The sequence below is a fragment of the Diabrotica undecimpunctata genome, chromosome 3 (genome assembly GCF_040954645.1).
Source record: "Diabrotica undecimpunctata isolate CICGRU chromosome 3, icDiaUnde3, whole genome shotgun sequence".
In the NCBI taxonomy this organism is placed as follows: domain Eukaryota; kingdom Metazoa; phylum Arthropoda; class Insecta; order Coleoptera; family Chrysomelidae; genus Diabrotica; species Diabrotica undecimpunctata.
This window is the reverse complement of record NC_092805.1, coordinates 33,623,866-33,752,659: the sequence shown is the minus strand read 5'-3', so window position 1 is coordinate 33,752,659 and position 128,794 is coordinate 33,623,866. Positions and strand designations below refer to the sequence as shown.

At 33.3% G+C, this 128,794-nt stretch overlaps 2 protein-coding genes across 2 annotated transcripts; both read left to right on the top strand.

Moving 5' to 3' along the window:
• Positions 1-1,005: 1,005 nt before the first annotated feature.
• Positions 1,006-19,299, top strand: LOC140435550 (uncharacterized). Its single transcript, XM_072524298.1, has 7 exons — positions 1,006-1,208; positions 9,706-9,833; positions 9,922-10,082; positions 10,280-10,477; positions 10,530-10,704; positions 16,469-16,576; positions 18,962-19,299. The coding sequence occupies exons 1-7, from the start codon at positions 1,068-1,070 to the stop codon at positions 19,071-19,073; spliced, it is 1,023 nt and encodes a 340-aa protein (XP_072380399.1). The 5' UTR covers positions 1,006-1,067; the 3' UTR covers positions 19,074-19,299.
• Positions 19,300-56,277: 36,978 nt separating this feature from the next.
• On the top strand, positions 56,278-128,407 carry Lac (septate junction protein lachesin). The gene is made up of 7 exons (XM_072525665.1): positions 56,278-56,464; positions 87,204-87,421; positions 96,614-96,794; positions 105,284-105,475; positions 112,153-112,464; positions 118,806-118,920; positions 124,740-128,407. Exons 1-7 carry the CDS (start codon positions 56,404-56,406, stop codon positions 124,759-124,761), a joined length of 1,101 nt encoding a protein of 366 aa, XP_072381766.1. The 5' UTR covers positions 56,278-56,403; the 3' UTR covers positions 124,762-128,407.
• Positions 128,408-128,794: the final 387 nt, after the last annotated feature.

Here is a 128,794-nt window from a genome sequence, read left to right as displayed (position 1 = left end):
TTTAGGGGAACTTCTCTATTATACTGTAGTTGTCCCAGTGCTTGCTCAAAGATACGCTTCGAGTTCATGTAAAAATATCACTAGAGACAGAATGCATCCTTGTCTCTATCTATGGAGAATGTCTTTGTCAACTGGTCATCCACTTTAATGTTGGCAGTGTGGTTGGAATATAAATTATATATAATTCGCAAATCTCTATCATTCAAGCCCGCTTCTTTCAAGATGGATATGAGTTTGTCATGTTTTACCCTATCAAATGCATTTTTGTAGTCAATAAAACAAATATATACATCACAGTTAACATCTTTGCACATCTGGATAAGCACTTGTATAGCGAATAGAGCTTTTTGGTAAGGTGTTTCAAGGTGTTGGATGGTTCAATATCATATACCTGGATAATGTTAGTTGTTATTGGGTAGGTATTAAGTTGAAGGAGGAGCATTCTTTCCGATATGGGTACAAAGATTATACCTACTCCATTTTTGTGTCTTCCGTTGGAGTTACCTGAATAATATATGGGATGATTGTTAATTTCACATTGCCCAGAGTTCGTCCATCTCATTAATAACTTTTAAAAAACTTAAAATAAAAAACTGCAAAGTTGACACGACATTCTGTATAGCTTATTAACATTCTAACATAACCCAAAACAATTAAAGTTCACAGCCTATGCCAACTATCATTTTTGTCAATGGATCGTTTTGTAAACTTAAGTTTTGGGTTGAATGCCACCGAATTTTTCGACTAATTTATTGATGTGATAAGCTCTTCTTACTTTATCTACAGTTTGTATGACGTAAGCAATTTGTTGAGTATCATACAAAAACATGCTATTTTAAGAAACGTTAACCTTTCTATAAAAAAATTGTTATTGTTGATTTATAAGAAGACAACTGTATATAGTGATAATATAGAAATCAATAAACCAACATATTATTAATTTATATACGTCAACAAATTTTATTTCGAACTTAAGAAAAAAAAAACAAACAGAAATTATCTTTGCTTAGTAGTATTTTTACTACAAAATTGTTATTAACAAATTCAGACCAAAATCAATCATTAAAATGAAAGCTATACAGTTAATATCACACAAGAAATCGATTCAATTTGTTGAGGTACCTATACCGAAAATTGCAGATGCTAATGATGTTCTAATCAAAGTAGCCTATTCTGGAATATGCGGGACAGATCTTCATATTATTGAGGTAATTAATCTATTTGCTAATCTTAATAATTATTATATATACAGGGTGGTCCTTAAGTAATTGTACAAAAAGAAACAGTAGATGATACACTTTAAAATATTACGATTTAAGCCAAATTGCTTTAATAAAATGTTGATACATATTAAGAAAGATACAGGGTGTTAAAGTGCAAATTTAAAATTTTATTTTTCGCTATAACTTTCATGTTTGTAAACATTTATGCATAAAAATTTACAACTGGGTACTTTTAAATATGAGAAATCATAATTTGGTGCACACTTTGATGTAACTGATAGAGGGCGCCAAATACGCCAAATATGTGGCATAAATTTGCACTTAACTTTTTTGCTCTTTGAGTTACCTATATTTGTGATAAAAAATATTAAAGATGCGTTATTTTAAAAAAAAAAGGTATACCTATTAATAACTTCAAAACTCAACAGTTGTCGAGATAATCGCATTTTACAAATCAGCTGCATAATTCTGATTTAAGGCAATTACTCCAGGCAACGAAGGAAAAATAGACAAACACATTAATAAATCTAAATTTTGGTATAAAATACCTTTAACTAAAGTTAATAGTTAACGAAATATTAAATAAAATAAATATATCAGCAGGATAATTAATAATAGGATTTGACAAAAAAACAGAATAATAGGATTTTACATCAAACATTTTACGTTTTATGTTAAATTAAAGTCATAATCAAAACATTTTGTTTACAAACCAAATTAAGAAATAGTTAAACTAAATAACATAACTTTTTGTCAAAGTAAGTGTTCGATATGTCCACCATTTTCTTTAATTCATTTGTCAATATATTCCATAAAATATCGTCTTATTTTAAATAGCATCATTGGTTCTAAAGAAACTGCTGCAGTATTTATTTCTTCCCATAGTTGGTTGCAAATGTTTATGGGATTCTTATAGACACGTTGTTTTAATACGCTCCATACACCAAAATCAAGCGGATTAAATTCTGGGCTACGTGGTGGCTATAATGTATAATGAATGAATATATTCTTTTGGATCCAAATCTTATGGTATATTATGAAACTACATCTTATTTGTCGCAGAGGTTAAATAATGTATTAAACTGTGATATATCTCATTCATTGGCTACTTATATACACAAGTAATAACCTATCGATGACATTACTTATTTAAATGATTATGTTACAGCTTACGACTAACTATAATTACATCTCGAGCAAATGAACTATTATGATTAACTAACAAACTAATATTATGCAGAACTAAATTGCCTGTGTGTTTACTATATTGATAACAATATCGGTTATTAAGGCGGGTACACATATGCGAGCAGAACTGTTCGCGAACAGTTTGTGAACGCTATATTCGTTAATTTGTACGACGGGACGAACCGCTTGCGAGCTGTTCGTTCGTTGCTCGTCAGGAACCACCGCCTGTCGGTTTTTGGGACGAACACAAAGAATATTCGCAGAACTATAAATTGTGTCTATAAATTGTTTCTGCTAAGTGTGCGATGAGATCATTCGGTTAAACAAAATTGCTGAACGAGCGCGGCTTATTTAAAAGTAATTAGAGAAATTAATCACAGATAATCTAAACAAAATACCGAAATGTTTAGATTAACGAAGTAAATTAATTCTCGGTTTGTTATTAGATACTTAGGGTATTGGATAGCCTGAACATAAACATATTTTCAACGAACTCTTCGCGAACAGCTCACGAGCAGTTCGCAAACAGTTCGGCTCGCATATGTGTACCCACCTTTAGGCCAACGATGTTTTTGTAAAAATTTTAAAGTGCAGAATCTACGGTTTCTGTTTGTACAATTACTTAAGGACCACCCTGTATATATATATATATATATATATATATATATATATATATATATATATATATATATATATATATATATATATATCTTGTAGCATTTTTCCAATGTTGAATAAGGTTCTAATTTGCGTCTTTTAAATCGTCAAAACAGAGTTTTCTATAAACATTCAAATTTCATCTTAAAATCTTCGAACGAGAATAAACAAAATCTAAATGTTTATTTACACAGCCAAATTTGTTTTGGGATAAAGGAATTGAGTCCTTATTTTTAAATGGTTTTCTTTATAAATCTCATAGGTTACTATTTAAAACTTTTAGAATTGCATCTAAAATATAAACATACTCCAGTTGTTTGTTTACATCGGCAGATGCCTGTAAAAAGTAAGTTCTGAGCAACCGGCAAAATATGATCGAAGGTTCACTAAATTAGTATCAAGCAATCCTAATCGATTACCAGATACGAGGTATCTCGTAGTTAAAAATGTATAAAGAGGTACCATTTACGAGATAATTCGTACCGTATAACCTGTTTCTGATTTATTCTATATAGTCTGTCATTTCTACTCCAATATGAGGCAATTGTTGGTAAAAGTAAAGTAAACACAGACCCATACGTAGCAAAAGTTTCAAAAATGTTTTTATTTTTGTCTTTTGTTTTAATGTCATTCTAGAAGTTTTGCGCTCTTGAAGAGCAAATAGAAATATTTTAGAATTATTATATGATTTCGATTGGAACATATTTTACTCCGGAACAAAAAAAATGTTTTACTATAATACCACAATTGTAGCCAGTGACTCATATTTTCAATGTAGACATTTTCTTGTCTAAGGAGAAAGGAAATCGACGAGTCATAGGCGTGCGGTTATTATTAAAAAAATAATCAGAATTTTAGAACGAATTGATTGTCATAAAAATTATTTTTGTATTTTGTAGATGCCTTAGATGAAGAACACTCATTCTTGTTAAATATATTTTTTTGGAAAAATCCCTGTATCCGTTTAAATTGACAAAATTATGGCTCATTCAAGGATTAAAGTTAATTCCTATTGTAAAATGTCGTGTTATCCACGACTGTGATGTTACATTGTTGAGGGCACTTTTAACTAGATTTTTACATCATTTAATTTGAAAGTAACATTGTTCTTTGCTATCTTCTGTACTTCTCGAGCCATTTCATCTACTACATATTTAACATGTCATCTTTATGACACCACCGTGCTGAGTTTATTAAATTGATTTTCAAAATTGATTCTTTGAATATAATATACACTTTGAATATAATATATATATATATATATATATATATATATATATATATATATATATATATATATATATATATAATATATACTTTATATATCATAAAATCCGGGTCACCTTGAAAATTTCAAGTTTCTGGAATATTTTTGCCTCTGGTGCAGTAATAACCTTTTTTTTCGTTAACGCTAACGTATTTTTTATTTGTCATCAATGTTTGTTTTGAAAGAAAAAAAACGGTTTTTTATTGTTTTTATTGAAAAAGCAAAAAACAAACCAAATTGTTGATAAAACAGGCATACGAAAAAAATGGAAAATACAGAACGTGGTAAAATGTCAGTGAAATTTCAATGACTAATATCGTGTATTGCCTAAACTTGCTCTAATGACCTCTTGCAGACGACAGGGCATACTCTCAATTTTTCTCCGGATTACATGTTGTGATATGTTATTCCACTATCTCACTGACAGATCCTTAAGCTTCTGTCCGTTTTTAGGAGGGGATGTTAGGGGTTGAATAAGTTTTTTCAAATCGTCCCAGATATGTTCAATGGGATTCAGGTCCGGAGACCTAGCTGGCCAGGGTAACCTCGTAATTTCAACCTCGTCCAAGTATTGCATACTGATCGTGGTAACGTGCGTTCGCGCGTTGTTCTGGTACCTTGTCATGGTATGCATAACATGTTCTTCCAGAATCTCCGTAATGTCCCGTCGTGCAGTTAAGGACCCATTTTCGATGAAGGGTAATTCTGTGCGGAGGTCGGAAGATACACCTCCCCAAGCCATGACCGAGCCTCCACCAAATGGCATTCTTGGAGCAATGCAAGCTTGTGAAAATCATTCACCAGTTCTCCTCAACTCTTACACGTCCATCGGATCCAGTTAGGCAGAAAGGGGATTCATCTGAGAATAACTCTTTGCTCCAATCGGTCATTCCCCAATACGCGTATTGTCGAGCAAAAGCTAGCCGTGCAACTCGATGCGCCAGGCGAAGTGGCGGTCCTGTAGCCATTACCCGAGAAGATAGTCCAAAAGAACGAAATCTTCTCCTAACTGTTGCAACGCTAACATTGCGATTTCGTACTTCCTGTAGACGATTTCGATGCATAATCGCAATTGAGGTCCGGTTTCGTAAAGCCTGAAACACAAGAAAAGGGTCATCTGGTACCGTGGTCATTCTTCTTCGTCCAGAGCCAGGTCGTCTGGATAGCAAACCCTTCTCCTGAAAGCGTTGAAGCACTCGTTGAACCGTAGAAAGGCTTATGCCAACAGTTCTTGCGACTTGCCGTTGAGTGTGACCGTCTTTCACAAGCGCAACAATTTGTGCCGTTTCAACAACAGTCAAAGGCATTTTTGGCAAAAAATAAACAATAATAAACACTAATAATGGCACTAGTAAACACTAATTGTGGCAATAATAAACGTTTGTTCGTTGCGTTTGAATAGAAAGTCGAAGCACAAATGAGACATTTAAAACAAGCGGCAAGTACAGGTACCGTTCATTTTGGGAAGTGTGCGTTTTCCCGCGAAATCGGCACTATTGAAATTCTTTGTTGCAAAGGAAACCGCTAAGCCGACAACAATTCCCAGAAACATGCATTAGTTTGTATTTGTGTTATTATTATTTACGATAAAGCTCGTTAAAAATGAAATATCGGTGATTTTCAAGGTGGCCCGGATTTTATGATCGCGAGTGTATTTTTGAGTAAGTCAATCCGCAATCTAGGTTTTTCTCCACTTAGTGGTTGGTAACTGTTTTACACGCCGGCAGTGATATGGAGCGTTATCCATAAGAATAACAGGTCCTAATTCGAGTTTTAACAGAATGTTTACAAACCATTTTTATGATTCTACGGCTAATAATACGGTGTTTTGCCTTTCCAGATGGAGCTTTTAAACCTGTCGACAAACCATCTAAGAAAGCATAACATTTGTTTTTCACATTTAAATAATGGCAAATTTTTATCAAAGTATGTCCTTCATTTAACCATATTTCATTTGTATAATATGTTTTTTTTATCTCTTTAAAATTCTGCTATTTGTTTCAAATACTTTCTTTCCTCTTTTTCTTTAAATACCTAAAATTCATTTCACGTAAAGTACGTAACAAAAGACGTTTTAATATTTTTGAGTATTTTCATTAGATTGGAGAGAAGAAGCAATTTTTTTATAGTTGGTAATTCCTTTTTAAACTAAAATTCCATGTACTGCACTACGAATGGCCTGTTTGGCTGTATCATCCAAATTTATTTATTTCCGTCCTCTTGTCTCAACCTTCAAAGTATTATTATCGTATGTTTTATCGTCTATTTTAATTACTCTATACATACTAGCTTCAGAAACTTTTGTCAAAATACTACATAATGTATCTACATCGCTTACATTCATATTTTGTTCTCTCGCTCGAAGTAGCGGTAGTTGTCTTTTTGGGTGTTAAATTGTGACGTTTTTTTATATACCGTTCACTATTACTACTGTCAGTAATATTTATTATTTGTCATCAAATTGAACCAAACTAAATTACCCACAATTCACAAAAAGTAAACGTAAAAGCGCCTTCCACTAATAATACTACAAACAATTCTCTTCTCTTCTTTATGAAACCCCTGTTTAGTGCGCTTATTAAACTGACTTACAGACAACATAATAAAAGAACTACCCTAATAATGGCGTTGTTGTGAGTTATATCGCCTTAATCTGTGGCGACATTGTTGATCTCGAACAGTATCTTCTGTTAGAGAAAGATATAAACTATAACATTGCAGATAATATTAAGGTAAATTATATACGCTGACAACGTTACGTCTTCCCTAGAACCCAAGTCTATTCCAAAACATTTGAACAGTTTAAAAATAAACGTTCAATTTTACTAGCCTATAAAAACCATTAAGACATGAGTCACTCGAATTAATTGTAGTTTACTGTAACGAGTGGCGGGTAAAAGGGGGGGGTCACGGGGGTCATGACCACCCCCAAAACAAAATTAAATATCAGTCAAATAATCCTAAAAAGAATAATTTAAAAACCCATCAAACCTATACTTCCACGAATTCAGAGTTACGCGATTTTCAAATTTTGTCAATTCGTCATTTGAGTTCCAGAGGCTGGTATAGTTTCTCATCAAACCTGTCATCAGATTCAATCTGCTAACTCTTGCGAAGAATATTTCCGAAGATCCATTTATTTACCCCTTTTAGACAATATCTTAACTGATTTAAAAGAACGACTTTCACCGAAAGTTATGAATCTATTTAATCTTCAAGTCGTTTTACCTAAAACTAATAACACACCAGAAGATAAAGTTGCATTAAAAAATTGTTGACACCAGAATATTATTGAACCAACTGCTTACTGCATATTCCACAGTAGAACAAGAGTTTTCACTGTGGATTCAAAAGTTGAAAAGAGTCGTGCAAAATAATGGAAAACTTCCAGATTGTTTTTAGAAGTATTAAAAAACTGCGATATTCATATGTATCCAAATATCAGAATATTTCTGCAAATATTAATTACACTGCCAGTCAGTGCAGCAACAACAGAGCGTTCTACGCTTAAGCGTCTAAAGACTTGGCTTAGAAATAGAAAGGTTAACTGGTTTAGCACTCATCAATGTGCATCCTGAAATTTCTCTAGATGTTGGTGCAATCATAGAGCGATTTGCTAAATCGGATAGGCGAAAAGAATACATTTTTATAAAATTATATAATAATTAGTTATCTTATTCTTTCAGTATTTTTAATCACTGAACTTTTATTTATCACTCGTTGGCGGCTGTTGCTGAGAATTCGTTGGAAAAATTTCAAATACCGAGTAAAAAAATAATTTACTCACTTATAGCCTAATACGCCTAATTATAGAAATAACTATTTCTTAATTATATTATGTTTTTTGTTGAATACTACTACTACTTGTCGGTTTATATTGTTCTCCGCCGTTTTCCGACTTCCAATCGACACTTAGTCCCGTTGTTCCATAGGTCTTCTTCTATGGACCTCTCTCTCAGTTCTTTATTGATTGTCTACTTTGTAAACTTTTTCTCGGTCTACCTCGTTTTCTATTTCCTTCTGGTTGCCATTTTAATATTTCCTTTGGTATTCGTTGTTCACCCATTCTTTGTATTTGTCCGAACCAGATAAGTTATTTTGTTGTTAGGTCATCTGTGATTGTTCGTTTGATTCCCATTATTTCTCTAATGCGTTTGTTGGTAATGCTTTCTCTCCTAGATCTTCCTGCAGTTCTTCTCCAAAAATCCTTTTCCGTCGCTTTCAGTTGAATTTCATTTTTTGTTGAATAAATTAATTTAAATAAAATGCTGTTTACACTTATTCTTAAGGTTTCTTCATCATTGCTGAAGGGTGGCTATAACTACAGCAAATTGCTCTTTATCTTGAGCTGTTCTTCTCATCCTTCTACTTTCCCTTCCATTATGAGTCGTAGAAAGTTATATTTTTCTTTTCTGTAAATATGTCCTAGATAACTCGTTTTTCTGTTGTTTACAATATTTAGGAGTTCTCTCTCAGTCCACATTCTTCTCAGCACCTCGTAATTGGTCTGTCCACGAAATCTTTAGCATTCTTCGAAAAACACACATTTCAAAGGTTTCTATACGCCTCATACTTGTAATTCCGAGAGTCCATGTTTCCACTTCGTATAGCAATAAGGAATAAATGAATGTTTTTACAAATTGATATCGGATATCCAACGATAAGATAGAGTTTATTAGGATTGTTAAATACATTCATTAATGTTTACACTTACATTGAGTTATTGCATTTAAATTACTTAACTTTGGTTTATACTTATTTATCCTTGGTTTGTTCTTGATTTTGTAGCTATAGGATAGGTGGGTTTAAATTAATTGTCTTTACAATACCTAGTTTAAATTGACAGTCCTTGATTTTTCAGTATTAATATTATAATAACTTTCCTTTGGTTTAATAGTGTTGTATACTTGATTTTACTGTCATAGAGTATGTGGGTTTAAATTATTTGTTTAAGTTTAAGACCCCTTAATGTTGTACCTTTCTTTGAGCCCGTAAGGTATTTGTGTTTTAATAACTTCGCATTGGTTTAATATATCGCCTAAAATAATTATTGAAAAAATCATTCCCTTAGATGAGGCACAAATCATATCAATCGTAAAAGTGCAAAAATCTAAATCCTATATCAAAATCACCCTTAAGACCCATGACCCCCCCTGAAAAAAATTTCTGGATCCGCCACTGACTGTAACTTTAGCAATATTATGGAACTTGTTTTATTTTGTGGTTTATTATTGAAAATACAATAAGAAAGTGTGTTCTGGTTCATGTTACAGAGCAGTGTATCTTTCGGGTTTCGGTTTTAATGAGATATTATAAAAATCTTTTGGAAATATGTATACTGCAAGTATCGATCTGTACTTTTACTTTTAGGGAAAATTTCCGGTAGTAAAAGATCAACCCCTAATTCTAGGTCATGAGTTTTCTGGAACTGTAGTGGATTTTGGAAAAGATGTAACAATTTTTAAAGTGGGAGATAAAGTTGCTGGAGACCCTAATGAGTAAGTTTTTGATTTTAGTTTATAACATTTTTTTTGTTGATGTGACATTAATTTTAGAGCTGAACTGTACTAATTTGAATGTTTTTAGTTCGTGTTTGTCTTGTGAATGGTGTCATTTAGGACAACCGCATTTTTGTACCGATAATAACAAAAATTTAGGAACTCTTAAGGATGGAGCTTGGGCTGAATTTGTTGTTTTACCCGCTCACATGGTCCATAAGTTACCACATAACGTTACGTTAGAACAAGGTAAGAATGTTTTCATTTATGCTGCACTCAAAACAATTGTAATAGGTATATAAACAAAAATAATAATTATGTAAAAAATTAAACGCCTTGAAAATCTAAAAAATTAACAATCGAATTAATAAATAAATTAAACAAATTAAACAAATTGTAAATTTGAAAAATAAAACAATTCAAAATTCAACTAAAATATTTTGTAGGCGCTCTAGCAGAACCATTATCATGTCTCTCTCACGGACTGGAAATTGTTGAACCTATGCCAGTAGGCTCGAAAATTTTAATAACTGGTGCTGGTATAATTGGTACGCTGTGGGCTTGTGTTTGTCATTTAAGAGGGCAACGAAACGTTACCGTTTGTGAACCAAATACAGCTCGACTTGATATTATAAGAAAATTGGGTAGGTTTTACGTTATGTTGTGATATACAACAATTTTATTCTACTTTTTTAGATCTGAAAGTCGAATTGGTAACTCCTGAAGAACTGAAAGGAAAAAGTAACGAGTTGTATGATTTCTGTATAGACTGTAGTGGTAATGTAGCTGTGATGGAATATTCAGTAAAACTTCTTAAATCGGGTGGAACATTTCTTTGTTTCGCTGTAGCACCACCAGAGGCTGAGATAAAGTAAGAACGGATATATTAATATAATAGGATTTTTTTTTAAATTAGTAATAATATATAATCCTTCTGAATCCTGAAGTAGTTCAGCTTGAAGTAAACTGTATTGTTGTGCCCTTATCGACACATATAAAACGTCTTAACCCATAACTGCCAATTTTTTTTGTTTAAATTAGAAACGGCCAAAAAATAATTTGGAACAAATGATACGGACAATACGAAGGTTTCGTTGCTCATTATCGGAGCATCTGGATGGGTAGAAATATGAATAATAGAAAGATAACAGTTTGACCAAAAAATCAAGAACTACTAAATGCGCTACGAAACTGCAAAGATAAATGGGCGTCAATAAATATTAATCAGCCGGGAAGGTCAACAATAGACCAGATCTTTATCTTGCGCCAAATTTTAGAAAAGAGTTCGGAATACCACAAAGATATACATCAAATTTTTGTAGATTTTAAACAAGCGTTAGACTCTGTTTCCAGAGATACACAGTGGATGGTAATGATAGAAATGGAAGTACACAGAAAGCTGGTAGGATTGGCATATATGTGCAGGATTCATGTGCAAGGCGATCCACTTTTCTCTTTGTTATTTAACTTCACTTTAGAACGCGTAATTAGGAATGCACAACCAGACCTAACAAATGGCTACGTTGCCCATGGAACGAAGGTATAGTTAGCTTTTTCTGAAGATGTCAACACATTTGCACAATCCATCAGAGATACGAAAGAAGTTTTTACTCCTTTTGGGCGAGGAAAATAGGGCCTGAAGTCATAGAAGATTGAAGACATTGAAGCTTTAAACTTTTCCAAGCAAATTCGTAGACTTTTTTTAATGTTTCTTCTAAAGTTTCGATGTACATCAGGGACGGCCGTTCTTCTTTGTAGGGAGGTAATCTTCCGAAAATATGATCTTGAGGAAGCTTCATTTCTCTTCCGGTGAGCATTATTGATGGAGAATATCCGGTTGCTTTATGTTCGGAACTTCTACAGACGAACAGGAATAGAGGAATTAAAGCAACACAGTCTGGAAACATTGGAAGGTATAGACAAACAGTTCTATGGTGTATTAATTTTCTTAATACCCAAGATTTTCAATAATTCTTGCTATAATTCTAATTCAAAATTTCGTCCTTAACCAAAATGTAACTCTGTCCTTGATGATAATGTAGAAAAATCTGTGGCAAAGCTATCAACAGTATGTATGCCAATACTGAAATAAGAAGTCAACAACAATAATATGTTAACAATAGCGGATTAAGAAACTCTGAGACACACCGTCTTCAATCATACACAATACATATGCAACACACAACACACATACACTATACACGAACAATTTCACACATACACACAAACGCTTATAGCACATATTAATAATGTAGAACACTTAAAATAATCTGAATTTGAAGTTCGATAGGACAAAAATCCACCCTCATATATTTTCAGCCACAGATTGGCTGTTGCCTATAACACCGCAGCTAATTGTGTCGATTTTCAATTTTATGAAATGACATAACCTCGTTAACAAGTTTAGACCTTATACATTCGTTTTAACAACATTCTCAAATACTCTTTTTTGAGAACGACTTCCGGAGTGGAAGGGGGAAATGTGTAAGCGAGACGTCAATTTTTTTTCTTAAAAATGTAATTATCATTACAACCAATTGTGAATCCCATGTAAACACAATATTTAAATTATAATACCTTCTAATTGAGCAAGTATTAAAAATTTTTTTGGTACCCATCTTCATACAATAAATTTCTGAAAAGCAAAAATACTTAATACAGCTTATTTCAAATCGAGTGGCGAGCCCTTCCACGAAATAGTTAATCGCGCAGACAATAGAATATCTATGATCAGACCCATGCAGTGGCGTTGCAACATTAAACAAATTAAATTATTTGAAATCGCACTAATTATAAAATTATTACGCACTTAAATAATAAATGGAGTTTGATTGTACACAGATTGTTTTATAGATAAAAAAACTTTTTGTTTATTATAATACCATCTTTAATAATTGATACTCTATAAAGTTTGGTAAAAGTTAATTTCTAATTTACTATTAGTTACCTTAAAACCGTAATTATCAAGTCATTATTAATGACTTCCTAACAACTCGTTAAGGACATACAAAGAGCTGATAAGAATTATTTCCGAGAATTTCTAGTCACTGGATTTCAAACGAGTTCGTAATTTAGTCTCATTATGTTGTCGAGTCTCAACAAGAAAGGTGCTACTACGCCTATTAGAACTATTTTGTAGAATAGAGATGGTTAAGTGTAGTACGAGGAAACAGATCCGACTAACACCAGAATCCAAAGGAATAGTTTACAATGTATTTAAATATATGCAAATACTATCTCCTGAAGATAATCGAACCAGTATTAAACAACGTGTAAGTGAAGCTAATGGAGAATCTTTACGTACAGTAGAAAGGATCATTCAACAAGCGAGTATGTTAACAAACGTAGAGTCAGATAATACACTAAAATTTCCAGCTGCAACACTTGCTAAAAGTAAAGCAACCGTGACAGACTTGAGGGAGTATGACAAACAGTTTATTAGAAATACCATTCATCGTTTTCATGAGACTGAACGTGGTCGTGTATCATTGAAATTTTTTCAGGAAAGGCTTGAAGAGGTGTACGACTGGACTGGAAGTGTCCAGTGTCTACAGAATTGTAAAAGATTTGGGATTTAAATGGAAGAAAACGAAAGATAATCGACGTATATAATTAAATGGTATGATATTCGTACTCTACGCATTAAATATTTGGACAAAGATAAATATTACAGAAATAATATTATCTACAGATTGATGACAACGTAACAATCAAAGGAAAGGATAAATTCAAATACTTGGGGTTTATAATCACGAAAAATTCAACAACATAGGAAGAAATTACACAAAGATTAGGACAAACAAGAACAGCAATCCGACAACTTAACTCAGTATGGTGGGATAGACACCTAAATATGAAGATAAAAAAAGATTTATAAAACATTAGTGCGAAGTATTATGACATATGGGGATGAAAATTGGATTATAAACAAGAAAAACAGCAGTAAAATATTAGCAACAGAGATGGAATGCCTGCGAAGATGCTGCAGAGTAACAAGAATGGATAGGAGAAGTAATGACGAAATAAAGCAAAAACATCCATTGAAACAGACATACTAACATATATAGAACAAAAAAGACTAAAGTGGTATGGACATGTAAGAAAAACTAGCAACAGCAGATGGATAAAGAGAATAATCGAATGGAGCCCCATAGAAAGGAGGAAAAGAGGACGACCCCGAAAATCCTGGATTAACGAAGTAGACGACGCCACGAGTAAGAGAGGCCTAAACGATGGAGAATGGGATAACAGAGAGAGATGGAAACGGTTGAACGAGGGAAGGCAGTAAATACTGTAGAATCCCTGAATATATCTATATATATATATATATATATATATATATATATATATATATATATATATATATATATAGATATATATATATATATATATATATATATATATATATATATATATATATATATATATATATATATAAATATTACGGAAGCGAATAGGAGTTAATTGTATATGTTGATGAAACCTAAGTACATGCAGGACACACTACGCCAAATAGCTGGACAGTGGCAAAGGATTGTTCAAAAATATTTCAAAAGGAAGTAGGTTGGTTATCGTACATGGTGGTGGGGAGATGGGTTTCATACAGAATGCCCTTTTGATTTTTAAGTTGGGAGCTAAGACAGCAGATTATCATGATGATATATATATATATATATATATATATATATATATATATATATATATATACAGTATACTCCCTTTATAACGAACACGGTTATTACGAGGTTTCGCTTATAACGAGGTACATTAGATGTCCCGTGAAATTTCTATTGAACTATAACCTTTTATAGCGAGGTAAATTTGCTTATAACGAGAGAAAATAAGATTAAAAAACGTGTTTTTTACGTTTTGGCCCGGCCGTAGCTATAAATAAATACCCTTTTTAACTGCGGGCCGCCCGCAATAAACTTCTTACAATTTATGATTCTTAGTCGGAAATGTAAAATTTATGATTCACAAGTGTCATTGTATTGGGTTGACCATTCACACCTAATAATATGGGTCCTAATAGACAAGATGTGGAAAGTGTTTTAAAGGTTGTCAGAAACTATCCAAGGACAAAACGCAAATGAAGAAGCATAAAACTGTTACACATCTTTAGAAAATATGATAGATAGAATACTGGACAATTTAATGCAGTCAAAAATAACAAAGTAACTTTATACGCTTTATACATATTTACAGAATACAGATTTTTTGTTTTAACGTATATCATTGACAGTAAAAGTAAACAACTCTTTTTTGTTTTAATGCATTTCATTGACAATAAAAGTAAACAACTTTGTTTTAAAAACGCCATTCAAACAATATTTATTAGCATCTTATATTGCTCCGAATGGCTTCACTATAGAAAGTTAATGTTTTAGAAAACTACATATTCATATGTATGCACAATATTATTGTTGTTGGATATAACGAGATCCGCTTATAACGAGGTAATTAGTCTGCCATTTCAGTTCTCGTTATAGAGGGAGTCTACTGTATATATAAAGAACAGTTAATCCCCAATTTGCCTGTTGGATCTGTTGTTGTTACTGATGATGCATCATATCATAATGTACAAATTAATAAAGAACCCACCAATAATTCTAAAAAAATGGATATGATGGTTGACAGAAAAAACTTTACCATTTACCATTTATTGTAACGTCAATATTAAAACCGCAATTGTATGAAATCATCAATCGACACAAACAAGATCATATTCGATATAAATTTAACAAAGTGCTGCAAGAATGTGGACATGTTTCTTTAAAACTTCCGCCATATCATCCAGACTTGAACACTATAGGAATTGTTTGGGCGCAAATAAAAAATGAAGCTGCAAAACAAAACGTTTATTTTAAGTTAGAAGACGTAAAAGTGTTGGTGGAACAGGAATTTGCTAGAGTAACTGTAGATATCTGGAAGATAGTGTGTAAACATGTTGTCAAGGTTGAAGATAAGTATTTGGAAAGTGAATATCGCATAGATGTAATTACTGAAGAATTAAGGGTTGATTTAAATGCTTCTAGTGACGACGACAGTGCGTCTGATTATGAAAGTGAATAATATAATTTAACATTACGATGTACCTATGTAACCTATGTGAATATAAGTTTTCCAAACTGTCCTGTATGTACGTATTATTTTTTAAATTTATTACAATCATTTCGTATATTCTTCTATTTAACTTTGTGACGTTTAAGTGAGTAATAATATAAATAATAAAGGTTTTAAAGTTAAAACAATCTTTGTAGTTAATATTTATTAATACTGTAATCTGTAATACGTATCTATGGTTTCACATACAGACAATATATGTATGTGATATATTATAATAATATGTATTAAAATGTAATACAATATTGCCAAAAATATAATCTAATATCATTGTTTAATAAATTGTGTGTACATATCTTTAACAATTTTATTTAAACCATAAGTATTTTTTGGAACGCCACTGCTTTGTTTGGTGAGGCTTTACTGTTCCTAGAAATTTTCGCCACTACAGTTGAAACATACTCTATCAGCCACAAATGCTGAAATGCTATGAAATGTAATTTTTATTATAATCAATTGCGACTTAATCCTATATAAATATAATATTTAACTAAATTTTTATGTGATTTAAGGGTTAACATATTCGAGATGTTTATGAAAGAAACCAGAATAATGGACGTTAAAATAAATCCTTTTAGTTTTTTAAACGCTATTCGACTGATTCATGCCATGGAGGACAGGTAAAGTAATACGTTATATATTTGTTATTAATTTTTTTTTTTTCATTTTTATATTATTATTATGTTCTTCTGTGGGTTCAGGGATTAAGTGAAGTACACGTAGTTAAACTAATTTTATTCATTTTACTCAACTACAAAATAAACTCACTAAATAACAAATATCTCATTCATAATTATAAATACACTAATATACCACTTTTAAATGAATACTTATCATTATAAGATATGACACGTACTGACTCGATGTTTCGAAACAGTAAACGTTTAATGAATCGAAACATTGAAACAGTTCTGTGACTCAGCTCATTGCTTCGAAACATCGACTCACTAGCCAACACTATCGGAGAGTGTCTCTTGGTCCGTCTCTACGTATGGTAGATTGCCATGTAGGAGATCGATGCATCTATCTACATCTATCTGCATCTATCGACGAGTTAATAACATGGCTAGATTGTAAGCAGTTACTTTATGTTGGGAGCTTCGGTAGGCTAGCAGAAACAGAGGCACCAGTTTGTCCCAGTCTCTGTGGTTTTCATGTACAAACAGGGACAGGTAGTTGCTGATGGTCCGGTTATGTCTTTCTACCATGCCGTCGGACTGAGGATGAAGCAATGTCGTTCTGGTCTTCTTAATTGCCAGCAAATACATCATGGTCTTTTCAAGAGGCTGTAGGCATTCACATAATTTCTTCCCGCCCGATGACTATTGAGAAGTTCATCGGCATCTAAACTGTCGCTGCTTCGTCTTATTGTGGATATTGAAAACCTGGGTCTGCTTTGCTGTGGTGGGAATGGCCTGCTGGTCGATTTTCTGCCCTCTGCTCTTATACGTTGTCTACAATCACGTTGTAGGTGGCTAAACAATCAACAATTGTAACACTTAGGGCACCCTTAATGTTTTTGTTTCAAAGAATCAACCATTGGGCCAAGATATTACTAGAATTGGGCGGCCAACCACTGGGGCAGCGTGTTTAGATCGCTTTCTTCCAGTTCGGCAACACCTCTTACTTGATGAACTTTATGTTGATGGAAGGACATATTCTTCACGGCTTCATACTCCAATGCTGCGACAATACCGTTCTTCAATATTTGGTAGCGTCCTTTTAATAATCGTAATGTTTGCTGGAGATCTAGATCGCGCAGGCCATCAAGAAAACATTGGATGGTGAGGTGGGGGAACTCTTCCGGAACTTCTGGCCAAGCGAGTCATGTCATATTTTCTACTTCCACTCCGTATTCTTGCACATATTCTTAAGTGCCTTGGATACGCACTTTTAGTTGACTCCGGTATACTTGCTTCAAATATTGGCTGTTTTATCCTAGTTCTAAAGCCGATACGATAGTCTCATAGTTTTTTTTGTGCATCCTCTGGGATGTTTTATAAAATTTCGAGAGCCTTACCTTCAAGTGCTAATATGAGAGCAGTTGCTCTCTATTCATTGGTCCATCCATTATTTTGTGCAGCGGCTTCCCGAACTGTCTTCCATACACTGGCCAGGAGGTATCACCGTTAAATGTAGGAGACTTAATTATTCCGTTGACACTTGTTGGGCCTGTTCAATTTCTAGGCAGATATATTCAAAAGTCTCCGTTAACGCATCGTGTCTTTTCTCTACTAGATCTCTTATTACTTCAATATTTTTAATCATGTCTTCTTCTGTCTCTTCAATTTCTCTTTTCATATATCCTTTTATCTCTTTGGTTTCTCTTTTCATATCTTCCTTACTTACTTTTAAAATTTCTATTTTTGATCTAAGACTCACGAGCAACTCTCTGTTTCATGACGGCGTTTTTCTTCCTGACGACGTTTATTTTCAGCTTCTTTTTCTTCTCTTTGACGTTGTTCCATTGCGGCAATCATATCTCGATTTTCCTTCATCTTGGTCTCACTTCTTGTTTTGCCATAAAAATTCTCTAAAATAGCTTCTTTCACTTAATCCCACTTTCTTCTGGCACCAATTGATATTGATGATTGAGAAATGACAGAACAAGGTTTGAACTTGAATTTAGGTCCTTGGTGAATTCAAAAATAATATTTTTTACTTGTCTTTTTGAGCCTTGAAAATCGTAATTTGTAAATTGTTTATAACTCAAAAACCATTAAGTTTACAGAAGAATTACAACAGACATATTTTGTTCAGAATGGTCCAAACAATTAAAAAAAAATGTCCAGGCCGAAAAAATTGATTGTCACAATTTGTTTAAAAAAAATTGCTTAAAAAAATTCTTCGCCTCTCGACCTCTTGAGCCGTATTTTGTGGTGTCTCATGAAAGTGAATATAAAAAAACTTTCCAAACAAACACAAGCATTTCACCTTCTCTATTAATATATTACTCAGTATTACATCCATAGACTAATTATCTATGACTAATTTATTCCTTTTAGGTATTTACAATATGAAAAACTTGGAATTAAAACTTATAAACTGGAGGAATACGACGTAGCTTTAAAAGACCTAAAAACTGGAAAAGTTTTAAAAGCTGTTTTTAAATTGTAAATAAAAGATCAAAACAAGAAGTGTTTTGTAGACAATTAGTGCTGTGAGACATATTAATGATATCAAATTTCTATTAATTTGATTCTAATAGTTGCAATGTGATCAGATGTTAAGAAATTTATAAATTATCTGTATTAATGTAATGTGTTTAGCCAAAGCTTGAACTAAGTAAAAATATTTTTTTGTAATATTATTTTAGTTTGTACGATAAATTTTTTTTTATATTTTTTAGACTTTTTATGTTTACCTATGATACTATTTTCAGATTACTAAATACATACACATATTTAAGGGTAACGGATAGGGACTTTCAACGATCCCAGTATGAGATAGACCTACTTTAGAGAAGCGACCCTGCCCATCTGGTTATTCCCTCACACACACATTTAGGGTAAATCATGTCCAAAACCAAATATCCTAACTCATAACATCACACATTCTTCCTTCTTTTCACTTGCCAACCCGCATTTCTGAGTTATGGCCAATCAGCCTGTAGAAGATGACAGCAATTTCCGATAAAAATCCGGAATCCCACACCGCTAAGTCAGTTTACACTACGCGGAGTAAGAGGGGTGTCAGGAGCTCGTGGATCAAATCACCTAAAAAACCACTAAGATTAATCATTGCATCCTATAATGTCAGATCATTACTATCAGAGGATAGGCTCACTGAAATGGAAAATGAACCGGAGATCATCAAACTGGACGTAGTTGGAATGTGCTCATTCAAGCAAATGGGGAAATGGGAAATAATTAGAAGTCCTAAGATCAGGACAATCCGGATGATAAGATCAGAAGGGGAATCCTTTGGAGGAGTAGGTTTTTTATCAATAGAAACTCCTTCTTCTGCTCTGACTTTAATGCAAAAGTTGGACAAAAAACAGAACAATGAGAAACTGTACTGGATAATTATGGCACCCCAGGTAGACTATAGCGCGAACCTTCATAATATGTTTTCTGTATTTATAAAATTTAAACAATATTTTTAAAATTGAATAGAGTAATTTTATTATTTATTAATGAATTTTATAGATTTTAATAAAATTGATAAAGTTTAAAATAATAAACCAAGGCTCAGAAGAACTTCCGGACATAACAGTGGACGAAATACATCACGCTCTTAGAAATATGAAAAATGGCAAAGCGTCGGGAGGAGATCGAGTGACATTAGAAGCAATAAAGAATGGAAAAATGGAAATGGAAAATGGCCGAACAAATCTATATAAATGATGATATGCCAAAAGAAGAAATAATTATACAGAAAGAAATTACAAGTAAGGCTATGGCAGAGAGACATAATGAAAAAAATAGCAAAATAGGATACCAGAAACTAATTATAGACAGAAAAATATGGACATGGAATAACAGCTAACAGCAATTAGTAAAATAGAAAAATCTAAAACCAAAAAAAACTAGCAACACAATTAGAACAGGCTAAAATAACAGAGGGGACTTAAAAGGAGAGGGAGGTAAAATAAAGGTACACGAGATGGACAAAATGTACAGATTATTATTGAAAACAAAATAATAAACGAATATACACTCATGGACAAAAATATCGAATATTTTGGAATTTTCTAATTTTTGTTTTTTTAAAATAAATTCTGGTCAATCAAGTCGTTTATTGTAAAATAGAGTTTATTTTAACAATGTTTAATGAACAATTTTAAGTTTTTTTGCGGAGAAAATTGCGAAAAAAAATAAATGTTTAATATTAGGTAAATAAGGTTATTTTACTCTAAACTTAAATGATAATTTAAATTGCTTAAACAAGTCGTTTTAACTTAAAGAAGCGCATGATCAGTAACGAGTATTCCCCTTTCTAGCTCTTATTACTGCTTGCATCTTTCTCAGCATGCTTGCAAGTAAATTGTGGATATATCCTTGGGAAATTGTATTCCATTCATCCTGTGCAGCAAGCCGAAGCTGCTCTATCGTATTTATAACGGGATTTCTTTGTCGTATGCTGCTTTTTAGGTGATCCCACATGTGCTCTATTGGATTTAAATCCGGGCTAAACGGTGGCCAATACAATCTTCGAATTTGAAACTCATCAAGATAATTACTCACTATGGCAGCGGCATGTGGTCGAGCATTATCGTGCATTAACGTGAATCTTTCATATCCAATGTAACCAACATATGACAAAACATGATCTTACAGGATGTTTTAAACGTAAGAATCACCAATCATCAGTCCAATCACTTTCACAAGTGCGGTACGTACCTCCCAACTAATACCTTCCCAAAGAATTATGCCATCAACTCCAAAACTAACAGTCTGGGCGAGACTGCAGCTGGAATCGTTCTCCAACTCTTCTGTAGAGATAGATTTGACCATCTGGCTTCCATAATAGGATTCTGATATCATCAGTGAAAAGAATGTTTTTCCAGTTGTCGATATTCCACTAAATATGTGTTGTTGCAAATTCCAAATGACGAGCTTTATGATTTTGGAGGAGACGTGGAAATTTGACGGGGAGTCTGGGCTTTAAGTTTGCTTCTTTTGATCTTCGTCTAACTGTTTGTGAACTCACATTAACTTGTCTAACATTTAATAGCTGATTTCTGAGGTGCATCGATGTCATTGAACAGTTTCGTGTAGAATTAAGAACCAAAAAACGGTCATCAATTGCGGTTGTGCACCTTGGGCGTCTTTGACCAGGCCTTTGTACAAAATTTCCTGTTTCGCGGCACCTTTTTAGAGTATTCGAAACTATAGATTCAGTTCTGCTGAGCAGGACAAAAAGGTATCGTCGTGCGATACCTTTTTGTGCATATCCTTCCTCGTACAAAATTACAATATGTGCTACTTGGACTTCATCGCAGTGTCGAATTGATGGGATACTTGTTTTAAACTTAGTTAAATAAAAAAAAAATTTAATTAAATTTAATAAATTAAACTAAAAATAACAGAATTAGTATGATTTTTCCACTATTAGTATGATAACCACTGAATAAACGTCAAAATAAACATAAAAATATTTCAAACCAGTTGAGTACATCAGCCTACTATATAAGTATTATCAGTAATCTAAAATTATTTTATAATAATAGTGACTACAAAAAAAAATTGGAAAATACCAAAATATTCGATATTTTTGTCCATGAGTGTATATTAGTAGGGACATGGAATATAACAGGAACTTATGAGAAAGGAAGCTAAAACACCTAGTTGACGAGCAAAAATACAAATTCGAAATGTAACACTACAAGAAACGAAACAACTATAAGTAATTTATTTTTCAATACCGGAGAAGGAACTAAAATGTTAGTCACAGGCTTTGTGGTAAATAAAAAGATGAAAGATCTAATCGTTGACTTCAAACCAATTTCAAAGAGAATAAGTGTAGGTACTAAGAATAAGGGGAAAATACCAAAACATAACATTTATAAATATAGTTACACGCACCAACTCAAGAGAAAAACATAAAAACAAAGGAAGACTTATATATTAAAATAAATAAAGTATTTGAAAATATTCCCAAATACGATCTAAAAATGGAGCTGGGTGATGCTAATGCAAAAATGGAGAAAGAAGAAATATACGTACCCACTATAGGAAAATATAATCTTTTAAGCTATGGGCACGATTGCACCGGCAGTAAATTTAATACTTACAGAACGATAACTATTATGTACTTACATCTTTAATCGAAGTCCGTAAGTGTAACTGTATATCCTTAGAACATATTCTTATATTTTATTTCCATTTTTAATTATATAACCTAACCTATTTCATTTATTAATGCATTATGGTATAAGGGCTTATTAGGGACCATCTGAGTTAGTTCGGCGCAATCGTGCCCTCAGCTGAACGTACGTCAAGTAAAATCGGCGCAATCGTCCCATAACATTACCAACTCATAAAAAATACCCTTCAGATCAAGATTACCTACTTGGGGCTGAGGCAAATCCAAAAAATGAAATATTATTAAAATCACCACAGTAGTTCTTGAGATATAAATGGTGTAACTGGCACGATTTTCGATTTTTTTATATAATAGGTAGACATATCTTCCTAATGCAGTACGTGACACCCACAATGCGGATAGTTGGAGAGGCAGCGTAAATATTGGAAAAATATATTTTTCTAAGAATCAAAGGTAAATATCATTAAGCAGATCAGATCAAATCGTCAATATGAGTTTGTAATATTGAAATTTATTAGTGTGGCAGTATTTTTAATATTTAATCAGTTAGATAATAAATAAGCAAAAATTATATTTTTGGAATCAGATTTTGATAACCTCTTAAATAAGGTGTCATTGAATGAAGTGATTTTCTGAGCTACATAAAAAAAATAAGGGCTCGGCTGTCACCTGATGGGATTTATCTAAATACCGAAACACTGATACCGTTAGATATTAGACGTTTAAAAATTGACGTGTGCGAGCGATGTTATTTTATCTTTGGAATACACCAGATGAGGTAAGATTTTTTCCTCCCACTGTATATATGTATAATAGTGCATGTTTTAACGCTGTCAGTTGATCTATAAATATTAAATTAATTTATCGATCTTATTCTGTAAAGTATATTTCGATTAATAGAATCTAATTGTTTGATTCTCTAACACCCACATTCGAACTATTATTCAATTAGATTATTGTTTGACCTATCCCAATATAAATGTTTGTGACACGGTGCCACTTAACTTAATAAAATAATAACCACTGCGCTCGTATGCTAAGTAGACAACACGGTGATCTAAAAATACGAGTATAACCTCTAGGAAATCTGTCCATGACAAAAAAACAAGAAATATCATGTCAGTCTCAGTCAATATTTCTCCAAAAACTCTCAGTCACCTAAAATAATATTTGTAAAGTTAGCATATCCATTTTATAAGGCCGAATTCAGACCAACATTATAATTTATTGCCAATGTATAGCTAATTTACTGCGAAAAAAAAATAATTGAGAATAAAGGAACAGTGGGTTTTGGCTGTAAAATAATCTTGATCCGTGGCATTTTGGATGGCAAAAGGGTGAAGATAGATTAGAACAGATCACATCTAATAAAAAATGGTTCCTCCTGAGGTGACAGAGCGTATATCATGTAAATGTAGATTAGAATTAGAGTGTCATCATCATCATCATCTTTGGCTTAACAACCCTGTGTGGATCCCGGCCTGCTCTAAGATTAGTCACCATTCTGTCCATTTTCTTCCAACGTGTTGCCATCTTCTGAACTCTAGTATACCTAAGTCGGCCTCAACTTCATCTAACCACCTCAGGAATTGTTTTTGGAGTCCATAATATGCCCTATTTGTAAGATTGATTCGTCTTTTAATTTCGTCGCTTGTTTTATTGGTAGTAGTCACTAGCGAGCCAAGGTAGCTGTCAACACGTTCAAATATATGACTTTCAAATGATGTTTCCCGTTCCTCATTTGCTATAGGATCCTTAGTTACCAACATGTACTTAGTTTTGTCTTCGTTGATCACTAAACCGACCTGTTTTGCCGCCGTTTCCAATTCTAGTAGATATTGCTCAACATTTTGCCTGCTACGCCGTATTATGTCAATGTCATCAGCGTATGCTAAGATTTGTATCGATCTATTGTAAATAGTACCGCCATCTCTAATTCGTGTGTCTAGGACTGCCTTTTACAATGCAATGTTAAATAGAAGGCAAGCTAAGGCATCCCCTTGTCTGATTATACTAACTTGATCTTAAAAGATCGAGAATTTTCTTTCTGTATCCTAACGCTGGCTTATAAGTTAGACATTGCCATTCTCGTTAATCGGATAAGTTTTTCTGGTATACCAAACTCACGCATTGTATGGTATAGTACTGTTCTTTTGACACTGTCATATGCCACCTTAAAGTCGACGAATAGGTGATGGGATTCAATGTTAAATTCTAATGTTTTCTAGAAAATCTGTCTTATTGAATGAATCTGGTCAATTGTTGATTTTTCTGGAACGAATCCCGCCTGGTATTTTCCAACTATTCCAACTGTGTAAACTTTTAGCCTTTTGTAGAGAATATTTGCTAGTATTTTGTAAGCAGTTGTTAACAGGTTTCTACCTCTGTAGTTGTCACATTGGAGCTGATCGCCATTTTTATGTAACGGGCATATCACGTCTTGAAACCATTCACAGGGCGTGGTCTCATTTTGCCAGACAAGAAGTAAAAGTTTATGCAGTGCTTGTAGCAGGGCGTCGCCACCATTCTTGTAGAGCTCACTACAATTTTGATCAGTTCCTGGTGCTTTATTATTTTTAAGCTTTTTAATGGCTTGGGCAACCTCTTCAGTGGTAGGTGGTCTTTTGTTTAGGTTGAATAGATTCCAATCTTTTCGATCTGCTATGGTGTTATCTGCTTCTTCGATATCAATTAATCAATCAGTTTATAACGTTTTACGCCGTCTTCTGATTTCCAGTCTCCATTTATCTCGGTCGTTCCAAAGGTTTTCTTCAACTCCCCTCTCCCCTTCTCTCTTCGATATAATGACCGATAAATTTTGCATCGAAAAGTACAATCTATCGATTCAAGATTGAGGCCGTATCACTTAGGATATTTCCTTCTCCATCCTTACAGCTCCCTATGCTTGGCTTAAACTCTTTACTCATTTTGTTTACATTTCAGTAGAACTTTCGAGTTTCGTTTTGATTTCTTAGACATTCCATGTTTTCTAACTGCTTTTCTTCAAACTGCCTTTTTTCTTCTATGTAACCTTTTTTCTTCCCTTCCTTGGATCCGGTATTCCTTCTTTGCTCGTCTTGTGCATCTTTAATAATTGATAATCTTTAAAGTTTGGTAAAAGTTAATTTCTAATTTAGTATCAGTAACCTCATAAAGTCATTATTAATGACTCTAACGACTCGTTTAGGACATACAAAGAACTAATAAGAATTATTTCCGAGAATTTCTAGTCACTGGATTTCAAACGAGTTCGTAATTTAGTCTCATTATGTTGTTGAGTCTCAACAAGAAAGGTGCTATCACGCGTATTAGAACTATTTTGTAGAATGAAGATGGTAAAGTGTAGTACGAGTAAACAGATCCGATTGACACCAGAATCCAAAGGAATAGTTTACAATGTATTAAATATATGCAAATACTATACTTTCGAAGATAATCGAACCAGTATTAAACAACGTGTGAGTGAAGATACTGGAGTATCTTTACGTACAGTAGAAAGGATAATTCAACAAGCGAGTATGTTAACAAACGCAGAGTCAAATAATACACTAAAATTTCCAGCTACAACACTTGCTAAAAGGAAAGCAACCCTGACAGACTTGAGGGAGTATGACAAACAGTTCATTAGAAATACCATTCATCGTTTTCATGAGACTGAACGTTGTCGTGTATCATTGAAGCTTTTGCAGAAAAGGCTTGAAGAGGTGTACGAGTGGACTGGAAGTGTGAGTTCTCTCTACAGAATTGTAAAAGATTTGGGATTTAAATGGAAGAAAACGAAAGATAATTGACGTTTATTAATTGAACGGAATGATATTCGTGCTCTACGCATTAAATATTTGGACAAAATTAAATATTACAGAAGCGAAGGTAAGTCAATTGTATATAAATCCGTAAACTAATGTTTAGAAACCAAATTCAGATTTTTGCTTTAATCTGTGCCTTCTAAGAACTGCAAGGCAAAACAGACGTTGATAAAGATGTTATTAGAGACATGGGGAATCTAAAATTACATTTCACATCATATCTCCTCAACTAAGCAAAAATCCTTAGCGAATTGGTTTCTAGTACTTCACTACCTTCAATTGTATATGTTGATGAAACCTATGTACATACAGGACACACTACTATAAATAGCTGGACAGATGACAGTGGCAAAGGATTGTTCAAAAATATTTCAAAAGGTAGTAGGTTGGTTATCGTACATGGTGGTGGGGAGATGGGTTTCATACAGAATGCCCTTTTGATTTTTAAGTCAGGAGCTAAGGATGAAAGAACAGTTAATCCCGAATTTGCCTGTTGGGTCTGTTGTTGTTACTAATAATGCATCATATCATAATGTACAAATTAATAGAGCACCCACCAGTAATTCTAAAAAAATGGATATGATATCTTGGTTGACAGAAAAATTTGACCATTTGTAACGTCAATGTTAAAACCGCAATATTATCAAACGACACAAACAAGATCATATTCAATATAAATTTGACAAAGTGCTGCAAGAATGTGAACATGTTTCTTTAAAACTCCCGCCATATTATTATCCAGCCAGACTTAAACCCTATAAAAATGGTTTGGACGCAAATAAAAAACGAAGTTGCAAAACAAAATGCTAGAGTAACTGTAGACAACTGGAAGAAAGTGTGTGAACATGTAAATGATTTTAGTGACGACGAGAGTGCATCTGATTATGAAAGTGAATAATATAATTTAACATTACGATGTACCTATGTAACCTATGTGAATGTAAGTTTTCCAAACTGTCCTGTATGTATGTATTATTTTTTTACTTTAATACAATCATTTCGTATATTCTTCTATTTAACTTTGTGACGTTTAAGTGAGTAATAATATAAATAATAAAGGTTTTAAAGTTAAAACAATCTTTGTAATTAATATTTATTAATACTGTAATCTGCAATACGTATCTATGGTTTCACATACAGACAATATATGTATGTGATATATTATAATAATATGTATTAAAATGTAGTACAATATTACCAAAAATATAATCTAATATCATTGTTTAGTAAATTGTGTGTACCTATCTTTAACAATTTGATTTAATTCATAAGTATTTTTGAAACGCCACTGCTTTGTTTGGTGAGGCTTTACTCTTCCTAGAAATTTCCGCCACTACAGTTGAAACATACTCTAATTTTGTCTTGTCTAATATGGTTATCTTTCTTTAGGTTTGATATTCTTCCTCTGATTTTTGCCAATACAAGATCACTATCCTTGTTCACTATCTTTGTTTGAACGTCGGTAGCTGCTGACATCCATGAGATCGGAAGAATGCCTTGCATCTATTATCTATTACGATGACAGAATTACGGTGTGGTTGTTGTAAACATGGTCTAAAATGAACGCGAATATACGATAATTCTCCGATTGTTAATGGTAATGAAAATGACGATCTGAATGAGAGTGACGACATTGATATTTTGGATGTAATATTAAATGATGACGACAGTCAAATTATAAATATGTAATATAAATAAAAAACGAAAAATTAATGAAAATTATTAATACTAATTATAAATTAATGAATAGTGTTAATATTAATTATAATAATAATATAAATAAATTAATGAATAAACTTTTTTGTGTATTTTGCATTTATTTTTTCACGCATCACCCTTTAATTTTTAATTTAAACAAATTATGGTACCTCCACTTATATTGGTTGTAGAAAACTTTTTTTAAATATTTATCTTGACTTCAGCTATAAGAATCAATAAGTTAAAAAGATGTCGGGTAGACCCAGAAACACGTGTTAGGGAGTGGTAAGAGACTCAAATTAAATCGAAACGCAACCGTCTTCGTATATTTAAAAAGATGTGTACTGTATAGGGAGCGCTGTAGCTTAATTAGTTTATAATGCAAAAGTCCTCTCTACTTGAAAACAAAAATAAGGGATTGAAGAACGTTTTGATCAATTATTTTTATTCCTACATATACGTATAATTGACCAAAAAGAGAGTCCGTTTAAAGTTAGATCTCTATCTTTTTTAGAAAAAAGTTCTAGTCCTCTAAAATTTACAAAATTTTAAGAATTTTTATAAACAATTAAACGTATCTCAAAAAGAAATTGACCGATCGGATCTACTCCGATCGGATAATTTTGCCGAGAATGTTCATTTTGGGACCCCCAAAAAAGATGCAAAAAAGTTTACCACTTTTACCCACGGACTTCCTTCTAAAACCCACCTCGTAGGGAGGTAAAAACGCAAAAAAAATTTTGCGTTTTCAAGTAAAAAATGTAGCTGACATAATTTTAAACAAAAAAGGTTAGTAGCACTTTTTGTGTATAACGGGCCGTTCTCTCAGAAACAACGCTTGAAGCGACCGTCGATTTTGAATGTCAGATACGCGCGCGAAATCAATGTTCAATAAAATTTGTATCAGCTCGACGGTAAAAATTCGATATCTTTTGATCCAAGTGTCCTATCGACAAAAATCAAGATGCGTTTTAAAGGTAAATAGTTCTGCTTGTGTATGCAATTTTTGTATTTTGCCGCAAATAAACTCAGATTTTATAAGGGTGGTAAATAAATAAACGTGGCGCGATTTTTGCCATCTTTTATAATTCTCATGAGATCAATAAAATCTATACTTTTTATTGACTGGCCACTATGAAGTATCGATTACTCGAACCTTACCTTCAAAATTTATAGCATCAAATTTTAGTTATGAGTTGCCAACAAATGGTAGGCATTTGAAATATGCTTAAAAACCCTGGATTTATACTTTCACATAACAAACGATCTAAAACGTTTAAAACTTTTTTTTTCAATTACAGTCGCTTCGAGCGTTATTTCTGAGAGAACAGCTATATTTTTTATTTAAAACATTTTTTTCTACGACCTTTTATACGTTTTACCCCCTACGAAAGTGATAAGTCCCAAAAGAGTCCCAAAATGAATATTCTTGGCAAAATTCAGCTTATTCGTATGATTTTTAGGGGTCAACCTTCTGACGACTGGACTATCTTAGGAAGTCTAATTCAATTTGTAATTAAAAAAGCTACAATACAATGTAGTATATACTAATCGTGTCCGGTCTCAGCTTTCGTGGAGGAGGAGCTCTGAAATGAGTAGGGGCTTTTCTGTACTTCACGGAAGACAAACTGGGCGGGGGATGTCCTCAACCTCGACACGGCACGTCCCATATGGCTGATAGGGAAAGTTCCTGCAGATATGCAGGACAGGTACGAATAAGGCATTGCCAAATAAGTACCCGCGGATCAACTGAGGATATGACATTAGACAGCAGTAATGTCATTACTGGATTAAGGCTGTGGGAAATAAAAATCCTGTAGGCTTAATTCCAGATACTCACAGGCGTCACTCACATTATGAGTTAAGCAGCTGTAACACTGCGATGGGGAAGGCAACGGGAAACCACCCCATTATGGTCCCTAGTAAAATTAACATATCTCAATATAATCGTAACGGAAGTATTACTGATCATGGAGCACGGAAACCAAGATCCGGCAGGGAAGGGCGCGCATCAGACTGTAGGGCCTCCCCGGTCGTCATCACACGAAATCCCTACAATTTTAAAAGTACGACAACTTTAAAAATGTCTAGCAGTACAATCAGATTAGGTACCTAGAACGTTAAAAGCCTCTATGCAGCAGGTAAGCTCAGTAACTTAGTTCAAGAGGTTAAACGTTTAAAAATTGATATAATGGGCATCAGTGAGCTCCGGTGGCCTGGAACGGGAATATGTATTAATTGTAATATGTAATATGGGAATATGTAGTAATATGTAATACGAGTTGGCATATTTATAACGTCTAAATTTAAGAAATATGTGAAAAATTTTATACCAGTGAACGACAGACTAGCAATACTCCAATTAAATAGCAAACCATTTAATGTCAATGTTATCCAGATATATGCCCCTACTACAGAAAAGAAATACGATAATAATGTCGAATCATTCTATAGCCAATTAAAACAGACAATGAAAAATCTAAAAACTAACGAAGTCACATATATCATTGGAGATTTTAACGACGCAAAAATTGACCAAGGCCGAAGATCTGACCTGGTAGGTGAATATGGACTAGGGGAGAGCAATGAAAGAGGCGATAGATTATACCAGTTTTGTCAAGAACATGACAATATAATCGCAAATACATGGTTCAAATTACACAAAAGAAGGTTATACACATGGAGGGGACCAGGAGATAATTCACTACATATGATTAGAAATCAGATAGACTATATTATGGTAAACAAGAGATTTAAGAATGGCGTTATACACATGGAGGGGACCAGGAGATAATTCACTACATATGATTAGAAATTAGATAGACTATATTCTGGTAAACAAGAGATTTAAGAATGGCGTCACCAGAGTAACGACATATCCTGGTGCAGATATCGGTTCAGACCATAACCCTGTAATAACTGACATCAAATTGAAGCTCAATAAAGTACAAGAAAGCCCCAAATCACCAAAATTAAATATCTCAATATCCAACAAAACGTTAATAGAAAATGACTTAAACAATGAGCTAAAGAAACCAATCAATGAAAACAACACAGAAATATGGAACACATTTAAAGATCTTACCTTGAAAGTAATAGAAAAATATTCAGCAACGTTACACAGACACAAAAAACAACAATGGATGACTGATGAAATTCTGAAATTAATGGAGCAAAGAAGGAAACTGAAAGGTAAGAAGACAGAATATAAGGAAAAACAAACTAATTAAACAAAAAATAAAGGTGGTTAAAGAAAAATGGATGGAGGATAAATGCAAGAAAGTAGAAAAGTTGAATGAAAAACATTATACGTTTAATATGTTTAAAAAAGTTAGAGAAGTAGCTGGTCTTTATCATAAGAAAACTCCACATACTATAACCGATTTGTCGGGAAAAATGATAATAGACGAACATGAAATTCGAACAACCTGGTATAATTATATAAGTGAACTGTATAATGATGATAGACCCGAAGAACTGGAGACTTTAGTTGAAGGTGAAGGACCAGAAATACTAAAATCAGAAATACTGCATGCTATAGTTAGCAAAGAACAAGAAAGCCGTTGGCCCTGATAACATACCGACAGAGATGTTAAAGCTTATAAATGAGGAAAACATTGGAATACTGGTCAAGCTTTTCAATGATGTTTATTCGACTGGCGATATCCCTGAAGATTGGTTAAAGTCCGAATTCATATCACTACCAAGAAAACAACGTCCGAAAAACTGTAGCGACTATAGAATGATAAGCCTTATGAGCCACACTTTGAAAATATTTCTACGCATCATCCACAGTAGAATCAGAGATAAATGTGAAGAAGACCAAGATGAAACACAATTTGGCTTCAGAAATGGACTGGGAACTCGGGACGCCCTCTTTGCACCAAATGTATTACTGCAGAAATGTCGAGATCAAAGGAAAGACGTCTTTGCTGTATTTATTGACTATGAAAAGGCCTTTGATCGAGTGCAGCATCACAAATTAATTACAATATTAAAAGATAAAGGAGTTGATAGTCAAGACATACGATTCACAGAAAAGTTATACTGGCGTCAAACAGCGGCAGCTCGCATAAACGGAAAATCAACAGAAATATGTAAAATACAAAGAGGTGTCAGACAGGGTTGTATACTATCCCCACTGTTATTTAATTTATATTCAGATAGAATATTTAAAGAAGCGCTGCATAATGTGGAATGGGGCGTGAAAGTTAATGGAATTCTGATAAACACAATCAGATATGCAGACGATACAGTTATTTTAAGTGATGACATGAATGGATTACAATGCCTTTTAAATGCCATTGATACAGTGGGAAGAGAGTTTGGCCTAAACATAAACTGTTCAAAAACAAAACACATGGTGTTTAGCCGTTTAGCACATCAAGATGCACGATTATATGTTAATGGTCATATAATTCAAAGAGTGTCTAGTTTTAATTATCTTGGTTGCCATATTACTGAACAACTAGATCCAGATCAAGAGATAAAATGTAGAATCGAGATAGCCCGCACGACATTTTTAAAACTGAAGTCATTCTTCTGTAATCATAACTTGCAACTTCAACTTCGAAAGCGCATGGTTAAATGCTACATTTGGTCAATCCTCTTATACGGTGTCGAAGCATGGACATTAAAAATATCCACCATTAATCGTCTGGAGGTCTTTGAAATGTGGCTGCACAGACGTATACTAAAAATTCCATGGACGGCTATGCTGACAAATGTGGCAGTCCTTGAGAGAGCAAATGCTGCTCGCGAGCTGCTTGATAACATCAAATGTAGAAGGATGGCCTATTTTGGACACGTAGTAAGGTGAGACCGATATAATATTCTTTAACTTTATGATGGGTAAAATCCAAGGACGCAGAGGAATTGGTAGAAAGCAGGCCTCTTGGTTGAAGAATATCAGGGAGTGCACAGGAATGAGGAAAGCTGAGCAACTCTTTAGAATAGCTCAAGACAGAGACAGTTTCGCCATGTTAATCGCCAATGTCAAGGGGACTTGGTAGGGCACGTTAAGAAGAAAAACAATACAATGCTTCTTGTATAAAAAAAGAGAATTTTTACAAAAGATATTTTAAAAATCAAAAAGTGAAAAATTCATATTTTTGGACTTCCAATCGTTAATTTTGCATAAACTATTAAGTCAAATTTAATGTAGTACAGGTCAAATTAAAGCTTTTATTATGCACTTTCATTCAATAAAAAAATTATAACCAACAGTTTCGAGTTGCAAACACGCTGTACTGGTTTCAAAAACTCACTAATTAAAACTCAAAATCATTCATTTTTGCCTCTACAGCTTGGACTACTAATTGTAAATTGGAGTTCGTGATACAAAATAAACTAATATAAAGAAACCCTTAAACTTTCAAATGTATAAAGTTTTATGTGAATCTCAACACGTATCAGCTTGTAACCAGACGCTATCAGCCAATGTATATATCCTAATCCATAAAATCCCAAACGTAATATATAGGGGATCCGTATTAGAAGCCCCATAAATCCTTCAATTGTTGAATAATAAAATGTATAAGTGAGTGTGTGATTCTGGAAGTGGTAGAGCAACATTTGGCCGACAATTGAATGATAAAAAGATACACAAGACGGTCGTGTATATGCCCGATGTGAACCGTTTAATTGGACTAATTATTTCTTCGAAGTTTCTACGCCGAAACATGTGTACGATGTTGTCTTTTATCGAAACAAGCGTATAAAGTTAGTCTTTCGTGTTTTAGGGATTCAAGTTGTTGAAAGTTTATTTCGAAGTAACTACAAAACTGGAACAAATTTATGGAGCAACTGTCGGTTAACGGAACTGACAAAATCGTTTACTATGATAGGTTGTACATCTCGAAAACCCAAAAAAATATATAGAACTTTATATTTCGTTAAAAGTTAGTAACTGAAATCAAGTCAAATCAATTTATAGCACAACAGACCGGCTCCCTTAGTTGGAATATTGAAAAGAACTGGAGAAAGTTATAGAAAAACTCTTTTATTGTTAGAAACCTTAAATAATTTGTATCTACTAGACTGCGCGGGTAAAGTCTCCCGCACCTTATTTTCTAAATCTAATTTTACTGATGTGTGACTGTTGTCTACTTAATATTTAAATTCCAAATAACGAATTTTCAAAACCTTGGCTTAAAATTTATAAATTAAAGTTTTAAGCTAAATTATTTTAGCAACACAATCATTAACAATTATGGAAGAATTTTGTATGAATATTGAATAGATCATATGATAGTCATCTGAAAGCTTTTGAATCAATCAGTACGATTCTAGAATTTTGTATGATTATTTCGCATGTTTTCAATATGGCAACTGTTCAAAGGATCTGGTGGTCTGATAAATAGCCTCCTTTGCCTATTAAGGTCGTGGCATATTATCGTGCACGTTGCGTTTCCAGCACATAGCGTTTAGTTTCCGAAAAATATAATGTAAATGGTTTTAAATATGAACAACGCACACTGTCCGGAACATAGCGTTTCAGACACTTAACGTTTCCGTTCAGTATATTTGAAAACAATATTTTACTGATGCCGACGGCTACGTAACGAGTCGTAACCGGTTGGTAACCTAAGTTGGGATCCTTCGTTTTCTCCTATATTTATCTATATTTATTCTAGAATACCAAAAATTGCTATTGATCCTACTACACACAAAACACAATTCTTCACTAAAAACGGCCTATTCACAAACTTAAGCACAATGACTTTTGCTCCTACTACATCATTCCACCTGACATTGACGGGTACTAACTGATTTTCATACCATCTTTCTATCAGTTAGCCCTAGACTCCAGCACAGATCAGAGGTAATGTAAGTCGATAAAACTTCACCAGCTCCAGGGGGTCATGTAAGATGCCCCCATTTTCAGTTTTTATTAATCAACAAAGTTAAAAGTCTATTGCATTTACCTTTATAAACACCATGAGGATTGTTTTTTAATACTGATCCTTCCAATGTTTTTATGTGGCCATACAATGTTTTTAACAACTTTTTATGTAAGTAGTAAAAAACCAACGTGTTCTTTCTATATATTTAAATTTTAACTTACTTGTTTTTTAATATTGGTATTTTTACTCTCTCTTTTAGTAAACTGATGATGGAATGATTCAATTCCGAAAAGATCTTCTTTAAAATAAAAATTTTAAGCTTTTAATAAGCATTTTTTACGAACACCACGTGCTTTGTATTTAACAGGTATACTAGCCACTCCTGGATATCTCCACTTCATGCTTTGTTCCAGTTTCACTTTTAAAATTTTATTTCGTTCCATTATTTTTTTAATAAAATACGCTGCTCTTGACGTATATGCATGTGTTTTATATCAAATTAAAGCATTAATTTTGTTTCTTAATATGATGATATAAGGTTGCATAAGAAAAATGGTCGCAAATTAGGGTTGCCAGCTGCTAAAAACGCGAGGTGTCAAAGATAAATCCTATTTACCGTGGCCTAGTTCTCCTGTGTATGTTATATATTATAATGTCCTGATGGGCCCCTGGACGTAAAGCGAGTGACCCGAATTGTATGTGTTTATGTATATATATATGTGTATGTATATTTTTTGTCTTCTTTTTATTAATTGTTGTACTGATTTCCCAACTTTAAATTTATCTATTTTAGTCTATTCGATTGCAAATAATTCAAAAACTTTTTACTGCGCCTAATGAGATTAAAAGATCATGTAACTGGCTGTATGGCAAACTGCCGAAGCCATATAAAAAAACCTATCTACTGCTGTGTCGTCCTTGGGTATGAAGTCTTCTTAACACTTACACCTTTACTTTCCAAAAGCTGCTTTTGGAGTTGCGGGTGAGAAATTGTTGAGTCTCTTCTAGCTACTTGGACAATAAAATGATCATGGCAAGCCATTGTTACTTTTTGGCGACTTTATCTTGGCCTATTCGGAAGCGTTCCTAACTCCTGATACCTAGCATACGTTTTTGACACAACGCCCGTGTTACGCCTACCATTGTAGCTATGTTCCTCTGAGACATTCGTTGCTCCACAAGACCAATAATCTTTTCCCCTCTGCCCATCCGTTAACCCCACATAAGGCATTTTTCCTTTTTGAAAGTGAAAGTTAGTTTATTCATTTTCGATAAATTTACAACTAAAACAAATAATAATCTATACCGTGCCGGGCAGTGTTATCTGATTGTTTTATTGGTTTGTATATTTTCAATAAAAGCAACAGCACTGAACATGACCGTCGCTAGCAACTATTTTGAACACAAGAATATACACAAGGTAACCTGGACCTCCCCTGATGGAAGAACAACTAGTCAGATTGATCACATCCTAATAGATTCAAGACACTGAACGGACATAATATACTGTAGAAGTTTTAGAGGCGCAAACATAGACTCAGACCATTGTTTAGTGATCTCAACACTAAGGGCTACAATTTCAAATGCCAACAAAGAAAAAGAAATAGATAGAAAGAAATGGAATGTACAGAAGTTGAGAGTTGCAACTGTTGCAAAACAGTACTTTGAAAATATTACCCATAGGTTAAGGAATCAAAGTCTAGGCGAAGATTCTGGAACAGGATAAAGGAAGATATTGAGTCAGCAGCACAAGATGAAATAGGAACAGAAACTTGTACCCGAAAAAATCACTGGTTTGACGATGAATGCAAAGACGCAACACAGAAAAAAAAATGAAGCCTAAGCAAAAATGCTTACCCGCCGAACTAGAACAAGTATAGAGAATTACCAGACAAAGAGAAGAGAAGAAAAGAAAATACACAGAATGAAGAAACGAAACCACTTAAAAAAGGAACTTCAATATATAGAAAACCTTAACAGAGAGAAAGAATTCAGAACATTTTATAAGAAAGTTAACATGAACAGAAAAGAATTTAAGGCAAACACAAATCAATGTAGAAGTTTCAATGGCGATCTATTAACAACAAGAACAGACGTACTAAACCGATGGACGGAATATTTTAACCAGATACTTAATATAGAGGAAGAAGAAGAAAACCCGGAAGACGAAAGCTGCGAGGTAAGCGGAGCAGACGAGAGGGAGGAGGATCCACCAACGATCCTGGAAGTTAAAGACGCTGTAAACAAACTATCCATAAACAAATCACCCGGAATAGATAATCTCCCAGCGGAATTATATAAAGAAGGTGGCCACGATATCAAAATAGCGCTACAGCAGCTTATAAAAGAAATATGGATACAGAAGTGCCTTCCCAATGATTGGAATATTGGAATACTTTGCACCATACACAAAAAGGGAGATATCTTTGAATGCTCTAACCATCCAGGAAATACGCTCCTAAATGCAGCGTATAAAATATTCTCCAATATACTATGACATCGTATGGCACCATATGCAGAGCGAATAATAGGACAATACCAGGCTGGTTTCAGAGGTGGTAAATCAACAATTCATCAGATTTCAACCCTGAGACAAATTCTAGAGAAAACACTGGAATACGGTGTAGACACGCACCACATATTTATAGACTACAAGGCAGCCTACGACTCTGTAAATAGAAGAGAATTGTTTATAGCAATGATAGACCTAGGAGTACCAAATCAGTTGGTAAGTCTAACCAAACTAACCCTTGAAAAAGTTGAATGCAAAGTACGAATTCAGGGGGAACTCTCTGAACCTTTTAAAACAAATAACGGGCTACGTCAGGGAGACCCACTCTCCTGTATACTATTCAATCTAGCTCTGGAAAAAGTAATACGTACGTCACAAATCACAACTACCGGTTCAATATATAACAAATCTGTGCAAATCCTAGCATATGCTGATGATATCAATATTGTTGGGAGAACGGAAAACGCAGCACGAGAGGCGTACGTAGCACTAAAGGAAGCGGCTACAAAAATGGGTTTAATAATAAACACCAATAAAATAAAATACATGGAAATAGGTACGCAACCACAAATACTACGGCCACTTGTTATAGAAAATGACGTCATCGAAGCAGTTAACGAATTTGTATACCTGGGAACGCTCGTCAATACTGAAAATGACACTACCGCAGAGATAAACCGCAGAATTTGCACGGCTAATAGATGCTATTTTGGGCTTAATCTCCTTTTTAAATCTACAGTTATATCAAGAAATACAAAAGTAAAACTCTACAAAACAATAGTACGCCCAGTCCTAACATATGGTTCAGAAACCTGGACTTTAATAAAAAGCAATGAAAACATGTTAGGATGTTTCGAAAGAAAAATACTAAGGCGAATCTATGGAGTGGTAAATGAAAATGGCGTCTGGAGAAGACAATACAACTTCGAACTCTATAGAATATACCAGGAACCAGATATCGTAAAACACATAAAGATAGAACGTCTGAGGTGGGTAGGGCATGTAATGCGGATGGAGCAAACCGACCCAGCTAGAAAAACGCTCCTTGATAGACCTATTGGTCAAAGAAGAAGAGGAAGACCCAGAACAAGATTCCTAGATAACATCGATGAAGACATGAGAAATATGGAAATACGTGCTTGGCGGAGGAAGGCGATGGATAGGGACGACTGGAGAAAAATTCTTGGGGAGGCTAGGACCCACACAGGGTTGTAAAGCCAAAATGATGATGATGTTTTCAATAAAACCTTTATTTTTCGCAACAAGTTTTTTCAAAAGAAATAAATATTAGTTTGAAATACATGGTGATTCCATACAAGTTACTTGTGTAACTGTAATATAAATATAATTTAATACCAATAGTTTAATAATGAAATAGAACCTATCGTCATTATGTAATAAATGTATTGCACATGTTCCAATATACAAAAATAACAGTAGGTCAAGTTAAACTGATTAAATATAGAAAATTAAAGTTTTGCACAGTGTAAGCACAAAAATGATTCACCTACAAATCATTATCTCTCTACCTGCAAATTTATTAACAGTTCCCCTATTATTTTTGGGGCGAAAGCAGTTGAGTTCATTTTTCATATCTGCCGCAAATCACATCTACCCTCAATTTGTTCATTGTCAACTACTGACGCTATCTAACCTATTAACAACTGTTGCAGTACAATGATATCAATAGACAAATTTGTCGACGGATATGTTACAATATAAACTAAAAAATGAGGGTTGTTTGGACGGAGACAGAAGCTGTGATGTACACGACAGCGACAAGACAAGAATCAGTTTAGTCTGTACATGGGATATCCGGCGTCTATTGACAAAAGAGGGTAAAAATATATTGCTGAAATACAGTGACAGTGGCGTCGAAAGATCTGAAATAAAAATATAAATAACTGTAAAAAAAGAATTTAATGTATTAAATACAAGTTTTGCTTGTTTATAGCCAATCATAAGTCCAAAAAATGAAATTTTGAAGCGCAGATTTAAGCTCTATATAGCTGCAATTTAAGTGGGATAATATTCCTAAGTTCAAGGAGAATACTTGTGCCACTTTGATATAATAACATTGAAATAAAAATTTTTTTTTCGAAATCTCCACGTTTTAAAAGATTCTAATAATACAATAGCAAGGAACGAAATCGACTACATCATAAGTGACAAAAAACAAATAATTAAAGATGTAACAGTACTCAACAAGTTCACCACAAGCAGTGACCACAGTATGATGCGAGCGAAAGTCCAAATCAACACAAAAAGAGAAAGGAATCTAATGATTAAAAATAAATCTTGTGCTATCTGGACACCCCCATTAGATATCAACCAATATCAGGCAGATATCAATAATAAGCTACTACTGCATGAAACCTCTGCGAACGATCTTAAAGACTTGAATAATTGCATCATAAACTTTTTATAAGAAAGTCACAGAGTGCACTGTCCTAAAATAAAATCAGATAGTAAAATAAGTCCATTATACTGAAATGCTGCTGTATCAAAGAAGACAAATGAGAATCGATAAGAATGCAGACAGCCACACTCTAAGAGAAATGAATAAAACGGTTTCGAAGGCAATCAGGAAAGATTTAAGAAACCGTAAAACTGATAATATTAAACGCACTATAAAGGAAAATAACATCCTAAAAGTTCTACGTACAAAGCTAACAAATGGGAAATGCGAAATTCATAAATTAAGAAACAAGCAAAATGAAATAATATCACGTAGAGACGAGTTAATACAGGTCGTCGAAGAGTTTTGCGAGGAATTATATGAAAGTAGACGAGAAGATCAAACACGAATACAAACAAGCCTTTTCAAAGAAGATCATGAATTAAGGTTCCGAACTAATGCCAGAGATAAAGGTAGATGAGATTCGACAAGCATTAAGAAAAATAAAAAATAATAAAGTCCCAGGAGCGGATGGAATTGTAATAGAAGCTATCGTAAATGGAGGAGATATGCGATTAAATAAATTTAGAAATGGGAATATAGGAATAGGAATACATTTAGGATTAAATCAATTAAGGAAACTGTTTTATCTATGTTTGCAGCAAAGAGAGGTAGAGATAGTGCAAATACTCTTGACCACGGCGCAGTAGACGAAATTTGGTTTACGTTCCGCCTTTACGTTACTTTTGACTCCGCCTTCGCGCAGCTCCATGGTCAGGAGTGTTTGTACTATCTCCACCCAAAGAATGGAAAAATCCTATGGCCATCCTTTTGCATAAAAAAGGAGATAGAACGGACCTAGAAAATTATAGATCTATTAGCCTATTGAACCACATATACAAGCTCTTCACTAGGTTACTGATATCAAGATTGGAGAAAAAATTAGATTTCTACCAACCGAGAGAGCAGGCAAGATTCCGTTCAAATTATGGTACCAATGATCACCTTCATACAGTAAAGACACTCATTGAAAAATCTATAGAATACAACAAACCTCTTGTCCTCACTTGTATAAATTTTCATAAAGCGTTCGACACGATTGAAATGACAATTGCAACATGTTAGATTAATTACTATTTAAATGGGAATAAGCCACAATTAAAGGGGAAAGTACGTTTATTGACGTTTCAATTTCCACTTCGGAAATCGTTCTCAAAATACAAACATTAGTAAATTAAACAAATATTGTTTTTTTTTTGTTACTTGGTGAAAAAGTCTTCTAATAATTTAATTTTATCTGACTCATTTATATTGACAATTCAGACATACATTATACATTTTAAAGTAGACGACTTGCCAAGATATTGCAAATATTGTTGAGTTGCGTTCCTGGGACGACTTTACTTGTAAGATAGTTCATTCGATTACATGAAATCAACTTTAACTTGAGAATATCTGTCAGAAAAAATCATAGCATGTAATTCGTCTTTAAAAAACGAACTATTCGTCTTTGAAAATCGACAAACACATGCCATGATGATAGTAAAAATCTACTGTTAGTGATTCCATAGTAAATTATTGGGGAAAAACTAGGAAAAAAAACCCATAATACTATCGCGACATGGTAAGTATTTGGTCGTACATTTAGTTTACTTTCAATAAACACCAAATTCTGATTTTATATGTTTGTTATTTAAAAAACATAAATAATGTATCCTCCATATGTTACCGACTTACTAATACTGGTACTTTCCTTTTAATTACTTCCTCTTTTAATATTGGTAACCAGATCCTACTACATTCTGCCGAGGAATTTGCGACACAATTGGTGACATTTAGCATAATTAGAGCCGCTTTTTGATTTTTCTCTTTTTACCATCCGTTTCTTTTAGGACTATAGTTGAATCATTTTTGAACCCTATGTTCGTTATCCCATGCGTGTGTACATATTTGAAATCTATCAAATTCTCTATTTTTAATATAAGATTGATGTTCACTTTTAATGGCCTTGATGTTTTACCTAAATAAAACTGATGGCATTCACAAGGAATTTTATAAGTACAATTCTTCGTCCTTTCTTGTTCATTGTTAGGTTTGGTTTTAGACAAAATAGATCCCAATGTGTTTGTTGTTTTGAATGTTGTCGAAATGTTGAATTTATTTCCAATCCTTTTAAGTTTTTCTGATAATCCTTTTATAAATACATAAAAGGATTTTAACAATACCATACATAAAAATGTTTGTATTTTAAGAACGATTTCCGAAGTGGAAATTGAAACGTCAATAAACGTACTTTAACCTTTAATTGTGGCTTATTCCCATTTAAATAGTAATTAATCTTATAGAAGCAATGAATGATAGCAGGATTGATCATAGTTATAGTAAACTTATTTACAATACTTACAAAAAAGCCACTATGACTGTTACGATACACAATAAAACCCGACCAACGAAAATAAAACGTGGGATAAGGCAAGGAGATATATTGTCACCGAAATTATTCATAACGGCATTAGAGTATGCCTTTAAGATGGTTAATTGGGACCACAGATAAGTAACAATAGACGGCGAAAAGCTTAACCATGATGAAGAACAGTCTATGCTGGGAATGACGTTGCGGGACCGAATAAGAAACGAAGATCTGCGAAGAAGGACGAGTATTGCTGATGTTGTGGAACGCATAGCGGAACTGACATGGAACTGGACAGGCCCATGTAGCGAGAATGCCCGACTCACGATGGATGAGCAAACTTACAAATTAGAGGCCAAGAACAGACAAACGTAGTACAGGAAGACCACCTACCCGTTGGGCTGACATCAGGCGTATCACCAAAAATTTGCACAAAGAGCTTCTTATTCTTAAAGTTCCATCTCCTATCGGAGGTTGGATATCATAACGGCTATGGTCACTTTGTTAGCTGCTGCTCTGAAAAGTTGTAGTGAACTACAGTTAAACCATTCTCTAAGGTTCTTCAGCCAGGAGATGCGTCTTCTTCCTATGCTTCTTCTTCCTTGGATCCTTCCTTGCATAATAATTCTCAGCAGCTCATATTTTTCTCCTCTGATTATGTGACCCAAATATTCTAGTTTTCTTCTTTTTATGCTGTTCATAATTTCTAACTCCTTATTTAGACGTCGTAGTACCTCAGCATTGGTAATCCTTTGAACCCACTGAATTTTTAATATTCTTCTGTAACACCACATTTCGAAAGCTTCTATTTTCCTTATGTGTTGTTTCTTCCATGTCCAAGCTTCCATTCCGTATAGTAAGATAGAAAATATTTCATTTTTTCATTTCCATGTTGCGTTTTTGAGACAATCATAAATTTAGTTTTTCTCTTATTTATTTTTAGTCCGTATCTAATGCAATAATCGTTAATTCTATTTACCAATTCTTGTAGCGATTCCAGGGTGTCTGCCATTATAACGGTGTCATCAGCGAATCTTATGTTATTTACTATTCTTCCGTTTACAGAGATTCCATCACCCAGATCCGCTATCGCTTCCTGGAATATGGCTTCACTGTACACGTTAAACAGTAATGGTGACAGAACACAGCCCTGTCTTACTCCTCTCTTTATATCTATATTTTCGGACTTTTGTTCTTCTATCTTTATATTGGCCTTTTGATTCCAATACAGATTGATAATGATTCGTAAGTCTCGTCTGTCTATATCTTTGTTTCTCAGTATTTCTATTAGTTTTTCATGTCGGACCCTGTCGAATGCCTTCTCGAAGTCGATGAAACAGGAATAAATATCTAGGTTCATATCTAAGCATCTTTGAGAGGGGACATTAAAAGCAAACAATGCCTCTCTCGTTCCCAGTCCCTTGCGGAACCCAAACTGAATATCATCCATATCATCTTCTAGTTTTCTATATACTCTTCCATGAATCACGTTTAGAAATGTTTTGAGGGTATGGCTTATTAGTGATATTGTCCTATAGTCTGAACAATCTTTGGCATATACTGTTTTTGGTATTGCTACAAAGGTGGACACAAAGAGCACAAAATCGTAAAGAATGGAGGAGTTTAAGAGAAGCCTATGTCCAGCAGTGGACGTGAGAAATGAAGGCTGGATGAGGATGATGATGAATACAATAATACGAGAAACAATACTGAATAATCTTTTGATACTTATTTTAATATAATTGAATCACAGCAGTATGATTCACATACATATAAACATAAAGAAAATTAAAACGATTTAAATATACGATATATTACAGGATCCAACTTGTAAATACAATACATTTTGGAGACGGCTATCGCCGTATTCCCGTTCTCCTCCGCCAATCCTCCCGGTCCAAGGCACGCTCCTCCTCCAAACCTCTCGATTCCATCGCTCTTCTAATTCCTTCATGCCATGAGCGTCAAGATCTACCTCTTTTTCTTCTTCCAGGGGGCTTTTATCTGTGAAGTTTTTGGGGACAACGTTCGTCAGGCATTCTCCAAACCATTCAGGTTGTCCAAACCATTTTAAACCTCTTCTTTCTATTCTGTCAATGACCGTTTCTGTAGCATTCATGTTATTTCTTATAGATTTGTTGGTCTTCCCTTCCAGCCTTGATGTTCTAGCACTTCTTCTCAAATAATCCATTACAGCTGCCAACAATCTTCTCTTCATGGTTTGCCGTCATTCTCTTCACCATGGTTTGCCGTATTCTTTTGTTTTCCTTTTGGAAATGTTGCGATCCCACCATAAGGAGTTCAGACATCCTACAATTTCACGTCCCTGATTAATTCGGTGTTTAATTTCGGTTTCTCCCAAGCCGTTCTTATCAATGAGTGTACCTAAATATTTAAATTTTTCCACTGGTTTGATTTTCACGTCCTCGTCTATCAACACTTCAAACCTTGCATCTGAATTAATAACTAAATATTGTTTTCTTCATGCCGACTTGTAACCTCCATTTTACATATTCTCAGTATAATATACATAGTATAATTCTCAGAATATTCTCAGAGAACAGTAGGTAATTTCCTATGGGGATTCCCATTCCCTGCCAGTGGTTTTTTTCAATTTTGGACTATTGGGGGCTGCCTCAATATATAAATTAAACAGTAAGGGTGATATACTGCATCCTTGTCTTAGTCTTTTAGTTACTTTTATTGGCTCTGATAGTCTATTTCCGATTTTTAGGTTAGTCGTGTTATCCCTGTATACTTCTGTGATTATTCCTAAAAGGTACGGACTAATGCCGAGTTGTTGTAAATCTTGCCACAATTTAAGTCTTGGAACTGTATCATACGCCTTTTCTAGGTTGATGAAGGCTAGATGTACTTCGGTACCAACCGCTATTCTTTTTTCTATTAATTGTTGAAGTATAAACAAGTTATCAGTGCAAGATCTACCAGGCGTAAATTCACTTTGGTCTTCGCTAATTAGATGTCCTACATCTTGTATTTTTCCATTTATTATCTTTCCAAACAATCTTCCGAAAGTAGGTAGGACACTTAATTCTCTGTAGCAGTTAGGATCTTTTCGGTTACCCTGAATATTTAGGTTCCAATAATAAAAACAAAGAGCGATAAGGCAATGAGTCGTGTCATTGCCTTATCGCTATTACAGAAAGAGGGTAAAATCCTACAACCTAATGAGGTACTTGCCAAAATTTTAAATCAAAGGTCGAAAAGGGAAGCATTTCTGAAGTGTGTAAAGATTTTAATTTCTAGCTGAGCACTTTCGGCTTACAAAACCATCTTCGGAGCTACGCTACACGAGATCAATGATGTAAATAGCTAATTTTAATTTAACGATGATTCACTTACGTCAAATATTTAAGTATCCCACTATTAGAGATCATATGGTAAGCAGAAAAATTCTGGTTTTATGTTATTTTTACTTTCTTTTATAAATAAAATAAAACAAAGGGACTGGCCTCCGGACTGGACTCCGGACTGTACACTGGACTGCACAAAAAACACATTAAAAGATTTTTGGTTGTGGTACGGGTGTCAGAACCCGACCATTTTATTAGAGTTGGCGCAGCAGATAGAATGAGCAAAATCGAATGCCAGCACTTTAAATGGTTCTTCAAAGATGACAATTGACATTTGTCATTAGAAAATTAGTATTTTTAAACATCGAAAAATTGTTGAATTGAAAATCATAATGAAAGAAGAAATGTATCAAAGACTCTCCAAAATTAGGTTTTTTAAATCTTGTGCTTCACAGCACCATAATGAATAATATTTTACAATTGATTAAAGGTCAAAGTAGTTTTAATCGAAAAGTTATCTAAATAAAACAAATTATTTAAATATAAAGAAGAAACTACATTGTGAGACTTTAAAAAAATTGTATCGCTTGATTCTAACTGTAAGAATTTTAAGTAAAAATTGGAAATTTTTCTTGTTTCAATGAAGAATAACTCGTCAAATGATTGATTACAAATAATTGTTATAAATTAGTAATGAAATTTAAAAAAGTAGACAGTAGTACAGTTTTTAAGATTGCATGAGTTTACACTTCTTCTTCTTAAGTCTCTCACAATAATTTACAAAGACGTTTATAATTGCAATTGAGATTGATTTGTGTGTTTAAGCAACAATCAGTGTTCAGTTTCATTTCTTTGGATATGTTAAGGTCTTTTAAAAGGTTCATAAATCTAAAACTTTTATTTGGGATATTATATAAAATTTTAGTGATTTTGGTAGGAGAAAAAGAATGACTATTAAATTTAATGTGATGTGCAAAGTTTGATTTATCTGTGTTATTGAGATGTTCTTTAGATTCTTTGAGCTAGGGTTCTCATTGTTCTACCCTATAACCTTTCGTAACCTTACTCAAAAAGTTAATGCATCTAAATTACCGCATGATAAGCTTGATGTCGCAAATATTAAAAACGTTCTTGAGAGTCATACACACCCGTATATACCAGAACTGGGAGCAGGAAGTGGATGACACCCAATTCGGGAACTCGTGAGGTTTTATTCTCACTCAATATACTTTCACACAGAACCGGTGAATGAATGTGGAAATATAGGCCTACTTTATCTTTGAAATTAAAAGCTTTGACTATCGCAAAGCTTTTGATAGTGTTTAACGTTAGAAGCATAAATACTCAGAGCAATGGGTATAGATGACGGTAACTTACAAATCATCACAGAACGTTTTAACATCAGATAGTTCACGTAAAGGGAAGAGAGTTCACGTAAAGCCACATGTTGGAGAAGATAGCCGTAAGAAAGTGTGTACATGTGTATGATGAGCATTTCTCTTTATAGTTAATAGTCCATAGTCCAGTTAATAAAACAGTTAATAATCTAAGATATACCGACGAGAAGAAACAGAAAGGAACAGAAAATTGTGCCCGTTAAAATATATGCCAATGCAGAAGTTAGAATGGTGACCTATTTACAACAAGGAAAGATGTACTAAATAGATGAGTAGAATACTTTAACCGGGTGCTTAATATAAAAGAAGAAGAAAACAAAAGACGAAAGAGATAAGGTAAGCGGAGCAGACGAGAGTGAAGACGAACCACCAACTACTCATGAAGTTAAAGACGCAATTAAAGCACTAGCCAGAAACAAATCACCAGGAATAGATAATCACCCAGTTGAACTATACAAGGAAGGTAGTCACGATACCATAATCGCACTACAGCAGCCCATAAAAGAAATATGGACACAGAAATACCTCTACAGTGATTGGAATATTAGAATACTTTGCATCACACATAAAAAAGGAGATATCTTTGATCTGACACTATTTTCTTGTAGTATTTCTATATTATCTACTATATTTATTGGGAAAAAAAGGAGAAGAATGGTGTAAAGAGAATATAACTTTAATGTATAAAAAATGGAAAGACATGGAAAAACTGTACAGACTGTGTCACCATGTAAGAGCAGGGTGTATACAAAAATAATAAATGAAAAATTAGGAAAATGTATATCAGATAAAATCGTAGAGGATCAAGTAGGATCTACAGTCGGAAGATCTTGCATAGACCACATTTACACTCCACAACAATTGATTGAGAAAAAAATTGCGAAGGACTGATCAGTTCATCTAGCATTCGTATACTTAATGAAGACATATGATACAGTTACCAAAAACCATCTCTGAAAGACAATGAAAGAAATTGAAGGGGTCAGAAGCAAAACCGCCTAAGTAGCAAAATACACATTTTGAGAAATAAAGCATCAAAGTTTTTGCTCCTTTAAAAATTCTGGATGTTTAAAATTAAAGTACTAAACAATTCAAAATAAGTATAAAATTTTAAAGATACTTCTGGTGAGAAATTTTTTTTATTTTTTGGCCTCTTTCGACAAAAAAATGCACTTAGGTTGTTTTACCTTTAAGCAAAAATGGCTTTATAATACACAAAAAGAACTAAACAAAAGCTTAATTTTCAAATAATATTTATTTTTTCTTAAAAAAAAAACAAAAATGTTACTGTTTTAGAACACTAGATTTACTCATAATCTAAGAAAAAATCTATGTAGTCGTCTTGTTCGTCGTTAGCATCTTCTTTGGAAGACTTAACAGCAGTGCATCCTTTTTTCCTTGTTTTTTTGCTGCTTTGACTCATGCGGCAAATCATTATAAAATTGATGGTAAATGGGGCGTATGAACTCTAGCAGCTGTTTAAATTTTCCCATTTTTGATACTTAACTTGTCTCGTACTTCTTTTTTTCGTCTTCAGATCGCATTTATTACAAGTGTATGAATGAGGATGGTGAAATTTTAAATTTTATTGAAAATATGACGGTGATATAATTCCTCAACTGGGGGTTCATCGTTATCAGTGCAATTATTATCTTTGTAGAGACAATACATTTTACGAATGTTTAAATGATGAAAGGTATTTCGTATTTGGATATTGATTATAAGAGTAATGACTCCTATAACGTGGAAATCATCTGATATGTTCAATTACTCTCTTTCATGCGTTCTCTGATACTTTGGTGGTTGGGACATATTTATCAGGCTCCACAAAATTGTTTTTGTCAACTTTTTTACACATAACCTTAAAGCGACTATCGCTGATATCAAAAGTTTTTAGGAAAAACTCTGCATACAGAGCTGTCAAGAAGTTTAATTTCTGTACTGTAATTCTTTTTGCCATTAGCCAGTTTTTTTTAGGTTCAGTCTTTCTGATGTATGAAGCTAAAATAGCTGTTTGCAGGTTGGTAAACTGTACAACTTAGAGAAGAGTCCTTGTGTTTCAACCTCGTTAAATATTCCACATTGGTACCTACACGTATGCACATACTCCTGAACACATTTCGTTCTCTTCATTTTTCTCTGCTTTCATATTCCTTTCCAGCGAAGCTCTTATTTGTGATTTTATTCCTCTTCCATGCATGTATGTTACGCTTCCTTTTTCGGGTAGTTTTTACAGATTCTCCATCTGTACCGTATGGATCACTATCTGAGTCTAAAAATAATATAACCTTAAAATTATTTAACTAATAGATTCCTTTTTTATTTTTTTTTCCAAAAATCATTATAACTTACCTGACTCAAAAAACATGATCGAAATATTATAATGACAAAATATATAATTTCTGCAAACAATAGTATTACTTAAAATACTGCTATTAATCCAATAAAGAAGTATAACCTTCACACCATAAATAAATTAAAACCGTTGAGTGGAACCCAAACAACATAAGTAATAAAAATATATTTATTTCCAGTCGCTTGTTTGGAAGTAAAACAGCCTAGGTGCGCTAAGGCGATTTCTGCTCTTAACGGTTGGTGAATTTCATTTTGGTTGTTTTTTCTATTCATCAAAAGATGGCGATAAAGTAGGGTTAGAGCGTAGTCGATTTTACTACCAAACAATATAAGATATTCAGAACGTGAAACATCACTAAAGTCGTTTTGGTGAAAATTGGACTTAGGCGGTTTTACTTCTAACCCCTTCAATTGGAATATCTCAGAAATTGATATAAACTGAAAAAAACTTTATAATAACAATGCGGTAATAATTGAAACCAAGGATGCTTTACATCTCAGACCATTTTTAAAAAATTTCTGGGACAAATTCTAAAATAATTAAAAAGGAAATATTCAGCAAAATAATATAGACAAGAAGATATATTACACAAATAAACAACTTTAGGTTGTTTATTCACACACTTTCACTAGACCTAAGAGGTCTACCGTGGCTTATTCCCAAGTTCAAGTTCCTTGTACTTTTAGCCAAGCTCTTCTAATCAAGTTTATTATGGCCTTTGGTAACCCTTCTATGAAGTCTTAGAGAAAAGTGAAGAAAAGAAGGGATCAACGGGAAATACTGGGGTGGAAATATACTCACTGAACACCTATATAAAAATTCTTATATACCAAACAATACCTACAAGATAACATTCTAGCATCACGCTTGTAATTTAATAACAAATTTACGAAAAAATTATATCCTGCTATGTACCATCACTATTAAGGTTGGCCACCAGTATGGCAAGGTCTTGTCTATTGTGGGCTTGGTGTATGAAAGCATTCCCTTCGTTCTGATCCAGTTTCTTACATTCCTGAGCCACGATTTCTTCTTTCTTCCTATACCACGTTTTCCAACAATCTTTCCGACAATAGTGTCCATCTGTAGTTGTTCATATTCATTGCTGCGCATTATACGTCCGAGATATGACGTTATTTTAACTTTGAAAATCTTTAACAGATATGGACGGATATTCTTCCTTGATAACACTTCTACATTGGCTGTTTTTGTGATCCAACTTATTCGCAACATTCTTTTCTGTAGCGACATTTTAAATGCGTTTAACTTGTTGATGTTGCGTTGTTGGAGCGTCCATGTTCCGCAACTATACAGAAGTAAAGACCATATATAACATTTTAGACATCTCAGTCTTATTGGTATGGCCTATTTTGGATTGCAAAGTATGTTTTTCATGTTCTCTCTCGATTTCAATTCTTCTCTGGATTTTTTTTGGATTTGGATTTTGGATTATTTATCACAATACTATTGATTCTTGCTCACTCCGGACGTTCTTTTAGCGCAGGTCCGATTATATATTCAGCATTTACATTAGAAAAATTAATTGGGGCAGAACATACCCTTGACGTACTCCTCTTTAAATGTAATAATGTAGTGTTACCATTGTTTGTTAGAATACAGCCTCTGTGATTACAATACGTGTTACAAATAGTGATATCACGTCCGTTCAACCCCACCTGTTAAAGAATTTCAATTAATTTTTAATGTTTGTTTCGATCAATCTCCATTCGACCAAAATCTTGGCTACGAAACATCAGAAATTGGATCCACACAAAAGGAAATGAATTAATTCATCAAGCCCAGAATAGAGAGAAATTTGCCATATTGATCGCCAACCTCAACAGAGAAGGCACTTAGGAGGAGAAGGTTTTTATGTAATGAAAATAGTGGGAGTAAATATCTCATCTCACAAGCAAATGAACGTCAGCAATGACTCTCCAAATATTTCACAGCAATGAACCTTAGCTCCAAGATTATATCTCTTGTTCCCGTACCATTCCTGAAACCATACTGTGAGTGGCTTGGATATTCACCGCATTTGTTGTAAAGTATTTTACAACAAATTTTATTTTACGGTTAAAGATGATCCTCATGACAATGTTGTGTGACTCATCAGAGATATTGTTCACTGATCTTCACATTTTCTTGCCTTATGCTTCTTGGGTAGTGGTATATTATGTGGTTGTGAGCCAGTCTTGAGGTAATGCCCCAGTTTTATATATACCTACAATTAAAGAAGCGTGTCAGATATTTGATTGCAGCAAGACTTTTTGGAAGTCTTTAGCCACCTTCTTTTAAGGTTGATTCTATGTTTTTTTTTTCAGTTATGACCAGTGTTACCTCTAAGGAAAGAATTGCGCGAATTTAGATGTTATATAAGTGAAAAATACCGCCAGATCTTATTAAAACAATTGAAAATATATACAGCAGAAACCACATCCAGACCAGAATTTATAAAAAACAAACTAACACAGAATAAACTGGTCGAGAGAGAGACAAACTCATTAATGCTTATCCTCGTTTTGGACGAAATTATCAACAAAATTCTAAATATGCAGGTATAGAATATAAAATGGGCGAAGAAATTATCTTTGTTATATGCTATGCAGACGATGTCATATTTATTATAGAGTGAAGATGCTCTTTATTCCTTTCCTTTAGGAAATGAAAAGGTTAATATATGAATTTCATTTAAGGGTAAGAAAATTTATTATGATAATATCAACAAATAAAACAAAAAGTTTGCTAATCTCTTAGCACTTTTAAGAGTACAACTGCAAGTAAATAATGTTCCAACTGAGTAAGTGAAAACATCCAAATACTTGGGAATGCTGGCGAATAACCAATAGGACCCTCAACAAGAAATAAAATGCGGTACCGAACAAGCAAGACAAGCTTTTATTAAATTTAAACCGCTACTATATAACCGCAATCTTTCCTTTAATCTCCGATACAGAATGGTTAAAAGCTATGTATCGTCCATATTGTTAGACGGCATGAAAACATGGACGGTAAAAATTTCCTCCATTAATAAGTTGGAGACCCTCGAAATGTGGCCTAACATGGACAGATAGTGTGAGAAACGAAGAAGTTTTACTGAGAGAGAATTACTCAATTTGATCAAGGTATGAAACATTATATATCTGGGCCATATCCTGATAGGAAAAAAATATGCAATCCCTGAATTAATTACCCAAAGAAAGATTGAGGGCAAAAGAGAAGTAGGTCACAAACAACCTACCTTCCTGATAGTAGGACACTCAGGAAATTTGAACTTTTCCATAACTGTGAGCAGATTGTTAAAAAATCTTTCAACCTCACCTTTATTGAATGTAGAAATTCAGTTTTGACTGGTACCTTCGGGTTTTCTTCGGGAACACTAATGTCTGGATGACGCTTTAATAAGAGTTCTAACCAATCTTCACCAACGATTTTCTATATCGAGTCAAAACTGTGTTTTCCTTTATTCGCTGCAGAAAACTGGTATGCTAAAAGCGTTAGTTTTGCTGGTTTGATTTCAAAAAATCATATTCGCCAATTTTTTAACCATGTTTGACTATGGTGGATGGTTCGTCATTAAAAATTCGTTTCCTGTCAAGTTTTATTTTTTATGGCTGTTGGACTTTAGTTTGTCATGTTTTTAAAGATTATTTCGAAAACTACATCACCGTCTTGAAAAAGTAACAATTGACGACCTTGTCTAAACCAACACTAAGTGGAAAGTTTTGAACTTGGATTTGAGGTTCGAATCGGTTTGTAAATGCCCCTTTGTCCGCTTCTTGTCGATCGACGATGATAGGTATAATAAAAGTTGAAGTTGTGGAGTAAAAGTGTTGATTTATTGACAGCTACTGGTAATTACACAATATGATGTTCGTTAGGTAACTACTTATGATTGACTGTGGTAGACTGTCCTTACATGAGCTCAAATCCCCAATTTATAATCTCACAAATAATTCATACCTCAGCACAGACGTTAATGCTTCCTATCATACCATACCAACAAACTTTGCTTACCCTACAATTTAATCTACGCCTTAATTGCGACACTTAGGAAGTTCAATTAGAAAATATATTATTCGGCAATTTATTTAGTTGTAGGTAAATGAACTAATTATTAAAATATTATACGAAATGTTTTTACAATGTCACTTATACACGGTGAAACTATAATAGATTAAGAAGTTAAAAATAATGTGAGATTACAAATTAAGGGATTAATTTGTAATTGAACACTAAGAATACAGTCATATTACAAACATGTGGTGAATGTTGAAATACTTATGCCGTGTTGCTGCACAGCTGCACAGATGTATTAAACCGGATTCTTAACGTTTATATTGAGTCCATATTATTGACTGTAATACGTGATTTTGTTCACAAGAACTTGTAGATCTTTTAAGTTGTCCGCAAATACTATGGTGTCATCTGCATATCTGATGTTGTTTAGCCGGTAACCATTTAGTAGAATACCTTTTTCAGTTTCGTGCAAAGCTTCGATAAATATTCTTTCATAGTACAGATTGAAGATTAGAGGAGACAAGATACAGCCTTGCCTCACTCCACGCATGATTTTCACATAGTCAGTGTGTTCACCTTCAATTCTGAGATTTGCTGTCTGATTCCAGTAAAGATTTCTAATTATTTTCAGATCTTGGTTGCTAATTCCTGTTTCTTTTAGTATTTGCATCATCTTGGCGATGCTCATCGATCAAATGCTTTCTCGTAATCAAGCACACATGCGTATACATCGCAGTTGACGTCTCTGCATCTCTGGAATAAGACTTGTACTCAGAACAAAGCCTCTCTAGTACCAACAGCATTTGTGAACCCGAACTGGTTGGGGAAAATTTGACTTTCACATAGCTTGTAGATTCTCTTATGAATTATCTTTAGGAACAATTTTAGAAGATGGCTCATGAGGCTTATAGTACGGTAATCTTCGCATTTTTTGGCTCCTGTTTTTTTGGAAGTGCAATAAACTCAGATTTCAGCCATTCTGTTAGTATTTCTCCAGAGTTGTATATATTGTTGAATATCTTTGCGATTATTGCTACTGATTCGTTGTCTATTAGTTTGAGTAGTTTTGCTTGTATATTATCAGGACCTGCCGCTTTGCCATCCTTTAACTATGTTATTGCGGAATAAACTTCCTGCTGTAATATTCTTGTGACTATCGTGCTTTGACTGCAGAGTCTCAAGTTCTTCGCATCTTTCCCTTGCTTCTTTTTCTTTCGCTTTTCTGATTTTCGTTCTTATTAATATATTTATGGTTTTATTCTTCATTCTTTTTTATTCTATTTTATTCTTATATCTAATTCTTCATATCTTTATCCAAATATTTATTTGGTCCATTGATGCCTGCAATTTTCGTGCTGCAATTGTGATCTTCTACTGCTGAGACCTCAGTGTCATCAGCAAAGGTAGCAGTTGTGTTGTGTTCTGAAACAGAAATCTCGCTTGCGTATATAAGGTACAGTACCGGGCGGAGTACACTTCCTTGTAACACGTCTTCTTTTTCTTGTAGAGCCTATCCGTTTCAGTAATTAGCGACCACCATGGCAAGCACGTATTGAACCACGTACGTAGATTTTTCAGCCAGGAAATTATTCGCCTTCCTGGTACTCGTTTTCCTTCTACTTTTCCTTGAGGAATTAATTGCAGCAACCCATATCTTTCGCTGTTCCTCATAATATGACCGAGGTATTCAATTTTGGCTGTTTTTATAGTGGTTAACAACTCTTGTCCTTTTTGCATTCATAATAAAACGCCCTGATTAGTAACGTGGTTGGTATAGGGTATCTTCAGGAAATTTTGAAAGCCTTAATTTTCTTACAGGTAGCTTGTGTGAGAGCCTACGCCTCAACTCCATACAACAGTGTGGGAAAGATATAATATCGTAGTAACCTGATTTTTATGAGTACTTACTGATAAATCGTGGCATTCAGTGAAAGTCCATATCTCTGACCCTTCAGTTTTCTATTCATTAACTCCTGAAGGGCTTCATAACTGTCAGCGAATACCACCCTGTCATCCGCGTATCTGATCTTATTAATACATTCTCCGTTAATTGAAATTCCGGCTTTAACATCTTTTACTGTTTCTTGAACGATTTCCTCAGAGTATATGTTAACCAGCAAGGTTGATAGTATACATTCCTGTCGGACCCATGTTTGATTTTGATATCATTGGATTCTTCTTCTTCTGTACGGATAGACGATGTTGGATTCCAGTAAAGATTGCTAATAATTCTTAGATCGCAGGCGTTTATTCCAATATTTGTTAATATCTCCATCAGCTTGTCATTTTTTACTGCTTCACATACTTTATGGCAATCAATGAAGCATGCATAAATATCGTAATTCACGTCTCTACATCGTTGCTAAACCACTTTAGCACTTGTATGCTAAATAGAGCCTCCCTGGTACCCACTGCGTTCCGAAAACCAAACTGTTTGTAGGAATTATATTTTATAGACTTTTTGTCTAGGTAAGTATCTAATAAATCGGTTGCTACTAGAGAAGTAACTGGAGTGACAAACATTTAGATTATTGCTAACGTTACACTAAAGATAAAAACTACCACATAGGTCAAACAGACTCTAACGACTGGTTAACAACTACCTGAGCATCTCAAAACAAAAATCTTAAATCGCAGTGATTGCTGCATATCTTCAGGAAAATAAAATTATTTACGGTCATTATTATCATACAACCTTTACTTGTTGGGTGTAATTATCCACCCCCCGCCACTGCACGTCACAGTCGCAGGTACGGTGAACGGCGCTGCATGCGTTTCTTGCCTCTTTTTCGATTTACAGATTCATATTTCGTAGTACGTCTATTGGCCACCGACTAGGACGCACAACAGCGACCATCACCCATCTCGATGCCAATATCCGTTATATAGTGAATTGTGATAGTTTTATACCGTACCATAGACAATGATGGCTACCCGTTATATTTTGTTTTGTTTGGTGAACGTGTTTGTGTTGGTGCAACAGAGTAAGTGTCACGATTTATTGGTTGAGTTAATTTTATCTAAACATATGATAAGGAGGGTGTTATCTTGCCGGGTTCGGGATTAGAGAGGCGGGATAGGTGATAATGCATGTCGTTTTCTTAGGATGTGACGCGTCTTGGCATACGATAAAAAGATGATATCATTCTGATTGGATTCGTAATGTTTACATCTGATGGGAGGCTACACCCATATTTATTGACATATATTATACATTTTTAGCAACATTATTTTTGTCACTACCTGTTTTACATCACATATATACACCCAAAACATAAAATATTTGTTTTGAATACTATTTATTTGTTTATTATTATAAAATACATATTGAAAGTGTTTAAAAACACCATTTAAAATAGAAAGTTATAATTGTATATGGGGCTATTACATGTCCATTAGCAGCCAGTAAAATTCTTTTATAACATTTATTCTAAAACTTTTATGGGAAATTAATAGAAAAATCAATATACCAAAAATATTTTCAAGGTTTATACATTGATCTATTTTTTTTTCAATACTTGTAACTACTAAATAATTCACTGTTAAATCAATCGAATATTAGTAATGTCCATTAATTGGGCCCACCTATAACCTGGTTAGGTCAATGGAAAAAGTAGTTGGAATTGAAACAACATACTTTATAATAAACTAAAGATTTATTTAAATAATTTACGAAAAAAATGTTTTCCAACCCCTTTGTGTATCTTAGATTGCAACTAATGTCGTTTAGATCCCCAATGCCCCTTTGAAGACAACCAGAGAATGCAAATACGAATTTGCAACTTTCCTAGGGATTATATTTTTATATGAGGGTGCCAGCAAATAATTTTTTATGAGATTAACGTGTTTGCCAGCAGTGTTCCCAAAAAGCAAATAAGCCCTTCCTGTCAAAAGAACTTATATATGGAGACAAGATATTTCATCCCACGGGAATGACTGAACTCACAATGAATTAGTTATTTTTTTAAATAATTTTTCATTGGTTGATGTATTATATAGTAAATTTTAACGGGTTTATATTTACATGCGAAAATAAAAAAAAATATTTTCCACAATTTAACACTATTCTTTATTTACTTTATGTGTTTGGCTTAAGTTTACATCAAGAATCTTGTGATACATCGATTAACATGAATTTGTTTTAGTTAAATGTTCATTTCATCAAAAAAACAGATTTAGCTAAATGTTCATTTACAAATTGTTTACAAATTTAAAGTTATTATTTAATGAATTATTGTGTTCCAGAATATCATAAATGCATAAAATGATCAACTGATTTGTTCTGCTCTTTTTCCGCGTTTTCATTTTTTGATTCATGTCAAATTTTTTAATAAGTAATTACTGATTTATACACGTGAAAAAAATTATGAAACTATTGCTTCCTAAATTTTTGACATTTTTATTTATTCCATGTTCTTTGTTTTGTTTTGTCGCATGTTATGATCAAAAATTATATGTTTTTAATTCATTGATTTCCATGGATTCTCAACAAAATTGGTCAAAGGTTCAGATGTTATTTACAAATTTAAAGTTATTATTGAATGAATACTTATTTTCCAGAATGTCACATTTATAAGATATTCAAATAATCTTTTCTGTTCTAGTATACTTCTTCTAAATGTTCCCTCTGTTTGCCCCATGTAAGCTTAAGACATTAAAATTAGTAGAACTGAATAGAGGAACACAAATTTTTGTCTTCAATCTTCAGTTTTAGAAAAGACAGCATAGGATAAAGAAAAGGCTTATTGCCTTATAAATGTTCGTGGACTCATTTAACAGCAGTATTTATACAATCTGCAAAAAATCGTGAATTGTTGTATAAATATGACACAATTCTATAATAACGGCTAACATATAGGTACTGCCTTGTGAAAGCATTTCGTTTTAGTATGCGGTTTTTAAAAGTTTTCTTTTTTATCTGATATGAACAAAAAACAATTTAAAATGAATTTTGGTTAAGTATTACCGAAATATAGCCTTAGCTACATTTCGGCAATAAAAAGAGTTACAGTGTTCATCTTGACGGCATATTTTATTGCTAATTAATTGCTGCTGCTTGGTACATTGACCAATCCCCAAAAACTAACCCATTATCTCCCTAGCGCACAAATCATCCATGGAAAAATCGAGATATCAGCCAAAACCGTTAAAACCATAAATGTAACCAGCTATGAATTAATAATTGCTAATTTATTGCTGAAGTTTTATGCCAAGAAACACTTTATTGCTGCAACCGTTTCCCAAAAAATAATGATGACTGAACCTATCTTAGCGTCATATTGTATTACTAATATTAAATCTTCAACTTGCTAAAATTGTTCCCATGAGTTACAGATACAGTTTATCTTCTTCTTATGGCGCCCTATCCAAGTGAATGTTGGCGACAGTTCTGGCATATTCCTGTCGGTCTTGTGTGGCTCTAAAGAGTGCATGGGCATCAAGGTTTGTCCAATCTCTTATGTTTTTAAGCCATGAGTATTTCTTTTGTCCGATGCCCCGTTTTCCTTCTATCTTCCCTTCCATAATAAGCTTTAAGAACTGGTACTTAGAATTTTGAAATATATGACCCAGATAAGCAGTTTTTCTTCTTTTTATTATTGGCAGCAATTCCCGTTCTCTGCCCATTCGATTTAATATTTCGATACAGTTTATAAAAAATAATATATCATTTAACCCTCGCTTTTAGCTTGAAAAGCTTTTTGCCATATTCTTTGCATAGACCAGATAATATTTCTCTTAAACTACAATATCCTTAAAATATGGCAGCTACGAGATATAGTCCATATTTTATTGCTAAATTTTTGTTAATTTAAAGTACCCCTCACACCATGTGCTACCGAGCTCACTCCCTTAAATTAACAAAAAATGGAAATAAACTTGTTTTAAGATAAGTACTGAATTTATTGCAGTAGTTCTGAGCCCTTAAGTAATTACCAATCTCCCGAGAAACAATGAGTACGTACTGTAGCTTCCGAGAAATAATGAGTGTTGTAGTTTAAGTATAAAGCTACAATAATTTTTGTATTTTGGAAAAGGCTGAAGCAATAAAAGGCATTGTTGGCGTTGAATTGCTTCAATAAATGAACTAAAAACCATGTATGAACTAGTGTTAATACATCATTTTTCCTGAAAAGCATAAAATTGATCATAAATAACTAATAACTAGTAGTATCTCAACCTCGGCAGAGGTAAGACGTATTTACAGTGATTAAGTTTGTACATGTACTTACTTAATATTCCCTATAGTTTTTGTGTGGGTAAATATATGTGACCACTTAGATAATAACTAACATAGATTATAGTATAGTTCACAATTTTTGAAAAACAACCCTCTTCCTTGCTGAGATATAGATATGGCTATGCTAACTTTACCGTAAAGCTAACATAGCCATGTTTCTCGGAAACGGTTACAGCAATATATTGTTTCATGGCGTAAAACTTAAATATTAAATTAGCAATTAATTCCTTGCAGTTCACTTTTCTAGTTTTATCGTTTTTGGTCGATATCTCGATTTTTCCAGGAATGAGTTTTGCGCTAGGAGATGATAGTTTTTGAGGATTGTTCAATATACTTAAATCAACAGCAATCAATTACCAAGATGTATCCTTTTTTTTGTCGAAATATAGTTATGGCTATGCTAGCTTTACCGTAAAGTCAGCATAACTATTGTTTCTAGGAAACGGTTGCAGCAATAAATTAGAAATTAATTCCTTGGGGTTCACTTTGATGGTTTCAATGTTTTTTTTAATATATCGAATTTTTTAGAGATGTTCTCTAATCCTCTCCATTTTTTTCTTAAAAACAAAATTGAGAACATTATCTACGTATGTCAAAAAATGCGTAATAACTACCTCTTAAAACCCACCAAATTTTATTTGCATACTCCAACCGGTTCCAGAGCAATAAATAAATCGTCAGTTTGTAAGAAAAATTTCAACACTCCGTATCTCAGAAAACGAAACATTTGCGGACATACATTTATATGCCAAACTGTCATTATTTTTCATGCAGAATCACCCCATGAAGTTTGTCACACTTCACGGGGTGTTACGCCACCGCGCCAAAAGCACGACCGCGCGTTATGACCAATGTTCGGAGCCGTTTACAAGTTGGAGAATTTTTGAATTTTAGTAATATGTATTCTAAATTAAAAGTGGATAAGTGGATAAGATAATAAATAAACGTCGGACAGCATCCACAATGCGCATGTTTAAACAATATATTATAAATAAACATCCAGAGAATTAGTTTCCTGCTTTAAAAGGGCGAAAGTTATGAATTTTTCAAAAAATGCAACGATAAGGTTTCCTAAAAAAATTGCTTGTTTATTTTATTCTCTACAACAGTTCCATTGACGTATTGCGATTAAATTACAATTACATTAAGATTTTTCGCTCTAAATGAAAAAAACCCATTTTTTTTATTTTTCCATTTATGTATATAATTCGGGGGAAAGCTAATTTATGTAATGATTTTCGTTTTTTATGTTCTACAAACCACTTTTCAAAATATAGTAGACGTGGTTTGCTGTTAAATTTTGAAGGCTTTAATTTTACTCTATAAGTAAACTGAGCTACTGCGCTTTGAAAGTTAGTTAGGTAATTGATCTGGTCGTCCTTGGGTATTTGATTTGATAGGATTACCAATCGAATTTTATTTTATCCACCATTCATATTCTTGTAAATTGCGCACCGTAAACAGTCTTTACCAAAAAATCTGCTAAACAAGTAGAAACAACGCAAAGAGCAATGGAACGAATCATGCTTGGAATATCACTAAGAGACAAGATTAGAAACACCGAGATAAGACGTAGAACGAAGATTAGGGATATTGTGGAAGAAATTGCAAAAATGAAATGGCGCTGGGCAGGTCACGTAGCTCGATATAATGACAACAGGTGGACACGAAGAATTCTGGAATGGAGACCAAGGACGACAACAAGAAGCATGGGAAGACCTCAAAAAAGATGGGTAAATGACATAAGAACAGTGGCAGGCAAACAGTGGATTAGATTGGCGCAAGATAGAGAAAGATGGAAGCAATTGGGAGAGACCTACATTCAGGAGTGGATGGAAAATGGTTGACAAAGAAGAAACAGTCTTTAAGATACTATATCTATATATATATATATATATATATATATATATATATATATATATATATATATATATATATATATATATATATATATATAACAAGAAACAGGAATTGTATTGAAGTAATTTGAATTATACTAGTATCATAATACTCATAATAAGGAATAAAAATACTTACATGCTTTCACTCGTCGGTATGGACACGGTCACCTTCTTTATTCACCCTTTCTAAACTTTCTTCTCTTTGATAGAGTTTTTCTGTCTATTTCTTTAATTTAATTTCTTTTTTTTTTGACCTGACTGCGCAATTTTTATTTTATTTCAATCTCTAGAATTATATTAGACTTTCAAGTTCCATTCTTCTTTTTATACCAACTCATATTTGTGAATTATTTTACTTTACTCATCCGATTTTTTCGTTCTTTATATTATGTATCTCTATTTATAACCTTATTTGGTCTGTACATATTATAAAATATAGTTTTATTTCATTGATAATACTCTCCCATTGCTTTGAACCCACTTCTCACTCGTCACTCAGCATCTAACTCTTCATATTTCGACAAAATTATCTCAACAATATAAAAAAAAGTGGCTACCATTATATTTGATATTTTTTTCACCCCCGACTTTTGTAAGATGATCCATTATTTCCGGTTTTCATTGTTTTGGTCTACTTAATTGCGCTGGTGCATGAAAGAGATGAGCCGGGAAAATATATGCTCGACTCGAGAGCGATGTTGGACATAAGTATTGTTATCACGTTCTTTCGAAAAAGAGATTCAGCTTATCACGTACAAAAAGGGCTCAATCGATACCACATATTGTGTTTTATGATTAAACGATATCGAATATAAGACAAAAACTGTTTTACCTTTGTAGATACGTTTAAAACCTATTAGCGCAACTAACAATAATACGTAATTATCAATTTCTTTCATGGTACAATCTATTTCGGTAGATAAAATTAAGAATTAATGGTTACATGAACAGCATTCTTCGCATACAAGGCTTTACAAAATTACGAAAAATGCAAATAGAAAACGCAGATGACATATGGTGACATCCTGTCAACGGTATTATTTATTTAATTTTTTGATAACAAACAAAACGCATGATATGCATATGACATGACTATAGTAATTCGTCAGAAAAATGCATTTCCTGCAAATGAGCCGAATTTGAATCCAAATTGGGAGACCTTTCATTCTTTAACTTTTAAAATTCAAACATAGCCAATTTATAGCAAGCACAAGTTATATGAGCTCTAACAAGTATTTATTGGGTCAAACTAAAATACATACATAATTCAGATAGTTAAAAATTTATTTTTTCTAATGTTTTTAATGAACTTAAACTGTGTCATTAGTTAATTACTAATAATATAGGTTCAATCAGCAACAAAAACCAAAGCTGAATTTTGTTGAGGATGTCAATTTTGAGACCACAAAAAAGGGGGCCCGTCCTTGGCCCGGTATTGTGGAACCTGTCATACGACTGAGTCATGGATTGCGAATTTCGAGAGGGGGTTACCCCCTTCGCATTCGCGGATCGTTCCGAATATGGTATACAAGTGTCTTAACCCAGGACTGGATAAATGCCTATGGTTTGAATCTCGTGGCATAGAAGACTGAGGCAGTAGTTCTTTCTTAAATGCCCGAGAAAGAGAGGTATAATTGTGTGGGTGTGGGGATCACTTCTAGAAGTACGTTAAGTACTAAGGAGTGGTCTTACATATGAATGGGAGTTGGGAGGAGCGCTTCCAGGAGGTGACAGAAAGTAATGGCCAATATCGGGGAACCCAAATCCGAAAGGAGGAGGGTTTTACACGAAACTGTGCAGTCTATCATTTTCTACGCGGCAGCAGTATGGAGTGCGACTGTGGAAACACAGGCGCAGTGCCGTAGGGACAGAACTAGTCTTCTGCGAGTAGCAAGTGCTTACAGAACTGTATCTGCTACCGCCCTGTGGGTGATCACCGGCTATGTCCCTTTACATGTGTTGAGAAAAATATAAAGGATATTTTAACGGAGAAACAAAGAGATACAAGGCGAGAACGTTAGAAGCGAGAAGAGGCCATATCCATTGGGATGTGGCAGGATGAGTGGGATGCAACGGGGAATGTGGCACAGTGGACGAAGTGACTGATATCGAATCTTTGGAGCTGGCTGGAATGTGGATACAGGCGCTTAGACTACTATCTGATACAAGTGCTCACAGGTTTAAAAAGGCCGAATCGGATAATTGTCTATATTGTGGCACTTCGGACACTGGGTCATATACCCTTGTAGAGTGTATCAGATGAGTAAGAGAAAAGAATGAGCTAGAGAGAGTGTTTGAGTTGGTGAAAGAGATGGTGATGGATGAGCGCTGGTGAAACAAAACCCACAACTATGTGAAAAAGGTGCTGTCGATAAAAGTTAAGGAAGAGCAGGAGCTAGATGCAGTTCTAGCAGTTATCGAGATAGCAGAACTGGGCCCGCAGAGGTAGAAAGAAGGAGAGTTCGACAATACAGGGGTAAGGACAAGTATGTTTGAGGGAGTTAGAGAGGAGGAAATGGCGACAGGCACGAGATAACAACAGTGTAAGTGGAATGAGCTGAGTGTTGACTGAGGTGCAGACGGACGATGACAAATAGAACACGTGACAGCTTATCGCGGCTCTGCCTTCCACTTGGAGAGTTCTTTTTAAAGATCTTAAAGTATTTTTCCGTAGTGTGCAGAGGCTTGTTATAACTTTTTCCGTGTAATATTTCCCAGTAGGCTGTACTAAGTTCCTCTTCCCATTTTCGGACATCGTACTGATGCGGTTTTTTGGCACACCCACGGCAAAAGGATTGTGGTAACATAGAAAGGTTATTTGGCAAGATTATCAGCAATCTCCGCACTTGCAATTACTTAATGTCCTACGATTCATCACAAACATACTTGGTTATCTTTTCGTTCTGGAGCACAAAAATCTATTGCTAGTAACTGCGCTTGAAATGTTGTAGGAGGGTTCTCTATACATATGTATTTTTGACACAGAATAATAAGTGAGCGGATATGTTGTGATTTCAGCGATTTAGTTTTGTGTTAACTCAGTATCATTTTAATTAAAAAAACGTGAGATCTAATGTTGAATCAATGAAACGAAATAGAGAAACTTGCAGCAAAAATAAATAATAGCAAGAGAATAATTTTTTTCTTTATATTTTTAAATATTCTTATTTTTTATTATTGTATTAAGTTTTTATTTTTATTGCCCACATTCTGATACTCCTACTCAGTTAAAAATTACATAATCTAAATTTGTTATACATTAGATCTAACGTATCCCTAACATATTGTGATCCCTAATTTTACGATAACGTCTTCCGCCGATTTTTAAGAGGTTTGTAAATACACTGCTCCAAAAATAATTTCTCCAATTTTTTCGTGTTTTTAAAAATTATTTTAGTAATAAGTGTATACCTCCACTTAACATATCATTTAATTTGTAAGTTTTACTTTTAGTTTCTTTCTTCCAGCATTTTTTTCTCTTGTTGATTAGAAAAATATCCACTCCACAGTCAGTCGAGCAATCACTAAAACACAACTAGATAAAATAGTTTTAGTTTTCTTCAGTCCTCTTATATAATGTTAGCTCAAACAACTAAAGTAGGAATTCACCTAAATTCACAATTTTAGATTCATAATTAAAGAGGTTTGATCCTCTCAGTCTTCTTAAGTTGATTTTGGCTGTACTGCCGTATTATAACGTTCATGCAGCCTGGATATGTGGACGCCAGTCTGCGTATTCTTCAGATATCATCATTCGCCATTGATATACCTAAATCACGATGCAGATCATAAATATGGCTATAGCATGGTGCATTACCCATATTTCTTAAAAAGTTGTTTTGAAATGTTTAGATAAACTTAATATTTAAAGTTTTAATGTATCCATAAAACTGGTTACTATAAAGTCAGATATAATTGAAAGCCTGTATATCCTATAACCATTAATATTACTTGTAGTGAACTTTACATCTTAATGCAAGATATTTTGCATAGTTTTCGTATGGTATTACTTTGTTATTCAGAGTTAATACTGGTTTGGTTTATTTGGTTTATTTCATTTGTCAAATTGATGTGTATTACTAATGACAGAAAAACCCTCCTTGATGGATCCATTGATCAGAAAAAAAAAACAGAACAAGGTTCCTTGATAACATTGATGAAGACATAAGAAATGTGGGAATAAGTGCTTGGCGGAGGAAGGCGATGGATAAGGACGACTGGAGAAATTTTTGAGGAGACTAGAGCCTACGTAGGTTTGTAAAGCCAGAATGATGATGTGTATTACATTCATTTAGTTCTTGGTACATCTTAACTTGTCACAGGTGTTCTGTAATCTTCTTGTGAATGTAGCAATATTTTTTCTAAGAGAATAATGACGTGTCATCTGCAAATGTAAATGAACTTATTTGTTTTACAAGTGCACTACCTAGGAAAGCTCCTACATTTATTTCTTTAAGGTCTTAAAACGCATTTTCCTTTATGTTTAATAGTCTGTCTATCAAATAAGAGTCAAATAAATCTGCATATTGCTTTGGAATGGCTTTATATAGGTAACTATCTACGTTAGTCCTACGTTACATCCGTCAATAAGTCCCTGGCCTAATTAAGCCGAGTCTAAATTAAATAACATTTTTTTTACAAAATTTGTTCTTTATTCATCAAAATGATCTCCTTTTTCGGAAAATAACTGCTCATTATTGAATTTGAATTCAGCAAACCATCGTTTAATGGTTGTAATCGATGAAGCAGAGTTCCAGTAACCCATTTTTAGCCATTGCTCAGTTTAGACGATATTTTTCCCATCAAATAACAGTGATAAATCAACACACAAAATTGCTTTGAATAAATTATTTAATAAAATTATAAAAGTAGCGTCACTTTAAGCACTCTATCTCGGTAAATAATAATTCGAATGACAGAAATTTTGAGTGTTGACACTGCCGACATGTCTTCTTCTTCTTCTTCTTTTTATATAGACATGACTGTCTGTTTTTCAATGTGCCTCCGGTAAGTTGTCGTTACATCGTTTTCGTGGTATCCCTACTGATCGTCTTTCTATTGGGGAACCGTCTCTTTTTAACATACTTTTTGTCTTCTCTGTATCAGGTCTTGTTTTTGCCACGTATGTTATTATTGGTCTGATGACTGTTTTGTAAATTCTGCCTTTCGTTTCTTTCCCGATATTTTTATTTCTCCATATTGTTTCATTTAGGCAGCCTGCGGCTCTGTTTGCTCTACTCACTTGATCTTCCACTTCGGTTTCGAGCTTTCCGTAGCTATATTATGTGATGCCTAGATATTTAAACTCCATCACTTGTTCTATTATCTGACCTTCCAGCTCCAATTGACATCTTAGTAAATTTGCTGTTGTAACCATGCATTTTGTCTTTTTTGGGGAAATTAACATGTTAAATTTTCTGGCGGTTATATTGGTGCAGCATACGTTATAAATCATCTTCACTTTGAGAGAGTAGTATTGCGTCGTCTGCATAGCAGATTATTTTTTAAGTTTTTTTTCTCCAATTTGGTATCCTTTTTTAGTTCTTACTTTTTTTATTATTTCATCCATAATTAGTGTTGAACAATAGAGGACTCAGGGAATCTCCCTGTCTTATCCCATTGCCAGATTCAATAGGCTGACATGTCATGGGGATAATTCATTAGAATTGCCATCAGTGGTCTTTAGAAAATCGTCGCAGATCCAAAAAGGACATTAATGTTGTTGTCAAATCAAAGGGCTTACAAATATCGGCCTGCACTAACAGAAGAAAGTTGTGTGAAAATAGACTGCGAGCAACAACCAGTAAAAAGAAGCCGTTACTTAGCAAAAAATGGGAGGAAAAAAATGCATAGATTGGGCGTTGACACACAAATAGTGCAAGCCAAACTGATGCTGACTATCAGAGATTTTTTTGAAGGGATGCTCCAGAATGTATCTTCCGGCAGGATGGTGAGCCCTGTCATACGGCCAAGACTTTTATGGAATGGTTGCCATTAGGTTCCAGTCCTGTTGCCCTGGAAAGAGTTCTAATCTAAATCAAATAGAAAATCTATGGTCAAGGCTGGAGTGTTAGTATCACGACGAAACAAGTAATAAGAAAGAACTGATAGCAGCCATTATTCAAAACTGGTTTAGAGTTTTATACCAGAAGATTTGGTTCGTTTCGTGAACTTTATGCCTCGCAGTGTGTATTCCACCTCGCAATAATGCATTCTACCTACTATTTATATATATTTTTATTATTTTCCTTTCTACAATCTACATCTTACTTAGACATTCATTATCGTTTTAGCACCAAATTGTTTTCTTATAATTTTATATATTTCTAATTTTGTTAATGCTACCCAAGTGTTCAAAACATTATATATTCAGTTACTCCATTTGCCTTTCATTTTGTTTTTAAAATTAATTTCTTAAAAATAAAATACATCAGTACGCGTTACAAGCAGTGTATATATCCCTCAATAGTTTTTTATAACAAGAAATGCCTCTGTTTCTTTAAGTACTTCTTTATCAACATCTGGAAGCTTACAAAAACCAGAAACATGGCATTTAGCCGATTATCGTGATGAGTTGCCATAACTACTTGAGTGTCTGATCCGTTTTTTATACTACAAAACATTCACCCGTTATGCTAGAATAAATGAACAAGAAAATAATATTTCAAATGATCTTTGAAGATGAAATTTATTACATACATATGAAAATGAGTTTAAAAATGAAAAAACATACTGATTGTCTATTTTATCTGTTTATAATATGTATGCTTTATCTTTATAGATCTACCGCCTCCGTACATAGGTCATCACTCCCTTTTTCAAGGACTGCCGACGCTCCTACTGGTGTTCTATCTCGAGCCATTCTTATATTGAAAGATTTGGATGTTCTTTAAATTAATTTAAAAGTTTTTGCGTATTGTTTTTGTTATCCATTATTACTGCATCGTCTACAGAGCAGCATGTTAAATCCATTTCCTTAATTTTTATATCCTTTTGTTTTAAATATTATAATTTATTCTTTCGCCCATGATCATATTGAATAAATGGAGGCGGATTCCATTTCCGGCCGTTTTTGGTTTAGTAAGTTCCTGGATTGTCTTCGGTAAACAGAATTCAATATTGTTAACTCCAGCTTCGGTTGGTTTTAAGTCTTACAAATTATGTACTTTGTGGTTAAAGTTGGGGAGCAAATTATGCCATTAAATCAGATTTCTATATTGTTTACAAAATCCAAAGAGACATTCATTTTCCCGCAATGTCCAAATAAAACCAAGGTAGCACAAGTATTAAATAATTTTCGTATAATAATTTGTAAGATAAATTACTCTGCCAGTATATGCCCTATAAATTTATCAGTATTTTTAAAATTATCTTTTTTTTCTCAAAGTACAGTATACTTATTGTACTACTTATTTATATTGTGTATAATTTCCTCGCCAAATTTTCGAAGACTGCTTGTCTTTGCTGTCTTTATAAATTTACATATGGTACCTTCCTTTTTGTCTCGATATCTGTTTCCTGTCTTACTTTTGAATGATGAACCCACATGTGTTTTGAAATGCCAGCTGCTACCTGCTCCTTTTTTTAAACTACTCGTCAAAATAAATGACAGTAGCTAATAAGAAAAATGAACATTTTTTGTATATTGTAAAAAACTGATAGTGTATGTCACCATTATAATAAATAATCAATATATAACAGCATCTCCGAACAATTATTGTAAAATTTAAAGAAATGATTTGACGGTTAGGCTTAAATTTAACTATTTTGTCTTTGTTACGTTGGTGACAATATTATTCATAATAATTAAATTTTATCTGCTCCACTTCCAATGATAATTTAGACATGACATGACATTTTTTTCGAGTAAAAATACCTATAGCTTCCACGGTAGCGTATATCTTGTATGATAATAATAAACCTTTTAAACGTGGACTTTAAAATCGTAAAGTAATCTACGTAATTTTGAGGTGTGTTTATGGGATCACTTGATTAGAGGATAATTTATTTGATTACATGAAATCAACAATCAATTCAACGATCAACAACCAATTAAATAAGGATCCCTGTTGGAAAAATAATAAAAAGAGGTGATTTTTCTTTAATAATATCACACACTCATCATATTCAAACTTGATTGTAAAATTATTTTGTTAATAATTTCATTCCAAGTGATAATGTCCAGTGCAGGAAACCCGGAATGGGTCAACTATTTCTGGTTTGTTACTTCTTCTTCTTCTTCCTTCTTGTATGTAGGCTTTAAAGCCTGTTTCTTCTTCAATATTAGCCTCCTAACTTGTTTAAATTATCGCACTATGTTTTTCTTGGTCTGCCAATACTTCTTCGTACATTTGGTGACTTAGCTCGTGCTATCCGTACTATCCTATCCTCTGCCATTCTACTAATGTGTTCGTTCCACTCTCTTCTTATGTTTTCGCTTCTGTCCCTATCCAACAAACTTTTCCCTGATATTCGTCAGAGTATTTTCATCTCTGTTGTTTCCAATAGTCGTCTCGTTTTAGATGTGTCAGGTCTTGTTTCCGCCGTGTATGTTAATATAGGTCTATTTGCTGCTTTATAGATTCTTGTTTTTGTGTATTGTCTTAGGTGTTTATTCTTCCAGATTGTGTCATTAAGAGATCCCGCCGCTTTACTTGCTTTTAAGCTTTGTTGTCCTACTTCTGCTTCAACATCTCCGTAACTAGTTATATATATTCCCAGATGTCTAAACCTTGCTTCCTGCTTTATTATTTTCACATCAATTTCGATTTTACATCGTAGTGGGTATTTATATGTTGTCATACATTTGTTTTTTTCTGCTGATATTATTATATTGTATGGCTGTTGTATTGAAGATGTGTGTTAATCTTTGGAGCTCGTCTTCTGTCTCGGCGATTAATGCGGCGTCGTCTGCATAACATAATATTTGGATTTCTTTGTTCCCCATTCTGTAACCATGACCTTTACGTACTGCTTGTATTATTTCGTCCATTATTATATTAGTGGACGAGAATAGAAGTGCTTAACGAGTCACCCTGTAGTCGATTATGATGGAAGTAGATGTTTTCGATGGTTTGTATAATATTGATTGGTATGTTTCTTTTATACAGTAGGTGTCTTCGACTGGGATGCGATCGAAAGACTTTGTAAGGTCTATAAAACATAGATATGCTGGTTTATTGTACTCAATGGCCTTTTCTGTGATTTGTCTTAGTACAAATACGGCGTCTACGCAGGATCTTCTGGATCTGAATCCACATAATTACTGGTTCGTTACTATCCACATAATTACTTTCACGTTTGACACTATTTTCATCCATGAAGTGTTACATTGCGTTCTGTACATCAAAGTTGGTATCTATCATGATAACTGTATCGTCGGCAAAACGTAAATTATTTAAAATTTCTTCATTATTAGAACATCCTGAAGCGAATGCCTGAAAATAGATAACCCAAAAAGGTTGAAAAATGGACTCCGTCCACTAGAAGAAAACGATGTAGATCAACACGGTCCTGGAGAGAAAATGTCGAAGATATAATGACTGAGAAAAATTTAAAAACTTGCTAGGTTGCTTCGACAGAAAACGCTGGCAATTAGGATGCGAGAATCGGCGCTAACAGTAGAAGACTCGACTATTATATATTATATATAGATATATCCTCCATTGATATGATTCTGCCAGGAAATGGTCATAAATAACTAAGTTATAAGATTCGAATAGGAAAAAATAATCAAACCGGTGAGCTTCTCCATCTTCTAAGACTGACGTGCCGTGTTAATTTGCACAATGTTTGTTGCCGCGTTGACTTAAGAAGTGGAAATTTTGATCATGACAAAGAGAATAGTGCAAAAGATCCGAGTGGCTCAAATGTCGATGGAGCGTGCTATGAGACAAAATTCCAAACCGCCAGCTAGGACGAAGATCAGGAATGTCTGATGCTACAGAGAGAATAGCAATACTGAAATGGAACTGGTCAGGTCACGTAGCTCGAATGACAGATAATAGATGGACAAAATCGATACGGGAATGACCACCCAGAGATGATGTCTACCACCAACATGATGAACTGTCGATCTAAAACGTTGCTAGAAAAACTGGATTTAAGAGACACGAAACAAATGGAAAATTATGAGGGAGATTTATGTCTAGCAGTGGACAAGGGAAGATTGAATGACGATATGATTCTGAAGCTATTTGCTTGTAGAATTTTTGTTACTTATTGTCTTTAATAGGAATTAATTACAATTTTAGTTTAAATACTTTTACTTTGACGTTACAATGTTTACTTCGAGAATTGTTCTTAACATATAGCCTTCTGCGTCAAAAGAACATAGGCCTCCCCTAATTTCTACCAGTTCTGTCAGACTTGAGCTTCTTGCAGCCAATTCTCAGCGATTGTTTTGACATCGATGGTCCATCGTGTACGTGGTCTACCTCTACTTCTATTATCTTTTGGTCTCCACACGGTAATTTTTTGGGTCCACCGCCCGTGATTTATTCTGGCTACAAGTCCCGCCCAGTTTCTCTTCAGCCATACATATATAACATCTGTGATGCCTGTCCTTCTTCTTATTCATTCTCTGAGTTTGGTTGCTGTAGCCTGGGTTAAGGAAAGTGTTTCGGCGGTGTAAGCTATAACTGGAACCACACATTGTTCGAACATCTTCCTTTTCAAATAAATTGGCATGTTGCTCTCGAATATGTCTGATAGAGCTCCATATGCGGAAAATGCTAAAGAAATTCTTCTCTGCAGTTCAGCAGTTTGGTTGTCCGTAGCAACTTGGATATCATACTCTAAGTATTATATGTATGAACTAATCCTATTTCATTGTAGTCGACTTTTGGATTTTCGCTTGATGTCAGATTTATCATGTATTGTGTCTTTCCAAAATTTATATTCAAACCAACTTCATTACAGGCGGCATCTAACTCAGTAAGCATAGTTCGAATATCTTTTAAGTTATCTGTTATTAGAAAAATGTAGTCCGCAAATTATAGCTAAGAGAGCATTCGTCGTCTACATTGATTCTTTTGGCATCCCACTCCAATTTTTTAAAAGCATGTTCCAGAACTGCCGTAAAGAATTGGGGTGATAACGTGTCATCTTGCCTGATTCCTTTTTTGATTTTTTTAAAATTTGTGTCTTCGTGTAGTCTTACGGTCATAGTTCCATTAAGTATTGTATATTATATTCACGATGAGTTTGGAGTACCGATAATATATGCGACTTTCTTATAATGCTCTTATTACGCTGTTAATTACTATCGTATCGAATGCTTTGCATCTCTTTGCAACCCCTTGTATGCAGTGGAGGTGGTGGTTGATGCCACAATTTTTCCTAAAACCTGCCTGTTTCCAGATAGGTAAAAATCTAATTTGGTTTCCAGTCTATTTGTTATTATTCTTGCGAATAACTTGTAGAGGTATTTTAACAGGCTTGTGTCAGTCTGTTGAATCGCCCTTTTTGTGTAATAAAATGGTAAGTGTACCATCTTGTAAATGTTCCAACCTTTACGGGTTCTATAAGGATATTATCTTCTCCTGCGCCTCTCTAGTTCTTTTCATTTTCATCTGTTGATATATCGGCATCAATTCCTATCCTTGGTTGACCAATCTTTTTCCTAAGTTTTCTGTTGTTGCTTCTCATGATTTTGTTGGCTTTTGTATAATTCTGTATAGAAATCTTCTACTACCCTTAGTAATTCATCTCTGTCTGTGATATTTTCATCTTTATCTTTTAAGTTCATGATGTTCTTTGCTTCTATTACTTTGCATTTTTCTCCTCTCTTTCATTAATGCATGGGGACTTATTCTTTCGTTATATGGTTTCTTTAAAGATTTGCCTCTTGTAAGTGATCATAAAATCTATTTCGTTCTTAGTTTTTCAAATTTTGGATAATTTCCATTAAAGACCATAAATACTCTCCATAGAATTTTAGAACGCTTTTAACTACCACTTTACTGGAGACACTAAATAGACTCCTCTTCGTATTTTGACATTTCTAGTGTAGCGGTTGTAAATTCTTATGTTTGTTTCAAATTTACTTAGCTGAGAAATCCTTTTTATATCACGACTATCTCCGGCTATATCTCTATCAAAGGACTTAATTCAAGTCCATGCTGGGCCATCAAACTCAAAAGAATCTTCTCTTATGATTATACTGTCTGTAGAAAAGAGATAGGTATTGTGAAAATATTATTGAGTAGCTGTGGAATTTTTAAAAATTTCTCAAAGAATTCATATTTGTTTTTTGGATTGGACAATAAAATGCAATAACATTCTAAAATAACCAGAAAAATTAATCCAAAACTTCAATTAGTGAAACCAAAATAGGTTAATTTTGACTAAATTACAATAATTATTATTGGAAACAAGGATTCATGTAATAATATTGTAATAATTATTATTCAATTGCTTTTAAAATGAACAATTCCGTAATGGCTTTGTGTTAATGTTTCCAGCAGTTTATATTTAATAACAAAAGACTATCATTTTGTAAAACATTAATAAATTATTATATTTATTATCACCAGTAACTGCATAATAGGTGATTTAGTATGTTGGCTTCATAATTACTGTAAAAATTTAAATTTGAGCTTTTTATATTCATTAAATGTTCATGAGTATAAAGCAAAAGAAGACTGGATGACAGAGATGTATGAAGAACTGGAGTTTTTACACACTGGATAAGATATAATGACAATGATTCATAAAAAAATATGGAACCAAACAATATACTAACATTAAAACACTGAAAACTTGTTTTCAAAACTTCCACAAAATTTATTATAATACCTGAAAACAAAGTTTTCAGTGTTTTATTGTTATACCTATAAAATGAATTTCCATCAAGTAACGGTGGAATCCATGACTTAATATACTAACAAATGCAGAAAACATAACATTCATTATATTTACAAGGTGACGAGATAAATAAAGAATGAAAGCAGTACATGTAGGACTTATTTAGAGTTAGGACCACACAAAATATAAACCAACATACAAAATAACTTTTCTATACTGAAATCAGAAATAAAATTGGAAAGGTGAAAAATAGAAAAGCAGCAGGACCCGATAATACTTATACAGAGTTTATAAAACTTATGTAAAAAGAAAAATTTAGAAATGTTATCTAGCTTTTGTTCCCCTAGTAAAAACCAGAAACGTTAAAAATTGCAGCGATTTCTGACTCATTAACGTCATGACCTAAAACTATTTCTACAAATTATTCTTCACCGAATATATAGAAAATTAGAGGAAGGCAGGAGCAATCTGAGTTCAGAAACAATCTAGGAACTCTAGAAACATTGTTTAGTTTCATCAAATTAATGCAAACGTGTCGTGATCAGCAAAATTGCATCTACTTATGCTTTATTGACTATGAGAAAGGAAATGATAATGTTAAACACAACAAATTTATTAAATGGAAACTCATTGTTCTTACTATTTTGCCTTAAACAAACTTTCACAACTTTTAGCATCCACCATTTCATTCTTTCACCTTCAAAGTTTTGGTTTCCTTTCGCGTCTTACTTCAACATCCAGCAGAAGCAACTTCGCTGGCTCGCATTCTCAATGACTATTACTTTGCAGTCCTTGTATGCATGTATATCTTTTCTTGTCATTTTCGGAATGATTTTATCCACATATGTGTATGATAAGTAACTTTGCCTCTTTCCAAAGAATGTGTAACAGTTAATAATTCTGACAGATTACCTTCAGCATCATTTCTAGTTCCAAAGCATAGTTCTCGATGTATTGCTTCATATCCTTTCTTGGATAGACCCACATATGCTTTAAAATCATCTATCATGACTTTTTCCGCTGATTGAATATATCTCTGAGTATATCGTCTCCTAATTGATCATAGAAAGCTTTTCTTTCACTGTCACCCAGACCGACGTGAGGTGCACCAACACAACCACAACATTCAGCACTTCTTTATCAAGTACAATTTTCAATTACAATATTTTATCACTCGTTCATACAACTTCTGCTACGTTCTTTTTCATTTCTCTATCAGAAATTATTATATACACTACTTGTGTTACTTTTTCCTACGTTAATACAATTTGCACCTTTAACTAACGCATGTCCCCAAAATTTTTGGAAAAAATAAATATGTATTTTCAAATTGTAAATTAAGTTTATTTTATTAACTAAATACAGGAAATTAGTCTACATATTTAAGGTTTATTATGTATTTTTATAGAAAAGAAAGAGTTCTGTGATCTTCGATGGCACGTAAATTTGGTCTTGCACGTGCAATAAGCCTTTATACTGATTCCAAGTCGATCTCACGAAATTTTTGCAAAATTCTTCGCCTTAGCTGATCTTCATTTTGGGCTTCCCAGTTATTATTATACACCATTCGACTTAAAACAGCCCAAAACTCTTCTATAGGCCTCGCTTGAGGCACATTTGGAGGGTTGTCGAGCTTGGGAACAAAATTTATATTTTGAGGAGTTAACCAATCTGTCGTTCTCCTGGAGTACTTATTGGCATGACGCTAGGTCAGGCCAAAATATAATTTCATCATTGGGGTGATGAGTATTTGTAAATTGAACAAGCGTTGACACCTGTCAACGTAATTGTCAGCATTGAGAGCTTTACCGCGAACACGCCCAACAAACGGACGTGAAACACCAGCTTCTGAGATGTCATACCATACTAAAATTTTATCGGCAAATTTCACTTTTCCCTTAAACCTAACTTCGTCCACTGCATCTTGTACATTGCGTATATAAAATCCGTCGTTGCCCTTCATTTCAGAATTGGATAAAGTAAAATACTTTTCATTATCAATAATGAGAATTTTACCAGGAAAATGAATACGTTTCAATGCACGGCAACATCTGGGAATTTTTCTAACTGGGCTAGTGTGTAGGCTTGTTCTACTTAGTCATTCGTGAAACATTATATCTTCGGCCAACATTTCGCAAAGACTTTCCCAATTGGTTCTCCATACTCTGGTTCTCAATTAATCTATGTTCCCGAGGAGGAGTTAAAACTCTTGGTCTTTCACTTTTGGGCAAACTAAGGCATGGTATACCATTTTCGCACTTGTATTTAATTTTCTGGTAAATCGTTGACACAGAAATATCTTGAGCACTAAAAATTCTTACAATATCGCGTTTTGGTGCATGTCCAACTAAACGATAAATACTTTGACGAATATTAAGTTTGTACGACATCTTCTTCTTCTTAAAGTGCCTATCCGTTCCGGATGTTGGCGATCATCACGGCTATCTTTACTTTATTTATTGCAGCGCGGAACAGTTCAGTGGTAGTCGTGTTATACCACTTTCGTAAATTTTGAAGCCAGGAAATGCGTCTTCTTCCCGGTCCTCTCTTACCATTTACTTTCCCTTGGAGAATCAGCTGGAGAAGGCCGTAACGTTCTTGATTTCTCATTACATGTCCTAGATATTCCAACTTTTTAGTTTTGACGGTCATGAGAATTTCACATTCTTTCCCCATTCTATGCAGGACCTCCACATTAGTAACTCTGTCAACCCAGGATATACGTAAGATGCGCCTATAACACCACATTTCGAAAGCTTCGAGCCGATTCATAGATGCAACAGTCAGTGTCCATGCTTCCATTCCGTAGAGCAGAACTGTGAATATGTAGCAGTTCAATAGACGGCATTTTGTTTTTAATGATATGTCTCGACTGTTGAAAATGGTTCTCATTCTAACGAATGCTGCTTTTGCTTTTATTATTCGCTGTTTAATTTCTGTTGAGTGGTCCCATTGGCTATTTAAATTGGTGTCTAGATATGTATATTGCTCGACTCTTTCGATATTCTGTTGGTTGATTGTAAGTTGAGCGTTTAGTATTGGTTTTTTACTAATTGTCATAAATTTGGTTTTCTTTATGTTAAGAGCTAGTCCGTATCTGTTGCTGACTTCTGTTATGCGATTTGTTAATATCTGTAAGTCATTCAGATTATCGGCAAAAACTATAGTGTCATCTGCATATCTAATGTTATTCAACCATTCACCGTTTATTAGTATTTCTTTCGCACAATCGTCTAAAGCTTCCTTAAATACCCATTCAGAATAAATGTTGAACAACAATGGAGACAAAATACAGCCCTGTCGTACTCCACGTTCTATTGCAATTTTATCAGTTAACTGGTCTTCTATTTTGATTTTGGCCGTTTGATTGTAGTAAATGTTTCTGATAATTCTAAGATCTTTGTTGTCAATTCCAATTTCTTGCATTAGAGTCATTAATTTGTCATGTTTTACTCTGTCAAATGCCTTCTGGTAATCTATAAAGCATACGTATATGTCACAATTCACATCCCTGCATCTCTGAAATAGCACCTGTACAGCAAAAAGGGCCTCCCGTGTTCCCAGAGCATCACGAAATCCGAATTGTGTTAGTTAGTTGTTCCTCACATTTTGTATATATTCTTTTGTGAATGACCTTTAGAAATGTTTTAAGTAAATGGCTCATAAGGGTTATAATTCTATAGTCTTCGCACTTTCTCGCATTGGGTTTTTTTGGAAGATTTATAAAAGTTGACACTAACCACTCTTGGGGAACCACGCCCGTATCATATATACTGTTAAATATATTTGTCAACCATTTTATGCCATCATAGTCCATAAGTTTTAAGAATTCTGAGTGAAAATTATCAGGGCCTACTGCTTTACCATCTTTGGTGCTTTTGATGGCATATTTTACTTCTTCGACTGTAAATGGTGGTCCAGATTCGCAATTGGTGTTTGTTGTAATACCAGTGTTACTTCGTATATCTTCAAAAGTTTTTTCTACGTATTTAATCCAAATATCTCTTTTATGCTCTATTTCCAGTACTATGTTTCCCTGATTATCTGTCAGGAATCCAGTGTTCTTGTGTTTATATAAGCCTGCCGCTTCTTTAATCTTTTTATGGAGGTTAAATGAATCATGTTTTTGTTGTAATGACTCTATCTCTGTACACTTCGAGCTAAACCAATTTTCTTTTGCTATTTTAATAGCCCTTTTTATTTCGTTATTTATGTTGTTGTAGTAATTCTTATTATCTTTAGCGTTTCTTCTGTCTTCCATCATACATAGAATCTCCTCCGTCATCCATTCCTTTTTATTTGTTCTTTCAGGTTTTAAGTATTTCTCTGTTATTTCTTGACTTACTTTGTGCAAATTTTCTAGTTCTTTATCTGTGTTATCTGTTTCTGTACGGGCCCATGGTTTTTCTGTACGAGCCCACGTTTTTTCTTTTAGGCGTTTTTGTACCTTTTCCTTTACTGTTTTATTTTTCAGTTGGTTAATATCGTACTTCATAATTTTTGGTCTTTGAACTTTCTTTAAACTAAGTTTCATTGTGGCGATAAGTGGATTGTGGTCCGAATTTATGTCGGATCCCGGGTACGCTTTAACAGATGTTATAGAGTTTCTAAATCGTTTGTTAATAAGAATATAGTCTATTTGATTTCGTACTGTGTGATCTGGAGTATCCTGGGGAGATTTCCACGTATATAGTCGTCTTGGAGGAAGATCATAAAATGTGTTTGTCACTACGAGCTGTTCTTCAGTTGCAAATTCAATCAAACGGTCTCCGCGTTCATTACGTTCCCCTAGACCAAAGGATCCCACTAAATTTCCACTTTGTCCTTTGCCAACTTTGGCATTAAAGTCTCCCATTATTAGTATTATTTCGTTTTTCCGAATCCTTTTGACAATATTAGTAAGGTCATTGTAAAATTCTTCTATGATTTCTTCTGGGGCGTCCGCTGTAGGAGCGTATACTTGAATAATGTTTGTTTTTATGGGAGTTGTGTTTAGCTGAACTAAGAGCATCCTTTCTGATACAGGTACAAAGTGACTGACACAGTTGGCGATTTTATTATTCATAATTAGGCCCACTCCATTTATATGTTCGTTCTTAAGATTTCCTGAGTAGAATATTTTGTGATCTTTGATAACTCGGTATCCCGTATTTGTCCAGCGCATTTCGCTTATTCCCATAATATTAATCGAGAGTCTTTCCATTTCTTGAATGGCATTATAGATTTTTCTCGCCTCGTACATTGTTCTAACGTTCCATGTACCTATCTTTATGGCTGTTCGCAATACTCTTAGAGATCCATCATCTAGAATGTAGTTTGGTTCGTGAGGATTTCTCTTGATAACGACCTGGAAGGCCTCACGGTTTGAGCTAGATTTACCTTCCCTGCCGGATCTTGAATTCCGATTTTCATGATCAGTACTCGGAATCTTAAAGTTTTTGATCACCATGACAATTGTACTAGACGCAACCGACATCTTAACGAACCGTATTTGTCAAAACTGACATTGTTTATATCGTCTAAGTTGTTTACTAACTTTGGTTTCCAATGGTAACTTGATCCAATGCTTCCTACCAATCAGTGGCGGCCGGTCACACATTTATAGATATAGATTTTTTTTAATAATTAATTTAATCCAAGATCCGAGTCATCCATCCGACTGTGTGAATTCTTATAGATCTTATAGATCTGTTTCGGCAAGCCGATCCCGAGCTTGACGATATACATGTAAAAATCAACGGAATATTAGTCGATAAGTAACCAAACATACATTTCTCTCCGTGCGCATTTAAATGGTAGGTACGGCAAATGTAAATCTGCCGATGCTTCATTTGGATTGGCCGCAAAGTTTCAAGTGCCTTGCGAGCGCGGGATGAAATGTTATTTCCGGATAAGTACTTAAGTAGTGAAGTGATAGTTCACTGAGTGGCTTTCCTGGTATTGTATAGATCGATTCGTTTTGTATTGATTTGTTTTGATTTTTCAAAGTCATACTGTGATAAGTTATCGCTGCCGTAAATAGTTACAAGGGTTTTATGATATGTTTGAAGTTTTTCTTGTTTAAAATTAAATTGTAAACAAATTCAGGTATTAACGTAAGAAATGCAAGCCCGTCTTATAAATATTGGTGAGGGGGGTAAGGGAAGTAATAGATTATTTTCTGATTCGAAGGCATTTAGCGGCGTATCTAAAACAATCCAGAATGAATTAATAGAATCAATTACCATTTTGAATAATGTTATTGAATCTGAGATTCCGGAAACCATTTGCTTCTCGCTAGAATTAGATGAAAATACTGATATATCATGTCATTCACAATTATCAATTGTTGTTCGATACGTGTTACGTGGTAATATTTATGAGAGTTTTTAGGTTTTACAGACGTGAGTAAAAGCCATAAGGTAGAATATATTTTTGGTACTTTAAGGACAGATTAACATTTTTTGATAACAAAAATAAATTGCTAGGACAAACTTATGACGGCTTTACTGTAATGTTCGGTAAATTGAATTCGCATAGAATGAATTTAGTTTTGCAGGATACGTGTAAAAAAATTAAAGAATGTCTTTTTTTTGACAGTTTAAGCGAATTTGCTTCATTTTTCTCTAGCTCGCCTAAATGGACGAATGTTTTAGAACAATTTGTTACGAAAAAAATGCCAACAGTTTATCAGACGCGATGGAATTTTAAATCTCGGATAGTTTTCATTGTAGCAGATTTTCGTGAATAGCTTGTGGAAGTTTTTGATTTGATTATTGAAGGCGACCATTTTAAAAGTTATAATATCTCGATACGTAAAGCAATCGGTTTGAAAACTTTATTGAATGATTACTCTTTTAATATTCTTTTACATATTTTTAAGAAAGAATTTACCCAAACCGATTTGATATTCAACATTGTTCAAAATCAGTCAACTGACATTATTTATTTCAAAACTAGTATAAAAAAACTAGTGCAAAATCTCAGAGATTTTCGTAATGATAGTGATGTTCAATATATACCCAGTGACGTTTTGGATTCGCTTGATATTGCTGAACTCCCCCAAAAAGACAAAGGCATGACACAGACGTAGATCTCGAAAAACGAGTGTATTTTAAAATTTTGTATATTAATATTATGCAAATATATACTTGTTTTTAGAATTTTGAAGATTTGCGAATTTTTGACCTCTTTGACGATTCAAAATATAGAAGTTACGCCAAAGAATTTCCAAAATATCTATTAGACAAGTTAATTAAAAATTAAAAGATTTATATGCTGATCCAAATATTTTTGGAAGGTGGGATAAGTTACAAGCCACAAGTTGTAATTTTATATATTGTAATTCATTACAACAAACTTACCGTTACCAAAATTAATAATTTATTGTCCTTTATTCTCTTATTACCACCAACTTCTGCCGCAAATTAACGGGATTTCTCTTGTCTTAAAAGAATCAGAACGTATTGTCAAAACATTATGAAACAAGAGAGAATGTCAAGCTTGTCTCAAATGGCAACAGCAAAAAAATTTTAAAATCTCTTCAAAACTCTAATAAATTTTACGATGACGTTATAACCCATTTTGCTACTTGGCTTTGCTTGTCTACCAAACAACGTAGACTAGAGTAAATTCATAAACATGTTAAGGTTCTAAATTGATCGTAAAAAAAAAACAAAAACAAAAAATCTCCTATGATAATTGAAGCCCTTTTATTAGACAGTATACCTATCTGAGGAGACAAAAAAACCTTGCCGACCCTGTCTCTAAAGCCACGAGCCGCCACTGCTACCAATAATACTTTTAAATCAAAAATTTTCTGAATACTTTATGAACATACGTTAGTTGGTTCGCCCTTTGTCCTTTCCACTTAGTCTCTTAAATGCAAGCCATTTGTGCTTATCTTCTTTTAAGCGCCAATTTACCAATTCATACTCTCACCTGTAAGCCTTCCAAGATATGTAATGATGTTTGCTCTCCCTAAAATACTCCTCATCCCGAAATTCAAACGGATGCTGTATTATCTTCCGGAACATTTTAGCTCATGGGATGCCATTATTTCAGTAGAATATTTGTTATGTTGGAGAAAGTGGAGCTTTTTATTATTATGGCCTGAAATTTACCATCTCGGTGTTAGCGTCAAAATTTATTCCACCCGAAACAGGGCTCATATTGTCTTCAAAATACCATTACCGGTCTCTCTCCATATACGAGATCGTTCATCTAAATGGAAAAGACAAAATCTTAATTAATAATAAACAGACAATTCCACAAATTCTCTATAATACAATTATAAGTGTTCTCTTGTCAGTTTCGTTTTTTCTTTTTATGCTGCATCGTCAATCTCAAATATTTAGAAAATATTTTACTTTTCAGATTAAATTCGTGTTTGTGCCGATATTGAATTGGGACCAATAGGTTTGAAAACCCAGTATCTAACCACTGCGCTATGGCCGCGAGAAATAGTTAAGTTAATACTGTTCCTTATATTTTGCTTCTATTTCCACTACAAGATACCAAGAAAAAAGACAAGAATTAAGGATAAGGATAAGGTCAAATTATTCTGGATCACTTTCTGTGATCCAGCAAAAGCTGGACTGACAACCTTCCAAAGAGGTATCAATCAGCCAATGAACAAGCAGAATTGCTTATAAAGAGGAAGAAAAAGAAGACTTTGTTTTGACAAATTTCATATTTAAAATATTTTTTGAAAAACATTTCCGGATTGGAAATCGAAACGTCAAAACAACTGTAAAAGTAATTTTCATTACAATCAATTGGTGTTTAATCGCATAAAAATAAAATATTTAACTTAAAAATGCTACAAGAAACCAGATTTAGGACCCATTTATCCTAATATTCCACTTCAGTTGACGAGCAGTATAGTTTCATATTCATTTTTTAATTAACTCTCGATTTATTCTACAGTAATGTCTTTCAACATAATTTCCTTTACTATTGACTCATTTATTATTTCGTTGGTCATTCAATTGAATTTACTTAATAATGTACATTTTCCCTAAATCATCTATTAAAAAAAAATAATTAATACAAACAAAAATTGGAGCTACTCATCTGTAAAACTATGTTTCCTGTTTACTCTATTAAAAAAATAAAGAATTCCTAATGGAAATGCTACAGGCTAATGCTCTAAACAACAACACGGTCACTAATTTTTATTTTCCGGTCAAATATGTGTCATCGTTATCCAAATGTAGGGCAATCTATTAGCATAGTGCTGATAGCGTGCAGACAGTGAAATACCAAAGGGCAATAAACTCTAAGGCAAAAGATTACCTAAATAGTGGACCCAATTTTAGCTAAAAGCCGGTGAAGCCCGTCCTTCAAATCGATAAAATAGCGGATTTTTCTTTACATTTTGGGATCAAATTTAGCAATAAAAAGAAAAAGATCCTAGGCTTCCTAGGTAGCAAATTTAGACATTTGCTACCTAGGAAGTTTGTTCATCCTTGTTTATATACAATATATGCGATCGTGCTTAGAGTATTCCTTTTATTAGAATTTACGCACAATATTTAATAAGTGTCGTATAAATTCCAGAAATCACAAATGTTCAATTCTTAAAAAGAATGCGTTATTGTTCTCTGATATAATCAAAGGAATGAATTTGTGTTAACCCTGTTTTTTGGAGATTTAAAGTCCATATGACGTTTTTTATGGGAGATTCTTAAATTCTTCGCTATTTTTAACAATCTTAAATTTAATAACTTCCGCGTTGTTCCGTGTAGCTGGTCTCATTTTTCTTCTTCGCATATCCTTTTACCCATTAAGTATAGACGTCGGACTTATTTAGTTTACCTCCTAACCAATTCTATCCATGCTTTACGAACTGTGTCCAAATGTTTTATTCAGACATTTAAAATCGCCGTTCGCTTCAAGCGTTGTTTCTGAGAGAACGGTTCATTCTACACAAAAAATGCTGATATTTTTGTTCAAAATTATCTGAGCTACATTTCTTGTTTGAAATATTTTTTTCTACGGCGTACAGATTCTTGGTGAATCGATTTTCTCCATTTCGTGGGGGGTTTTAGGGGAAAGACCGGGAGTAGGAGTAGCAAACTTTTTTGCATCTTTTTGTGAGGTCCCAAAATTGACATTCTCAGCAAAATTCAGCTTGTTCGTATGATTTTTGGAGGTTTATTGACGTTTTCGTCTCTGACGACTGGAGTACAGCTAAAGAGTGTGAAATCAAGTGAAACGTTAAAATAGTAGGTTAAATTGAGAACCCCAAAAGTGCTCAATTAAGCGAAAAGGAACACTGCTGGTTGTTAATTTATGAATTTTTATTAAACAACTTTATAATCATTACTTTTATCATTTAAACAGTAAGTAGTAGGTACTTTATGTCGATGTACTCCAATGATCCAACAGAAAACAACAATATAAAAATATGCAGAGCTATAAAAAAAGATAAATACCTGTCGTTATTTTCTTTCAAATAAGTACAGTTTTCAAGAAACATAACCAGATTAATATACACAACAAACTAAACAACGAAAACAATTTCACTAACCTGTTGAATCTGCAAAATTACTTTATCCACTTAAAATAACGTGCTTAAAAGTATTTAATTTTTATAATCACTAGACCTATTTAGACAAAAAATCACTTTACAGATATGTTAAACTGTTTTTGTACAGAAAACAAAACCACCGAAACCGGTATTACTCATAAAATCCTGAAAGTTCAATTAACCTGTTGATTCGTGTAAACTGTTTCTTCTACTGATTGGCACATATCACATGAATAATACTTTTTCACCTATTTTTGGAACAAAAGCAACAATAGTTTAAGTAAAATTTTCGCGAAAAACTGCCGAAAATCGCTTTCGAAGCAAATCTGTTTTTGATTTTATCCACTTTATTTTGACAGAGCGGCTTGCAGTAGAAAACAAGGTTTATACTAGATAAAGGTAGTTCAGGTTAAGATGTCGACGTATGACGTCATTATATCAGGGTTTTAATGTTTTCTTACCACCCTTATAATTTCTCTACTTACTATTCGAGTTATTACAGATTTGTACTGAATAATTAAGGAACAGTGACGGCTCATTAGTCAACAATTTAGAGTTTTATGTACTATGTTTTATGTTTACCGATTTTTTTATATATACAAGGGTGGCCTATCCCATATAAGCGTCGGTGTCTGCACGGAAAACGATGTAGTATTAAATGTTTAATACAGGGGCATTAACACTATAATTTAAAAATACTGTGAATTATACAGGATGCTTCCAAAAATTAGTGCTAGGTATATCAAAGTTATATTTTTTCTTATGGATAATATTTTTCAATTATCCTTAAAAAATAAGCTATACTTTTATAAGTATTCCCTATACCTAAATACAGTGTTTTGATTCATTTCGATTTTTCTAAGAATGTAAGGTTTTAAGAAAAAATTAAATATTCACGAATCTAAGACTCGGGGACAAATTTGTTCTTGAGCCTTAATGAAAATGTATTTGTCTTATTTAAACAAATATTTATTATGACTCCCGAGCCCCCAGACTACTACACTGATCACTAACTACCTCCACTCAAACCACGTCACCATCGACGGTATAAACGAACCGTCCTCTGTTCCTAATAGCAGTAATGCATTGATTAGTGTAGTAGTGTCTGGGGGTTCGGGCGACTGTGACCTCGGAAGCCCTGAAGAAGACATCAAAGAGGATGTCGAAAGCTCGGCGCAATGATAATCGACGCGGTTCAACCTGGAAGACTGTTGAGTTTAATATTAAATTAATTCTTGTAACAGTATAAATCTTAGCTCTAGTTTTAATATATATATATATATATATATATATATATATATATATATATATATATATATATATATATATATATATACATATATTATTATTATTTTGTTAATTTTATGATACATTATGGTAACAAAACCCTGGTCTTTGGTTTATACAGAATTGGTTGTAATTTTCAGACTATTAAGTGCAATTTAAATCATACATTGAGTTCAAGAACATGTATTAATTGGAAAATTACCATATTTACTGCACTTGACCTTTTATGATTTTGCTAAATTTAGGAAAATAGCTCCCATGCATTGCTTTATTACTTCGATTTCCACCACTATTGTTGATTTCCAATGCTCTCTCACTCAATTAATTAATAATACCTATAGATTATTTTCATTACCTGCCACTATATCTGCAGTTCCATAAGTAGGTACACATATACGGGCTCAAAGATATGTTTGAAAATTTGCCTTCATTTTTATCAGGTTTTTAAGTATGTAGTTTCACAATTTCTGGTTCAGTAATAATCTACTGTTCTGTTTCCGCTCTTCATGTTTTGAAGATTTGTGGCTAATGTGATCCAGCCTTCGGGTTTTATATCTGCGATTTTTATCAAGTGTTTACTTAATTTCTTTATACATTCGATGCTGTATTTTCGGAAGTTTTTTTTCTTCCTTTTTGTTTAGATAAGTTCTTTTTCCATTCTTTCTATTTTCCTTCTTTTCATTCTTCAGTCAAATTTTTGTTTTTGACGCGAAGCTTCTATACTGGCGATGGTTTACTTTTTTCTCTACAGTAAAATTCAATGTAAATAAAGCTTAAAAGGATACACCAACAAAAACTTCTGCTGAATAGAAATTTGATTGAAAATATTATGAAATTGTAAACAGAATAGTAAAAAACAGCAATTTTGTTAATTAATATAAATCTTCGCGCTAGTCTACAGTACCGCCTACTGAACACTTGTTTATTTTAAACAATAGTTTATTACATAGTTAATCATATATTATTTTTTATTCCAGATTATGCTCAAAGATCTCCAACGATATCGTATATAACGCAGACACAGATTAAGGATATAGGAGGGACAGTGGAGCTCCTGTGTTCAGTACAATACACTCAAGACTATTCTGTGATATGGATGAAAGTAGATAAAAGTCAAACGTCTTACAGCTTACCAATTTCTACTGGAAGTTCTTTAATTTTACATGATTCCCGTTTTTCGCTTCGATATGATACTGTAAGTAATTTTTTTTACATTTAAATCACACATCCTTTTTATTATATTTGGTATAACTCACGGCTCTATCCTAAGACTCGCATATAGTCTTCCTTTCGTGTAGGCTTCAGTATGTTTCGTTTAAGCTAAATCTTTTAACATCGACTTAACAATCAAGACTTGACATTGGCAAATAATCAAAAGATTATTACACCTTTTTAAGTGGATAGTTTCTGTGTTCACTAATGATGGTCTAATAAGACCGAAAACGTTCTGATGAAATTGTAATCCGCCTGAAAAATTTAATTTTTTATTAAACTTTAAATATATGCCATTTTACACTGTAAGTTTTTGTTCTTCTTTTTTCTCTTTTTACTGTAAGTTTAAACTTAAAATTAAAAAGTAAATTTAAATTATGGTATATAGCCAACCACTGGGATTCTTTTATTTAATTATATTTTTATTATTTAATTTCTTATCCAATATTTTTTAGTGAGCTGCCCACATCTACGTTAACAATAATTCATTTATATTGCTTTGTTTTGACCCCTGTATTTTATCGGACAAGCATACTCTCATGTTTTAATGCTTTTATAAAGCATACCAACCTTAACCAGCTGTTAATAACTGAATTAATAATCGAGGAATTAACATATTACTGGTATTTGTCATGCTTACCTAAAGCCCGAGAATTTTTGTTAGTTTTCCGCTTATTATGTTTCAACCATACGTACAAACACAACCCAGTTACGGATTAATCAAACACAAAAATTTATCCGTCACGACATTCTTAAATGATTCACAAAGGTCTCGCCTTACTGTTTTGTCTTCGATTTCTTAAGTTGATGGACTATAGACTATTACACTTATCGTGCCGGAGCACGTACTTACTATTTCGTAAACCGTTTTACAAACAATTATTGTTGATGCATAAGTGTGCCATGAACGCTTAGAACAAGTTGATGCCCTTTCACACATAAACTTTTTGTATTTTGTGTTTTTATGCATTTAAGCGATGAGGTTAGTGCATTGCAAATACATTCTTTTTTGGTTAGGGGTACTTATCTATCGAGGAATACAGGCAGATGACCGACAGGTCTAGGTATTAGGATTTACGAAGTCCAGAAATTTATACGACTTAAATAAATACAATACAATTGGTATATACCTAAATACATTTTGTCTGAAGCTACTCTTTTGGTCTAATGACCTTAGCTGGTTATGGCTTTATCTTAATCAACTATCTTGACCAGTTGCATACTTCTTGTGGTTTCTATCTGTTCCTCTTTTATAGTTGGGTGATCTGTATATAGCTATTTAGGCCACTGTGATCTCATCCATTCTACTTACTCATTATTCCATTCTTTTCTTTCTGTTAAGTATTCACTAGATTATAATTTGTACGCTACATTTTCTTGTGATGATCACTCATCTTTGGGTCTCTCTCTTAGCATATTTCCTATAATTCTTCTTTGTATTCTTATATCCTGTTATTTAATCGTTATCGGAATAATAACAGAGATATTATCCATCTTGCGCGCACTTCTACAACAACAGGATTATGATCGGAATTGATGTCAGTTCCTGGATGTGCTCTTGCACTAATGATAACGTTGTGAAATCTTTTGTTGACCAATACTTATATAATCTATTTGGTTACGAATTACTCTGTTTCCGTTGTTGTGTTGAAGTCTAAGTGTATAATCTGCGACGATGTAATTTAAACCATGTATTTGTCGCTACCATGTTGTGTTGTTGGCAGAATTTGGTCCAATAATGGCATATGCCTAAGAAACAAGAGCCGACACAGTCACAACACAAAAGATACTGAAAACGGCAGAGGTGAGAAAACCGAGAAGAATAACAGGAAATACACGGAGAGATCAAAAGAGAAGTGAAGACATTAAAAGAAAATGTAACGTACAGTGTGTAAACGAATGGACAGTAAATAGAAGAAAAGAATGGAATAACCACATAAGCAGAATTTAGAAGACCCGTTTCGTCAAAATAGCAAGAGATAAATCACCAATCGGCAGAAGTATCGGATGGTAATAGAAAGCTAATAGAAAGCTTTGTTCATGGCTTTAACTTTACCTGAACCTGACCATCTAACTTCGCTCAAACCTAGTATCTGAATTCCTAAACGTTTCGAACAGACTCTAACGTTCCATGTATTCTTAAAATTTATTTTTAAAATATTTAGACTATTTAGACTAGCCCTTCCATACCATATACAAACTCGTCTGCATACCTGATGTTACTTAAGTCTTTATCCGTTCACTAGAGTTCCTTTGTCCACATGTTACAGTACTACAGGCCCTAGAGGCCGTTGGCTTCGATACCCTTGACTAGTTTTTTCCACTTTTTACGGTCCTTCACTTGTATTTCCAGCCTCCTGTTCCCATTTCTTCTACGTTCGGACGGCATCAAAGCCCTTCTTTCGTGATCCCGCTCTTTTTTTCTGCGCTTATTCTTCTGCTTGCAGGACTCATTTGTTTAAGGGTGTTTCTACAAATCATTCATAACCGTATTTACAGAAAGCTAGAACTTGATATTAGCGAGACTCAGTTGGGATTCCGAAAAAGGCTAGGCACTAAAGAAGCTCTGTTTGATCTAAATATTCTCACACAGCGATGCTTGAACCTCAATCAAGAGATACACACCTGTTTCATAGATTTCCAAAAAGATGCGCTATGATTTATTAAAATATATTCTTGAGAAAAGGGCATAGATTATAAAGATCTGAGAATAATGCTGAATTTATATTGGAATCAGCGAGCAAATATAAGAATAGAAGATGAAGTTTTAAACGTAATAAGAGTAACACAGGGAGTGAGACACGGATGTACATTCTCGCCACTACTGTTTCATGTTTATACTGAACACATTTGCCAGGAAGTTTTATCAAGCACAAATGAAGGAATAATCGTCAAGGGGTTAGTGATAAATAATATTAGATATGCAGACGGTAGAGATAGCGCAAACACTCCTGGCCAAGGCGCAGTAGACGAAATTTGGTTTAGTTCCCACTTCCATGTGAAACGCACTGTACTAGGCACTGTATAATTCCACTTAAAATATTGACAATTACAATTTTGACTCCACCTTCGCGCAGCTCCATGGTCAGGAGTGTTTGCACTATCTATACTGTGCTGTTGGCAAGAACATTGGAAGAGATTCAACTTTTACTAGGGAATATAAATAGGGTATTCAATACCTACGGTATATAGGTTAATACCAAGAAAAACAAGTATATGATCTCTAGGAAAAATCCATTTCATCCTACAAATACTTGGGAGCTATTATAAACGAGGCAAGTGATCAAAATATCGAAGTCAAACGACTTATTGAACTTGATATGTCCATGTTCATAAAAATGAAGAAACTGTTTAATAATTGTGATATCAGCTTCCCTTAAGATCATGTGTATTTACTACCTTGTACGGCGTGGAACCACTCTCAATCAGAACAATACCCAAAGCATTTAGAGTTCGTAGATATGGTACTATCGACGAATAGTAAGAATAAATTGGGTTGACCGAGTCACAATTGACTCGGTCAAGGGATGGACAGAATTGCCCGAAATAATACTTACCATAAAAAAATGAAAATTGGAATATTTGGACCATCTACATCTAGACATCTTCTTCTAAATGTGCCTATCTCTAGAGATGTTTGCGACCACATTGACCCATCTTATTCTATTCATAGCAGCTCGAAATAGATCAGTTGACGTTAGACCAGTCCATTTCCTAAGATTGGCCAGCCACAATATACGTCTACGTCCAGGGCCTCTCTTACCCTCAATCTGTATCGTGTATTGTAATTTAGGCATTTATGTCGGTGTTCTTACTAATGATCATTATTTTTGTCTTCTTGCAATTTAGTTTTAGGCCGTATTTGTTACATGCTTCTACAACGCAATCCATCATCCTTGGGAGCCCCTGCGCACTATCTGCCAGCAACACTGTATCGTCTGCATATCTAATGTTGTTTATAAGTTGGCCATTTACAGCAATCGCATCTTCCGATTCGTCCAAGGCCTCTCTAAAGATGTTTTCAGAGTATGTATATGTTAAATAATGCCGGTGACAATATGCAACCCTGTCTAACTCCTTTTTTGACTATGAAGATCTCAGACAGTTTATAAGACAAGTGTTTGTTCTCAGACAGTGTTTTTCTAAATTGGTGTATATGCGCGAGTGAATGATAGTAAGGAGTACTTTAAGTACATGGCTCATCAAACTAATTAATCTATGTTCTTCACATTTTCTAGAGTTGGATTTTTTAGGAAGTGGAATGATTATTGATAGTAGCCAGTCTTTTGGTAAGTAACCAGTCTCGTAGATGTTGTTGAATAGCTTCGTAAGAGCTGTGATTTGGTGTACCTCTAATAGCTTTAAAATTTCACCATGTACCTCATCAGGTCCTGGTGATTTCCCATCTTTAATCCGCTTAATGGTCATAGTTACTTCTTCGTTTGTTATTTCTGGGCCGTGGGATTATTTATTTCAGTCGGACTTCGTGCTGCATCTTCGAATAATTCTTGCATATATTCTTTCCATCTTCGTAATTTATCTTCAATAGTAGTCAAAATTTGGCCTTGAATATGCCTGTATTGCGTTGTTTTCTGGTATTCTGTACCTCTTTAATTTTTTTGTGCATATGTAAATCGTCATGTTTGCGTTGTAGTGTTTCAACTTCCATACATTTCTCCATCAGCCATGCTTCTTTTGCTCCTTTGATCTCCTTTAATATAGTCTTATTCAATTTTTTGTATTCGTTGTCATTTCTACCTTTTAATTTTCTTCGCTCTTCCATCATCTGCAATATTTTATCTGTCATCCATTCTTGCTTCTTTTCTCTTTTTGATTTTAGATATTCATGCGAAATTGTGGTAATAGATGTCTTCATTTCGTTCCATTGTTCTTCTATACCTCTAGTAGTGTCTTCAACTATTTCCTCAAAATTCTTATTAATTTCTGTTTTTAGTAGTGTCTTCAACTATTTCCTCAAAATTCTTATTAATTTCTGTTTTTACTTTTTTCTGGGTGTCCTTTTCTTTTAGTAGTCTTATATCTATCTTGGGGCTTATTTTCTTATGAATTATTTTGAGTCGTATGTTGATATTTGCAACCAATAGACTATGATCTGAGAAGACATCTGCTCCTGGATATGTTTTTGTTGAGGTGATCGAATTTCTAAACCTTTTGTTTATGTTGATAAAATCAATTTAGTTTCTTATGATTTTCCCTGGGGTATCACCGGGTGCTTTCCATGTATAAAGTCTTCTTGGATGTAATTTAGACATAGACATTAACCACAATGCTTAACTAATTAAAAGTATTCGAATTCTGGTACTATCGACGGTTCCTAAAAATATCATGGGTTTTGCATACTTCCAATGAAGATATTCTTGAAACGATGAATTCAGAACGCTTGCTCACAAAGAAAAGAACAATACAATACTTTGTCCATACATTTAGAGGACCCAAATAGCATCTACTTCACCTTATAATACAAGGAAAAGAGGAGTGAAAGAGATGGATTAGTCGAAGGAAACTTTAATGGCGGCGTAATATTAGACAATGGTGTGGTACCACAGTAGAAGATTTATTTCGCGCAGCAGCCGATAGAGACCGGTTTCAGGAAATTGTAAACATGATGATCGCCAACGTCTGAATACGGCACCGGTACCTAAAGAAGGAGATACAGGGAAAGATTGAAGGGCAAAGGAATCCCGATCGAAATAGAATGTCATGGATGAGAAATTTAAAAGAGTGGTTTGGTAGCACTACCAACGAACGGTTTAGAATAGCTTTAAACTAAGTGTTAATAACCTTGATGATATCTAATCTCCGATTCGAGAATAACAAAAGAAGGATAGACAGATTTACCGATGAAGAGATTCTATTAAGAATAAAGGAAAATATCGAAATAACCATAAAACGACGCAAACTGGAATATACGCCATATAATGGGCTATGAACAAAAATATAATCTGCTTCAATTCGTACTACAAATCAAGGTGTACGAAAGAAATGATCCAGGAAAAAGAATGATATCCTGGCACCACAAACTAAGAAAATTGTTCAACTTAAAGTTTCTCTTATTAAAAAAAATTAATTCTCTACAATCAAAAGTCAACTGTAAAGTATGTTGTTCACCTGCTACTTAATGAACGCAGACATTACTCATATCATTCGTCGAATGAGTCATTTAATAAATCGAGGCATGCTTTATATAACGAACGTTTCCTATTATCATGCATTCTTATAGATGTTGTTTTTTTTTCATACGTAGTATGTATTAGATATGGGGTATTACTTAGCAAATGTTAGCTTGGTTATAAATATATATGTATAACAAGATGGATTTTACAGTAGAGGTAGAAAACTGCAAATTTAGTATGTATTTGATTAATTTTAATTATACCGCAGTGTTTTATAAAACAAAATACGTAAACATTTTAATAGTGACTTTAATACGAAAGGATTTGGCCCAAATACCTCATCATTAAAATTACACGATTATACCCCATTTGAAAATTATTAATAGCACAGTTTTATGACACATTTGTGAATTTACAACTTAATGGCATAAGCCATAGACGAAGAATTTCAAAACTGTTAGAAATTTTCTTGCCTCAGATGTCGCAGTAAATCATTCACAAGTTCTTAGAAAGAATTAAAATTTCCAATTAATATAAAATTTATCATTGTCAATTATTTCAGTTAAAAGTTGCATTTCTTTCTGTTTAGACCTTTAAACATAACGTTATAACAAGTAGTACCGTTTGGAGTATGGTTTCTAAGTGTTCAACTATGATCAAAGTTGGAAAAGCAACAATTCATAGACTTTTGAAACACCAAATGCAATGAATTATTACAAAAGAACCGAAAAATCAGCAATACAAAAACGCCAGCAAATAGACGATAACCATACGACACTGTATAGAAATATGATGTCATAACAAGATTAAAACAAAAAGTTTTAATTTAGTACAAGAATCACCGGCTTCAATTTTCCAAAAGCTATTTCCAATAATATAGACCAGGGGTCACAAAATCGCGGACTGCAGTCCGCATCTGGACCGGGAGATTTTCTAAAATTTCAGGAAGTACCTACCTAAAAATAATCTTTTAGCAAAATACAATAGGAAAGCTGTCTGAACACTGAAATTATTTTAATTTGCATATTTATGACGTACCTACTAACCAGTCTATAATAAAACTAAAATGTTGTTTCCAAACTTTCAGGTAATAGAACCATAATAAAATGTGTACCATTTTGTATAAATTTCTAACTTTTAAAATATTTTCAGTAATAATTTACAATACTGCTGTGTTCAAAATGTACTGATAATAATATCAAAACAATATACAATTTATATTTCATCTACTGTACCAGGAAAGTATTCAACTGTACAGTGGCCAAGAAAACAATAAGATATTAGTTTGCTTTTTCATACTTATACAGTTTTTTATTCGCCCTACAATGTACAGAACTGCAAATGTAAAGTAAACAAACGCTACTTAAGGTAAGCTGTCACTAACATTTAAATGCTTAAATAGATTTAGATATGTTCCATAAAATTGTTGAACACTACAGTTGCAGAAAGAAAACAACCAGAAACAGTAGCATTAAATGATTAAAATAAGTTCTAAGATACAAATATTTCAAATTCCGCAGTAAAAATTTATTAAACAAAGACGGGAGAAAAAACAATATAATCATCTTTTTCCTTGAGTGTATTTTATATCCCTCCCTAAACCAGATGGCCTAGTTGCCTGGTTTCAACTACGTAACCAGGATGATCTCCTGAGGGGGGTTACAACTACTGGAAGGTTTCTGGGTAACCTCCTCGGTTACGCCACTGCCTGGTTTAGTGCTGAGTGTTTGGACCGCGGCAGTGTAGTAGGTTTTCGAAACGGACCCTCAGGGAATATAATTGGTGACCCCTGATATAGACTACCCTACCCTGGTCCATAAAAGCCCCAAATGCAATGCAAATCTTTTACTGTATCCTAAATCTAAGACTCCATCACCTGTAATTCTATAACGCGTTTAAGAGATTAAAAACAAGTATATAAATATATATATATATATATATATATATATATATATATATATATATATATATATATATATATATATATATATATATATATACGCGTCTCTTCTCTTTCCTTGTCTAAGAGTACACCTAGACCATCCCTATGCCAAATTAAAACGGGCCTTAACTCACAGTCCCACAAATGTGGTGATATAGAAGAATTTTAAAAGATTCTTTGGTGAAGAAGATTCGAAACTCCACTATAGTAGAACGTCTCAGCAGTACTACTGAGATTATAAAAAGCATCACATTAAGAAAAGAAAGCTAGAGTACTTCGGACATGTAGTGAGAGGTTCCAAATATAGGTTGCTACAAAATATTATGCAAGGGAAGATAGCAAACGCATTCCAGGACGAAGTAACACTTCATGGTTGAAGAACTTACGTGGTTGATACAGTATTGATACAAGCGTACTAATTAGGGTGGCAGTGAATAAAATTAAAACAGCTATGATGGCAACCAACGTGCTGAAAGGACATGGTACTCGAAGAAGAAGCATGGACCACCTCCAAGGTAGATAAAAACCTTCTGATCATATTTGAACAAAGGCTCCTGAAAGGTGTATGCGGTGGCATCGGTGAAAACGGTAATTGGTTGAGAAGGCACAACTATGAGATATGCCAAAAAAAAACAGAAATCTGGTGATAAAAACGCGGTATCTATCATAAATAGAAATACTAAAATGGGCATGACATCTACAAGATCACAGTAGAACAACACTTCTAGACGAATCCTTATGTCACAGCCTGGGGGAAGTAGACGGAGAAGTAGAGAAAACTTAGATGGAAGTATGGTGAAGATGAAGTTGCTAGAAAAATAGAGGCAACAAACTAGTAACGGTTGACAATGAAGAGGGACTGGAAAATATATATAGGGCTAGAGCAACATTGATGATGATGAATTTCGTGTTCAAGATACCCTTCATTTTTTCCTCAGAATCATATGAAATGCGCCTAGTTTTTTAGCAATTTTGTAGTTTTTAAATGTTAGTTCAAAAGATAATTACAAAATTACTGACTTTTGTATGCTTAAACATTATACATATTAATTTACTTTGCATAGTCTTTAATTTTACACCAGTATTTTCTTGTTTTTAGAGTAGTTCTACTTACTTGTTACAAATCAAGGACATACAAGAAACAGACGCTGGGTTCTATCAGTGCCAGATTCTTATATCGCCCAGCAACAGGGTAACAGCGGAGGTAGAACTGCAAGTCAGGAGACCTCCCTTTATTTCCGATAACTCGACCAGATCTGTCGTTGTTTCCGAAGGAGAAGGTAAGGAAATACCATTTATCAAATTCTTTATATTATTGTGACTACTACTTGACACATCCAAAGTCAGAAATGGAACAACAATGAGTTTTTACTAAAGTGATTATCAACGTGTGAAATTAACTAACTTTGTACGCCAAATAGTGTACCATCGATATACAATAGAACTCAAGTTAAAAGTTACTTGAGCCTAATTCTGTACAAAATAAAAATACATATTACTTCTTCTATATTGTGGTTACTTATCTTTAACGGGCTATTTGGGATGCGAGCTTCTCACTTATCATTTCTAGAATTATCCCTCCTGGGATAACGGCTTTACATTAAGAGGGCATTCAAGTATTACTTAACGTAATTTTTGAAGAGTTGTGACCCTCCCTCCCCGTGTAATGGATCGTAACAAAGAAAGAGGTAGCTATGTAAATCCAATTGGAGTTACTGCTTCTCTGTACATGGGTTTATCATCCACCCAGATTCTTCCATTACTCGCATCTATTGAAGAGACGAAGAGGGTTCCGAAATTGTTAAACTATTTGCATTAACTTTGTTTTCGTCGAGCCAATCGACATTAGATGATTTTTCATTGCAGTGCACAATGTAGAGCACAATGCTAACTATTGTGGGATGTGAAATAGATCTTACTGACTGCATTATACTGATGGATAAAAGAAATCATAATGCATCTGCTTAAACCCTTCCAGTGGAGGCGACAGATCAACGGACAACCTCACAAGAAGTGATGAGAACTGGTGAAAACATGAGCTTGCTTGGTATTTGAAGAATTGGGCAAGGTGGCGGCAGAAAATTCGTAAAGATAAATTTCAGTGCAGTCCTCGAGTGACAACAGGAGAATTCGTCCACGCGTTTAATCACTTGCGATGAATATTTTCTACTTTTCCAATTTATTTCCAGATTAGGTTCTACTGGATCCTGCAAGTTATCTTCAGGCTTTCTATGTTCCGCCGAAACATCGCAGTTGTCAATTTTCGCGTTTTTTACAACTTTTGATGACATACAGTTCACTTTAACAATACTGACTACAGCAATTTGTTTCTGTGTTTTACTGGCAACAAAAACCAAATAAAAAGGACATACAATACAGTCGAAGGATTCCTCGTAAAACATAAACAAAAAGAACAAAATTACAATATTGAACAATACAATCGAGGAATTTCCCGTAAAACATAAACGAAAAGGATTGTCAACTTGGAAGATTTGAATTCCATAGTTTTTTTATTTAAGTAAAAAAATAATGTTACGTGGCGCGTTGTTCGAACCCCCTTTCCGCCACTGTCTTCTTCTTCCTCAGCTTTTCTCTTTTCAGAGGTCGCTGTCCCTACTCTTCGTCACCACTTATTTCTGTCCATCGGGTCTTCTTCACCTAAGGCGTTCTCTCCCAAGTCCTCTGCCACACAGTCCTTCCATCTTCTCCTCGGTTTTCCTCGACCTCTTCTTCCATCAACTTCTAACAGCTCTATCCTTCGTCTCACATAGTTTTTATCTCTACGTCTGACATTACCAAATCATTGCAGTCTTTGTTCTTGAATCTTTTTTGAGACTAATAACCGTAACACCGTAACATTTTCATTTCAGCTACCTCCATCTTCTTTTCCTGGATCTTTTTCTACAGGCCACACTTCACCGCTGTACACCAACGCAGGTCTCACTACACTATTATATATCTTCCCTTTCAACCTTTTCCCGATTTTTCGATCACAAAGTACCCCGCTCATTCGCTTCCAGTCAAACCAACCAGCCTGCACCCTGTGGGCAAGTTCTCGATCTACTGCCCCTTATAAAATAAAAATAAAAACGTTTATTGCCCTAACATAATTTTTATTTCACACTTAAGATACTTCAAAGCTAAGATATTATAGTCTTCTTTCTGGACGTCCTGCTTCTGCACCGCCTACTGGTTAAACTGCTTCTTCTCGGACCTTGGATTTTTCTGTCATGGACTCATTGGCATCTTTTTCTGTAGGTACTTGATTTCCTGCATCGTACCTACTTTCCTGTTTGGTTACTTGTTTGCTGTTTGTCCCCTGTAACGCATTGTATCGTTTTATAAGACCCCCTCTCTTCCAAATTACGTTACGTAATACTTGAACGACTCCTGAAAGATGTTATTGCACTGTTCATTACAGATGTTCATTTTCTGCTGAATGTGTTCTTACATTTTAGCTATGCAAGCGTCTTAGCTTGAATTTAGTTCAGGAACATGTCTCGAGATTTAAGTTTCGAGAAATAAACGGAGCATAGCTCTATTAAAATGACTACACAAGAAACAATCAATATTAGTTTCCCCATAAATTAAAAACGTCTTGTTCTTGACCTTGCGAAGATGTGCAGAAGGCATACAAACATAATATTATTATGTACAATTATAAAATAAAATATGTACAGAATAAAACAGTTTCAAATAAAATGAAACGTATTCTAAAATAAACCAAAATATACTTCATTCACAATTATTATAAGAACTGACTTATGCAGAATTTAAAAGTATCCCGCTGATAAAGTCGAAGCCATAAAGGGATTTGCCTCTTCAGGTAAATAGTAAAAAGGGCCGGCTTAACGAATTTTATATTTTATTTGTCATTTACATTACATATTTAATTTAAATAAATATCTAGATAATTAAGGGAAAAAATACATAAACTGATGGAGTATTAGAATTAATTAATTATTATATTTTCTGTCTCGATTCTTTATTAAATATATCCAAATTTTGAAAGTCATAAACAATTTTTGTTTTATTAAAAAAATTGCAAGTGAAATAATAAAATGGTGAAGTGAAAATTAAAATGAATTAATGTAGATATATACATATAGCTAAATATGATTATATTTTATACTTCATGTAAGGAAAGAAGTATTTTAATTGTTAATAAGGTATAAAGTATGTCTGAAAAAGTTGGCAACAAATGAGAAATTTCTTTATTATTAATTTCATGAAAAAAACTATTCTTCATAAACATTTCTGCATTTCATAGAAATCAATAATCAAATTTATAAAAGTTTAAGTGGTATACACCGAAAATCAAAAATATTGATTTATGCTTAAAAGTGAAGTGCTTTTAAATTTAGGTGCAGCATAAAATGTTATTTTAATTTGGTTGTAGGATTTAAAAATTATTTTTAAATTTAGATTCATGGCCTTTTAATGATGATCAGTAGGTGCATTAATTTTTAATTTTATTTCTAATTTACCTTATTCAATATACAAAATCAACAAATGCAAAAGTATTTTTTTATTTACTTTTTACTTTAAATGTATTATTTAATTATTAGAAGGCCATGGATCTAAACTTGGACATAATTTTTAATAGCTACAAACATTTTAAAATTACATTTTCTTGCATATCTAAATTTAAAATCACTTTCCTCTTCAGTATTAATTAATAATTTTGATTTTTCCTATCTACCACTTAATATTTTATAAGATTATCTGTTAATGATTTTTATGTGATGCATAACCTTTAATGAAGAATAATTTTTTTTCGTAAAGGACTTTACTAAAGTAACAAGACATTTACTTAACACAGACACTACACAATACTCCCCTGAGTTAGTGATAAGTTATAGTCTAAAAAAATCATTATGAAATTGACTGGCGAATGTGAAAACTAGTGCCAATAGAACACAAAACACACACAAAACATTTTCTTCGTTGAGACTTAAAATAATGATTAATAACAATAATTATGGGAAATTTGTATGTTTATAAAAAGAGTTTTTTGAAATTATGCTTGAATGATAATATTTGATCTGATTATATATACCTATATACAGTCGTGCTATGCATGGCTATTATGCCGGTCCTGGCAGTTTTGGTAGCTGTGATAATTATACAACAATAGAGTATTTACAAGGGATTATTCAGTTTTACAGCTGTTATTAAAATAACTTTTATAATGAGACACTAAATTTCTGGATACAGTATACTTAAAATAGATTTTAAAATCACGGAGGTGTAAGTGGGTGATCAAATTATTAGAGCCACTCCAGAAAATTTTACTTTTTGTTTAATAATGGTATGTAATTGAGTTATAAAACATATTTTTATACCAGATTCTATTTTACTGTGATTTAGAACCTTATAAAGTTTACACAAATATATAAAAAAAAAACGAGTAATTACATAAAAACAATTAAAATTATGCAAGCCTTGGTAGTGTTCCCCTTTGCAGCAATGACTGCCCGGTACCTTCTTAGTATACTTTCTATGCATTTCTGGCAACTTTGTTGAATTGTTCCACTCCTGTGCTACACTGCTATTAAGCGCTCGATCAATTGACGCTTTGTGGTTATAATTTCATTAGAAATTTCTTTCTTCATGAGCTTCGAAAGATTTTCTATTGGATTCAGATCTGGCGAATTGCCAAGCCAGTTAAGCACCTTTATCTGGTTGTCAGCAAGGAATTTTGTAACAGTTTTTGTCTTGTAACAAGGCGCCGAGTCATGCAAAAACGAGTCATTGTTCGTTCGACAATGTAGAGTCTACCATTTCCTTGACTGCTTATGACAGACCACACCATGATGTTCAGGGGGTGCTTTATCGTCCTTACAATACAATCCGCTTTATATTTTATTTCCAGGTCTTCTTATAAATTCAGCTCTATCCATGAGGATCCGCACAGTAGATTCATCCGAAAAACAAACCTGGAATATTATTATTATTTTAGAATTATGGACAAATTGATCAACTGTAAACTACATAAAAGAAAAACAATGTTACGTAATGTTATTTACCTGATTCCAATCATCAATGATTCAATCCTTATCGTCTTTTTTTCTTCATGGCTGGTGTGAGTAGCGGCTGTTTTGCGGCGCGACAGGTTGAACACCCCAGATCTTGTATTCGCCAACGAGCTATCATTGGTGAAATATTGATGCCAGACTCCTACTTCCTTTTCATTAAAATCCTTCGAGGTTGTTTTCTGTTTACCAATAAAATATCTCGAATTTTTCTTTCATATCGCGGTGTTATTTTTTTTTCGGCCACCTTTTTGTTTGTTCCGTGGGGTCAAAGCCAAATGTTTTTCTTTATACGGTCCACAGTTGCCCTTGAAACTTTATAAATTTATACTGTTTTTCTGTTGAAGTGATTAGTATTCAATAATACAGTTTTTATTTCCGCTATTTTCCTTGGTGAAATGTCTTGGTGAAATGGTGAACATGCAATGTTTACTAAATTCACAAAAAATAGTATACGACTGTCAGCATATCACTAGAGAGCAAAAATTAAACTATTTATTACAATTCTAAACACCAAGAATAATGAGCACTGATTTTCGCCATAGTCTTTTTTTTAGCTGCGGTAACTTCATGGACATGATTTTTTCTTGTGTTAAATAATATATGTTAGTTGTCGCAAATTTTTGATATCCATCTGGTCCAGAAGATTATAGTTATGACTAGACTTCGGCAAATATGCAAATAAAAATGTAGAAAATATGCGCATAAATATGCACGTGTTTACCCGAAAATATGCAAATATTTTACAAAATATGCATACAAATAAATAAAAAAATCGTAAAATAGTAACAATTTTATTTAAAAAAAAAGTGTACATAACTAAATATTTCCTACTATTCATTAAGATTTACATTTATTTTAAGTAACTACATCATTTTTAAGTATGAATAAACTTATTTAGAAATATGGTAACAATAAATGACCAAGTGGTGTTCAAAATTTTCTAACAAAAACTTGTGGCTTCTGTCTGAGTACATATATTTATATATGGAAAAACTTCGTTCAACATCAACTGATGTAACGGGAGCATTTTTCAAACTAACCAAAACATTTGGTTCTAAATTAATTGTTTCCGAAATATCTCACATGTTGGTCTATCTGAAATTTCTTCTCACATGCTATCTATAAATAAAAATAAAAACCTTTATTTTAACCCAACCTTTAAAATATAAAAATATACAAGGTGTTTTTGGTTAATCAAATAACTGGTTTGGAAAAAAAAACACTCGCTAAGTGTTTTAAATGCAGTATTAATCCACAAATTAGTTTTTGTTACTAACCATTAGTACATCATATAACTTATTTTAAAATTCAACAAAAGTTTTTTTTTTTGTTAATTCAATTACAATAAAAATAATTGTGTTTTAGAATAGCTGACTTCATAAAAAAAAGTAAAGGTGAAAAATTTTTCTAAATACACACCATTGTATTGTACCACGGACAATTTTTTCTCACTAAAGGAAGCTATTTTTCATTTAAAAACAACCTACGAGTACTAAATTTCAAGTAAATACGTTTATTGGTTTTAAAGTTATTGTTGTTATTAACTAAAAGAAACCCTGTAAAGATTACCCTGTATCTCGAAAAGTAAATAAGTTTGACCCCTCATTAACTATATCGTTTTGTTCAATTTTTCGAGAAGTATCTACAGTCAAACGTTGTAAGTGTCATTTGGAAACACCCTGTATGTATGAAATATTAGATATTTAATAGAAAATATTAGATACTTACAATTTTGCCACAGACTGAACAGTAGATTTTTCCCATATCCATAGACAGCTCTTTATAAGGTTTAATCCAAGTTGAAGCACTGGTTGTTTTAGGCATTATAAAATCACAATCTTCCTTTTTGTTACGCACAACGAGTGTTTACGCTTTGAATATCAAAACAAAAATGATTTACAAATCTGAGCACCAAATTAGAAATGTTTAGGTACCTAATTCAATAAACTGGGAGATTTTGGAAAATCCCTAAATTAGGAACAAAACTATTAGCCGTTTACCTGCTGTTAAGATACAATAAATTGTAGATAGATTTGGGGATTAGATCATAAAATGCAAATGAGCGAACCCTTTGCGATTATCCAATAACTGAATGCCTCAGTGACCGAGACTTTCTAAGAATGTTGAGGGCTACTTAAATTGATCTTCTTTGAAATTGTAAATGTTTTGTACCTGTAGAGATTACGTACTTAGATCATTTCTTGATTAAAATGACTACAAAATTTTATACAAGAATTGAAATAAATTGGTATGTTTAAAAATTTTCAAATACAGTATAAAAATCTGAACTTTTATGCACTTTATGCAAACTTTTATACAAATATGCCAAAATATGAAATATTTGCATAAAATATGCACAATATGCAAAATATGCAATATGCATATTTGCCGAAGTCTAGTTATGACCTTTTACCAGTTTTTTTTACCAAAATTCCTTTTGCATTCCGAATAACTCATATTAACACTTTCTTAGACTATTTCTGGACTCTAACTCATTTCGGAACCAACACTTTTCTATATGTTGACAGTCTCCATATTTTTCCTCTATTTTTATCAATTTTTTTACTTTCGAGTTGTTTTGAGTAAATCTGGCGAATAAGTTGGATGTTGCAACAATTTTTACTCTAACCCACTGATTTTCAAGATTGTTTTATTCAACTGTGTTGTCTTTCTTGTATAAAACAAGTCTTTTCCCCTGATTTTTTATTTTCAGTTGGTCCAAAAGGTTACAGTAATGATTTGAGTTCATTATCTAGCCAGCTTTTTTTTCAAAATTCGTTTCCAATTCCAAATAATTCTATATTAACATATTCTTGGACCATTTCTGGACCCTAACTCATTTCGGAACCAAAGTACTCGGTTCACACCATTCCTGAGCTTCTTCTTTTGATTTACGATCATAGCTTATAATGAGAATAATATGCACACGAGTTGCAAGCTACGCTGGACAGACAGCACTGACAAACAATAGCATCTGAGTCACCTATTGCCACGCCCGCTGTGTTGCCACTGTTGCCAGACTATTAATTGTACTTTATAAAATGTTACAATATAATTAAATGGAAACAAGCGCATTAATTATATGATACAGCTCAATTATATACCCTTTTTGTAAAAAAAAAAAATTTACTGGGCGGCTCTAATAATTTGATCATCCACTTAGGTTTGACTTAAAAAAAAGTAGAAAGTAGTTAAAAAAGTTAAAGTAGACTCAGAGATAAAATGATAAAAACTGTATGGGAAAAAAATATTGATAAAGAATAAAAATTGAAAAGAAAGTGAATTCTTTTTAAGATAATATTAACTTACCTCAAATGTGAAGGTTAGTTACCTTTTAGGAGTAATTATGAAAAGAAAAGAATTTTAATGTGGAGAACTTATTTGTTAGAACCCCACCTTTCGGTTTATGTGAAAGTGGAGGTTACTTTAGTGACAACTGATAACAATAATTCTACCAACCAACATTAAATACTCAAGAAACATTATTTAAACGAAAAATAAAGGTGGAATTGAATTGAATAAGTAAAAAAATACAAATAGAAAACTAAATTAACGATGATCCCTACTTGTAAGAAAATTAGGAAATCTATAATGAATTAGAATCATAATACTTATTTAAAGATAATAAAATTGTACCGCTCATCACGTTACATTTTATTGTTTTCTGTTTATTTTATTTTCTTATACTCTTATATTGTATTCCTTATCTTAAACCATCATTTATTTTATAGCTGTTGAGATGGAATGCTACGCCGGAGGATATCCACCACCAAGGATATCTTGGCGAAGAGAAAACAATGCCATCTTGCCAACGGGTGGATCGATATACAGAGGAAATATTCTGAAGATAAAGTCAATTAGAAAAGAAGACCGAGGCACTTACTACTGTGTAGCTGAGAATGGAGTGGGAAGGGGAACGAAAAGTAAGATAATTTTTTTTATATAAATACTGAAAACTGCTGTTTAATATGTCAATGCACCTTTCTTAATATGCCTCATGCATCTGCGATCAAAGTGCGCAACTGGTGCCGTTTTGTAAACAATTTTGCAGTGTTTGATGTTCTTTTGACGTATCCTCATTATCACTGCTTTTTCGCTTGAAGTTGATTGACCCATAAGGGAATTTTTTTCTGGTTTCAGCTTAAGCCTTTCGCTACGCGCCAGGTATCGGTTGGGCGTTACTCATATACGGCGCCGGGAATATAATTTTGCACTTCGCGATCGAGACGGCCACTCAGTAGTTTACATTCTTTATATTGAAGTGGTTGAATCGTTTTTCCTTTGTCGGCAGTTTGTTTATATTCGTTTTATCGAACTAGTGGAATATTTTTTCGTAAAACTTAAAAAAACGGTATTCAGAAAGTACGGCGCTAGGGTGGGTCATGTGCTGCCGTGTATGTACGTCATCAGTATGAGTATTTGTGGGTCGTAACGAACATGGACGATACTAGTAAGCAAGATGGACAATGTAGAAAGTGCTATTACGATTATAGCTCTCCAAAGATGTAAATACTTAAAAATGTATGGTGACAGAACCTGAACGATGGAAATTAATCAAAGCTGCAAACGAAAATCGTACTTTTACGGCAGCAGTATCGAAAGAGTTAATGAAATAAATCAATTACAGCCATAACTTTTTCTTCCTATATGGTTCTTTTCTTATGTGTCATGTCCTAGGATTCGGCTAGCTGTTTATTTTGTACCCAGTCAGAGGCCTTCTTCAGGTCAATAAAGCAAATTTACCTTATAGTGTGTCTATTATCTACCATAGTGTCACGTGATGTCTCATATATCGCTATACGTTAATTAATAACGAATATGCTGTGTAGTGCCCTTTTGGTATTCACCTTGTTTGTTTTTTCTCTTAATATATTCTTTATTTACTTCCCTTTCATTTTCTATGTCGTATGTTAGGATTCGATCAGTCTTTATTTTGTACTCAGCCAAAGGCCTTCTCTAAGTTATTAAACCAAAATTCGTCTTTTAGTTAATCTATTTTCGCCCATAGTGGCCTATGATATCTCGTATGTAACTATACGTTAACTAAATATTGAAGATATTGAGTAGTGCCCTTTTGGTAGTCGCCTTGTTTGTTTTGTCTATCCTAATATATTCTTTATATTCTCCCCTTTCATTTAACGTATCACATGCTCCAATCGGACCAATAAAAACGGAGATATGATGTAATGTCCTTTTCACAATGCCACCATGTGTAATTTTTCTGTCTCAACATAAGCTAAAAAAAATTATGTTATGTCGACCTAATATTAATTTTTGTAATGGTATTAATCTTATATATATATATGAAAATATGAATATTATATAAATATTTAACAAAAGGTATATTAGTTTTTTGATAGCATCTTCATTTAAATTGTTGGTATAATGTTATATCACTTATAGCGTTTTTCCTTTTTCCTTTTTTTCTTTGGTAGCTCGTGTAACTTCTTCTATGTGTATAGTCAGTTTCTGACACTTCTCTATTTGTTGATGTACATCTATTCTTTTATCATCAAATATATCTTATGAATATTGTTTATATTCCTTTAGGTTTCAATTTGACTACGATGTTTTTCTTAGTCATTCTAGATAAATGTTTAGGTTTCCTTAGTTCAGTGGCTTCTTTATGTATAATTGGCTATATTTGAATTTGACTAACAAATATTCTACATATTTCTTTTGTTGTATTCTTGGCGGAAGTCAGCTTTTCATGTCCCTGTTGAGTTCTTTGTATCCCGTCATGATTTGGTTTTGTTTTTTGCAATTTGCTCATTAAAGTTAATTTTATCAATATGTATATGAATATTCACTAGTGGGTGGAAATTTTTCTGTGAAATGTCTACTATATTTCCTGGAATAATTGTTTATAGTTTGTTTTATTTAATTTAATTAATTTAGACGGTTTTTTTAACATTGGGATTTCTATTGGTCTATGTATCATACTATATACTCACGAACTGGTTTATCAAATGATTTTTTTAAATAACAATATTTCCAATCGAAGCTTTTTTTGATGATCAATTAAAAACCGCACAGATAAATATGTAAAAATATACAGTAAGTTGTTATTCCAGATTATAATTGTTATACGTTGGGTATTTCCAGACTGTGTTCGATTTTTATTTATTATGCTGCCACAGTCAGAAATTAAGCAATAGTGTTTACTTATTAATAACAAGTATTTATTCTGGGGCAAATATTATGATACAAATATTTTGTTTCTTGATAGCAAGTATAATTAATTAATTTAATATATCTTTTTTCCATTCAAAGTATGAAAACAGACCTTCCTTATACAGTAGGCATCAAATTTAATCAAAAAGAATTGATTTTGAAATGATTAAGTTCATTTGATACTATTCTATTATAGCCAATGTTATGGACAGCTTATTACCATTGTTCATTAATCATATACATTATGAAATTGAAAAACTATCAAAAGTCAAGAGAGTAAAACACGTAAAATATTTCGAAAAACCTTCCAAATATATTACAGAATTTTCTGTAATTACTATTTAAATGGGAATAAGCCACAACTAAAGGTTAAAGTAAGTTGAGTGACGTTTCAATTTCCACTTTGGAAATCGTTTTTCTAATAAAAAAATTCTTCTAATAATTTAGTTTTATCTGACTCATTTATATAGACAATTCAGATATACATTATACATTTTAAAGTAGAAGACTTTAAAATGATATTGCCAATATTGTTGAGTTGCGTTCCCGGGGCGACTTTACTTGTAAGATAATTCATTCGATTACATGAAATCAACTTGAGAATATCCGTCAGAAAAAATTTGTTAACATCTGTTTTATTAAAAAATGATTATCCTTTATCGTTTATAAATAAGAAATTTTCAACAATTGAACGAATAGAATAGAACAACTTAGAACGAGATCCTACAGCATACACAAGGAATAATACGAGGAAAATAATAATACCATACATAAAAGGATTATCAGAAAAATTTAAAAGGATAGGAAATAAATTCAACATTTTAACAACATTCAAAACAACACATTGAGATCTATTTTGTCTAAAACCCAACCTAACAATGAACAAGAAAGGATAAAGAATTGTATTTATAAAATACCTTGTGAATGCGATCAGTTTAATTTAGGTCAAACATCAAGGCCATGTAAATGAATAAATGAACATCAATCTAGAGAATTTGATAGATCTCAAATATGAAGACTTCAGGGAAAAAATGTAAGTCAATTTTTAAAATTTTTGGAAAACGCGATTTTTAGATTCAAAACTTTATAATTCATAAATAAACATGCTAAAACACTGTTGTATTGAGTATTTGACAACTCATATATTACAGAGTATGATATTATAAAACTGAAATTCTGATGTACAGTAGGTAACAAGAGAAATTATAAAAAAACATCCAAAGGTCTGGAGGAAAAAGGCAAAAACGCTGTAATTGACAAAATATATTAATTCAACGAAAGAAAAAAAATAAACAGAACTAGACTTGTTTAACTTAACTAAAGCTAAAAACATTAATATTATCTGTTAAATGAATCAACAACATTGTAAAATCCTTAAGATGAAAAATAAGTCATGTTTTTTTTAGGTAATCAAAATACATTCTTCCTTTTTCTGAACAAAATTTTTTTAAAACTTGGAGATCTTTGTATTTTGCCATTGGAATGGGCAGTGACTCAGTATAGGATCGAGAAGGAAAAACGAATTCTTTTCCAGTATACGGTGGTTCCCTACTAGTCACTTTTTTGTTAATGACAGCAGAAACCATTGTTCCATTGTAGGTGTCTCTGAAATAAATTAGTCTGGGATGTTTCTTTGAAATGCTTAATTCTCTTATTGGTCTAGTTTTAAAAGGTGCTTTTGTAGCATACATAGGTGCAAGAAAAGTGTCACAGCTACGCACCAAGTAGTTATCAACCACTTCTACTTTATAAGGCGCTGGTTTTTGACGAGCCAATCGTAACACTGCTTCCCAATTTTCTGGGGTTTCTGCTGCACTTTTTTGGTTAACGATACCAAAATCTTTATCCTTCTCCATGTAGGAGTGACCTCTTATAGGAAAGGTCACTAAAATAGAGTCAAATCTGTTTATTTTATGGACTAAATAATGTAGAAACCGGAATACCGTCCAATTTTTATTTTCCAGGGTACGAGTACATAACAACATCATTATCACTAAGTCGATGGACATTAAAGGAGTAAAAAGACAAACTGCCTTTTATAATACACGTCGTTGCTCGTAATATTAGGCATTGGAAGGTTTTTATTATAGTCCATGGCTATGAATTCATATTCTCTTGAGTTCCTTGCTCGTAGTTCAGCTTTTGCTTTTGTTTGTAAAATGTCTGTGCTTTCAGCAAGTGAAGTTTCTGTCCTGTTTTAAGTTTATCAATTAATTTTTCATCTTTACATTCCCTTATTTTTATTTTGGAAGCATCACAAATGCTGCAAGTGTCGGTTCTGAGATACCCAAAGGAGATATTAAAGCGTGTGTTGAATGTTTTTCTATATACTTCATAGCACACTGCTCTATCGGGATGTTTCTCAAGGAACATTTTGTACATATTTTTAATGTTAAGTTCCTCTGGAAGGTACTTCCTGCTAGATTTTTTTAGGCTGTAGTGACTCATGCGCCCTTTGAATGATTTTATGTGATTTAAAATTAACTGCATAGTTTCTTCAGACATTTTATTGGGTTTTGAGCCATGTTTACCTCTATTGTCCTTAGCAATTGTACCATGTTTTAGGGCTTTTTGTACAGTTTGTAATCTTCTTGTGGATATGCCATGAAGAGCAAAAAAAGCTTTTTGACAAACCTGAACGTCTTTTGCAGGTGATGTATGCCCCTTATCATTAGTTACCGCGAGGCGAATTCTGTAATAAAAAGACCCATCTTTTACGTTGCAATTCTCTTCGTCTTTTCTTGGCCTTCTTTGAGTTACAAGAAGTATAGATATTAGATCACCCAAATACACACTTTGCTCGTCCCAATTCAGCATAGAATTAAAATTACGAATAATTGTATTTCTTTGTTCAACCGTTATATTTTCAAAACACTGATAACGTTTGCAACGGCAGTCCTCGCCTGTTTCGTGAGTTTGCACTTTTAGCGCTTTAGCTACATCACGTATTCGCCCAAAACTGTTTCGTTTTCTTGTAGTTTTTGACTGTAAAGCCTCTTCAATTTCACTGTCCTCACTTTCCATATTAATAAACAATAGTTCAAACTTACTAAACGTTAAAAAACAAAATGTGATTATGATAAAAATGATACTAAAATAAACAACTTATATGAATGCTGAACACTGAGACTGTGACTTACCGTTGTAAATTGAAATTGTCCCTACGGACAGGCGCATTGAGCACCTAAATCTGACTTATAGCATTGTTGCCTAGTTTAACCTTGACTTGCAGCGCTCCTCCATTGTACATCATTATTTTATTCGTTTGTAACGTTTGACTTATTGCACTTTTATTTTGTTTGATATTTGTTGATTGTACTACGTGTATCCAAGTATCGAAAAATGTATTCATCAAAAAATCGATAAAAATTGACTTACAGCGTTTTTCCCCTGTAGTCTTCATATGTAAACAAGCATGGGATAATGAACATAAGGTTAAATGGAATGATTCAAGTATAGTCCTAAAAGAAACGGATGGTAAAAAGAGAAAAATCAAAGAAGCGTCTCTAATGAGACCAATTGTGTCGCAAATTCCTCGGCAGAATGTAGTAGGATCTGGTTACCCAGATTAAAAGAGGAAGTTATTACAAGGAAAATACCAGTATTAGTAAGTTAGTAACATATCGAGAATACATCATTTATATTTTTTAAATAACAAAGATATAAAATCAGAATTTGGGGTTTATTAAAGGTAAACTAAATGTACGACCAAATACTTACCATGTCGAGATAGTATTATGAAGTTTTTTTCCTGGTTTTGAAGCCATAATTTACTATGGAATCATTAACAGGAGAATTTTACTGTCATCATGGCATGTGGTTGTTTTTTTAAAGACAAATTACATGCTATGATTTTATCTGACGGATATTCTCAAGTTAAAGTTGATTTCATGTAATCGAATGAACTATCTTACAAGTAAAGTCATCCCACGAACGCAACTCAACAATATTGGCAATATCATTTTAAAGTCGTCTACTTTAAAATGTATAATGTATGTCTGAATTGTCAATATAAATGAGTCAGATAAAACTAAATTATTAGAAGAATTTTTCATCAAGTAACAAAAAAATAAAATTTGTTTAATTTACTAATGTTTGTATTTTCAGAACGATTTCCGAAGTGGAAATTGAAACGTCAATAAACTTACTTTAACCTTTAATTGTGGCTTATTCCCATTTAAATAGTAATTACTTTAAAATGTCACAAGAAAATAGCTTCAGAACAATATTAAGAATTTTCTGTATGTATTATTTACGAAACGTATTTATACATAATAAATCTTTAAGAAAAATGCAGGTGATTCTAGACAAATTCCTTGTATTTTTAGTTGGCTTAGTAGTTTCGTCAAAAAATTTACCATTTGAAAACCCAAACTGATTTAAAATTAAACTTGAATCCAATGCTTAACATTTTTTTTTCTTTTAGGAAATATTGCCGTTGAAGTGGAGTTTGCTCCGGTTGTGGTCGTTCCAAGACCTCGTCTGGGTCAAGCCCTTCAGTTCGACATGGACCTTGAGTGTCACGTGGAAGCCTACCCACCACCAGCTATAACATGGGAAAAAGACGATATAACTTTATCGAATAATCAGCATTACAAAATATCGCACTTCGCAGTCGCTGATGAATTTACAGACACAACCCTAAGGGTTATAACAATAGAAAAGAGGCAATATGGACCATATGTCTGCAAGGCAGCTAATAAGCTGGGATCGGCTGATGGAAGAGTTGAACTCTTTGGTAAGATATGTCATTTTTAATGCCAACAATACTATGTGAATGTAGTAGAATTGTAAGTGATACGTATGTGGAATGTTTTGTTGATAATTGTAATTAAAATATATATCCAGGAAAAAATAATGAAAATTAAAAACCGCATGGTTGTTCTAGACTGTTGCAAACTACATTTGTCTTGAAAAAATTTATGAACAGCGATTTTTTACTTACCTCAACATCGCTTGTGTTGATAAATTTGATTTTACATTAATCGTGAGGCGTTCTATACCTTGTATTCAACTTCTGCTTCAACCTTTTTTTCCATCGCATTTAGGTGTTTTGTTACAACAACTATCACGTGGATCTCATTTTATGTTGAAAATCTGCGTTTTTGAAGAAGATACTCGTGAAAATATCTATCCTATCTAAAACCAGTCCACCAAAAAATAGATGATATTCGTCGATATAAATTGTAGCATACACAGTCTTTAACATTTTTGTTGTACTGCAATATTCATTATTTCATACCCAGTGCGCAAAACCTCATGTCGGCGTTATGATGATGGAAAATCCAACCAAAAATCTTCTGACAGTCCACTCGCTCATATTATTATTTCTATTTTTTTAAATTGCCTTAGAACTTTATTACGTATAGAAGACTCAAAAAACAGTCAAACCTTAAAATAGCGATTTCTTTTCGCTAGAATTATTTTCTGGCTACTGCAGTTTTATTTTTCCCTGGTTAGTACAGGAGGAATTTGACCTTGCATGGCGGGCCACCCCAAATTTTATTATTCAGCCTTTAGGGGGAGTCAATAGTAGCGATTTAAATATCTGGGATATACAGTAAATGATAAGTGGGACCCAGATGTAGAGATTAAGATCCGAACTGAAATAACAAGATCCAAATTCATCAAAATGAGAAAGCTCTTAAGCAACCGCCACCTAAGCGTTAACATCCGATGGCGCGCCACGAAATGCTACCTACTCTCTACGCTACTTTACGGAGTTGAAGGGTGGACGTTAACAGCAGCAACTATAAAGAAGTTAGCGGCTCTAGAAATGTGGCTGTATCGACGCATACTGAGAATACCTTGGACAGACAGAGTGACCAACACAGAGGTATTAAGACGAATGGGTAAAGAGATGAAATTGTTAACAACTGTTAAAAGGAGGAAAGCGTCATACCTGGGCCATGTGTTCCGTAATGATAAGTACAGTCTGCTACAGCTTATCGTGGAAGGCAAGATTGAAGGTAGAAGAGGTTTGGGTAGAAAGAAGAAATCCTGGCTGAGAAATTTGAGAGAATGGTTTCAAATACCAGAAGCCGCGAACATAATACATGCGGCACAAAACAGAGAAACCTATCGTTTGATGGTCGCCAACCTTCGGTAGAAGACGGCACATAAAGAAGAAGAATAGTAGCGTAAATTTAAAATGAAATGACTGAATTCTGCCATCTTGAATTTAAAAGACAACCGGTATTGCTCAATATCTCCGCCAACTTTTCGACAAAAATGGTAAGGACTGAAATTGTTGCCAATTCAATTTCCTACAATTTCTTCTTAACAAATTGTTTTTAGGAGGTAGATATTTTTCGAGTTAAGGGGGAAAATAGTGAGAAAGCATAATTATTGAATTATCGCATTTAGTATTAACTTAACGTTAATACTTTAGTATTAAATTTACAATGTACGTAATCAAAAATGGAGAGAATTATATTTTATATAGTTTTGATCTCTTTCATTTTTTGCTAAAATCAATATTTAAGTTCGTACGTATGTGGTAAAGGCACAAGCGTAAGACGTTGTGGGGATTGGTTTTAAATTAATTGTACTTGTTCAATATCTCGGCCATTTTCAACTTTTCGACACAATGGGAAGTACTTAAATTTATTGCAATTGCGATTTATGTTGATGATCATGATAATCGAGACTCGAGGCGCTTCTTATATATATATTACAGGATCGAACTTACAGGATCGGTGTAAATACAATACATTTTGGAGACGGCTATCGCCGTATTGTTCTCCTTCGCCAATCCTTCCGGTCCAAGGCATGCTGCTCCTCCAAACCTCTCGATTCCATCGCTCTTCTAATTCCTTTATTCCATGAGCGTCGAGGTCTACCTCTTTTTCTTCTTCCAGGGGGCTTTCATCTGCGAAGTTTTTGGGGCCAACGTTCGTCAGACATCCTCAATAGGTGTCCAAACCATTTTAAACCTCTTCTTTCTATTCTGTCAATGACCGTTTCTGTAGCATTCATGTTATTTCTTATAGATTCGTTGGTCTTCCTTTCCAGCCTTGTTCTAGCACTTCTTCTCAAATAATCCATTTCAACTGTCAAAAATCTTTTCTTCAGGCCTGCATTAATTGTCCATATTTCAGAGTCATAACAAAGAACTGATTCAACCATGGTTTGTCCTATTATTTTTTTGTTCCTTTTGAAAATGTTGCGATCCCTCCATAAGGAGTTCAGACATCCTACAATTTTACGTCCCTGATTAATTCACTTCACTTCAAACCTTGCATCTGAATTGATAACTAAATATTCTGTTTTCTTCATGCTGACTTGTAACCCCCATTTTACATATTCTTTGTATAGACGATTTATCATAAATTCTAGATCGTAAGAATCTTGAGTTAGGACGACTTGGTCATTCGCAGTTCAGGGAGAACAGTACGTCATTTCCTATGGGGATTCCCATTTCCTGGCAGTGGTTTTCCAATTTTGGAGGGCTGCCTCAATATATAAATTAAACAGTAAGGGTGACATATTGCATCCTTGTCTTAGTCCTTTAGTTACTTTTATTGGCTCTGATAGTCTGTTTTCGATTTTTAGGTAGGTAGTGTCATCCCTGTATACTTCTATGATTATTCCTAAAAGGTATGGACTAATGCCGAATTGTTGTAAAGCTTGCCACAATTTAAGTCTTGGAACTGTATCGTACACCTTTTCTAGGTCGATGAAGGCTAGATGTACTTCGGTACCAACAGCTATTTTTTTTTCTATTAATTGTTGGAGTATAAACAAGTTATCAGTGCAAGTTCTACCGGGCGTAAATCCATTTTGGTCTTCGCTAATTAGATGTCCTACATCATCTTGTATTTTTCCATTTATTATCTTTCCAAACAATCTCCCGAAAGTAGGTAGGGCACTTAATCCTCTGTAGCAGTTAGGATCTTTTCGATTACCCTTTTTAGAGATGGACACTTGGTGAGCGGTTTTCCATTCAGATGGTACTTTAATTTGTTGACAGCATTATTCGTTCTATTAGGAGTGGTAATCTATTTCTGCTTTAAGTAACTCTACAGCTATATTGCCAGGTCCTGGAGATCGCCTGTTTTTCATTTTAATTAACGCAGTACGGACCTCGTTGTTAGTAGTATTAATGTTACTATTTGTTTGTCTCTCCATACTGTATTCCTCTCCCTTATATTCCAATATGGACTCTTGGAGTAAATTTTTCTAGTGATTTTGCCACTTTTCTATATGATTTAAGTTGCTTAAGGAGTTATGGGTGTTGTTCTTTAGATTAGTGATAGTTCTCCATGCTTCCGTAGTTTGAGAACCACCAATTAAATTTTCAACTTGGACACATTTTTGTTCTTAGAAATTGTTTTTTGCTTCTTTTATTTGATCGCGTACTTCTCCGTTTTTCCTTTAATATGTTACTCTATTGCTAGATGTTTTATTTGTTAGCCATTTCTTATATATTTTGTTTTTTTCTTGTATCATTTCTTTTCCGTTTTCTGTCATCCATGGTGGTTCTTGGTGTTTTTTGTCGTTGTTCTCTGTTCCTAATACTTCATAAGCAATTTTTGTATTATCGTTTTGAGATTGTTGTATTCTTATTCTACATCCATATTTCTTTCCATCTCATTTAGTTCCTTTTCTAATCTAGATTGTAAAAGATGTTTAATACTTGGTTGGAATAAAAGGTGCAATTTATATCTCTCGCTTTTGTACTGTGTAGTATTGTTTCTCTCACTTGCGGTTTTCTGTTTCTAGTATTGTTTAAAGGGACACAAAAGATTAGCTAAAAGAAAGTAGTGATCTGTCCCACAGTTAGATCCTCTTTTTACTCTGCAGTCTTGGCACTTATATTTTGATTTCTCTCTCATTATTATATAGTCTATGATCGATCGACTTCTGTTGGAGTGAAGGTCGATTTTAAGTGTATTTATGAATATCTTTATGTTGGATTGGGTATTCATTATTTTTAAACCACAACGTTGACAAAACTCAATTAAGCTGTCCCCTGAACCATTTTTAACTATTTCTCCGTGCCGTCCCACCACTTCATCGTCTATTTGAGAACCTACTCTGGCATTTAGGTGCTTCTTCTACATAACAATTCCGCTAGCATCTTGTTCCCATAACATTTCTGGCACGTTTAATGCATGAGCACGTTATCAACATTTTCCACGTTCTTTGGGCATGCGCTGTTTATGGCCTGCTCATGATGACGTCAGCGCCTAGGGTTCGTTAATCGCTTGAGTCTCGTAAGGCTTGTCATAGACGTTGGACTTAAATGTTGATTGCAGCACAAAAAATCAAAGAAATTGTATTAAATTTAATTCTCTTCATGTTAATAATAAACGAGATGATTCAATAGTTATACTTAACCCCTTTTTGCCTACTTAACTCGAAAAATACCGACCGTACGAAAAAAATTTACATAGAAGAAATTGTAGGAAAAAACAATTTCAGTCCGTACATTTTTGTCGAAAAGTTGAAAATGGAGGAGATATTGAGCAGAATCGGTTCTCATTTAATTCAAGATTGGCCCCGCCCCTAAAGGTTAGAATAATAAAATTTGTGGTAGCTCGCCATGCGACATTACGCCTTTTTTTCGTCTAACTTGACTGGACTTTATGTCAATACTACAATTATTGTCATAAAAAGGCATTTTGGGTGCGGTAGATAAAGAATATCCCATGTAATTACTGTCTTATAGATATAAACCAATAAATTAAAAATGATTCTTACAAACAGCAAAGTCAGAATATACAAGAGTTGAATTTAAACTATAATCACATGGCACAGAAATGAAAGAGGATACAAGTTAACCAAAGTGTGATGAGTATTCAGAATTATAACTGATAAAACTTAAACGAACGGTGAAAGAAACGAAGACATACCAAAAATGGAAGAAGATAGACCATCGACAGTTGCACTAGAGAGAAAACTAGTTGGAAGGCGCACGGTACGAAATCTGCCAAAGAGATGGAAAGATAGTTGGTAACCTTCTAGCCAAGAAATGTTAAAGCGATGAATTGGTAATAATAGAATAATAATAATAAGAACTAGCTGACAAACTGGGACTTCTCCAAACCGAGCATCTTCCTTATTATCAATACGTCCCTGACAGAATGCTTGAAAATGTCAACTACAAGCTATACTGGGACCGCACTGTGCTCACAGACCAACCAGTGGCGCATAATAGACCGGATCTCATACTAGTTAATAAACTTACTAGGAAAACAACACTTATTGATGTGGCGATACCCAACACCAATAATTTACGTGTTAAATACATCGAAAAGATCGCCAAATACTCTAGATCTAGAAATACAAATCAGGAGGCAATAGAGAATGGAAAGTACCCAGACAGTACCTATTCTATCTACTACTGATGTTATTCCCAAAAACCTGCTAGAGAACATGAAACAGCTGGGTCTAAATGAATATCTCTATAAGGCCCTACAGAAAGCTGTACTCCTCGTGACGTCCAGATGTGTACGAAAATTTTTGGGAGATACTTCAACATACCAGGTTACCTAGGTCTCGATAACACGGAAAGAGTCACACCAGAGCTCAATCCTTTTGATACCGTAGGTATCTGGGAGGAGTGAATTTTCCCCTTAGAGGGAGTGTGAGCCGTATGGCGAAATCTGAAAATAAGAAAAATTAATAAATCGAAACATTTTAAACAAAAAGAAGCAGCAATCATGAATGTCTGATTGTAGCGAACAAAAATAATAAAAAATATCCCCTAGCAGTATATCGCAGACACGAAATATAACACATTTTTTTTTCAAAGTGATCTTTTTTCACTCTTGGTATATAAAATAATCTGTGAATTTCTACTACTAAACTACTATTAGCTTTGTTCGTACTTTTTCTAAAGGCACCCGAGGTCTAAGTAGAGATTTATTCATAATAATCAATAGAAATAATTATGTAAAACAGTTGTTAAACCAAAACAATTTTTAACATCTAATTTTGCAGACCCTTGTAATTTTTCTACCTATTTATTAGTTTATGTTTATTTTATTTGAATTATGTTTATTTTATTTTTATTTGAATGTTGCATCTATGTGTGAGTAGGTAGCTATAGCTAGAACATTATTTGTTATGTAGAAACAATCATCCCCGTTTGCCCCCCTGCCTGTGGCTCTGCTAGGTACGCTGGCGCTGCTACCATCTCAACTAGTACCGCTGGATTGCTCCTTACGCTTGTCATATTTGTTTTTAGGTAAGTTTTTAGGTTTTTTTATTATTTTTTAATAAAGCTATGTGTTAGATTAGGTATTTAATTTTGGAAAGTATAGTATCAGTAAGAAAACATAATTGTCGTTGCATGTCATGACTTCATCAATAAACACTGTTAATATTATAAACTATTAAATTAGTATATAGTATTAAACGGATTTATAATTTAAAATGTAGCTAGTCTAAAACGAACTATATATTGTATGTTTTTGCAAAAATAAGAATTATAATCTGATTTTAGAAGCATACAATAAAATATCAAAGATTAAAATAAAAACGTTTGCTAGTTGAAATTAGTTGAATTTAATAACTCATCATGTTACAAGATAATATTTACCTTATTAGTAAATGTAATCAACGTTCATAAACAATTATTAAATTAAATAAATAACCACATTTAAAATCTACCCCAGTAATTTTTAACAACTTTCCTGTACTAAATTTATTGTTAGTTAAATTGTATTTACGATTAAGATAAGTTAAATACCTTCTTAATGTATATAAGTACCTACATTTTGAAAACGTATAAAATATGCTTTTAAACAAAGAAACGTTAAATGAAGCTGTCCAAATTTTTATTAAAATAAATAGTATCTATTTGTGTCACAAAAGCCATAAGTACGTGCCAATTGAGCCATAAGCCGACAGTTCGAAGTAAGAAAAAGAAAGAAAAACAAATTTCACCCATTTCAGTTGAATCAGAAATTAAACAAAAATTATTTTCAAAGAAGAATGAATTTTTGTATGTAGGTGAAAAGTCAAAATGCAATTTTTTTTGGAAAATATTTTGGGATGGGATTTTCTGTCGAATCGACATTTCATCCTAATGCGCTCGTTAACAGACATTATCAGTATCAGTATTACTCCGATGAAAATCTTTACTTATTCTGAGTTTCGTCCCAGAACAGGTGGTCGTTGAATGTTTGGCAGGTGTTTTTGGATTATATGTTATTGGACCTTACTTCTTCGACCGAACGTTACCGTAAATGACTATCGTATGTTTTTAACAGACGAGTTGCCTGGCTTGTTAGAAGATGTTCCCTTCGCATCGCGAAGATGCAACGGAGCACCGCTGCATCTTTCTACGTTAACCGTGTGCTAAATAATAACTACAGCGACAGTTGGATCGGTAGGTATTGTGGAATGGCCTCCAGGATATTCTGGACTAACACCACTGGACTATTTTTTTTTTGAGGTACATAAAAACGTAGTATACAAGGGCAAACCCACCATACGTGATAATATGAAAATTCGTATACAAAATGCCTTGAACATAATGGGCACCATATGTATTAACATAGTTAACAATGCATTTATGAATATAGATTATCGATTAGGTAAATATTATTTTGTAATATGATGAGTCTATTAAATTCAACTAATTTTTACTAGTATATGTTTTATTTAATCTTTGATGTTTCGATTTATGTTTATAAAATTGGATTATAATTATTATTTGTTATATATCAGTAGGTACATAAAATATATTAATAAAAAATCTGCACACATAAAATCTATAGGTCTTCTCTAAATATCCACCAAACGAAATATGCTAGGTATATACAATCTGATATCAAAAGAAAGGTTGTGATATTCTTTACAACATAAAATACTAATATACAGGGTGTTCAATGAAAAAAAGGGACAATTTTTATTTGAAAATAGTGATCACACTGTACCTATATTGTATATATCAGAGATTGGTATGTGATTTATATTTTTATTACTTTGGAAACTTAATTCACAGCCCTCAAATATGCAAAATGTCAACCAAGACGAACTCCAAAATTCAACCGGGAACATTGCAAATTATGGAACCGTGAAAAAAAACTTCCAGAGATACAGCAGAATATCGGGAATAAAAAAATAATTCACAAAGAGGTTAGAAAAGATGCCCTAATGTATAATACAACGCTATCCCCAGGCAAATAGGATTACCAAAATGAAGACTTGGCAGTGTACCAAAATTACTAATAGAAATTTGCTAAACACATTAAGGACTTCTACACCCACTTCTATTAGTCTTGACTCAATGCGAATATTGGCATCTGCAACGCAACGTGGGTTCTGTAGATATTCCAGAAATATCAAAAGAAGAAATACAGGCTGCTCTTAAACAAATGAAAAATAAAAAAAATCCAGAAGAAAACCAAATTACATGCGAAATGTTAAAAATGAGGGAATCAGTCATCGAAAAATCTCTGGAAGCTTTTTTAATAGATGTTTACAGAAAGACAGCAGTCCGGATGCATGGAAAAACGAAGAAGTAATTCTGATTTTTAAGAAAGGCGGTAATATTAATACCGAAAACTATCGACCAATGAGCCTCCTCATTTAAACAAAATCCATACTAGATTATCACCAATAGATTAACTAATAAATGAGACGCATATCAACCAGTAGAGGAAGCAAGGTTTCGAAAATGATTTAGCACCATTGATCATCTACATACTATAAAAACATTAATAGAAAATACTTTTCCATCCATTTGGCATTCATTGATTTTCACCAAGCGTTCGATTCAACTGAAACGTGGTCCTTCATACAAGCCATTAACGATGCTAGAATAGTTTGTAGATTATGCAAACCTATTAAAAAATATATTAAATTAAAAATATTATTATATTAAAAATATACAAAAATGCCACATTTCTCATCACACAAAGTCTAATGAGGATATGAAAACAAATATGTAGAGTTAAAATAAATAGAGGTGTACGTCAAAAAGACAATATATCTCGTAAGTTATTTACACTGGCGCTAGAACATTCAATTTACTAGAGTGGGAAATTATCTGCATAAATATCAAAGGCTCTCATTTGGCTCACCTCCGATTTGACGATGATGTCCTAAGTGGTAAGTGGATTAGATTAGAGAAAATAACAATGGACAACTCTGTAGCAGAAGCTATAATAGACGGGAGAAATACAGAAAATATCAATATAGAAGTATGCCGCGTGGTAATAGCCGCAGGAGACAAAAAATGCTTAGAATACGTACTGATAACTCTGATAGAAGAAGCGAAAATTAGAGGACTAAATATAAATGAAGAAAAGGCAAAGTATATATTAATCTCAAGCAAAAATTAGAACATAGATAATATAAAGATTGAACAAGGTATATTCCAAAAACTAGAGAGATTTAAGTATCTCGGTGAAATAATAGATAACTCAAATGACAGGAGAGCAGAGATATCTGAATGAGTAAAAGCGAGCAATAAAGCATATTATTATTGAACATTTGGAATACCAAAAACTACTAAAAGACTTGACATATCAATAGCAATCAGACCTGTCATAACTACACGCAGTAGATACAATGTGCCTGACTAATAGAGACGAAGAGAAGCTAATAATATAGAAAGGAAGATACTCAAAAGAATTCTCAGACCAAAAAAATATCCAAGACAGAGAGTTTAGACGATTATCTCACAACGAAGTAAATAAGCAGGTAAATGGAGAAAATGTAGTCAGACATAAAGGTTAAAGATAACATATATGTATATATAAGATATTTTACTTAACTAGCCGGTCACAAACAACTTTCGGCACGAAAAACGAGTACCCTTGAATTGAATTTCTGATAAAATTGTCGAAACGCACTTTATTTTTTATGGTAGCTTTTGTCGACAATTGGCATGTTCTGATAGAGGTTTTTAAGGTATATTTTAGATATAAAATGAGTACGAAAAGCTTTTATTTTTAAGATAACTAAACAATCTTACAAATTGGTACCTATTTAATTATCTTTAGAAACAAAAAAAAAATAATAAGGAAACATGTTCCAAGGACTTCTCGATTAAATTAATACCTCGTATTACATCCACAAGTCTGTACAACTGCATTCATTCTTGTGGGCATACTGTTAATTAAGTTTAAAACTTTATTCTCTGGAATTGCTTCCCTTAACTCTAAAAGAGCCTCTTTGAGTTGATCTAAGGTAAAAGTAGCAATTCAAATATTTCAACCAAGCCCTTCAACATTTCAAACATGCTCGATGAGATTTAAATACCAGTGTGAAGTTTTCTCCAATAAATGGTGTATATGGGACAACATAATTTTGCAAGTGTCTCATTTATGTACCTATCGGTCAGAGATTCCCTAGAGACAACGTATACTTCTGTACGCACCTCCGAAGATATACCAGCCCACACCATATCTGAATCCCCTTGAAAAATTACTCTAGGGCTAAAAGTGCACTCGGCATATCGTTCATCATCTCTTCTCCAGATTCTTCCGCGACTATCTGGGAACGTAGATAAAATTTAGACTTATCGGTAAATATAACATTTTTCCACTCGTCTGCATTCCAATCGTGATGCTCCCTACAAAAATGTAATCTGGCTACACGATGTTGTCTGCAAAATTCGGGGCTTGTAGCGGGTGTTCGAACATTCAGATTCGTACTTTTCTGACATATTCACGAGTGTTTTTATTCTATAGCAATTAAATGATAATTGCCTAGTACTGAAGATCCTATAAAATGGTTGTCCCGACGAGTAGTTCTTCTCTGGGGACCTGTTCCAGAGCGTCGGGGGTAAAGTCCTGTCTCTAAAAAACGAGTAAAGACACGTTGCACTGTACTGCGTAAAACGCCGTATTTGTCAGCTACGTAAACTTAACTTCTTAAGTCCTGAATAAGAGCAAGAGTAGATACAACAAGTTCTGCACTCAAAGACATCTTGAAATTGCCAATTATTAACACAATCACAATAATAATAAATACTTTTGACACTAATAAACAGAAATGACGTAGTAAAAACAATTGAAAGTTGCACATCGTCCCCGTAACACTGAAGTGAATGTAAGATGATAACTTCAACATTATTAAAATACTTATTTAAAAAATCCTTTATAAAAGGTACATATATCTTAAAATTGCCTTTTCGGGTTACATTACACAACGTTTTCGGACTAATAAGTCCATCATCAGTGCAGTTATCAGGTATACATGGGGGAAGCCACTAAATATGTGGGTAAAAACCGTTTAAATGATGTTAACCTTAATTAATACATATTTGTTAAATTAATACATCAAATGATGTTGTAGTTTTAAGAGCGTAGGCTTTTGGGCCAATGCTTTTTAAATGCATTCATTTTTTTCGAATCCTGAGAAAACTAACAAATATTTTTAAAAAATTTAAACGCAGAATGAAAGATTACATTATTTCTGAGGGCCGAAAGTCCCTCAGAATAAACAAAAAGTTTTTTTGAATGAGATATTTGAAATTAAAAATCACACTAAATTTTCTCTTTTTTTTTCACTCCTGTAACCTATTCAAATAAACATTATAGAAGTTTTCAGGGACTTTCAGCCCTTAGTAATAATGTATTCTTTCATTCTGCGTTTAAATTTTTCAAAAATATTTATTAGTTTTCTCAGGATTCGAGAAAAATGAATGCATTTAAAAAGCATAGGCCCGAAATTTTGCGGCTACGCTCTTAAACAGATTTACATCATGACAGAGAAGGTTGGGTTGAGTCCTAGATAGCAACTTAGTTTGGAGTCTTGCGTTGCCATGATGTAAATCTGTTGAAAACTACATTATTTAAATTTCAATTTCAAATTTTAAAAAGATCCGAAAAAAAAATCAAAAGATTAAGGCATTTTCGTCAAAAATTATAAGGGTGCCCGTTTTTCGTGCCGGTGAATATATATATATATATATATATATATATATATATATATATATATATATATTTGTTATTAAGGTTACATAATTATACTTTGGACAATTTTTATACCTTATGTAGCTACAAAAATTCTTTTTCGTTTACTAATATATTATTTTTTATTTTGTAGAAGTCTCAGAGCCCAATCCTAACTATCCAGGAATAATATGGTTAAATTCAGTTACGAAGAATCTCCCAGCAGCTTTAGCTAGTGTAATCACTTTAGTGTTGATATTGTTTAATTAAACTGGAACAAATTAGCCAATTTTCAGTATATGCAAATTTTTTTCGCATCAAATTTACTAAATTATAAACCTTTTCTCACTGTAATAGGAATGTACTAGACACGCAAAAATGTTTCCATAATATTGCCGCTTTTGATAAGATCTTGTACCTGAGGACCAAACTTATAAAAGAAAATCTGTAAAACATTTTAAAAAAATATACTAATTAATCACTAAAAGAGTCTGTTTTGAATGACAAAAAACAAAAAAATTGGTATAGTCACTAACGGAACTGTGTAATTTCCCCAATATATTAAGATAAAACATGTCTAGGATGTTTAGCAGATGATCCACGAACCGGAAAACAAAATAGGTTTTGCCGTGAGCATTGTAATTAGAGCTTTTGTTTATAAATATGCATTTACTATGCGAATATTACCTAGTAACGGAGTCAATTTTTGTTTGTGACGTACCAAATATCGTTCTAGTACCTTTTGGTACTTCCTACTACAGTGAACCCCTTAAATACCAAAGCGTAGTGTAAATCCCGATTAATGTCATAACTTCGACAATATTATACTGAAAACTGGACTAGAAATTGTGTGTCAATGTTTTGTATGACTGCATTTTACCGAATAGGCTGCTAAAACGATCAAAAAATCGAAATCGGTATGATATGGTGCATTTAAAGAAATTATTATAAATGTTAGATGTAACAGGCAAAGTAGATTTTTGTTGGAACTTCAGTCATAAATTGGAGTATCCAAAACGTATTTCAGGCTACATTTAAGCTAAACATACATCATTAGTAACATTAAGAGTCGATTGGACTAATTATGCATCTCTAAATATTTCTATTTAGTGTTATATCAATATTAATTTCATTCATTTCGACAGAATTACTGTATCGTCCACAGATCTGATTACATTAAGTAATTCCCCGTTGATTTTGATTCAATATGACTGTATCTGAAGTGATTTTTGAAATGAATGGTCCGAGTAAATTTTGAACAATTTTGGGGACCGAATGTAACCTTGACTGACTCCTCGTTGTATGGAGATTTCGTCGGAGCTATCTCCAATTTTTACAGTAGCTCAACGGTTCGATTCCAATACAGATTCTTAATAAGACGAATCTATTAATTTTGTACACTGTACTTTATCGAATGTCTTTTCGATGCAAAGATATCATTTCTTTGATCACGGCATTTTCATAATAGAATATTTAGCGCAAAAAGTGCGTCTCTAGTTCCGATAGCATTTTCAAAACCACATTGGGTTTCTTCCAAATCGTCTTCGCATTTACGTCTAACTTTGTTGTGAAGTATTCTTAGGAAAATAGTGTGTTTCATTAGGGTTATTAATCGATATCCTGAGCATTTCCTAGCATTGTGTTTTTTAGGTATTGCGACAAAAATACACTTAGCCAATCTGTGGGAATCACTTCAGTGTTATATATTGCATTCCAAAGTTTTTTTACTACTATATACTATTATATTTTCTTTGGTTCAACGAAAATGACTTAACCAATTGTTTATTTTAGACTTCAAAAGTTTGAGTAATGAAAAATTACGTATCATTCGTAAAAATTTGTATCTTTTATTACGAAGCGCAAGATTGTAGTGTTCTTAAAACATTTTCTGACATTAGTTCCAATAAAAATCTCCATTATTCAATAATTGTGAAGTTAGCTTTAGCTTTTTACACCTTTTTATACGATTTATACTTTTTTATACCCATTCGTGCACAATTTTCGTCAGTTCCACAAGTTTTTATTTTTTTAAATGAAAAATCTTTATGAGGCATTCAGTATTCATGGCAGCAGCTAACAAAATGATTTTAAATCTGTCAATAATCAACAACGATAATATATAATGTATATTTTTTAATGTATTATTAATTTGGCAATGAGATGTTGAAGTTCCTTGGCAAAAGGATGAAGAAAAAGTCGATCAAAATTTTTTTGACTGACGTCAAAATGTAAAAGGACACTTTTAAAGATATTTGACAAAGTCAAACAGCAGACAAACAGCAGATAGTCGCTAGAAAAGGTTTAGTAATGAATATCGCAATTCCCTTCTCTTGATATTTTTTCTTTCTGTATTTTTTAATTCATAGAAAGTTTTACTTGTATAAGTGGAAATGCAAGTTCTGACACGCGCATTTTTTAAATAATTTGTTGCCCATACCAGGATTTTTTTTTAAATTCAACCCAACGATGGATGAACAGAAACGTATATAAAAGTAAAAGAAATATAAATAGCAAAATTCTCAGAGCAGCTCTTACTGGATGAAAATATAACATTCATTATTCGTCTTCGTCTATAAATTTCGTGAAAAAAAAAACAGTAATGAAAAAATCGAAGAGAGATGTAATGAGGTTTTACTTTGAATGAAGCTGCATGTTTAAGAAGAGCGTTAGAAAATAAGGATTCTTGTTTTAGTTAACAATGTTCAATACAATTGTGTCCCACGTTGATATTCTTTAAATTAAACTACATTCGAGAAATCAAGGTAGTGTTCAAATTCAAAAAGACATTGCAATGTTTCAGAAGAGTTACAACCATATTAGTGGTCAAATTGACTAAAGATTACATTGGAAACAAGATTCGAGTCTCATACGTGGAGTCAATGCCAAAGAAGAAGCGACATAATCGCTTTTAATAAAAAATCACGATAATTTTCAGGGTTGCTTATTTGGATCGCATCAAATTTGCATGAAACAAATTGTATTAGTTTTTTAACAAGAAATATTACTGGTATTTGTACATAAGTTTAGTCTGTTGAATCCTACTGTGTCCAATATTGGATATAGTAGGTTCTATTTTACGTATCTCATCTTCGTTTTTTATGAAAATACTATCTAAAAATGAGACTAGATATGACTAGATATCTCAAAATTGAAATGGAACTCGTACATTTTCTGGCTTCCTATTTTAAACAAGTACAGTTAAAGAGTTAAGCATCAAATATTCAATATTACTCGTCAAATAAAATCCGATGAAATAATATCATAAAATGGTATTATCTATTTTTCTTTTCGACTGTATAAAATGTACTAGTCATTTGTACTGGTATTTTGTTTAATTTTAAACCGAATTTTGGAAATTAAAAGGTAAAATTCCTCTTGTCAAAGAAACTTCAACATAAAATTGATTGTACATACTTTGATAAAAGTAGTTAGATGGCCTAAGAAATATTTTATGATTATGTACTATAGTTAAGTTATTTTTCTAGTTTGATTATTCTGAAATAGCGATATTACTGTTTGGATATTCTATAATGATTGTGTTCTTTATTCAATAACTGAGGTTCTTAGTACCTAATTAAGATGTGCACCTTTAACAACGAGAACCTATTAAGAAGCTCTTCTGCATCAAGTTCAAATTAGTGATTTTAGGAAAAATTAACAAGAAAAAAAAGATTAGCAGATATGTTTTTATGGGTTTTTCATAGTTTTTATTTGAAAACAAGCATTCCTTTAATAGACTGGGTATGTGGTTGTTTTAATATTGAATTCTTAAGTCTGTATCATTCGTCCATTTTTTTGTTTTTAATAAAGATATAATTTTAGTTTTGTTTGTTTTTCTTATCCTTTTAGGCAGTTAACAAATGTCATGTTCAACAATGTACTGAATTCCTATAAGATCCTACTTAAAAATGCCATATTTTTTTATCTTGAAGAAAATAAATAAGAAATACACTATATATTAGCATACGATATCCTATATACTTAGCTACATAAGGCAATTTTAATTTTCACTTTTTCTCGGTAAATTTTTTAGATACATATTTTTTACCCTAATCCTACCAAATGGCCACTTTGCCGTGCGGGGTGGGGCAAACTGGCATGAGGTGGCCACTTTGATACAAAAATTTGTATACTAAACTGAATTTGTATACTAATGAAAGTGTATTTTCAAAATAAAAACATTATTGCCATCTTAGAAAAAGAAAGTTT

Coding starts and splice junctions, on each gene's coding strand:
- LOC140435550 (XM_072524298.1), top strand. CDS start 1,068: ATGAAAGCTATACAGTTAATATCACACAAGAAATCGATTCAATTTGTT. Junction 1,209..9,705: donor CAGATCTTCATATTATTGAG/GTAATTAATCTA, acceptor TTTTACTTTTAG/GGAAAATTTCCGGTAGTAAA. Junction 9,834..9,921: donor GTTGCTGGAGACCCTAATGA/GTAAGTTTTTGA, acceptor GAATGTTTTTAG/TTCGTGTTTGTCTTGTGAAT.
- Lac (XM_072525665.1), top strand. CDS start 56,404: ATGATGGCTACCCGTTATATTTTGTTTTGTTTGGTGAACGTGTTTGTG. Junction 96,795..105,283: donor CGTTGTTTCCGAAGGAGAAG/GTAAGGAAATAC, acceptor TTTATTTTATAG/CTGTTGAGATGGAATGCTAC. Junction 118,921..124,739: donor CTTGTCATATTTGTTTTTAG/GTAAGTTTTTAG, acceptor TTTATTTTGTAG/AAGTCTCAGAGCCCAATCCT.